This window comes from Setaria viridis, chromosome 4, assembly GCF_005286985.2.
Source record: "Setaria viridis chromosome 4, Setaria_viridis_v4.0, whole genome shotgun sequence".
NCBI lineage: Eukaryota > Viridiplantae > Streptophyta > Magnoliopsida > Poales > Poaceae > Setaria > Setaria viridis.
The window spans coordinates 37,330,862-37,447,515 of NC_048266.2; the positions used below are offsets into that span (position 1 = coordinate 37,330,862).

The window sequence follows — 116,654 nt, forward strand, 5'->3', positions numbered from 1 at the left end:
TAGGAAGGGAAAAACACTCGGTAAAACTCACCGATCAACCTGGAAAGCTGATACCACTTGATAGAGTTGGAGTGCCCGATCTTTCGGTGAGTGGAGATAAATTCGACTTGGTGGAAGTAGACCCTCACGATCCGACTACGACGAGCGAACCCGAAGCGCCAATGCAATCGCTGAACCAACTCCCGATGGTTACCAACCTCGCCGGTGCGAGATCAGCCTGATCACGAAGATCGATTCCTGTCCGCAATCGAAGAACGAACAAGAACAAGAGGCGAGCAATCTAAATATCACTCGAAGGTGGAGTTCTGAATCACAAGGACAGCGCGTATTTGCGCGTGTTCAAGAGTAGCTAAAGCTAGATGTAAAACAAAACTCAAGTCGTAAACAAAAAGGACTCGGACTAAATAAAGGGGGCGCAGCCCCTGGAGTCCGAAGGGGTCACGGCGCCCAACCTTAGGCGCCCCACCTGGGCTGCCCTGTTGGGCCATCTTCTTATTCCGATGGGCCTTCGTTCCTTAACAGCATGATGAAGTTTAATTCTCTCGCACGGGCTCGAGTGATTGGCCCAACTGGATGAGCAACTGTAGGCGCCTGAGGTGGAGGAGCAACTGGAGGCGCCTGAGGTGCTGCTGGTGTAGATGTACTTGTGGTGTCCTCATCAGGTGCTCTACGATCCTGCTGTTTCAAAAGCGTGTAAATGATTTGACGGGTACGTATCTTGACAGGTCTGGTACGCGCAGAGGGAGCGGTCCAGTCCAGTTCCGGGAAAAGAAACCCGCCCTTTTCTGAATCCGTGAGGTGTGCAGTTTCTGCAGCTCTGTTCTAAACGTTCAACTGTCCAAGGCTTCAAAACATTGTCGATCTGGATCACAAATTCGCAGCGTTACCGGGCTCAAAATCGATCGAAATTCGAAAATCTCATTGTTTGGACACTGGAGGAAAAATGGGCGTCAGGCTGGCTGTCCTTATCGGAAGAACAAAGATTCCAGCAGGGGCAGCGCAGGCATCTTCATCCCATAATCTACTAGTCACGCAGTACGCAGCGTACACTGGTTGCTGGCAGTGGCAGGCAGCCTCTAGCTAGCATAGAGTAATGAGGCGCACGTGAGGGCGCGACGTGCCGTGACGACCACGCGCGCGGCCGTGGCCGTGGCCGTGGCCGGCTCCGGCTGCGGCGGCGGCGCGCGCTGCCCTGGCCGGCCACCTGCGGACGCCGTGCCGACCACCGCCGCTTCCCGGCCTCCACGGCCGGGGCAATCTCGATCGCCTCGGGATCCGAACAGAATTACTACGCCCAGGTCTTCGTTCCTGTCCCCGGAGAAAATCGCTACCTCCACGCAACCAAGGGGGATACCAAAACCGGCTATCAGACAACAATGCCAACTACTAGTCCTAACTCCTAACAGATTACAGATCTTTCATAAAAAAAAAAACTCCTAACAGATTACAGATCTTCTGCTTTAGCGTCTTGTGCCTCGTCGTTTTTTTAAAAGGACGGACAGATTAGTAACAGACCTGTGATGTTCGAATCAGTGTGGTAATTATCTCACTGAAAGGACGTCTGAGAATCAGTGTGGTAATTGTCGCTAGATTCAGAAGCCAGGGGTACGGTAACTCTGCTTGGACGAGCTGCAGCCTTCAGCTTCATTGAGAGAGAGAGAGAGCTGCAAGACAGAATGCTGGTCCAGAGGCATGAAAAGAACGTTTGATTAGGGACAGAATGCTGGTCCAGAGGCACGATCTCAATCTTCAGTACCGCTAGCCATGTACTAGGATTGGTTTGTCGATCGATAATCCGGAGACGGTGAAAATCCCGTCACGGATGGAGCCTGGCCTGCATCTGTGGCGCCAAACTAGCTTGTCACCAACATTGTTTATTACTCGTCATGTTTATGGTCCGGCAACAGGAAGATCGATCCCAAGCCAAGCCAAACATGACTGTCTTGAACTGGGAGAAGTGGCTGGGTTGACCAAACTAAAAGAAATGAGCAACTTGACTAGGTGAAGTTAACCACCGTCCTTGTTTACTGTAAACCAACATTATTTGTCGGGAAGCATGCGCGCGTCCATCAGCAGTGAGAGACTGAGTGAGAGTGAACCTCTAGATGAGGTTTTCTTATTCTGAAGACGAAAGTTCCTGGACGCTGCAAAGTTCTTACGTTCCAAACATAATTCAGGCCTAGCTACGATTTACTTCTGTTATAAGATGAGGATTTCCTTTTTGATGGTTCATCAGGTGAATCAAAAAGAGTTGGTAGAGCGTAGACCATGGTTTACTGGCTCCATTACCCGTTTTGGGAACAGGCTCTTGGTGATCCAAACGCCTGCTTGCACTTGCTCTTGGTCGCAGGGGTCGATGGACCATCGGGATCCGATCACTCTTTTATGTCGTCGTTAGCGCCACCAGAACATGACGCGCGCTTTGCGCGCCCTATCACAAGTTTTATTTGGTGTCTATGGCAACATTGGTATGATAGAATGCAAGGAATGCAACAATGCCTCGTGCAAATATATTAACAGCCCTTATAATGGTGGTTGAATGGCGTGTGTCTACAGCACGTAACTACATTTGTTGATCAGCATTAGTAGCTACCAAACATCTTAGCAGGTAGCTCGGAATTTTACTATTACTAATTGGAGGCTCCTTTTGAAGCCTCCAGGTGAAGCCACCTAGGATTCCTAGGTGGACACTCTAGAAAAAGAGAGAAATCCTAGAAATTCTCACAAAAAAGCAAAATATCCGACCATCAATCGATAGATTCAAATTATCATAGCCATTAGATCTATTATGTTTTTAAAAAATTACCCACCTATGCCATTATGAAAATAGCCTAACGTAACCCCCTAAATTTATATATAAATTACTCACCTCTGCCATTATATAAAATAAACTAAAGTAACCCCCTAATATTCATCAAAATTACCCACTTATACCATTATAAACAATATTTAAAATAACCCCCTAATTTGCAACTGAATTGCCTACCACACTTAAAGTAACCCCTTAAATTTGCATCTATATTATCCATACATGCCATTATTAAAAATAACATGAGGTAACTCTACATTTGAATCAAATAACATTAATTAAAATATACAACAATATATGATTCTAAATCGTCTATATCTTGCACTATTGGAATACGATATAATAATTAAGGTCTATACGCATGAGGTGTGTCACCATTTATAAGGATATAAAGTGATGAGAATATAGATTTCTATGCTAAAATTGTATCTCAAACTTAAGGTTCATTAAACAAATTCAAGCGCATACCTGCGATGCAAAGTGAAAAGTTAAAGATTATAAATGTGGATGAAAATATTATAGAGTAATTAATAACTAAAATCTATCACAATTGGATGAAGATATTAAATATATATCTACATAAGCATTGTGTGTTTGAATATTTAACAAATGAGAGCTAGCTTATGGTAATAGTTTTTTTAGCAATGTAGTCTCATTTTTTTCCATTAGAGTCTCTGCATCAGTTCCCACGAGACAAGCTAGAAAAAAGAGACAGATTCTCATAAAAATTAAAAACATCAAACACCAATCCTGTAAACTCTAATAATCATAGCCATTGATCTATTATATTTTCTAAAAAGTTACCCACCACTATTATTGTGAAAATATTCAAAAATGAGCTCTAAACCTATATTTCAATTACCGAGCTCAGCTATCATAAAAAATAATCTAAAGTAACCCCATAACCTTCATCCAATTTACTAATACACATCATTATAAAGCATAACTTAAAATGCCATTCTAAAATTTTATCTATATTATCCACGTATGTCGTTATTAAAAATAACCTAAAGTAAACACCTAAATCTTAATCTAATTATCTTCACGTGCATCATACAGAAATATCAAAAAGTAAATTAGTATATGATTTTAAATTACCTATTTATGTCATTGTTAATATAAAAATACTAAGTTAAAGTATATACACATGATGAGTGCCACCATTTAGACCATTTATACATGTATGTGAGGAATCGATGAAAAATATTGATTTGTATGCTAAACATAATGTATGCAGGATTGAAGGTGTAATACAAAATGGAAAAAATATGAATATGGATGAAAAAATGCATTGAGTAATTATTAATTAAAAATCAATCACAACTGGACAAAGATAGGTACATATCTATATAAATATTATGTTGAAGTATTGAAAAATAAGAGAGTAGTAGGTAAACAATTTTGATTATTAGCTAGGAGTTTGATTTCTAAATAATTTTTAAATACAATAGCTTCTAAAAATATTAGTCCGTGCGGAAGCACGGGTTGATGGACTAGTACTGATCTAAATAATGGTGAGTACTAAAGCAATCATAGAGGAGGAGGTAGGATATCACACATTTTGCATCCATGAGGTATCCAAAATAGAGTTAATTGATTATGAGAACACCAGGTTCTACTACGACGACTAAAGATGAAGCATTGCACAGCAAGTGACCAGATGTAGGACGACTTGTGGATGTAACTGTGTAAACACAAAATGAGCTCATCCCCTTGTTCCTCCTAAGCATCGGCGCTTCAACTGTAAACGTAATGATTAAGGAACAACTGCTAGGTTGTTGTTTTAGAGCTTATTTTCAGCACGGCAAGGTATTTATAATGAAGCTAAAGTTGGGCAGCAGGCAGCCATGCATCTAAGAGTACATTGATTTTCTAAGTAGTAGAGCAAGTTACTTATATTGATATTAAAAGTGATGTAAACTATCAATTCTATACCTACTGTGATGCAGCAAATCTTTACCTTGGTAAGGACTAATAGAAATGGTGCTATTGTGATCAGGACATCAGGTGGACAACTATATGGGTAGACTCGAATGATGGTAGAAGAACACATCATAGATTGTGTAGAATAGCCAATCGATTGCATTGCTGCACTCTATTCAGTTAGGACGGAGCTGAAAACTAAAAGTAAAAGACACTACAGGGAGGAGCTCGCACGGATCTGCACCTCACGGTCCAGAACAGGGAACGGTTGTAGGGATGAACAGAGGAAACCATAGATCTCGCAAGGGTTTGGAACGGGACTGAGAGCAAGGGGGCTTCGAACAGATGGAGTGGATAGCTGAGGAAGAGGCACTTTCTCCGCGGTAGTAGGGAGCATAGGTGAGGGACGAAGCCTCAGTTGCTCCCTCCACTACCAGTTGGGAACCCACTTTTAGTACCGGTATCGTAACCGGTATTGCTAACTTGGTACTAAAGGGGAGACTTTAGTACCGATTGAATTTACCGATACTAAATGAATATTAAAAATTAAAAAAAATGAAATATCCCGCCGGCCCCGGCCTCCTGTGGCTCCCGCTGCCCCGCCATCACCCGCCCGTGGTCCCCGCCGCCCCATCGGCACCCGCCCCCGGTCCCTGCCGCCCCATCTTGCCGCCGCTCGCTCGCCTGCCTGCCGCAGCTCCCGCCGCCACCGCCGCCCGCCGTCGCCACCACCGCTGCTCCCGCCGCCTGCCGCCGCCGCCGCTGCCTCACCTCGCCCCGCCGCTGCTCCTCACTGCCGGTGAGGGGCGAGCGGAGGGAGGAGGGAAGGGGTAGCAGAGGAGGAGAGGTGAGGGTGCTGTGAGAGAGAGAGAGGAGAGAGAAAGATAGAGGAGGGGGAAACGGGATAAAAAGTGCCGGGAGCAGGTAGCGGGGCATGGGGCATAAGGTGGCGGATGAAAGTTTTAGACCGGGTGGGAGCTCCACCCGGTACTAAAGGTCACCCGGTACTAATGTGCCTTAGGGCCTTTAGTACCTACCGGGTGGAGCTCCCACCCGGTACTAAAGGGGGTTACGAGAGGTATCTCAGGAACTAACATTTGTACCGGGTCAATACATAACCGGTACTGAGCCTCAGGATGAATGCTCAGTTTTCCGATAATGCTGGCTGACTGGATGGTACTGGACGTTCTGATGAGACAGCCAGGGAGGGGGCGCACGCGCGTACGGGGGTGGAGCGGCGTCGGCGCGCACTGTTCCACGATGGGGTATTGCATGTGAATATGAGGGAGCTCGATTGGCTACCATGGCTACTTCGTCCGCCCATGGAGGAATGAGTGCACATGGCGCTCGGCCGCTCGCCTCCCCCACTGTCCCAGTTCAAACCGTTCTACAGCTCCTTGAGCCAATGCAGCTGGTAGTGGGGCTACATATATTATGGGCCACCAGTCAGCAACTGGTGTAGTTTTTGGTCTATGTAGAGGAAGGACGGCCCACAGGCCACAGAACGAGGAGAGGGCACGAAGACGAGCGAATCCCGCTGCTCGGGTGGCTTTTTCGGCGTGCCCACACTACTCTGCGAGGTTCCACTCTGCAGTCACACGGGACGTGCACCCCGCCACTCGAAGTGCTCTCGCGCGCGGAGAGCTTGCCGGCTGGGCCACGTGGCGCACTGTGAATAACGCATCGTACGCGTGAAATGCTCTCGTGCGACGGGGCGCGAGCTCCTTTTAGGCTTTTCCTAAACTCCAGTCCCTCTGGTTTCCTAAACTTTTCACTGGGTAGGTAATCCACGAGGATATAATTTTAATTATCATCTTAGTTTTTAGTAGGGGTTTTTCCATCCTGAATTTAGCAAGAAACCCGATGTCGCCGATCCATGTGTCGTCACTTTTGGGGATCGGCGCACGGTAAGCAGCTCAGGTCTGGTCGAGTGGGCGTGAATCAAGCAAGGTCAAGTGCGGTTTTGACTAGAGACGGAGAACCCGCACGAGCCCGGCATCATCGTAGGAAACTGCGAACGCTGTTGGGTTGCTCTCTGAGTCTCCAGCTACACTTTTTTTTTTAACACACACACACACACAAGCGACGCCTGGTGCTATGCCGGGGATGATCAACTTTTTTTTTTTTGAAAGGGTGGGATGATGAGTTGACGATGAATCGGCTGAGTTGACGGATTCGGAGTTCTTTTTATTACGTGTGCTGCTGTGCAGCCGTGCAGGTAAGCAAAGAAGGATGGATTACACGGGCCGAATCTTTTTGTGGGCTGCTTATATTCGTTGGTTTGAGCCAGAGGTGTGTGTAGGCCAACTTGTTGGGCCTGGCCTATCATGAGTTTTGGACGGGCTTGTTTGGTTTATACGGCTCTAATCCGCAAATCCTAAACTTTTGCACCTGAACAGATAGAGAGAACAAAGTTTCACAAAGAAATTGCCTCAGTGTGATCGAGGGATATTTTGGTAGAGCCCGAATTCTGGAGGACGGCTAACTTATTGAATTGCTTTGGCATCGCCAAATCTTCCAAACCCAAACCGCTGCAAATCTACATGCGCTTAGCTTCGCTTTGAGGCCGCGCACCAGGCAAAATTTAATTATTTTTTTCAATAATTGTAGCAAAACTTAAATTATTGAAAGGCTGCTCAGATGTGGCATGATTGGGTCAATCTGGGTCACGAGGGGACTCTGGTCGTCAAGAAGGCTGGACGACGAGCGGTAGTTGGGCTTTTGGTCAGGATCAGGCTCCGGACGCTCGACTCGGGAACCCGCCGGCCGCCGCGCTAACTATCCAAGGATTGGCGCCTCTTTTCCAACTTTCCCTCCCATTTCGCCCGCCGTCTCCCCAAACCCGGCCCATGCCCTAACCCCTCCGGTTCCCCACCCACTCGCCGAAACTTAGCACCCCCTCGCCGGCGATGGCGGCCCCGCGCGCCGCCAAGCGCGCCAAGCTCGGCCCCGGCGCCGCGCCGCCCCCCGAGCGCGGGGACGACGACTACGTGCCGGGGAACATCGTGGAGATCGAGCTCTGCAACTTCATGACCTACGACCGCATCGTCTGCCGCCCCGGCCCGCGCCTCAACCTCGTCGTCGGCCCCAACGGCTCCGGCAAGAGCTCCCTCGTCTGCGCCATCGCGCTCGGCCTCGCCGGGGACCCCAACGTACGTGCGCTCCGAACCCTAATATAATCGCCTAATCTGCTATATTTCCCTCGACGGTTTCACTGTGCTGTACGGGTCCGGTTGTTACCGCGGGTTGCGATAATCGGTGCAGATTCTTGGGAGGGCGTCCAGCGTCGGCGCATTCGTCAAGAGAGGGGAGGTTGCCGGGCACGTCAAGATATCCCTCCGCGGGGATACACCTAATGACAAGATCTGCATTACTAGGAAGATTGATACGAAGAACAAGTCCGAGTGGCTCCTCAATGGTACTAGTGCCTCACGCCTCAAGCGCCTGCTCTATTTTTTCATGTAATCATTTAACATAAGCCCAATTTCGTTGCTCCTCAGTGGTATATTGATTTATCCATAGAAGTGTTCCATCCTGCCATCGGATGCATGGTCCTGACACATGCGACTGATCCCTTTTTCTTTATGGTTGGTATATGTTGGAACACCTGTCAAAGTTTTGACCTGCCCATACCATCTTGGTTTTATGGCTGGGATATTTTCCCCTTTTCCGTTCTGTCTTGTATGGCATATAGTGGGAAATTAGTGTTATTTACCGATACTATGATTGATGGTGCTCTTATTTGTCCCAAGAGAAAATATTTGAAAGGACTGTTGTATTCATGTAGTAAACATAAATGCTTATGTTTAACAGAACTTTCAATATAAGTTATGTGCAAGCGCATCATTCTGTCATCATCTCTGCTGCCTGCTGGTATAAGCTTAATATCAACGTCCTCTACTTCATTAGCTCAGCTTCACATTCTTAAGGATGTTAATTGTAATGTTGCTATATTTTCCAGCCATGTAACTTTAGTAATGCTGTTTGTTCAAATGTATATATATAAGTAGCATATTGTTTCTGTTTCTGGTATTATTTTGTAATGTGTTCCTTTCATTTGGAGAAGTAGGTCTTCCTCTGTCTAACTGAAATTTGTTTGCTGCAGGTGCAACTGTCCCCAAAAAGGAGATTATTGATGTAATTAAGAGATTCAATATTCAAGTTAACAACTTAACTCAGGTTGGCCTTTATGTGTGCCTTCAGTTCTTGTTAGATTCTAGCGTGTTATAGCATGCATCTATATTTGCCCTGCACATTCACGATACCTTAATGAGTTATTTATTCTCAACAAAAGCAACTGTGGAGCTTTACCTTATTTTGCTATTCTCTGCTGAACCTTCTCTAGTTCTTGCCACAAGATCGGGTGTCTGAATTTGCAAAGCTAAGTCCCATTCAACTTCTAGAAGAGACTGAAAAGGCTGTTGGCGATCCTGATTTACCTGTTCAGCATCGTCAACTTGTAGAGAGAAGTAAGGAACTGAAAGCACTTGAAGTGGTAAAGCCGAACCTTGTACCTTTCGTTTATGCTTTTGCTTGAAATGTTTGAAGCTTCCCTGACCCTGACTTTTTCAGAAATAGTTTGTTGGTTGACTACACCACACTTTTGATTTACTATTACTATTTTATCTTGTGTTCAATTTTAGGCTCTAAAGCAAAAGGAACAGACTTTGAATAATCTGAAAGCCCTTAATGCTGAACAAGAAAAAGATGTTGAACGTGTTCGACTACGAGATAATCTCCTGAGAAAGGTATGCATCCTCTTGTACATTTGTATAATTTTAACTATAAGTTTCGTCAATGCTATGATAATACTACTTTTAACTGTGCCATAGGCTGAGTTAATGAGGAAGAAGCTGCCATGGCTGAAGTATGACATGATGAAGAAAGAATTCATAACAGTAATACAGGAGCAGGAGAAAATTTCAAAGAAGAAAATGGAAGAAGCAGCCAGAATCTGGGATGATGCAAAAGGTCCTATTGAGTACGTTCATAGTTTCAGATGGCTTCAATAATTCAATTTGGGAATGGAAATTCCTTTTCCTTCTAGATGTTTTGGAATTAAATCATACTACATGATTTGCTATTCATCCTGAGAAATAAAGGTTTCCTTTGAAAGGCCTTCGATTTGAATGGATGAAGTTAGTTTAAATGCACCTACATTTAGTTTTTTTCTTTTAGCAAAAATCCAATAATAGGAAACTGGGTCAGCATCACCTCCAGTTTCGGTTGACATGCCCCTTCTTTTTCTTGGGTTTTTTTTTTTGCTAACTTGATGATCCCAATTTAAATAAAATCTCAACTACGTTGAAGCAAAATTTCCCTATTGCCGTAGTTTGTTAAGTACTTAAGAATTTGTGAATTTGGCCACTTTACATAAAATGTGAAAAATGAAATGAAACCTCTCCTCCCATGTGGCCAAAGTTTTGAAACAAAAGGTGCGAGATCTGCTCTTTCAGTAATGCGAGAAACAAAGTTAAATGGTTGCATCACCTATCCAAGGAGGAGACACAAGGGGATTAACTGAGTGACATATAATAACATCAATGGCAGTATGGCACACCAACTCCGTTGCTGTCAAGCATCTCCAACCTGTGATGCACCTAAGTTTCTGTGTCAAAACTGCCGTGCAAAAACACAGGTAGTAAGGATATGCTGAATGGTTTCATCCTCCTGGTCACATAGGACACACTGATCAGGATGTGGGACACTCCTGTCTCCATTCTCCAGTTAAACTTTTTACATGGATTCTTTCATTTCATTTGATTAAATCCTTTCTTTTGATTCATATCAGCCTTAGCTGCGCTCCCTCGGCTAGATATTTACTTGGAAGTTGCTTATACAATATCCATGGGTGGCTTCAAATGCATGGGAGAGAATAACAGGATAATTAAAATGCAGTATAAAAGATGTTCTTTACTTATTTAAAGCAAACAAACAAAAACGCTAACAAACGAAGGCATCAATAGGTCCGGAATAATGCTATTGGTATATGGAAACAAGTATATACTCTGACATACTTTTAAGGTTTTATGAAAAATTGCTCTGTGCAACTTATCTTTATGATTGTGCCTTTACATTGAAGAAATGCAACTTAGTATAACATGTGCTGGCTGAATTAGGCAAGTCTAATGGAAGACATCTTTTTTGCCATCTTTTTGGTAGAGAACTCAAGAAACACAAGGCAACTCATACTTCAAACATAAAGAAGATAAGTAACCAAGTAAATGAAAACATGACCAAGCGCCAGAAGGTTATCGACAAGGAACTGCAGCTGGTATGAACCATTCCTTACCGTAATCAGGTATCTATTACTGTTTTACTGCGTTCACTCTTCGACATTCCTTTTCTTGGTATCAGAATACAGAATTGAAAGCCACATTTGACGACATTGATGATTTGAAAAAGCAAGAAAAATCTCGCCAGCAAAGGATTCTTAAAGCTAAGGAAGATCTTGCTGCTGCTGAAAAGGAACTTGAAGGCCTACAGCCGTATGAACAGCCTAAAGCTGAAATGGTTGGTTGATTCACGCTACTCCATTACCTCCTGCTTTCTTTACATCTTATTTTTACTGTCATCTGTAAATGACTGGTATTATGTCCAGTCCATGTGATCACAGCAATACGATTTTTTTGTGACAGAAATTTACTCTAGTAGCTATATTTATGATTTTGCAATAGGCACAACTCCGAGACCAAATTGCACAAGTAAATGTGGAGATAAAAAATCTAAAAGCAGAAAGGAATACTGTGGAGTCTCAGTTAGCTCGAGAGGATGAAAGCATGAGGAAATGTTCTTATAGGTAACCTGCTTGTGAACTGCTGTCATCTCCACTCAAGATTAGGTTATCTAACACTAAGTTGCTCCAGACTGAAGGAAATGGAAAGCAAGAATCATAAGCTACTTCAAGCATTGCAAATTAATGGTGCTGATAACATCAGTGAAGCATACCACTGGGTGCAAGATAACAAAAAGAATTTCAGGCGAGAAGTTTACGGGCCTGTTCTTCTTGAGGTTTGTTTAATATTCCTGTCAGCAGTCCTTTTTCTTTGCAGTCAAGGCACTATACCTTGTTTCAACTGTTCCCAGGTAAATGTTCAGGATAAGCTCCATGCGACTTATTTGGAAAGCCATGTTCCAAACTATATATGGAAGGTACAACTACAGCACTAATGTTTCATCTTTTGGTTGTTTCCAAATTATGTTGTTTTACTTTTTTTAACGTTTACATAAAACTAGAGAAAGCAACTAGGAGCAAACATTTTACCAGTGGCTGCTGGATTTCCTTGTGTATACTGCCATTGCACATTGCCATGTTGTATGCATAGTACATTTGCAGAAGCAGATTTATCCTCTAGTTACTGAGGATAATCAGCGATTCAGCATCCAATAGTATGACATTTCTGTAATTATTAATATACATAGGTCCATAGTTTATTGTCATTATTAACTTACAAATAATCACACACCATCTTCTTGTTTCTTTCTTGTGGAAAAACATTGTAATTGCTGTAAACAATTGTTTGGCCAGTCATTCATCACTCAGGATGCTTCTGACCGTGACTACATGGCTAGAGAAATGAAGAAGTATGGCATCCCTGTTTTGAACTACATAGTGGATGAAGGCATCAGGAGACGACCATTAAACATTACTCCAGAGGTCAGCAGATATCTTTCCAAGCATTTGCCCTTATTTTTCCCCATCCTCTTATGCATGAACATTCACACTAACCATCATCCCTGATTCCTGAGCATTTTGGAAGCGCACCATAGTTATTCCTTCTGGTCATGTCACTGATCTTAGCATTAATTAGACTTTTGTTGACACTAAAAACATACCTTGTGAAATGCGTGGTAGTAATGTTGACTGATCTGCTTATCTTCCTTTGGCAGATGGAACAACTTGGGATCTACTCCCGACTTGATCAAGTATTTCAAGCCCCTGATGCTGTAAAAGATGTTCTGATTAGTCAGGCGATTTTGGATGATTCGGTATAACTGCTTATGTTCTGTTCATAAATCTGATCAAGTTACATTGATTATTACTCCCTCCAGTGACAAAAGATTGACATTTTGGACACTAGCATGGTGCCTAAAACATAACTTTGATTCTTTGACTACTAATTTCTTCTAAAATATGTTTTCATCATAGCAATTTTTATGACTGCAACCTTTTTTCGTTCAAAACTATCCATACCATTATCAAATGTTCAATTTCAGTGACAAACTGTAATTGATGATCCAGTTTTGATAGGTTAAATAGTTAACTGAAGGGAGTACTTAAACCTTCCTAGTAAGTTGTTTTTTTTAATCTCACTTTTCTCCTTTTCATCTGTATTTAGTACATAGGTACGGATGAAACTCATTGCAGAGCAGATCAGGTATCAAAGTTAGGTATTTCTGACTTTTGGACTCCGAATAACCATTATCGATGGTCCAAATCCAGATATGGCGGTTATATGTCAGCATCTGTAGATGCAGTCAATCCTTCTCGTCTTTTCAAGTCCAGTATGTGTTATTATCTCAGCCTTGATAAAATTTGTCATTTACTTAATTCGCTTGTCATTTCTTATTCTTGTCAGCCTTCCCATGCAGATCTTGACGTAAGTGACATTGAAAATCTTCGACTTCAGAAAGAAAAACATGAAAAGGACATTGAAGGAATGCATGAAGCTTTAAAACAGCTTCAGAGAAAACAGAGGCAATTGGAAGATGAAGAGGCAAATATACACAGGCAAAAGGTTCCATCTATTTTAATTTATTCACTTTTATTTTGATTTTTACTTAGTTGTTTCTGGTGACTCTTATCTTTTGGTTATTAAATTTTCTAGGAAGAAATTATTAACATGATGAAATCCCAAAAGAAGAAACGAGAAGAAATACAAAGGCGTGTTGGTAGGAAACTTACTCCTGTTCTTCTACACTTAGATTGTATAATAATTGGTCTTCTTTCTAGATATGAGAAGGAGAAAGCTGGAGGACTTATGCAAAGAGGAAGATGTAGAATCTAGCACAAGAAAGCTGGTTGATCAGGTGGCTAAGTTAAATGACAGGCGGTTTCAAGCAATGAAGGAACTTAAGGTTAGCAGGGCCTTTATGCTAATAACTGACATTGTTTTTAGCTGTTTATCTTAAAAAACATCAAGTTACTTTGTACCTCATTAAGTTTCATTTCAACTGTATTAGGATTTGCTTACTGAAGCAGTTGCTCTCAAGTGGAGTCACACAGAAAAGCACATGGCTTCCATTGAGCTTGATGCTAAGGTATGTTTCTCTAATTATGTTTGCAAAACTAGGCTTCTTAGAAGGGATTGCCTGTACCATCATTTCATATCGAATTGCATACTAATATATCACATAACGACTTGTGGCTGTGGTTCATAAACTAAAGTTGGCTTTAATTTCTCTTATATTGCATTGCAGATGACACAAAATTATAATATTTATAAATGCGAATCTGGTGGTACTAATTATTTATCATAAAATCTACGAATTGTTAGGCTAGTTGTTGGGAAAAAGCCATGAAGGTTGAGCGCATCTTATAGTAGTTTTTTATAATTTGGTGTATCTATTTAGCAATTATGTGGAAAATTCAGACAATAAGTGGCTAGTGGGAAAAATGAACAAACGGTTAAGTGGGAAGTGAACTCAACTTAATGAATGATTTTTTGGTTGGTGTCTTTTTTCCCCTAGTCATAATGTTGTGAACTAGTAGCTGTTTTCTAATGTTGTACATGGTGTCTAAACACTTAACCATGGAATTATTTGGCTGGCATTAATGTATTTTTGTGTTCTGTTTGACCATAATAAATCATGTCATAGATATGGGAGATGGAAAAGGGTGTGAAAAAACTTGAAAAGGATGCTAATCTGGCTGCCAGAGAATACGAAGATTGTAAGTTGGTGTTACAATAAATTCTGCAATTTTCTTGCAATATGTGAAGTAAAAAATAGTTAACATCAATAATTTGTCTTGTTAGTTATGATCTTTTGGTCTTTGAGCCCATGGATATCAGAGACAACTCTCACAACATGATCACCATGCTTCATAGTCAATTATTTCGTACATTTTTTTACTTGTAAATTAAATATTTTTGCGTACTTCACCAATTAATTATGTGCAACATGAACGAACAATTAATTGAAGGTGAGAATATGAACAAACAACTAAATGGGGTTTGAACTTACAGTTGAGTGAACTTGCAATTTGTATTTTTCTAGTTTCTGTTCAATCGTTGTCACTGTATGATCATGTAATGAACTTATCTTTTAAAAAATTAAAAAGAAAGGGAGAAGCAAATTACCTTGAAATATGGTTGGAAGTGGTATAATGGTTTAGTCAAGTAATTTCCTTTTAACATTGTACTACAAATTATCATCTGTAGTTGAAGCTGCTTGCCTCCTTTTTTAAGGAGACCTTACCTGCTACTGCTAATTGAGAAACAATGCAGCATATGGCATAATTATTTTCATAATCACATTTATTTTATTTTATCATCAGGTAAGAGAATAACTGCAGAGCATAAGCGGAAGCTGGCTATGGCGAAACAGCATGCAGAGTCTATTGCCAAGATCAGTGACCTGGAAAAAGAGTTTCGTGCGGTATAGTTCAAATTTGTTTATATAAACTTTATTCTGAATTCAAATATTTTACTAGTTCATCAATGTAAAATAATTTGAAGTAGAAAGTAATGATTATAACAGTATTTGTTGTAGTTTCATTTTTTGTTTTCTTAAGTTATTTTGATTAAGGTATCAGAAAGTAGACTCTGAAATGTCAACTACCGGAGTATGTATTTTGTTGGTTACCTAAAATTAAAAATAAAAGAAAAGATAGTACAAACAACTCAGGAAAAACCAAAGGAAAATTTGTGTGTGTGTGTTTGGGGGGGGGGGGGGGAGGGGGGAGGGCATACTGGACAGGGGATTTAAGGTAGGGAGATTAATCAGTTCATGACAATGGTTTTTGCATCATCTTTGATCTTATTTAACAAAATGCCTCTAATATTGGTTCCTTTGTTGGAATGCTCCAACATGAAATCATTAATTCATCATACTATATGTCTGCACACACTTTATCAGGATTGATCTTGTCCATTAATAATGTCTGTTGTATTATTACTAGCACCTGGATTTTTATGCAGTTATGCTATTTTATCATCAGGTTTCAACCCTAAACTACCCAAACTTGCTTGGGACTGAAAGGCTTTGATGTTATTGATGTTGTTTATGCTTTTTTATCATCTAGTACACCCTGTTTTCCTGCTCCTTATTTGATTCTGCTATAATACTTATTGCAATCCAGGAACTGTATTGCAGTCAAACACAAGCATACAATATTTCCAGCTCTAAAGTGCTCTTGAAAGTTCGCTAAAATTGATCCTTTGAAAGTCTTGTCCTACTCTATACTAACACTGAAGGGGCGGACACGACACACATCTATGAGATTTTCGTGGATCACTATAGAATCTTCTATGCTAACTTCTGTCTGGCTCTGCCATTTTATTCAATGGGCTGGATGCTGGTGTCTCCATGATCCAAATAAACTTCTTAGCAGCATGCTTTAGCACTAACAATCCGTTTACTGATTCTTTCACTCCTTTGTAATTGCAGATGCCTCCTACCATAGAAGAACTGGAAGCTGCAATACAAGATACTGAATTGGAGGCAAATTCTATGCTATTTCTAAACCAAAATGTTTTGCAGGAGTATCAAAACAGGCAACGCGAGGTATCAAACTATACCTGGTTTATACATGCTGGCCAGTTAGCAATGATTATGTTTTATCGTCTTTATTCTTGTCGGAAGAACTGTCTACTGAAAACTTTGCGGTTGGTTTTTATGGGATTATCGACATGTGTTTTTGAAATCTTTCTGGAGACCATAACTTTGTGAGGGAATCAGGGGAGGCATTATGAAATGTCTATTTCCTGACGTGCATTAAAAATTGCGGAGGTCGCTTACCATAGAGTGCTCTCCTTTCATGCTACACCCTTCTGAAAATGCTCGGCTATATATGCAGAATGTGCTGCTATTGGGGTGTAATCATGTTTTGGTCTTGGTGTCAATAAACTAGGATAGTAGACGAGGCAGCTTGACCTTGGACATTTGAACAATGAACACTTGAACCATCTAAAAAGAAGTTAAGTTTGAGCGCGTAGCTTTGAGTAACAGCATTTCTTCATCTACCGAATTATAATATGTTACACTGAGCTACTAAATCTATCTGCTGCTTCTACCTAGAATTATTGTTGACTCACTATTTTGATTTTACAGATAGAGTCAATCTCAAATAAACTTAAGGGTGATAAAGATGAATATGAAATATGCTGCTCCGAAATTGAAACTGTAAAGGTTTGAACACTTCATGTTCCCACCTAAACTAAAATCAATGTTCTCATATTTTTGGATGCATCTGCTTTGACTTGAATTTGATCGTTTTGTAGGGTAAATGGCTTCCAACTCTGCGGACTCTTGTTTCAAAAATAAACGACACATTCAGTCATAACTTTCAAGAAATGGCAGTTGCTGGAGAAGTTTCACTGGGTCTGTATCATTCTCTTTCTTCTCCATTACTTGTACTTTGTACACTTTGATAACACACAAATCATCGTGCCAAAACTTCCGTGCAGATGAGCATGGTCTTGATTTTGATCACTACGGCATTCTTATAAAGGTGAAGTTTAGGTGAGTTTCTTTTACCAAGTGAGAGCAATGTTCTGTATTCTGATATTTCTTGAAATTGGATGAATAAATAACCAGCAGCCCCACACCTTATTAATGAATATACTGTTCTGTCGCGGTAAGCTAGCTTGGTATTGTCTACTCCTAATTACATTAGCCTGAAGTATGATGGTGTAACCAGGCTCAGCCTTTCCGAGTTGGCTAAAGGGAAACTTTGAGTAGTTAAGAAATTATATTATTGATATAATCTTATGATTATTAGGCTACAAATTATCTATTAGGATCAGTCCTACAAATGATCTTTCTGTGTTCCCTGTAGCCCATTGTGAAAGGTTTTCTTTTTTTCAAATGGACAGAATAGAAATGAAATAGCACACTGTGTGTATTATATTCCCTTATCCACTCTCTCCAAAGTTTAAGTATCTTTCTTTCCAAAGCTCGTGAGTGCATGATGTGAAGCAGGCTAGCCTTATTTTGCGGCGTGCTATATTTGTAGTGGGCTGCTCTCTTTGAAAAAAGAACCCACTATGAACAGCTCCATATCTGAGTGCAGTTCACTATTGATGCCCATATCGTCTGAAAGTGAATGGTGGTCATATCATAATACGAAGCAGATTACACTTGTAAAATTCTCGGAGTTATGCAAACTGTGACTGTACAGCGAACACTGAATACAAAATAATTTCCTAACATGATTGTTCCAACAATATTCTGTGAAGATGGCTTGTTCTTCTGTGATCTTTTTGCTTCCTGCTTCCTAGTCTCAATCAGGCAGGAGATCTAAGTAGATGCTGGTCTGGTGCCTTGTATAAAATTCTAATTCCAACTGGGAAAAAAATTCCATATTTGCGCCTGTGGAGTCTGGCTGGGGCTAGAAGAGTTTCTCATCTCCTCACCCCGATGCCTTCATCAGTTTAGTTTTAGTAGAGGTCTTGTAGGGTCTGATCTTTTCTGTTTTTGTTAAACAGGTGAGTAGTTTTTCTGTAAAGGTAATGGTTTTTTCTGTTCAGGTTGTTTTCCAAAAAAAAAACCTGGCTGTATCTTGGGTTTCTAAAACCCCTTTTCTTCTTAATATATTGATACGCAGCTCTCCTGCGTTGTTGAGAAAAAAAAATTTGTTGCTGATATATATTTGTTCTATCCTGTGCTTCTTCTAGCATGTAGTTTGAGGTTTTGATATGTTTTCTTTTGGCTGTCAGGCAAACTAGTCAGCTGCAGGTGCTAAGTGCTCATCACCAATCTGGAGGGGTATGAAGAAATAACAACAGTCAGATTGATTTTGAAACCTTTTTCCCCTACTTCTGATCACTATTATTTCCTTCCCATTCATAGGAGCGATCAGTATCGACCATCTTGTATCTTGTGTCACTTCAAGATCTTACCAACTGCCCCTTTCGGGTGGTTGATGAGATAAATCAAGGCAAGGCAACTGGAATTGTCCCTCAGTTGTATGACTGTTACCTTGTAAGCATTTAGGTGATCTAACTCATCCCATCCAAAAGTGCAGGAATGGACCCCATAAATGAGAGGAAGATGTTCCAGCAGCTTGTTAGAGCTGCCAGCCAAATTAACACACCACAGTTAGTGACAGTACACGCAACACCTTGTACAGCATGCATATCTACAGACCTTCTGACATCTGGTAACTGCCTGTTTCTTTTGGCCGCAGGTGCTTCCTTCTGACGCCCAAGCTGCTGCCTGATCTGGAGTACAGCGATGCCTGCAGCATTTTGAACATCATGAACGGCCCATGGATCGAGAAGCCAGCGGAAGGTACATGTCTATCTATGCGTTGTTAATAATCCATGCTCATCGTGCTGGTGGGCTGAACATGAAAGCTAATATATATGCTTGATACTTTCAGTTTGGAGCGCCGGGGATTGTTGGAGGGACGTGATGAGATCTGCAGTGCATTGATTGGCCGAATCCTGCCTTGGCAGCAGCAGGCTTTTGTAAAGTTAAATGTGTAGGTTATCTCGAAGCAGCTTTTGGGTGGTTAATTTAAGTTTTAGATGTACTCCATGTAAATTTAGGTGTTTCTAGAAAAAAATTGTAAATTGCATTTCGATGCAGTGTGTGTTGGTAGAAGTAGAATGATCTAGAACTGACTGGAGCCTGGAGGCTTGTAGAAGTAGAATGATCTCTACCCTGTAGGCTGTAGCTGACCAGCTGGTATCTCTGCATTTCGATGCAGTGTATGTTATTTATCCACCAGCATCGTTCAGTAATTCTTTTGCAGTGTGACTCTGCACTCTGCAGCGCTAATCCATGTGTTTGGCGCCTTGTCTATTCTGGCTGCGCCATTGTTTGCTTCCGCATTCTGATGTCAAATCCGCTCGACTGGCATATGTTCCAGGCAACCTGTCGCTCGCTTCCGCTGCATTTTTGTCAGCTCTCGCTAATCTTAGCGAAATGTTCAGAAGCGAAATGGGCCTGGGTGCCCGGTGACCCTATTTACGGGTTGCACGGTCGCGCTAGAATTCTTGTTCTTGTACATCCCGCTGAGCAAGATCCCGGCCGGAGCCAGCCATGTCAGTCGCTGTGGCCTCGAAGGCGGCACGGTCACCTTTACCCTTTACCATCACCATCCCGATTTTGCAATTCAATCCGTGTGTAGGAAGGAAGTGTGTTTATCCGAGTCCTGAACATGATTTAAAATACACAAGTTTACTCTTCGGAAGTGCCAAGAACATTATAACATGCTAGGCCTTTTAACATGGTGGCCTTTTAACCAGGACGGGGCCGGACCTTACAAAGATCAGATGCTAGGCCTTTTAACCCCGACCTCTCGACATACCAGCATTTGGCTTTAATAAGATAATAAATGCCGTCGTCCAGCTCAATCATGACCCACACACTACCTGTCTCCAGCCAACAGGCAAGTTTACGAGGGAGCCCCTCGAGAAACCGTAAACCACCAAAGCGTCCATTCCACAGCTGCGGAGCGATCTCATTCTCATCTCGGCTTCGCCGCCGCCGTCGCCGCCATGCCTCCCTCCCCATCCTCCACCGGCGCGGGCGCCGCCTCGCCGTCCCCCTCCGCCTCCGCCTCAGCCTCGGACCCGACCCCGTCCTGGTGGGAGTCGGTCTCGCAGGCGCGGTCCCGCATCCAGACGCTCTCCTCCATCCTGCCCCCGGCCGCGTCCCAGGACGTCGCGGCGCTGGCGGACTCCGACCGCCCCGCGCGCGCGCTCCTCCGCTCGCCCGCCGCCTACTCGGCGCTCTCCGATGCCCTCCGCGCGGGCGGGGGCGCCGACGACCCCGCCTGCCACTGGCTCTACGACACGCTCCTCTCCGCTGACCCCGACCTCCGCCTCGCCGCGCTCGCGTTCCTGCCCCTACTGGCGGCGCTCTACCTCCGTCGCCTCCCGCCCGAGCTCCCCTCATCGCTCTCAGGGTTCGAAGCGGTGCTCCTCGCCGTCTACTCCTCTGAGGCTAAGAATCGTCAGGGGAAGCCCGTCCTCGTCCAGGTCCCGGACCTCTCCGTCCCCTCGCTGTACCACACGCCGGCGTCCAGCCCCAGCTCCAAGTCTCCACGCCGGCCGCAGCCCCCGCCGATTCCCCCTCCGCAGGCCACCCCCGTGGTGGGGGTGCTCTCACCACCCTTGGAGCCGCAGGCCGCTGTGAAGTCCACGAAGCGCGCAGGGATAATTGGGGTCGCTTTTGAAGCTTACTACTCCAAGATTTCGCAGATGCCGGCTGCGTCAAAGGTGGATGCCTGCAATGCTGTGGCGGCTTGGGCGGGGCAGTACTGCAAATGCCGATTTGAGCTTGATGACAAGGAGCTGGAGGAAGAGGAGGGGGACTCTCTGGGGTCTGTGTCACCAATGTCATTGGAGGCTGAGAATGGGAAGGAGTTGGAGAAGGAACTGGCAAGGATGCACATCAATGGAACTAGCAGTGGGCGAAATTGCGGTGAGGAGGATGACAAGGAGGGGAGAGTGCCGCTACCCTGGGAGCTGCTCCAGCCGGTGATGAGGGTTCTTGGGCACTGCTTGCTTGCACCGCTGAACCCAGTCGAGGTGCGGGACGCAGCTGCAGATGCTGTCAGGATTGTCTACGCCCGTGCATGCCATGACCTTGTGCCACAGGCAATCTTAGCAGCCAGAAGCTTGATTGAGCTTGACAAGAGTGCACGGAAGGCTGCAAAGGCAGCAGCTGCTGCAGCTTCTGGGACAATTGTGGCTGCTGGCACTGCTGGAAGCACTGCGTCGGGTTCTAGGCCAAGTTCAAAGCCAAACACACCCAGCAAGCAGCGCAAGCCTGACACATTACTCGCGTCCAAATGAAGTCAACTGTATCCAGGGAGTGTTTGCAGGATGGTACAGAGTTTCTTTCTCATGATTATTGTGTGTGCGTGCCACTTGAATATTGGTGAAAGTTCAGTAGACATTGCAATGTGTAAAACGGTACTATGGGTGGAAGAGAATTGGCTAAGGTTGTTTCCAACTTGGTGTTGTATGTTAACTTGTTTATGTTCCTTGCTGCATATAGTTGATGAATCAACATATAAATTTTGTATTTGGTGGCTTGTTGAGGAGCAAGCATTCATACATTGGTTTCCGTTGTTATGTTTATCTGAATTTCTTGCAGCAGTGCACGCTGATATTTTACGATTTGTGTGCCGTAGAAGCATATGATGCAATTTATTGTGTCTTTATGTACCCAAGAGTATTTATATCACTTGGTGACTCGTGTAGTTGTATGCCTAAAGTTGATTCTCTGTATAATTACATAATGTTAAGTGAAAAGTGATGCTAGATTAGCTAGAAAAAAGTGAAAAAAGTCAAAAACCTAGCGTCTATTCCAGAAAGAAATGGTGTGCTCGCTTCTTCTATCTAATTTTCTACTGCGAGTTGTTTGCTGCTCCATGTATTGGGTTTGCTAGTAGCTGGAAGTTGTGCCACTGCATCCCAGTTGTAGCCTTGTAGGGTATGTCTGGTAATCTGGTCTGACTTTTTCTACTAGAGTTGATTGTTGTAAACCTGTAGATTGTAGTGGGTTATCTTCATTTCTTTGTAGATTTCTATAAGACGTGCATGCAGTTCAGGGTTCAAACTTCATGGCTTTTACCAACAACTAGCCCAACAATTTGCAGATTTTGTGATATGGGATTAGTACCACCGAATTCATATTTACATATATTATAATTTTTGCCATCAGTAATGCAATTTAAGATAAATTAAAGCAAACTTTACTTTAGTCTGTGAGACCACAACTACACAAGTCAGACCGCGTCTTAGGGCCTGTTTGGATACACCCTCATAAACTTTAGGACACTCATAAAGTTTAGGAGCTAGAAATTGGTAGTCCTAAAATTTATGAGTGGGCTGTTTGGATGGAATCATAATCTTTAGGATGTTAGAGGGGAAATGACTTTTGTACCCCTAATTACTCCATCCCTGCTCCGTTTCTAGCGCCGTGGAGAGAGAAGGGAGGGGCAAGAGGGGTAAATGATGGGTTGGGGACCACTTTTAGGAGAAAAATGACCCATTATGATGGTTTGGTCCTCCTAATGAAAAGAGCACTCCTAAACATTATGAATGCACTTTTATGACATATGTTTGGATGCACAAGTCCTAAAAGTGGACTAAAAGTGAAGTTCTAAAGATTATGAGTGTGTATCCAAACATGCCCTTACATTTTGAAATAGGTGCAGCAGGTAAGGCTTTTATTCTTGTGATGGTAGCGTTCGACTAGTTGAGCATTTATTACTCACCAACGGTGCTCAACACAAGCAACCAAACAAACCCTGATGGGCTAGCTTGATCCAGGAGATTTTGAGCAAAGCCGGTGCTTTTTATATGTTACAACTTATAAGCAAGTCACACGCATCTCCACTGTCCATTGATGTTACAACATAAGCTAACAGGGCCAAATGGGACATACAGGAACTGAAGTTACAATACAAAGCACAAAGAGTGGTGGTCACACCGTGCTCCATTTGATCTCGACTTGTATCATCCCGTTCCTTGAGTTGATCAGGTGGTATTTCTCGTTGATTCGGCCATTGTTCACCACGTCCACAAGGTTTATATTCACATGCCCCAGGGATTCCTGAAAGATTGAGAGATCAAGCATTTTGCGTTATGACATCAATAGAGGCTGCTGCGACCTGAAGGCAAGGTAATGAGCAGTACTTGCCTTGTTGGGGTAAGGAAGTCCGCGGCGTTTGCTTTTAACTTCAATGTGGATCTTGTCTTCCACAGGAGGCTCGTCCAACATGAACTGGAACTCCTCGCTCCATCTTGGATCTCTCGTCTTCCTTATCACCTGCAGCAGCAAATGTACATAGCACAATGAAGATGATGTTGCTATGGTACGGATTTTGGTTGGTGGATTTCATGCAAAAAAATTAGAGTAAAACCACTAGGATGCAAATGTGAGGTATGGACAGTTTCAGATGGTTATGACTAGTTTGCTGTTCCAGTCCTTTTATGTGCCACCTTTGACCCAAATGGTTATGATGCAAGTTTCTGTTCAGATGATAGTCATGGTAGAATGAACTGCACCAATGTGGCAATGTCCTTGCGGAAGCAGGGGCAAGTATTGTTATGCTAGTGAAATTCTGGATCAGTTCTCCAAATGGAACTATAGGATGCACTGAGACACCTATCATTCTAAACCTTTCTGCTCAATAAGCTTTCCACAACTTTAGCCTAGCAGGTCAAGAACCTGGACATGCATACTCAGGAGTCTGGACCTATCACTTCTAAGCTCAGACATTGTTACCAAATTACATATAGTTCAATTCACCTGGCTATAAAAATGAAAAGCAAAAACCAATAAAGACAAAAGTCTCTCAATAGGGTTAAATTGTCATGGTAACGTAGGCTTAATCCCAAACTGTAACTAAAACATGTAAAAAATGTCACTGAACTTAAGAAGAGGGCTTTGTTATGTTTGGTGGTACACATTTGAAAAATGAATGAGCATTGCTACAGGAAAGGAATTTAAAAGTGTTACCTTTGTTTTCTTCCGTTCTCCCCTGAAAAGAACCTCAGCATATGGATTAGTGTGCCGCTTCCCTTCGACATCTTCTGCATTTTCTACAGAAACCAACAACACCCCACCACTGGAATCACCGTCCGCTTCCCTTCTTGCACTGGCGATACCTTCACCATCTGAAGCCACACTGGCCGTGCTGTCTTCTCTGAAGGGATCAAAAGTCAACTCAACAACGAGCTTTCCTCTGTTCTTCTTGTTATGTGGATCATTTGGGTTCATGCTTCGAACAAGGTCGAGTGTGAATAACCTGCTCTCATAAGGAGTAAGCAAACGGAGCGGAATTACTTGCATACCCAATTTATCATGCATTTTAACCTGCACAATCAGCAACAGGAAGGTGATTAATTGGTGTCTCTTCTTCCAATGCAATCCAGGAAAAGTATATGATTGTATAAAAAATGAGGGTTATGATGGTATCGGAAGTAGAAAACAAGGATGATAAGTTGCATACAGCAAGAAACCTTTTCCCAATCAAACATGTGGAGCTCAAGTAGTTGCGTGCCTGGATCCTTTACTATGAACTTGAAGTGTTCATTCCATTCAGGATTCAGGTTGCTCATCTTAACAGTTGTTTTCTTTGAGGGCAGTCTTTCACCACTCAGGCGCATCTTGACATAGGGATCAGATTTTCCCAGCAAGTCCATCTTGAGAAGATTCATGGCTCTAATTACCTTCACATGTAAGATTCCAACAGGCTTCTTTGTAGCGCCACTGCAATATGGTTCATACAATAGTCATACTATAAGCAGAACCACAAGGATTTTTACTAGAAGCAGTTTTAATGATTAATTTTCCCTCTTGTACAGATAATCTTATCACCAAATTATATGTGGACTTTATGTTTTAAGAAAATATTATGTGGAATACCGTAGTATCATATGCACGTAAATAAATATAATCAGGGGGCTCGGATTGATGTTTATCTTGTTGAAAGCAGGATGGCTTGATGCAACTTGATTATGGGAGTTAAAAAATTGCTAGAGAATTTCACCTTGCTCCATCTAAGATTGGAATCTGTATGACCTTAGGCCAGTGATACAGAATTGAGATTTGCTTTGATATTTGATCCTGTGAGAAACACAACAGATGCTTAATAATTCCAGGAGAACATAGTATATCATGATTCAAGACTTTGGGTAATTTTTTTTATCCAAGGCAGACGAGCAGTAAACTACCTGAACATACTGATACAAGCCCGGTATTGCCATGACATCTCCCCCAAACAATTTGAATCCAAAATCTATGCGTGGCTGTATCCATAAGACTTTGTTAGTATTCTACTTTTCTTTAATGAAATTAAGTGCAGACCAGCAAACATATTTATACCTTCTCCATTAGTGAAACACACAAGTTAGAAAAGCAGGGAAAGCTCGGCACAAGCGGCTTCAGAGTAACACGTGGTGTTAGCATTATATGTAGATCTTCAAGCTGAAAATGGCAATATGATCACGACTGTGGACTACCAAGCCTTGTCTGTACAATGCAGCCAGGAACAAAGCAAACCTGAGCAGACACTTTGAAAGAATGCACCTTCACATTTACGATGACACTCATGATGCTAGCCCACCGAATCACAGGCTCAATTACCAATTCTTTTTCTCGCATTTCGTAGACTTTAATACCTGTTGTAGACAAGTAGAAGTATGGGGAAGATGTCCAAATGAAAGCCAATACAAGTTGCCAAGTTGGATGTCAAGTAAACAAAGAATCATTTCAAACTATAGTTCTACTACAATGCATCACGGTAGAAGTCGGAATGAATGCCCTAGCTTTAAATTCTAGGACTACTTTCCTTCAAGAGACTTGTAAGAAATTCTGCACTAAATCAGAATTAGTTAAGCACCATTTTAATTAACTAGACTTTAAACTTCAGTACCAATTCAGTCTGTTCGTATTGCATACTTGAGTTATATAACAATAGAGTTTGTCGGCGGTATAGTAATGATAATCACTGTTTAGACAATGTTGCTGTATCACTGGTCTTTAGGAGAAATTACGGACCTTGAAATGTAGGTGGAAGAGACCCAAGTGTCAATTGTTCATATTCAATTGATTCTATACCATACTTCCCGACATATTGATCAAATATTGGTCTTGTTGCACGTTTTATATTGTTGCATATTGCCTGTACAAGAAAGCCAAAGAACATTATTCTGGATAACCGTGCTTCCTTACTAAAATTTGTACAGCACCACAATGATGTTGCCATTAATAACACACTAAATTTGTACCAAATAGGCCAGATGAAAGTTGAAATAACCTTATCCAAGAAAGGCCACATGTCAAAAATGAACTTGTTCATCCAGTCAATCTGCAAAACAGTAGGTGGTCCTAAATTATCCCTTCAATCATGAAATATTGTGTTTGACCATTTGTAACACCATCTTCCAATAAAAAAACATTCGTAAATATTTATAATAATATTTTGAATGTCTGTAAAAAAATTGAACCATGCTAGTCGAACATCAAATAACTAATTTTCTTATCTGCCTCGTCAAGGATTTAAGAAAATACTCCCTTCGTTTCAAACTGTAGGTCGTTTTGGGTTTTCTAGGTTCATAGATGTTTGTATGTATCTAGACTTACACTAAATTTAGGTGCATACGAAAATCTATGCATCTAGAAAAGCCAAAATGACCTACAATTTGGGATGGGGGAGTATGTACTATCTTTCTGAAGATACCCAAGCTAACATGAGTGAGTAACACGATCCCATCATCCACATTCTACAATAATAATAATAAAAAACTTGAGCCGTGGGAGAAGACAGCCCACCAAGGCATTGCATCTAAGGTCGACCAGAGGCTTCACTGAAAGAGACATCATGGCTGCCCAGGAGGCCAGGACCATGCTGAAAGTGGCACACAGTGAGATGTCTTCACGCTAACAAGTAGGTGGCTTACCACCTTGCTACAAGAACACTCTCATAATGATAATAGAAATGCTCACTGGCATAACATGACACACTTTCTAAACCTCATTTCTCAAATTGGGTGATTGATAGCTCACATATCCTTATTAAGTGGGAATACTTGTAGAGTTGGTGACTTTCCAAAAGAATAAATAAAGCAATATACAGAAATATTTGTCACATTAATTTGAAGCTCACATATCCATTGTTTGTTGCTATGTTGACAACAAACAGAGACTGATATATTACGAACGTTTGCTGAAGAAACAGAGAATAAATCATTGGAATAGTACTATAGCAGTGCAACAAATACTCACCCGCTCATAGTCTGGGCTCTTCACCCATAATGGAATATCTGGTATTGTTGTCTGCAGGGTCTCAGAATCTAAATCCCGTAAAGGTCTAATGACAGGATCCTGTGAAGTCAATCATGAATAATCAGATCACGATCACAATGCAAAATTATTAATAGAGATAGAGAATTACCATAAATATCAACCTCTATGGGAATTTAAATTTGTAATAGTGTTGCCTGCTATAACCAGGTAAAAAAATTATGAAAGAAAAAAAGTCAGGTTCAAGAGTTTCAAAAATTCAGATTACGTTTTTTGTATGCAAGTTCAGTTTTTTTTGTTAACGAATAAACTAGTTATTACCACTAGTTAAAGATTCGAATTTCAAACTTTTCTGCAAAAAAAAGGCGCGGGGGTGGGGGTGGGGGTAGCATTTCATGGTTTCAGTTTGATTTAGTTATTACTACGTCAAAGCTATCTTTTGATAACTCATGTTTTGAAAACGATGGTTATGACTTTTCTTTACTTAACATTGTGGATCTGATCCTTTCTTTTCTTATGAGCTAAGATATCCAAATGTCATTTTAATCTTAGTAGAAAGACTTTAGAATAGTACGGCAGGTATATGATTTAGTAAATTTCCAAGTTGGATTATGTTTCCATCATATTCAACCATGTCCTTTTCGTTCCTATGGGCTAACCGGTGAAACCACCTGTAACTTAGCTCTGACCATGATGCCCTTCCAAGGAAATGATTCCAAGCACATTAGACAACAATGGAAGAAAAGCATCGTTTACATCGCTAAGCATCCGGTGATACAATGTATCCATCTGCACTAATCCCGTTTCAAACTGGCAACCACACTAAGGTCATGTTTAGTTCACTCCAAATCCCAACTTTGACACTATGTAAAAAGAAGATTCCCCATCATATTAAACTTGCGGTACATGCATGGAGTACTGAATGTAGACGAAATTAAAAACTAATTGCACAGTTTTGTTGTACTTTGTGAGACGAATATTTTGAGCCTAATTAGTCAATATTTGGACAATAATTCACAAATACAAACGAAACGCTACAGTATTGCTACAGTAATTTTGGCACCCCAAAATTGGACAACTAAATAAGCCCTAAACAAATGCAAACATAATATCTTATTGTTACAGACTTGGCACGTCCTTCTTGAAATCTGTGGTATCGGCATTGTCCCACGTAGACACAGATGCATAACCCCAGGTGAAATCAATACCGTCGTCACTGTAGCTCAAAATAATCCCATCATAATTTGCTGAAACCTCCTGAGCAGCAGTTTTGTAATCGGAAAGCACGCATCTAGCTGGTATAAACCCGTTCGTGCAAGTTGCCACTTGGGAAGCATAACAGCAAGACGAACCAGAATCAGATACGCAATCGATTCGGCAGGCCATTCAAAGCTGGAAAAGTCCTTTCAGCTGGCCAACTATTTCTCAAAGGAACCTACTGGACAACCAAAGACTCAAGAGGCGTCTCGATCGGGCATGACTGAAATTTGCTCCAGGTGAGGCAATCTGACATGGGCTTTCGAGGACCACACGGCACGATCTTCTTCCCAACGCCGCATCGTGTACAGAAATATAGAATAAGCTCTAGCAACTCAGCACGAAAGTGCTTGGTCGGTGAATTAGGGGGTGTTTTTCCTCCAAGCTTCAAGACGTGAATTAGGGGGTGTTTGATTCCTCGAACTAAAGTTAGTCCGTATCACATTGAATATTTGGAGGCTAATTAGGAGGACTAAATATGAGTTAATTATAAAACCCATTACACAGATGGAGGCTAAACGGCGAGGCGAGACGAATCTATTAAGTCTAATTAATCCATCATTAGCAAATGTTTACTGTAGCAGCACACTGTCAAATCATGGACTAATTAGGCTTAATAGATTCGTCTCGCCTTTTAGCCTCCATCTGTGTAATGGGTTTTGTAAATAGTCTATATTTAATACTCCTAATTAGTATCTAAACATTTGATGTAACAGGTGCTAAATATTCGATGTGACATGTGCTAAAAATAAGCAGGTTGAACCAAACACCCTATAAGATAACCGATAGGAATTCCAAACATCCCAATCAGATCTTCCCCAACCCCAACCTCAGGCACAATCTTCCCCACGTCTCGCGTAGCGTAGAACAAGCCAACAACTTACTACTACGTGCTTGGTCGCCATTTCTTCTCCAAGAGGCCGAAGCTAATTAATTAACCAACAGGAACCAAACATCCCGATCAAATCTTTTCCCCAATAATATGTGGGGGACCGGCAGCGGAGTCGATGGCTGCTTCTGCTTGCGTGTGCAGCCTCGATTCTGGGGACCCATCGTGCTGATGATGAGTGAGTGAGTGCATGACTGATTTTGTGGCTGACGATCGAGCAATGATCCTAGCCGATGCGTACGTGCACCCACTAAGCACGGAGCGTGCATCAAATTAACCAACACACGATCAATCGATTCTCACGGCGCGATCAATTCAAAGTTTCAAACTAATGCAGCAGCGGAACGTGGGAGGACTGGAGGAGGATGCTCACCTGGAGGCGGCGAGCGGCGAAGTAGCGGAGGTAGAGGAAGTAGGCGGCGGCGAGGCCGATGGGGAGGCCGACGCAGAAGCCGAGGACGCCGCCGACGAGGCCCATCGCCGCCGTCCTCCCTGCGATGATCGCGAATGCCGCTGCGCCGCCGTCGCCGCCCACGGCGGCAACCGCATGGGGAGTCGGGAACCGCCCGTACGCGCGGAGGTTGGTTGCTGGCGGTTGTCGTGTGGCTCGGTGGTTGGGTTGCTCCTCCTCGGAGACGTCGAACCGAGGCGGGGACAACTACTACTAGAACTAGACGCGGCGGAGCGGGGTGGGGGAGGCGGGAAGGGCGAAGCGAGCAAGAGGGCTGAGCTGGCGGTGTTTATCGGGGGGAGGGGGCGGAGAACGGGATGCGCGCCGGCGCTTGGCTGATGGGTTTTATGGCGAGGCCGGCGCGCCCGTGCCGCGCGGCGCGGATGGGTGGAAAAGAGAACCAGCCGAAATCCACGCGCCGCGCCCGAACAAAAGCCTCGCGGCGGCGGCGGCGGCGGGGGCAGGGGCCAGAGCCCAGGGAGCTGAGGGCTCGGCGCACGGGCGCACGGGCGGATCGCGTGCGTGCTAGTCCGCGACACGGCTTCAGGCTTTGCTCCTGTTCGTTGTCTTGACTGGGGTGGTGTTGGTTTGGTGGTTGGCCGCTTCCACATTGCCGTCGGCTGACGGCTGACGACGAGACTTGCCAAAGGCGATGGCTTTTGGGTTGGCCATTTGCCCGTAATTCCAAGCTGCCGTTCAGCCCAACTCCTGCACCTGATCTTGTTTGGAAGTCAGGCCCGATGTGTACTGAAGCAACGGTTACACCTCCATAGCTACCCCCCGTGTAAGAGCAGCTCCAGCGTGTAGTTTTAGTTGGTGCTAGCAGGAGAGAGGATGGGATGGAGAACTTTTTTTTTATTTTTAACCCTTTTTTTTCTTTATTTATAAAAATAACCTCAGCGGGGGTTTATTTGCGCGGCCTAACCCTTTTGGCCGCGCCAGACCGCCTGGCGCGGCAGGAACATGCTGCCGCGCCACATGCACTGGCGCGGCAGACCCCTGCCACGCTGGCGTGGCGAGCCGCGGCGTCAGCGCCCGCCTGCCGCGGCGCCAGGCCGGCGCCAGGCGGGCGCTGACGTGGGCGGGCGTTCGCCGCGCCAGCCCGCCTGGCGCGGCAGGGCCAACACTTAGACCGCGCGCCGGCTCCCTTCCTCCTCCCTCCCTCCTTTCTTCCTCCTCCAGACACACCACACAGCAGCACCTTGCAGCGCCGGCCCCCGCCACCCCACCCCCAAATCCACCAAAAATCCGGCGTTTTTGGTGGGGGAAAGTAGTGGGAATCGATCCCTGCTTCGTGTGGAAGGTATTCCCCTACTTATTCTCGTGTTTTACCGTTGCATTTGGTAGATCGGAGGATGTTTATGTGACTTAGGGTTAGGTTAGTGATTTGAAATTTTAATGAAATGCAATGGTATTTTGTGTTAGATGATACGTAGTTCATACGCAATTGAGTCTCTGCCCGCGATATTGACGTGTAGAACTTGTTGAATGCTTCGATTTAGGTATATATTCATCCAATTGTGTGGTTTACATGACATGTATTTTTTTTATATGTTCAATTAATTACTCTCATTTTTGTTTCAGTGTTTGTATTTTGTAGATCGAGTGTTTACATTTTATCAAAATGATGTATATAGCTAGTATGGATTACGTGTGTAAAGTTTATTTGTGTATTAAATTTGTTGCACTTGATTTCCAGGTGAGATGGCGTCGTTTGGTTCTGAATACAATCAAGGCATCCAAAGACAGCCGGAAGAGCCTTCTATGTATGCAAATGGACTTTTGATCCATTGCCTGCCGCACCTTGCGATTTCTTTCAGTGGATCGATGGACCCGACAAATATGATCCTAGGATCCGCCTATTCCCATATCATAGCACAGAGCTTAAACCATACCATAAGTTTAGGCGTTGGGTTCCTCCTCCACCAAACCCACCTAGGATGACCGATGAGGAGAAGCAGGAGGCTGCTTGTAGGCGTGTGAGGGATCCTCCCATGTGCAAGTGTGGTGTTCCTGCTAAGCTTATGCGTCCTAACTTAGGGGATCCACCTAAGTTTACTCCATTCTTTCGATGCTCCCTAAAGACTCATGTAAGTATATTACGAGAATATTAGTATGTCGTTTAGCTAGCAGTTATAATTTTGCAGTATATTGTTCATACTTTAACTTGATGTTATTGCTTGGTAGTTGGAGCAGCGTTTTGTAGTTACTTTACATATGAGTAGTTCACGTCATGGGTTTTTTGCAGGATGGGTGGCCGTTGTGTGATTTCAATGAGTATATATACGGCCCAATGGCAATGTGGCCAACAGAGGAGGAAGTGCGGGAGTTTGAAAGTGAAAATGCACCGTGGCCATGTGTGTCCTCTCCTAGTGATAGATGCAAGTGTGGTATATTGGCAACAGAAGGTGTGGTGCCTTCTGAACTTGGATATGGTTCGTTCTGTGGAAATGCACATGGCGATTACTGGGTTAGTAACTACTCGTCTCTTATGTTTTATGAAGGTTGTAACTTGATTCAAATTTGTAAGAATATTGAATTGTTGTTGCAGGAGGGAAGGACATGTGATTGGGAAGATTTTTGTGGTCGATATGATTTGTTATTAAAGTTGGGAAATACATCGGAACCATGGAAGTTAAGGAAACAACAAGAAATTAAAGAAAAGATTAGGAAGAAGTATGATGTGCCTATTCCTGACGACGACTTGCTTTGGGGAAAAATATATCAAGATATGGTGCATGAGACTGGAGTGAAACCTAATGGACTTTATGCAAGGGAAACTATTATTAAGTATTGGAGGCAAAATAGATCCAAGTATCCACGACCTCTAACTGAAAATGAGAAGAGAGAAAATAGGAGGAAGTTGCAGGAGGAGAGGGAGTTGGAGAAACAAAGGTTGATGGAGGAAAGAGATCGCTTAGGTTATGTGGTTGATCCGAATGTGAAATATCCTGAGGGTTCATGGGAACAATATTTGCAACAAAAAGCGGCAAGAAAAAGAAGGCTTGAAATGGAAGAGTTACAACAAAAAGCGGAAGAGGCACAGATGGAGACGATGAAGGCTCTTGTTGCCGATTTACCTGTTGGTAAGGTTAATGTCGATAAGAAAGGCAAGGGAGTTGTTGTTGCCGGAGATGTTGATGATGATGATGATGACGACGAGTTACTATATGAAGGTGACTCGGACTAGATGAACGTGTTGATGTAGCTGGATCATGTTTCTCTGAAAACTATGTAGAACATTATGTTTATGTTTATTCTGGGAACTATAATTAGTTGTCAAAAACTATTTTCATTTCCGAGAGAACTATGTTCAGACGCATCAAAGTTTGCCGTGACATGACTGGCTTCTTGTGGTTTTGGCGTGCTGTTTTCCTGACCTCCTGTCCACGGATCACCGTAGTCAATCTCCATGCATCTTCCCGACCCGGAAGGAATAAGGTATAGGAAAGAAGGCAATGCTTTCTTTTTTTTTCATTTTTGATCTGTAAATTGAGTTGTTAATGAATCCGCTTTATTCGCCGACTCTATTTCATTCGCTGAATATATATGATATTTCTTTTCTTTGAAACACAAATTCTATAACAAGGTTTGAGACCTTTTGTTTGTATCTATTTATCTCTTTGTATACTAGTGGAATTTCATTGTATTGGGTTCTTTCTTAGATCTAAATGGAGTGGAATAGAGAAATAAAAAAAAGGCCTTTCATATAAAAATGGAAGAATATTATACCATATATCTCACTTGGATAAAACAAATTAGAAGCAATTTTCTCTTATTCTCGTTTGTTCCTTCCTTTAGATAAATACTCGAAAATCTACTGAAATCTACTTTCAGTAGGTTGTGTCGTGCCGCGCTAGGAGGCCTGGCGCGGCAAGGCTGAGCTGTCGCGCCAAACGCAACCTACTTTCAGTAGGTTTCGCCGGGTAGGAGGCCGGCCTTGCCGCGCCAGGCGGCCTGGCGCGGCAGGGCTGAGCTGCCGCGCCAAACGCAACCTACTTTCAGTAGGTTGCGCCGAGGGGGCCGGCCTTGCCGCGCCAGGCGGCCTGGCGCGGCAGGGCTGGGCTGCCGCGGCAAACGCAACCTACTTTCAGTAGGTTTCGCCGGGTAGGAGGCCGGCCTTGCCGCGCCAGGCGGCCTGGCGCGGCAGGGGTGAGCTGCCGCGCCAAATGCAACCCAATTTCAGTAGGTTTCGCCGGGGGGTGGTGGCGGCAAGGGTGCGCGGCCGAGCCAATTTTAGTAAACTTTCATTAGGTTTCAGCCCAGGGGGGTGGGGCATCAGGAGCGCGCTGCACAATCCGAAACGTATTTTTGTGCTAAACATTTACGGAAAAATACACGAAATACAAGTACATCATGGAGCAAACATATAACATTGTACGGACATAAAAAAACGTAACAACCAACTTAGTCTTTTACAAACGTGACATGAATTAACCTAACATGCTTAGTCTTTTACCAACTTAGTCTTTTACAAATGTGACATGAATAAACGTGACATGGAATAATTGGGCACATGATAGGTTCAGTGGCGTGACCGCCGCTCATCCGGAGGGCTAAAAGGATCTCTTGGGCGACGCTCCCTCCTTGGATGCGTGGGCAGCACATTGGCGCTGCCAACGTCGGTGTGGTCCCGGGAACGACGACGTCGGCGTGGCAACCGGGTATGAGTTGCAGGTTCCTATTGAATAATTGGACACAAATCATAAAATTTGTATGACACTTCGGGAGCGAACATTAAAATGTATAATTGAAACTGGAGGAACTTCTGAATATACCTGGCTGGACTCTCCCTGCGTCTGAGTCACAGGTGGAGCATCGTGAGAAATCTCGAGTTCCTCACCATACGTAGGGTCATCATCCTCAGACTGCTCACCTTCCGAGTCCTCGCTTTCCTGAGGGGATGCGGGTTCCTTACCTCGCGATCTCCTGCTAGGACCTGCCGCAGTGGACGGTGTTGCAGCCCTGGGGGTAGTCACCAATGCAGTCCGACGTGATCCTGAAGAAGTACCCTGGACATTGGCCCCGTCGTGCGCATCTGAGGATGTCATGCAGTTCATCCTCTGCGCCATTCGCCTGCAACTTTTACGAACCCTTTGCCATATATTCACGACTATGTTATTGATGGTTACAAAGATAGTACGAGTATAAGTGAAAATTTGTTTGGGCTTCTACCTCTGCAAAAGCACGAAGCAGACTATCACCTTCCCCAACAGCGTGCTCCATAATCACGCCCGCCTCGTTAGAGAGCCTTGCAAGCTGCTGCCCCTGCACGCAGTAGTTTTCATTCCATAAGTGATCAATGTGACGATACTATAATTACAAACCGAAAGCTTACCATGTAGTCGTGGAGAGGTGCACGCTCAGGCTGTGTCCCATGGCGTGTCACGGTGACGTACGCGTCAGCTATGTCAGCGTCATCATCAGACGGTGCATCCTCAATGGGCACATTAGTCCAAGATGGTTTCACTTTGGTTCTCGTCGAAGTACAGTACCATCTTATGTACTCATTGTTGGGTCGCCAGTACGGTCCACCTTCAGGATCGCATCCTTCCTTGTTCTGCCACATGTGGATGTACCGGTCATGCTTCACCCTCCAATCATTTTCCTTGTACCGCTTTCTGCGGTCGATACTGCATCAGAAATTAGTGAAGTATTAGTATAACACGTTAATTGCGTTAATTGAATACCCTCCAATAGTTATTTATTCCTGCGTACCTGTGCAGCTGCTGCGAAGTCGATAATTCCAAAGGAGGGCACGGTTGCATCCTCCCAAACTGCCGCATCACCCTATGCGGCATATGAAACTCTACCACGTAGTACAGTATCATTGGGGTCATGCACCTCCACAGCTCTCTGTCTCTGTAGCACGTCGGTGAAAAGACGATCTCGCTAAGCTGCTGACGGTCATACGGTTTCCATTCCACCTTCAAAAATTTTCACGCAATACTTATTTCATCTACCATTATACGCAAGTTAGCTTAAAAAACTATTATGGTTACCAAATTACCTGGTACTGCGTGAGAACATCAAACTCGTTCGTGTAGGCCCTGTAGTGCCTATCCGGATTGCCACGAACGGGCCGCACATGCTTCCACACGTGATAGAACGTGGGAAGAGCATCGTCTCGATGCCATGGCTGAAATTGCAAGTAAGTCCAATTGGTCACATGATACAATAGTTTTTCGAACATTAACGTAGAAAAAGGAATTAGCCGTTGTGACTTACATCGACACGGAGGCGGGAAGGTCGACCCACGGGCATTCGCTCCCAAATCCATATCTGGAGCATATAAGTGCACCCTCCAACATTAGAATCTCTCGCTGTGCGCCGGCAAGCCTCACATAACTGTCTGTACAGCCAGGCAAGAGCCGCTGAGCCCCAACTGTAAGTGGCTATGTTTTCCCAAACTTGACCTAGAATGGGGAGAACCATCCATGATACTGTGTTCCCAGCTGCATCTGGAAGGAGGAATGTACTGACAAAGTGCCATAGCCACACTCGAGCAAAGCGCTGCACGACCTCGTCATTTGCTCCCGGAGGACACACCTCGAAGTGCTCCCTCAACCATGCCGAGCTAACACCGGACGTCTTCTTCGAGCTATCTCCGCCCTCTGGCTCTGGCGGCCTAATCCCAATATGCATCTCGACCATATCACGCCAATTCTCATTCTGGATAATACCTGTCACTGGCAGCCCATGCAGTGGAAGGCTGAGTATCATAGCCGCATCCTGCATTGTGATGGTCATTTCTCCGAAGGGCATGTGGAACGTGTGAGTCTCCGGACGCCACCTGTCGACCATAGCGGTCAACAGTGGTCCGTCCATTGGAGGGAGACCCCCCACGACCTGAACAGCGATATCCAAGAAACCTGCTCTCTGCAGGTACTGGGCGTACCGCTCATCCCACCTAAGTGGTGAGTGCACCCTAGCCCTGAGTGGTGTCAAATTCTGCAAAACATTATAAGATTATTACCAAAATGAGAAGTCAATCCAATTGTGAATAACGGGCTTCTAAAGTGGTAAGTAACACAAATATGATACAAATGACATTTGCAGTATGAAATTGTTTACACTCTACACAAGCGAATAGTAACAATAGGCACATCCTTAATTAATTTATAAGAACATTTCATACGAAAATCTTGCAATTCTCATCCTAAGGTATGCATTCATCAGCAAAAATTAGCAACCATTGTTATACCTCATTCATGTCCGCGAGGTGGTGGGCACGGTGGTGCAAGTCGTAAGCAGCCTCAAGAAGAGGGTACCCGGGGCCGCCATCCTAAAGAAACAACATAAATGATCGTTAGTAAAAAGCTTCATTACATGATAAGTACGGAAAATATGATAATGTACTACTATAAAAAAGATAAAATAATAGCCACGCATAATACAAGCAACGCGCATACCCAATTGTTCGAAGTACGCGGCCTATTACTGCTCGGTCTAGATTTAGTGCCTTTTGATTTTCTACTGCGGCATGTGCAATTCCTGATGATCTTGTGGCACTTGGAGCAACGATTTTCCGACTTGTCAATATCAAAATCACCAGTATCATAATCTGCAGAAAGCCTCCCTTCCGACACGTCCATCTCGCCTGTGAAACGCTTCTTCTGCCGCCTTCCTACTTTATTTCTCATTAAACTGGGGTTAGGCACGTACCCTACCCCTTCATATGCCGGCCATTGTGACGGATCTAGGTAAGGTTGAAAGCTTGATTCCCAAATTTTGATGGTGTGCTCCCTAGAGTACAACGGTGACATGTACATGGGGCTTTCAAAGTTAAGACCTCTTGCCTTGCAAGCTGTAATGAAGTGTGAACATGGAAGGTGCAACAATTGAGGAACATTGCAGGTGCACGAAACTTCGTGCAGATCCACTCTATAGTGTCGACCTCCATGACTCTCACCCCCAATGTTAGTCGTACCGTAACTTCTTATAGAATACACCATCCTTTCTGGCCCGAACGGTTCTGCTAAGTGGTGCACGGATCTAAGCTCAGCCTCTGATAAATAATTATCTGCAACTTGCCCAATTCTATAGCCTTGATCTAACATGTCACGTGCCTTTCCCCATCGGTTCACAAAGTAGGCGTTGCATTTTTCGAATGTGTATTCAATAATTCCAGCGACGGGCCTACTTCGGATGCCTTTGAAAACTCCGTTGAGTGATTCCGAGAAGTTCGTGGTCATAATACCCCACCGCATCCCTCCCTCATCGAAAGCCTGCGCCCATTTATCCTTGTCCCCCATTTCACCCTTCAACCATTCTTTTGCGTCGTCGTTCAAGTCCTTCACTAAATCTTCTAACTTCTCACGAAATTCTCTCTGTATGAACCGTGCATAATAATTTCAATTTTCCAATCACACGATTGCTCTTCTGCCGACGCGACATGTTGGCAGCAAAGTGCCTCATGCACCACCTATGCACAAGCGGTGGAAAACCATCAATGTGGTCCTTTGCACAAATTAGAAGCCCATGATGCCTATCTGATATCATACACACTATCCGTGAAGGTCCAAGAACATTTACTCGAACAAGTTTCATAAACCATGACCAACTCTCATTATTCTCACTCTCGACCAAGGCAAAAGCAAGAGGCACAATCTGTTGTTCTGGATCTACAGCAACTGCCATCATTAATGTACCATTGTACTTGCCAGTCAAAAATGTACCGTCCACCAGTATCACAGGACGGCAATTTTGAAATGCCTCACTACATTGAGGGAAGCACCAAAATACCCTTTGCAGTATATGCTTCAACACTCCATTGTCAGGAACCATCATGCCACATGAGTCGATCCACCATTTAACTCCGGGATTGTAGTAGGTTATAGCTGAGAGTACCCTAGGAACCATGCCGTACGACTCCTTCCAGTCGCCCCAAAGCAGGGCAACAGCGTGTTGCTTCGCCCGCCAAGCCTTCGAATACTTCACACGGTACCCACTAAAGATGAAGATGGACTCCACGAGTGATGGCACCGATGTCTCGCTGTCTTTACGGATAATGCCTAGGATACGCCGTCCAAGGTACTTTGCTGTGCACTGTACATGCTCTCGCTTCGGCTGTGACGACCGACAAGTATGCGGTTGCACAACATTTGAAATTCTCCATTGTCCGGTGCTTGATATTAGCCGAGACCATACACGCCAATGGCATCCTTGCTTGCACATCACATTGTATCTTAAGTTCTTGTCAGAGTGAACTACGCTAAAAGGTCTATGTAACCTCACCGCGTAGTCAGCCAAGAAAAACTTCAGCTCCTCAAGACTATTGAACTTCATCCCCTTCTTAATCACTGGACTCTCACCAATGGACGTCCCTTCGGCATTCACCATACTAGATTCACATATTGCTTTGTGAACCATACTTATGTCCTTATCATTGGGAACGGATGGCAGTTCGACATCACGTTCTTTTAACATCCGCAACTCACACTGGGTGTAAGAAAAACAATCGTCCATACGACGAATGCCTTCTACATCATGTACGGTTGCGGTGTCAAATTGCAGTCCATCCTCTTCATTTTCTACCCCGACGTTCTCATATTCATGCCCACCACTCTCAAATAGTGATTCCTCCTCTACCTCCTCACCTACTACCCCATCTTCCTCCAATTCACAATCTTCGGAACCCATAGAGACATTATCAACATCTATATTTGCTTCATCCCTCTCAAAAATGTTATTGGGAAAATCATCATTGGCAATAGCCAAGTCAAAATCACGTTCTGTTTCACCTAACACGTGATGCAACATTTCTGACTCCTGGGTACCATTATGGTTCACTACCGTCACTTCCTCCCTCATGACAACATTTGGGCCAGGCATACGAACAATTTCAACTATAACCTCCAAACATGCAACATTAGCTTCGTGCACAACATCCTTATAGTGCTTCCAATTCGCATCGGATGCTAACTTCATGAGAACATAATGAGCTCTAGCTTTCCCACAATCAAAACGACCTCTCAAACTGATCTCATCCACTCTACATCCATACTTCGTCATTACACGGTCAACTAAATCACTAAAACTTGGAGGACCATCAAATATTTCAATTGACTCATTCATATTCTCTAACTCCCCATTTTGTTTCACAACACCACCATGGAAAAATCGAACTAAACGATCCATCTACAAAATACAAACATTTCACCATGTCATATACACTACACATTGCACATATTCGACATATCAACTACACACATTACATATATTGGACAAATTGCAAACAAAAAATACACATATACATTGCACTATACGATTCAATGAATATATCCTTAAAAAAAATACACATATACATTGCACTATACGATTCAATGAATATATCCTTAAATCAATAAGTTCTACACGTCAATATCGCGGGCAGAGACTCAATTGCGTATGAACTACGTATCATCTAACACAAAACACCATTGCATTTCATTGAAATTTCAAATCACTAACCTAACCCTAAGTCACCTAAATATCCTCCGATCTACCAAATGCAACGGTAAAACACGAGAATAAGTAGGGGAATACCTTCCACACGAAGCAGGGATCGATTCCCACTACTTTCCCCCACCGAAAACGCTGGATTTTGGGTGGATTTGGGGGTGGGGCGGCGGGGGGCGGCGCTGGAGCTTCGGGCTCGGGCGTTTCTGGAGAAGGAAGAAAGGAGGGAGGGAGGAGGAAGGGAGCCGGCGCGCGGTCTAAGTGTTGGCCCTGCCGCGCCAGGTGGGCTGGCGCGGCGAACGCCCGCCCACGTCAGCGCCCGCCTGGCGCCGCGGCTCGCCGTGCCAGCGTGGCAGGGGGCTGCCGCGCCAGTGCATGTGGCGCGGCAGCATGTTCCTGCCGCGCCAGGCGGTCTGGCGCGGCCAAAAGGGTTAGGCCGCGCAAATAAAACCCCGCTGAGGTTATTTTTAAAAATAAAGAAAAAAAAGGGTTAAAAATAAAAAAAAGTTCTGGGATGGAGGAGCTGCTGTACGCTGGAGTAGATTTTCACTCTACCTCTTTTTCCGCGTCCATCTCCTCTGCACAGCTCCTGTGTTGATGAAAGGAAAAATATAGTTTATAGTTGGTAGGTCCCATCTTGGAATTCTAGGAAGCTACTGAACGACAGTTTAATTATCCATACGGTAATGTCCATTTCATGATTACTGAACGACAGTTTAATTAGTACGAAACTTGAAGTATTTATTTCCTTTCAAAAAAGAGAAAGAAACAAAGAAACTCAAAGCATTGGCTATTTGGCTCATGGTATACCTCCGCGATCACACCACATGCTACTCCCATGTAGCAACTTAACTTTGATGCAGGTACTAAATTTCTGCTTTGAAATAAGTTTCTTATGTTTTTCGATTATATATCTCATTGTTTCCGTTTTCCAAATTCATGCAAGAAAGCGTTAGTGCACCAAGCCACATGTGCTCAAACAAATTCACCTTTCCTCGGCACCTCCATATAGGCCTCCGTTCCTTCCACTACAGAGGCGACTACCTCAGGTTCGTGGCCCTCCCTCACACATGCTTTGGGGACCTCTACATCTCCTTCCCGAGGCCGGGAGTTGGCTGGCGGTTGCACAACTGGATTGATGCGCTCCCAAATCTCTCCAACCTCACCGTCCTCACCGTATGCAGCAATGCTCTCCGGGTTTGTGCCTATCTTCACTCCATCAGATTCCATTTTTGGTTGTGTCATCCCAATGCCACCAACTGACAAAGTTTAATTTCTTGTTACTTTTGCTCTGTAGATTGTGTCTATCCTGCATTCCAGGGAAAGTCTCCAGCCCAAGTTGGCTAACTTGAGCAACCTGCAGAATTTGAGAGAGCTGCAGCTGCTCATGTATGCAATGGGGACCGTCATGCTCTCCGACATTTATGGATTCCTCAGGATCTGCGGCTGTTCTCAGCTGAGGAAGCTCTTTGTTGAGGTCACTACTTGTTACACGCTTGTGAAATGCAGTACTAGCTAGTAACTCTGTCGTCTTATTTGTGTTGTGTGCATATTCCCTTCTATGTTTCTGAATGATTACATTTGTGATTTGTGCTCTCAGCTCCCAAAATTCAGAATGGATTCCTTCATGGATGCTGTCAGTGACTTGGCCGAAGAGCCCATGGAGGGGTTCGAAAACCTTGTGACGGCAAAGATAACCAACTTCAAGTGGCAGTGCAATGAGATTGAGCTGGTGCACTTTTTATTCAGGAAGGACAGCTCTCTCCAGAAGCTGATACTAGTTGCTCCCCCGGGGACACATCCAGAAAGGGATCAGTCAGGTAATCCCTTTTTCCGAGACACAAAGCTGCTGCGTATGGAAAAAGCTCCGTCAAATGCCCAGGTAACAATGCTCCGTGCGCATCTTGGTGCTAAAATCCAAGCATTTCATCGAGATGTCAATCTTCTGGCTCTGTGTCTTGAGATACTGAGTGCGTGTTTGGATGCAGGGTGCTAAAGTTTAGCATCCGTCACATCGGATGTTTGGATGCTAATTAGAAGTATTAAATATAGGCTAATTACAAAACTAATTGCACAGATGGAGTCTAATTCGCGAGATGAATCTATTAAACCTAATTAGTCCATGATTTGACAATGTGGTGCTACAGTAACTGTTTGCTAATGATGGATTAATTAGGCTTAATAGATTCGTCTCGCGAATTAGACTCCATCTGTGCAATTAGTTTTGTAATTAGCTCATGTTTAATTCTTCTAATTAGCATCCGAATATCCGATATGACATTGCTAAAGTTTAGCACGTAGTATCCAAACACCCCTGGAGTGTTGGACATATACTGGGCAAGCTTAATCGGGAATGTGTGTGGAAATAAATGCTGGGTCTGCATTATGTAATTTCCTCCCTTGGTTGTACTGCAGCAAAGCTATCCATTGCACATAAATAACAGTTTCATATGGCGATCCCAATATCGGCCTCTCTTTTTGTTTCTTAACATAGAGTATCTGCTGCTTAACCATTTTCTTGTGCTATCAATGTGTTTGATATGTTTGTGAATCATCATATATCAGTCTGTTCGCTTTAGCTTATCAACCGACTTATCAGCCACCAAATAGTATTTTTCTCTCACAACAAATCAGCCATTTCAGCTTTCAGCCGGCTTATAAGTTCAGCCGAACAGGCTCTATATTATTGGGGTGAGCTCTGAGATATTAATGAACATCATCATATAAACCTGTGTTAATAAAGGGTTAATGCAATAATATCAGATTCAGACTCCCTAAGAACAGAACTTGTTTGGCTTCAACTTTCACCATAGTGACAGGAACTGACGTTTGTTGCTACATCGAGTGGATTACAACGTTCGTTAATACATTAGATGAATTTGGTACATTCTATTGCCATTTGCCAGGTTGTTTAGGAACGTGCGTAGTACTTGGTAACTTGTGTTGTCTTGCCCTCAGTTTACTTGGTAATTAGTACCTGGGCTGGGCTGAACTTCATATGTGATTGCCATGACTGGTCTTTATTCTTTTGGTTTCTTGACATAGAGGACGTGTATGCTTAGACATTTTTCTGGAGTTAGCAATACATTATTTCAGATACTAGTGAAATATTATCATATTGGTATGGAGATGCTAGTGAAATATCGCATCAACTTATGCAAATAAAAGCTGTTCATGTAACAATATCAGATGTAGTGTTCTCAGGAAGACAGGAATATAACCATTTCACTTTGTCGTTGACCAACGTATCAAGAACTGAATTTGAATCTTGCATTGGTTGACTTTTTTTTGTTTGCAAATTATTTGAATTTTTAGTGTTGCAGTACCAGATGTTGGTGATCGTGTCACTTATGAGCGAGGATTGCCGCTATTTTCTCTCAATCTGAAAACAGCATATGAACTTACTTGCATTCCAGGAATACAAACATTGTTTGGTACAGTTACCATGTTGAGATGTACAAGCAACAAACCTGGAAAAATACATTAGACGAGTTCCCTGGTGTTCAATTTTCTTTATCTGATCATCCCTTTCAGTAGTACAAGGAAAAATGCGATCCTACGTAAGGTGGGATATGGGGAAGGGAATTCCTAGATAGCGTTAGATAGCCTTACCCTTACAAAATTCTGCAAAGAGGCTGGTTCGAACCCCGAAACTCCGGGTCACAAGTTGAGAGTTTTACCACTGCACCAGGTCCACCCTTCTTCTCGCATCCTCTAACTGGATATCAAATATTCAGATACCGTAGCACTTACGAAAGAATTCTCATTGACTTTGTTTATCTGTTACTTATGTTTCTACCTTACCAAACGGTGAATTTCTTTAAGGAATCAGCACTGTCATGGATATCATCGATTTTGTTCTGTGTAATTCAGTGGACTGAATTCAGTGCCATATGAGGCTATATTTCTTTCCATCATAATATGGTTAATTTTATACAGCATCATGGTCAAAAACTCTTTCAGTGTTGTGAGCATTATATTGTTTCCCTCCTTGTTAAGTATGAGATTTATGCCTCGCCATTTCAAGAAGCTGGGTGTAGTACAGCGCACTGCTTTGGAAAATCTATCTTCATATGAGCTTCTGACTAGTAAGGCTGCAGTATGCCTTTCTCTAAAAGAAAGGCTGCAGTCTGCCTGATTAAATGGAAGTGATTTACGCGCTCAAAGAGGCGGCAACTAGCAATGGGCAATGGCGCTCGGAATCGGAAGGAGGCGGCGGCGCGGGCGCCAGAGCGAAGAGGTGGCGGGTGGACGGTCAGGGGGCAGCGCAAAGAGGCGATGGTAGGAACGGAGGCGGTTCTGGTGGACCGCATCTCGGCGCTGCCGGACGACGTGCAACGGCGCATCTTGACCCGCCTCCCGCTCAAGGACGTCGTCCTCTCAGCGGCGCTCGCGCAGGGGTGGCGCGACCTCTGGAAGAGCCGGTGGGCGGAGCCGACCTCCTGTCACGACATCCACCTCCTCCCCGGCGACAACTCGAGGAAGGCGCTCGGCTCGCTGGAGAGTGCCCCGCGCCGCCGCCTCGACCGCTTCTCCTTCGTCTCCGACAACGAGAAGCTCAGGCAACCGTACCTCAAGCGCTTCCTCGCGTACGCTGCCGAGTGCCGCGTCGAGGACCTCCACGTCGAGGTGCGTCGGAGCCTGGTCTTCCACCTGCCGCTGTCGAGCCCCCTCCTCGCGCACCTCTCCCTCCGCAACATCGACATGTACCACATGTACTCCAAGGGCGCCCAGCCTTTCTACGCTCTCGAGTCCATCCACCTCCACTCCGTCAACATCGGTGTGAAATTCAGCAAGGTCATGGCGCTCTGCCACCGCCTCCACACTCTCGATCTGCGCCGCTGCAACCACATACTGTATGGTGCCGAAGCCTGCACCCCACTCGACCTGAGGAGAATCACCGTCGCGGAGTGCAATTACGGGGAGGTCAAGCTAGATGTTGTGCCGGTGCCTAGCCTCTGTTCTTTCCGCTACAGCAGCAGATTTCTCGGTTCGCTCTTCGTCCTTCCGAAGGACGCCACGCTCACAGACCTTTACATTTGCTTTTCTGACCATGAGCCAATATTCCAACAAATATTGGCTCTCCCGGATGTTCTGTCTGGCCTCAGTGTACTCACCATATCTAGCAATGCCCTTAAGGTATGTTCTTTGGATGGTAACTCAAAAGGTTGATTTGTTTCAGAAAAGAAAACATAGTGTCACACCCTGAAATTTTTGGATTTGATTGAAAAGAATAATTAAATAATAGTTTTTTCATAATTTTAAAATTTTTCCAACATTTACTTTCTTGATAGGAAATTTAGTATAGAAAAACAGTTGATTATTTTCTAAATTAAATAAGGTTGTTCTGTGTGTGTTGCATTCATGCCAATACATTTTGATATTTCATGAGTGCAAATGTTTTAAAAACGCGTTTAGATAACGATTAGGTTCTTCTGAGAATTTTTCAGAATTTCTTGGAATTTATTCTCATTTTTCCTAGAGCTAAATCTTTTTATTAGAAGGCTCTAAAATCTTTTCTCATGAGCTTCAAGTATTTTATTTGGGCTCCCCGTTTTCCAAATCAATCTCCAGGAAATTTTTTGAATTTTTTTCAGAGTATTTTTCGTGATTTAATTATGATTTCAGGATTTTTTTGGAATTATTTTTGAATCTGAAATTAATTCCCAAAATTAGAAAAAAGGAAATTAAAACCGGACTCCAACCTAGCCTATAAACACTTTCCGGTTCCAACACCACAAACCCCACCTCGTTTCGACCCCACCTCGTTTCGACGGTGAACATATGCATTTGTTAAACTCCGGCAATTCTGCGAAATCGTAAGTCTTCGGCCGAAGGTGATATTCGTATTGTTGTTCTCATTCCATTTAGCGCGAGTTTGAACTCTATCCCCGGCAATCCCTTTTCTCTCTTTTTCCTGTTCCTGTTCATCGCCGGCCATGGCTTTGGCCCTTGTCGCTGCCTCCTGGGCGCCAGCACCCGGCTCGCCGCCTCCTGGCCCTGCTGTACTCGATCTGTATCGTCGGTTCCTTCCCTTCCTTTTTTTTACACATGCGCTCAGGTAGGGAGCCCGGGCAGGTGCCCAGGCTCGTCGAGCCTTGAGTCCGCCCCTACGTTAGTTTGCTCATATATTTAATTATGCCACACGCCCCGTAACAAACACGGACGCTGTCGCACAAGGTCGTTTCCTTTCTTTCCTTTTTCTAGCCGCCACCATAACAAACCCGTCGCCACCATCGCACATGCACACGCCCGAGACAAACCCGTCACTTGCTCCGTGCCGCCGTTGCTCGCCCTGCACCTTCGCTGACCTCCTCGCTGGATAATTGTTGACCATCGGTAAGGACGCATGCAATCCATTGGAGGGTGCCTTCGCTGACCTCCTCGCTGGATAATTGTCGCACAAGGACCATCGCTGACCTGAAGCTTTCTCATCACCTACTCCCTAATCTCGCTACTAGACCGACGCCAATCTGTTGTGAAGTTGAATGCTCGGTCGTGAGCTGCACCGGAAGGTTGGAGGGTGCCGTGCGAGCGCCGGCGTTGCAGCTCAAGTGTGAGTTCTCGTTACCCTTTGTTAAACATGTTCATGTAGATTAGATCATGATTAGGCCTAATCAGACATGATTATACCCAAGAGGTTCTCCGATATGGCATGTGTTATGTTAATTAATCTGTTAATCATGTTCATTATGATTAGATCATAATTAGGTCTAATTAGACATGATGTAGTGGGGAATTAAGATTGAACGATAACTTGACTTCGTAGGCCATGATGTAGTGGGGAATTTTGTTTTTTGAAATAATCTTCTTGTAAAATGCGAAGAGAAAGGCAGTTGTAGTTCTAATATAATTACTACTTCCTGTAATCGTGTTTCTTTCAAAAAAATAATTTATTGTGGGGAATTGTCTCCTTGAACCTGTTGCTTTGCTTATAACTCCTTTTTTAGCAAACTCGTTTTTCCATTGTCAATCAGTATTAGCAGTTGTTTCCATTGTCAATCAGTATTAGCAGTCAACAACTGCAAGTTATTGTACGATCCTGGTGAACTTTAAACCACTACATTCAGCATCCTAAATCTCAGCGTCCATCCATGTCAGACGGTTCTGAGGTAAGCTATCCACAAGCTTAACGCTCACTGAATCATATTGAAGAACTGGTACTAAGTAAATGAGTTTATATGTTATCTCCTTTTTCCACCAATAGTCATCCTTGGAGCAGCCATCCATGGAGCTGACGCCCATTAGTGACGAGGGTGGCTATAGTATGGATATATTCCTGGAAGTAGAGGAAACTACTCCCAAGACGGATTACTTGGATGCCAATAAATACCAAGAGGGTTTGACACCTAACAAACCCAAAGATGTTGATATGTCACAACAGGTGTTGATTCCTAACGAAACCAACGAGTTAGAAGATGCTTTCACGATTCTGGAAGGTAGTTTATGTTTTGTTCATATATCATGTTGCTCATTTGATATATTTTCACAACATTTATCAGGTGCAATGATCTTTATCCTCAAATTTTATGATTATTTCAGGTTACGAATGTACTGTCAATGATCATGCCTTCATTGAAGCTGCTAAGGCCCTGTTTGTTTCCGCTTATAAGCGGCTTATCGGTGGAAATAAGTGAGAATCCCGCCAAACGCTTTGCTTATTTCCACCGATTCTCGCTTATGTGGTAAGCCGCTTCAGAAATTTGAATTACGAGAAGCGAAAAGCGAGAAACGAGAAAATCTTTGCTTAGATTATAATCCAAGCGTGGCTAGGAGAAGCGTATACAAATAGGGCCTAAAAAGATCTCAGCTGAACCAGGTAGGGAAGAGCTTGTGCTCATCGATGATGTCCTGGTGAATAGGAATCACGTGGAGTGCTTATTTTGTTGAAATGCATACCTGTATGACGTGATAATAACCCCGAGTACAAATTTATGGGAACAAAAATCTTTTTTTATATTGAGATATTATTCATGGTTGATTTTTTGCAGGTCATAAATGCGTATATCCACCTATTGTGGACTCAACATAATATGATAAATAGGCTAGGTGGTACGTGCTACCTAGAAAATAAAAGTATGACCGTGTTAATGAAGGGGGATGGTGAAGAAAAACGGAACATGGAGGACATGGAGTATCCTCCTGTGGGCATTCACAGGTTCCACGGTTGGCTGAAAGGGTATTATCGTACATGCACCACGATATAGTAACTACTATTTTCAACATTACGATATATACTTCAATTATCCAATATACGTTCCTCGACTGACATTACATTCTTACCAATAAATATAAAAGATACACACTGGTATCTTGTTATAGTGAATGCGCGAAGGCGTAAGATACATGTGTTAGATTCTTATGGAACATTGTTTGGGCGCAAAGACCTCGAAAATAATGTGATTTTTTGCTATCTCAGATATTTCTATTTTTTTTGCAAACTGCACATACTAATTAACCAATACATGTACAAACAGTTGAATGGATTGCGGATGCAGATGGAAAACACATTGCAATGCACTGGCCTTAAAGATCACGCTTGGCTGGACGTCAATGTTGACGCCTGGGATGCTGTGGAGGTCATGGTTGACAGAATACAGTTTGATGGGTATGTATGATATTGCACACTGATTTAAAATACCAATTCTACAATCTCATATGTATATATCTTACTTTTTTCTATATAATAATGATTCTGTAGTGTCTCATGTGGATTATTCATGGTTGCCTTTATAAAGTATTGGACTGGGGACCATCTGTGCGCTACCATGGATCAGGTACTTTATTTATAACTTTAACACAAGTAATTAGTGAATATTTTTTACTAGCATATTTTCTAAATTAACTGTGTTACTACTAATGTACAGGAGAGTATGGTGAAATTTAGGACTAAAATGGCAGCTACGTTACGATCAACTATATTTAATAAACGGTTAGGTAAACCATTACTACGTAACGAGTATGAAAACATCGGAAGCCCGAGTGACTTTGCAGAAATAATAGAACCTTAAACCAAAGAAAATCGATACAGAGATAGACTCAGATAAGCAAGATGTTCTTCTATACTACAAGGACTGGCCCTTGATGAGAGATGAGTGAGCTGAGATTTTTTATGATTATATTTTGACAATCAAGGATCCTGCGGAATTGGAGTAAGCTCAGTACTTCATCACTTTCGTTTACCAACTAATAGTATTGCAATTTATTATGATTTCTTATGCATTGTCCCTATATATTGATTTGAAGTATGTTTTGGGTAAGAAGTGATTTGCCCTATAAGAGTGTGTATAAATTCGGTGATCTCAAGGTGTTGTTGAAATGAGGTTCGCCCATGCCTGAACCATTTTTCAACTTAGGTGTCTAATTTCTTGCATACCGAGAGGTTAAAGGGATGATAAGGTACAACAACAAGGTTGCAAAGCATCACGTGGATTTGCGATTCTGTGTAAGTTAGCTTGTTTATAATATACTATGGAATATACTGCATTCATTGTCTATCTATATTTATTAATTATACATAAAATTGATAAGTGGTACTGATCATGGCTATATATCATTCTGCTTCAGAAAATATTGGAGTTAACACGTCATGAAAAATATCGTAAACATCACAGTGGTAAAGAGTTGGGTAATGTGATCGGTGGATGGGAAATAATAAAATATGACATAATAGGTTGCAGATATGTAAGTTCTTTTCATGCGTTATTTGTTCATGACATATCCTTTGTGGTGCTGATACTGAGTGCTTTGCAGTTTCTCTTGCCATGGAAGCATGTCAATACCTACATGCTTTATGTACTCGACATTAAACGGAAGAAACTTATTGTGATTGACACGAAACCCATGCCAAAATATGCCATGGATGTGCCATATAAACATTATGCAATACAGATTATAGGGTTTCACCTAAAATTTTATGAACGCATTTAGACAGCTTAAACCTTATTCATGGGAGGATGTTCACAAATGGGAATTTGAACGTGCGAAAGGGATTGTGGAAGACACTGATGAGCTCTGACACACCAGCATTTTAGAGTGTCAATATCCTTTATTTCTTAAAATATATGTTTCTATATTTATATAGCTGACGATTCATTGTACCACTGATTTTCATATGGATGGCTTATTCTACAGTACATGGTATAGTGGGATAGTCCTCAAAACGTGCACATCGAAAAAGTGAGTAAATATGCTTTGTCGTACGTTCCTTTGTGATTTTACAATATACGATAAATCCCATCACACGAGAGCTTAACTTGAAGTAATCACTTATCTTACGTACATGATGCTATAACGATGCGGCATAACTTCTTCATCGATCTTCTGGCGCACGAAGCGAATGCCTGGAGGACAAGACTACCATGCATTATAAAACATTTCCTTTGGCGCATCATAGGCAAAGAAATAGGATAGATGGGGGTGGTATTTGGATGACTTGTATTCGTACTTGTTCCACACGATTATTATCCTGCTGAATCCAATCTTGGATGATATATTTATTTCATATTTATACATGTTTTATATTTTTATTATCCCGTTGAATCCAATATTTTGCAATATAAAAATTTTGTTGCCCGTAGCAACGCACGGGCACGATCCTAGTGTTTTAAAAACACGTTTAGATAACGATAAGATTCTTCCGAAAATTTTCAGAACTTTTTGGAATTTATTCTCATTTTTTCTAGAGCTAAATCTTTTTATTAGAAGGCTCTAAAATCTTTTCTCATGAGCTCCAAGTATTTTATTTAGGCTCCACGTTTTCCAAATCATCTCCAGGAATTTTTCTGAATTTTTCAGAATATTTTTCGTGATTTAATTATGATTTTAGAATTTTTCGGAATTATGTTCGAATCCGAGATTAATTCCCAAAATTAGAAAAAATGAAAATAAAACCGAACTCCAACCCGGCCTATAAACACTTTTCGGTTCCAACACCGCAAACCCTACCTCGTCTCGACGCCAAACATACGCATCTGTTAAACTTCGGTAATTCTGCGAAATCGTAAGTCTTCGGCCGAAGGTGATATTCGTATCGTCGTTCTCGTTCCATTCAGCGCGAGTCTGAACTCTGTCCCCGGCGATCCCTTTTTCTCTCTTTTTCCTGTTCCTGTTCACCACTGGCAATGGCTTTGGCCCTGTGTCGCCGCCTCCTAGCCGCCAACGCCCGGCTCACCGCCTCCTGGCCCCGAGCCACGCCGTGCCCTCCACCCGCCGTGGCTCGGCCCCCTGCGCGCCGCCACTGCCGAGCGCCACCCCTCCGTGCCTCCTGCGCCGCGCGCCGCCCCCGCCGAGAAGCCTCGCCACCGCCTGGCACTGTCGCCCTGCCCCGGCCACCTCCTCCTACCGTCGCCCCCTGGCCCGGCCGCCGCCGCCTATCACCCCTTCCCCCGGTCCCGGCCGCCGCCGCCGGCAAGAGTCCGACCGCCGGCCACACAAGCAGATCGAACCGAGGTTGAAGAAGTTAAGGCCAACTTTGCATTTTGGCCCTCGCGAAACTCTGTAATTCTTACAGGTTTCCTTGTGTGTTGCGGCTCTTGCATAAAAACCTCTGGAAACCTTAGATTCTTCGCAACCTAGTCCAACCTGAGCCTCTTTTTCAGATCTAACCCTGAGGTCCCATCTATTCTCCGTGACTGTTGACTGTGTCTCGGGAATCTTTATTGCTAGCCCCTGTTATCTACGGTTAATCACGATTAGGTCCTTAGAGCCTTGTTTAATCCACAGATTTCACGTTTTAGCTCCGTTTAACCTCGTTCTTGTTGTGTTAGATTCATATCAACTTAAATTATGCATTAAAAACAATGTTGATCATGTTCTCTGTTTTGTAATTCATTCAAAATATTAATATGATTAAGTAATTATATACTTGCTTTTCTAATTAAAATCTAATTAGAGTTCAACCCTGCATTGTCATAACTAATGTAAATTAGTTAATATTATTTAAATAATTCTTCCAATTAAAAGCTAATTAGGTTTATACATCGGTTATCTTTAAGCAAATGTTAATATGATTAATATCAACGTGAATGTGTTTCTAATTGTAACTTGACTAGTTCAACACGACATATAAAGTTATCGGTTAGATTAGATGTTATTAATTTTCCAAGGTTAAATGTTTAAATGGCATAATTTATACATCAATATTTATAAATAAAATTTGACTAAGTTTTACATCATCTTTTCTATGTAAATATAACTTGATTAATTCCAACTAAGGATATTTCTCTAAAAATATCTTTACATTATTTTTATCAACTAAAATAAATGAAGAATGGAGCCCTTGTATTTTATTTTATAATCCAAACCTCTCGATAGTTGTACCTTTTCAACCTTAGTTCCTTGCGTTCGCGTGATCCTAGAATCGAGCCCTATCCTTTAGTATGTTCTTTTAAAGCTTTTTCTTTGATTGGTGTATTATTCTTAGTTGTGCTTGTTTGTTTGCTTGTATGTTTGTGCCGATAATTGCTTCGAGTAGAAGAATTGTTATTCGAAAGTTTTGAAGATTAAGAGTTTCAAGAAGAGCTGAAGAGCAGTAAGAGCAACTTTTTATTGGAGAAAGGCAAGTGTCCCTAACCATCCTTCTATCTATGCTTATTTTACAAGAATACCATGTATTAAATTGGAACATGGAGCAACCACCTAGGAAAACAGTACAACCATAAGACCAACAGACTCTGATCTTGGCTAATTAATTAGAGACTCTAGTTTGTGATAGTCCTACCGAAAGGGCAAGAGGAGCTCATAGGTTGTGCGATGGCTTGTCCAATCAAGGGGTGTACGTTCCACTTGGGGGAGGGTTCATACCCTTATAAGGAAACCTTAGTGGGTTATCACTTATTAGTAAATTTTTGTAAAAGCCTCGTAGCGTCCCTATACAGTCGCACCTTGGTAGTGTGATAAGTGCCTACTTTTGCACAGGATGGTTGGGTCCAAAGTTCTTCTGAACTTTTACGCGACTTGTGATGAAAGTGTACAACCTCTGTAGAGTGTAAAACTGATATATCAGCGTGCTCACGGTCAAGAGCGAACTGGACCCTCACATGATTAATAAACTTGAAGATGGACTTAAATCGTTATTCTGGTTATTTCTTGTGGCCTTGCTATGTACCAACCATAAGTGTACTCACCCTTGCTTACTACTGCTTAGAAGAAGTTGTGTGAAGTTTTCTGAAGATGATGCTGAGTCCTAGACGTACGCAGCCTCCAGTCGATTGCCTGTGAAGTTTGGAGCCTCCGTTTCCAGGATTAATTAAGCTGTATATCTCTGATAGACTCGTAAGTCAGTATTTATATTCCTTTACGTCATATTGTTACTGTTATTCACTGCTGATGTCACTATATGTATGAAACTAGATCCTGGGTAGTATTTGATTTTATTTTAAAACCAAGTGTGACACATAGTTTGTTTACTAATCAATTAACCATGCCCTTTAGATCTTCTATGGTAGAGCAACTCCCCAATGGGCCAATAAGATGAGCATCTTGCAGAGTTTGAGAGAGCTACAGCTGCTCATGCTTGGAATGGAGATGGACAACCTAGCTAACATTTACCAATTCCTCAAGGCTTGCCGCTGTTCTAATCTTGAGAGGCTCTTTATTGTGCAGGTTAGCATTTTTTACACCTTTCTGAATCACTTCGCTTAGTAGCCTCTCTTGTCATTTTATTGAATCTGCATCTGCATTCTTATTTGTTGAGATGCTTCTGCATGATTGCGGTTAATCTTTGCAGCTCCCGGCTACCAGTGATGTGCCCTTGGAGGATTTAGTTGAAGAGGTGAGGGTAGAACTACCAGAGGATGGCTTAGTCAACCTTAGAATGGTAAAGGTCATGAACTTCAATTGGCGCCGCTTTGAGGTGCAGCTAGTGAGTCTTTTGTTGAGGAAGGCTACCTCCCTACATAAAATGCTGCTAGTATCTCCCAACGTTGACCCGCTGCATGTGCCTGGTGTACAAGAAGCTGACCTTTCTCTTCTCAAAGAAGCCTTGGCCCGTGGACGCATTATTGTCAGCGAGTCTGACGATCCAGCAACTCAACCATTTCATTCGGAGGTCTTTATCGATGTTTAACTTTTTGTGCCGATCGATTTGTGATCCTATAGATCATAAGATCCGAGCTGTATATGTTTGTCTGTAGTTTATTGACAATGTATGAAGGAATGGCAATATCTCTGCAACTTCTTTTCTTCAATTTTACTGTTCGTCAAGTAATCTAAATGCATGGTATTCCAGCGTACGCTTACCACTTTCATTTGACGATTCAATATGAGGGTGAATTCTATGTAGCTATATATAAGGAACAGTGACATGATGCCAGATTTTGCCAGTTGCCTTCTTTTTGGTTTGCTAGAATCAGATCAGATTCACTACTTCCGCCTGGACATCGGGGAGGTAGTACTTTGTTATTTTATATGTAGTGCAGTGCTCATATTTGTATTTCTAGATCGAGAATTCAGTCAGCCGTATTTCTAGACGTAGAGTTGACATAGTTCCTTTATATCTATTTTATTTTGTGAGGGGTAGTCCTTGTTGAGTAACAAAATATGGTTGCACTATACTACTATGAATACATCGTACCGGTATACCCTGTAGTTTTTTAGCAAAAACAGCACTGGAAACCCCACTGTGGAGCTGAGGTACCTGGTAGAGATGGACATCAATGCACCATTCATCATTTCAAGTATTGCAAAATTGAATTGTCAAGTCATAAGCACTGACAGAAAAGGTCATAAATCTATCAAAATTGTGATGATACACTTTACAAACAGGGTTTCAGTGCTTGCAACAAACTTTTGCAGTGAGCGAGAAAATCATACAGGTTCCAGTCTACAGAAACTCTAGATCTGACTCTTGGTGTTCCAGGATGATTGTCGCCAGCGATCGTCGGTACGCTGCTGATCTTGCATTCCTGACAAGGACACAGATCTCTCTGCTTTGCAAGTTTTTATGCGCCCATTGCTGTCGCCTCAGCACTGCAAGAAGCTTCGCCTCGCAGAATGCAACCGCAACAGCATCTTGCCCATTACTGCAATAATAAGTGAATTTTAGCACAGTTTGGAGCTGCTATACATTACGGTAACAGAATGAATCAATGGGAAGGGAGATCGTGTTACCTTCCATGGACGAAACCAGTAGTGACAAAGCCTATTGGCCACCTGAATGCATCCCGTGCGGCATCATCTTTGGGCAATTGAAGGTTGCCAGTGCTAGAGTCGAACCAAGAGAAATAGGAACTAACATGGGACTGAGGGAGCTGGAGTTCCCATTTTTCTACACATTCTTCCTCTTCTTCCTCTGATCTATTCCATGCACGAAATGAGATTAGTTTCTCCAACAATTTTTATTTTTTATTTCTTATTACCACCTAAGAAAGAATACTGCAAGACAAGATTAGAGAAGATGTATTTAACAAACACTCAAATCATCCATGTTGTGTTAAAATGCCAAAGTATCCTGAAGATCGCTAAAAGATTTCAGTTACATGTGAAGTTGTGAACTAAAAATGCATTTACATTCCAAAAAGGACCAATACACTCGTGACATCAGCAAAGAAATGATCTTAACAGAGCTCTGACAAGATATATTGAAAGGACACATGGGATACTGACCTGATTTTCCAAGCTGGAAGATCTGAAGGTAATGGGGCACAAACAACAGCACCCTCTTCAAAAGAACCTTCCTTGAAAGCTCGGATCAGAACTCTTGTAAGGCATACCGAACATGTCATTTTGATGGTGTCATCAGAAGTTAAGTAAGGTTTGTCAGCATCTGTTTCCATGCCAGATGACAAACTCAGATATTTCCTATCAAATTCTTTCACATATTGTCTCAACATTTGGATGGTTCTTGGCACATGAAGTTGCAAGGATGCAATGTTTGCTTGTGATGGTTCTACATCTCCAGATTTGGAATTTACGGACAAACTTTTGGGTAATACAATATTAGCCCGCACTAAGTCATCTACTTCAAGACCACTCAATATGCCATCATCTTTATGAAAACAAGCCATGATACAGTGCCATAAAGGTGGCATAGGAACTGTTGGAGGTCTCTTGGCAGCAGGGCGGCACTCAACTGCTTTATCAAAAACAGCAGCTTCTTTGGACATATATGATGCATATGCTTTGCTGTCTGGATAATCATAGGGAAAGCATGGCATCCTGAACTGCATAAAAGATATGTCAGTACATTAGTAGCATTAAAGATAATATAAAAAATAATGCTGCTACACCAACGTCCGCTCCTTGAAGAACAAATTTCACTATCTTACTGCCTCTGTTCAACAAAAGGTAAGGCATCACCTTGTTCCCGTTGTATTTCATAACTTTGTCGCTTAAGTTCAACAAAAGCGATTATAGTCTGACAAATTTGAGGCTTCATCAATATTTTACCATGCCGCTAATTCAAGAAAAGCAGCGACAATTGGAAGCGTGGTAGAGCGTCTCATAATTAGCCCATTCTATAACACATACAATACCTTTGTTGCGATCCACCGTCTCTCTCTTAGGCCAATTACGTGTGCACCATGAGATACTAGAAAAAGCCAGAAAGGTTTCACCCAACTCAAAGGTAAAATGATAGACCACCTGTATATTCATTGAACGTGGACAATAAGACAATCTCGTTAACAGGACGACAGGACAAAAGAATATAAATCACAAATTCACCATTTTAGAAAGATTAGTGCACCAACTCACTAGACAAACCACAACAGCACATTATTAAGAACGCAAGACAGACAAGTCATGATATTTTCAACCAATCTAAATAAAAGCCCCCATAAACAATGATGATAATAGATCTTGAATCATATTTCTTATAAGAAGCAAATCCGCCAATAACTTAAATCTGAAACAACCATGAGATAGATTCAGGTGTAACTATAAGAGGGCAAACTCATAATCAGGCCACAAACTTGATGCAACCATGCAAATGCCCCTTTACTTTATCATGGAACAATATTAAAGCTACCATAGAAGTCAACGATTTATTCACATGCTATTGCAAGCAGGACACCTGATGTGACATCTTCGAGGATGAAAGATAGATCTTACCCTAGAGAGGGCATACCCTTTTTGGCATGTTTCAGGAGAACAACTGGGCAGGATCGACTGAAGCTATCCTTCTCTTGTGTTGTTTGTCCTTGATCATTTCCAGAATCCAGGCAGAAAAATTTTATGCGCTCATGTTGCTTCTCCATACAAAGAACCTCCTCTGCCACAGGAGGATTTATGCTTTGGCTGGAGTCCCACAGTTCTCTACAGTCAGAAAGGAATATATCATGCTTTCCAGGTTGCATCCACATCGATGACAACATATTTCCAACCTCTGATGGCGCCTCATCAGCATTTGGAACTACATCTTCCTCCAAGCCTTCGTTCTCCTTGTCAAGTGAGACTAATTTAGAAGAAACTGTTCCCTGGACTGACACTTCCCTGGGGTCATGAACTATCATGGATAGGATAGCACCAGGCTGAAGAATCTCAGCATGATCAATAATGGATGCTTCCAAAAGATGAGGGACAGTAGAGGAATCCGGGGGAGTATCAGTTGATGTGGACTTATGACTTGTATCTGGTACCATGTTAATTTTGCTTGCTCTGCATTTGTTAAAAAACATAAATAGCAAGCCTTGACATCATTTTCCCCCAGTGATAAAAGGCACTTACTTGATTGGATGCAACATCTTTTTAAGAGATTGCATAGCCTTGCATCCCATGACTTCCAGCCTTCCAATTTTTCCCTCTAATGAGCAACATTTGATCACACTACCAGAATCTTGAATCTGCAGTGTAAGGCAAGCAAAGTAAGAATGGTATTACAACAAGGAAGAAATGTATTAGCAGCAGTAAGGATTACATATCACAAGACAAATTATGCTACCAATTAATATCTTAATTTCCCCTTTCAGATCATAAAAGCAGCAATTTTCAAAACGCCTAGATATTGAGCAGGTGGATGTTCCTTATTATTATTAGGACATAAAAGATGGTAAACACTACCACAGCAACCATGGAAAACAAAATAACTAGTATTTTCTGATCCAAGGACAGCACTCAACTAATGTGTATGTTCAGAAAGGCAAGCAATAAAAAGAAAAGGGAACAAGGTTTTCTTTCGTTGTTCCTCCTAAACATGAATGATGATGCATCCTAGTGTTCTCTTTGAGTAGAACACACTTAATCTGAATAGGAGGTACAAATACAATTTTACTTGGATTCGTATAATAAATAAGATAGAGGAAGTACCTGTTTCTCACATGCAAATCTTATTGCGCTAAGCCCTTCGTCAAGTGCAACAGGATGGATCCATATCCACAATTGGCGTCGCAAGGAACTTCTGCTTTTTTCATCAAAGCTGTGAGCAGTGGACAGATCTCCTTCAGTCTCTGATTTGTCATTTTCTCTTGAGAATGGGCGCCACATGTATGTTACTGGTCCAATAATTTGAGAACGAGGACTCCCAACACCACAAAGCTGGAAAGAAGAATTAAGTCATGGTTGTCACTCCAAACACTTCCAACCATACTGTCTGCGGTGAACATGTAAATACCATAGCATTCTCATAGCAAACACCTCGCATAACTTGATCTTGTAGATGCTTCAACTCAGGTGTTTTGTCTACAGGAGAAGGGTGCAGAACCATTCTGAGAATGGATAACAGGGAGTCCTGGAAAAGTGAGCCAGCACACCCAATAAGATTGTTGAATTATTAGAAGATGAAAAACACTGATAATGGCTAGCTGGAATGGGGAAGAATTTTATAAGCAATCAAGGGACAAAGGACGGGAACAGAACCTCAGGACCATCAAGCTCAACTGGAATGAAGTAGCTAGCATCATGGACAATCGTGCCATTCTTCAGCCGCTTGAGAACACTCCTTGAACCCCTCCCTCTGCACAATGGCATGTTCAACCATGTTACTCATTTGAATTCACATATATGTCAATCCTCGGGCAAAAAAGTTTAAATTACACCAACATCTCTACATATGACACTGTACAAATCAGAAAGGTGAAACTACTTATAAAGGATTTCTCCTCTCCAATTAACAAATGCAGCACCGGAAGGTACCAGATGGGTCATCTCACAATATACTTGCGTTTCCGACTGGTCAAGTTTCGTCTCTGAAACACCGAAATGGTCCCACAGCCTCTACTATATTTGTCAATTATCACTAAATATATGTAGCAGTCTAGGATTTTCACCATTAAATTACTATTTGTTTTAGCTTTTCTAGATACATAGCTTTTGATGTGTATATAGAAAAGTCAAAAAGAATAGTAATTTGGGTGCATCAAAAGCTATGTATATAGAAAAGCCAAAATGAATAATAATTTGGGACGAAGGGAGTATTTCAGAAATGACCCACTTGCAACGTGCAGTAGAATTTAGCGAGCAAACAACTCAAATACTGGTTCTGAGATTCTAGCGCACTGAACAAAAATCCTCCCTTTCCCCTCACAACACATCGCCATTGCTCACCTCCCCTGGGCGCCGACGGGCAAGACAAATCCCCACCGCCTCTCCATGGCAAACCTCTTGGCGTGCCACAGGTGCGTGCGCAGCCGCCGCGCGCCGTCGCCGGCGACGGAGAACCCCTCCGCGGGGTTGCCTGCGAGCTCCCGCCGCCGCCTCACCCTCCTCGATTGTTTCCGTGGCGCGGAGCTCCCCTCCCCCGCGGGACCCACCTCTCCGGTCCCGGCTGCGTCGGCTCCGCTCCAGCGGCGGCGGCGCTTGCTGGGGAGGTGCCCCGTGGTGCGGCGGCGCTCGGAGCGTGGCTGCTTCCGGGAGCGGCCGCCGCCATCGTCGAGGCGGGATGAGATTGCGGCGTGGAGGGAGCGGAGCTCTCCGGCGCGAGCCGAGGCGAAGCGCCGCACCTCGAGCTGCCGCGGCGGCGGCGGGACGCCGGCCATTGGGCGGGAGGGTTTGCGAGGGCTTAGTGGTGCTCTTTTGCGGTTAGACCTCTAACATATTCATGTACAGTACCTCGTTGTATTCGGCCTGCAACGAAAGCCCGATAGATGGGCCGAATACTGGGCCTTGCAGCACCGTCCATAGGCCCACCTCCCTGAATGGCCTACTTCAATAGCCCAGCTCTTTTCCTTCGGCTTTTTTTTTTAGAGCAAATCTCTTTTCCTTTAGCTGCGCGGCGGATCGGCGGGTCAGCCAGCTTTCAGCCCCCAGAAGCTGAAAGCCCAAAAAAACAGCTAGTTTTTTATGGGCCAGAAGCTATGGAAAGCTACGTTTCAATGGAAAGCTAGAAAGGAGGAAAAAATGAGCTTTCGTGAGCTTTCGGACCTAAATTACCCGCCTGCTATCGGTAAAGGGCCCGAAGCGTTACGTTTCTCTTTTTTTCCCGTCCGACTCCTTCTCCCCCGAACTATAGATTTCCATGCAGCCCGCAGCCCAAGAGCCCGGCACGGAGCACGTTTTTTTACCCCGTACCTAACCCGGCCCGGCCCGTAATTTTTCGGACTCGGGCTGGCCCGGCCCGCAGCATCGTGCCGGGCGTGGGCCGTATCCTCGGCCCGACGGGCGGCACGGCCCGGCACGAAAAAGATTACCGGCCCGTTGCCGGCCCGTCAAACAGCAGCGGCCCAGCAGGCCGGCGGCCCAGCAACGGTCGGAAGGGGGGGCGTATATAAGCCGTCGCGGCCGGCGACGCCCCCCCTTCGCAAACCCTAACCCCATTTCCCCTCCGCCCGCCGCCTCCTCGCCTCCTCGTCTCCTCCGCTCCGCGCCTGCGCTCGCGCTCCAGCCTCCAGGCTCCTCGCGACCTCGCCTCCTCAGCTCCTCCTGTCCCGGCGAGTCGGCGACGGCCGACGGCGACTGGCGCGCCACCTCCTCGCCTCGACTCCTCCCGTCCTCCGCTCCCGCCTCCCGGCTCCCGGCTCACCTCCTGACCGCCTGGCGCCTGCCTGCCTCCCTGGTGCCTTCTGCCTTGCCGGCTTGCCACCGGCACCGGCGCATCGCCTCCTCGCCTCGACTCCTCCGTCCCGCCTCCCTGGATCTGGATCTACATCGAGATCCTCCTGATCCTTAGATCTAGATCCTCCGGATCCTTAGATCTAGATCCTCCTGATCCTCTTCTTGTTCTCCTGATCTTGTTCCTGTCGTCCTCTCTAGCCCGGGCTGAGCCGCTGAGGCGTCGCAGGTAGATCCCCCTCCCCCTGATCCATTTCTTGTTCTCCTGATGTAGATCCTCCTGATCGTGTTCTTGTTGTCCTGATCCTCTTCTTGCAGGTTACTGTCTTCTTCTCCTGCTCCGGGCTCCGGCGTCGCAGGTATCCGTCGCCCCGTCGGGTGCCGCGCGCCATTGAGTGACGGAGCGGTTGAGGCCTGAGACAGTGAGACCTGAGGGACGCCCCGGCCCCCGGCTGCCGCTTGCCCCAGGAGGTCGTCGTGATGGACGAGAACTACACCATCAACGACGACCTAAGGGCATGTGGCCTGCCAGGTAATATCTTGCTGATCCTCTTCTTGTTCTTGTTCTCCTGATCATCTTCTTGTTCCTGTCTTCCTGATCCTCTTCTTGTTCCTGTCTTCCTGTTCCTCTTCTTGTTCTGTTCTACCAGGCGACGATGAGGACGACGTGGCTGCCGGAGCCGTGCCACTCGTCGGTAGCTCTGCTGCTCCCGTCAATGTGGATGCTGCCGGTGACGGAGGTACCATTCCACCTTCTACCCCATCTTCTACCCCAACTACATCAACGAGCACCAGTGTCCGCAAGGGGAAGCGGCGGTCTGCTGCCTGGAATGACTTTGAGGAGTTGTTCCAGGAAGGCGCCAACGGGAAGAAGGTAAGGTACGCTGCCAAGTGCCGTCATTGTTCTCACATTCTTACTGGCCGGTCTTGTGCTGGTACTGGCCATTTGCTCCGGCACCAGAAGATGTGCTTGGCTAAACAAAACCATTCTTCTCTTGTTCAGTCTCACCTGCAATTCCATTCTGATGGCTCAATTATTAATTGGGAATACAAGCCCGATCTTGCTCGCAAAGAATTGTGCCGGTTGATTGCTAGACTTGATCTTCCCCTAGGCTTTGGTGAGACAGAGGCATTTGTGGAGTACATCCAGCGTGCTCATAACCCTCGTTTTGCTAAAGTTTCTAGACAGACCACTTCTAGAGATCTTGCCAAGTTCTTTGCCGAGCGTCGTCTTTCTCTTGTTGATACTTTGAAGTCTCATGTTTCTTCTGTTTGTCTTACTTCTGATATTTGGTCAGGGAATGCCAAGGAGGACTACCTTAGTGTTGTTGCACATTTTGTTTCTGCTGATTGGGAATTAGAGAAGAGAGTCATTGCTCTTAGGTTGATTGATTGCTCCCATTCTGGTGTTAACATTGCTGAGCGTATTGAACAAGTTGTTTCTGAGTTTGGTTTACAGGATAAAATTTTCTCTATCACACTTGACAATGCTTCTGCTAATACTTCTGCCATGTCCACACTTATTCCCAAATTTGTTGGTTATCTAGGTCCAGATCATGAACCTCTTGATTCTGATTCTGATTCTGATAAAGCACTTGTTGGTCTTTTGCATCAACGTTGTGCATGTCATATTATCAATCTCATAGTCAAGTCTGGTTTGAAGAGGATCAAGGCTTATCTTGAGGCTTTTAGGACTGCAATCTCTTTTTTGAACTCTTCTAATCAACGCATGGCAGCTTTCCATAACTTCTGCATTCTCAAGGGGGTACGCCCTCGTAAGTTTGGTTTAAATATGGATGTGAGATGGAATTCTACATATCTCATGCTCAAACATCTACTACCATATAAGAATGTCTTTTCTGTCTTTATTTCTGCTCATTATGTGCACAATGGCCAGCCACTTCTGACTGAAAACCATTGGGTAATTGCTGAGAAAATTTTGCTGTTCCTTGAAATGTTTTATGATTCCACTGTTGCTTTATCTGGTGTTTACTATCCTACAAGTCCTTTGATGTTGCATCATATTATTGAGATTGCTGGCCATTTGCATGGCCAAGATTCTGATCCATTGCTCAGAAATATTGTTGTTCCCATGAAGCTTAAGTTTCTCAAGTATTGGCAGAACATACCTCTGTTGTATTCCTTTGCATTCATTTTGGATCCTAGAGCCAAGGTGAGAGGTTTTCATAATGTTCTCCAACTTCTTTCTCAGACAGTTGGTGTTGATTACTCTTCTTATTTCACTGAGGTAAGAACTCAATTACATAAGTTGTTTAACAAGTATGAAAACAAGTTTGGTGCAGTTCGATCGCAAAGGCCCGCTCAACCTTCAGCTGCTACTGGTAAGAAAAGAACAGCATGGGGTAAGATCTTTGGTGGTCCTGGTACATGTGGTTCTCCTGTTCTTTCATCTACACCTCCTATATCTCCTGCTTCAGAGCTGTCATCCTACCTGGATAGTGATACTATTTCTTGCTATGATGATGACTTCAACATACTTAGTTGGTGGTATGAGCACAAGCTATCCTATCCTATTTTGTCCATACTTGCTAAAGATGTTATGTCTGTTCCAGTTTCCACTGTTTCTTCGGAATCTTGTTTCAGTCTAACTGGCAGGGTGATTGAGGAGCGGCGCCGACGGTTGCTGCCTGAGACGGTGGAGATGCTGACCTGCCTCAAGGATTGGGAGTTGGGAGATGCAAGGGCCCAACATGATGTTGAGAAGGAGGTCAATGAACTGGAGGAAACTTACAAAAGCCCCTACCCAGACATGGATGAAGGCCAAGCTAGTCAGTAAGTGATTGTCATTACTCATCTTGTTAAATTCTTTGAATTACAAATACTAATGAGCTAATGCTGTTGCCTGTTGCCTGTTGGCCTGTTGCCCTGTTGTGCACTTATGCTTGTGCACCTCCAGGCCTACCCCAGGACCAGGAGCAACCTGAAGCCTGTTGTATGTTGGCTGTTGCCTGTTGCTGTTGGACTTGGAGACTTGGAGACTTGGATACTTGACTTTGAATGCCTGTTGCCTGTTGGAGCATGGAGCTTGGCCAGTTGCCCAGTTGTTCATTAGATGTTAATATGTTTTGTGTCTATCAGTCTCTGTGTGTGTCTCAAACTCTTTGTAATGTTGAATTGAAACAATGAGCTGGCTGTACTCTTTTTCCCTTCCTAGGGTTTTCTCACAAGGGTGAGTTTTTACCTAGGAAGGTTTTTAATGAGGCAGCCAACACTTGATCACACAGATCAAGTGTTAAACAGCTCTAATAATTCCATGTGATGAATGTCTGTGATTTTGTGATTGTGTGTTGTGTCTGTGATTCCATGTTAACAGCTCAAATGAATTGTGAATTGTGATTGTGTCTGTGTCTGTGATTCTGTGATTGTGTGTTGTGGTGTCGAATATGGGCTGTGGGCTGGCCCGACCCGTAAAAAAAGACGAGCCCTTCGGGCCGGCCCAGCACGAAAAAGACCTCACGGACCCGTGTATGGGCAGCCCCCACGGCCCGTGGGCTGGCCCGGCCCGGCACGAGGGTGTTATCGTGACGGGCCAGGCCCGGCACGAAAACGAACGGGCCATGCCGGGCCCGTGCCGGACCGGGCCGGGCGGCCCGAATGGACATCTATACCCCGAACCCTATCCGCACCGCGCCGCCGTCCCCATCCCGCGGCACCGTCCGCATCCCGTCGCGCCGCGGTCCCATCCCGTCGCGCCGCGGCCCCTCCGGCCGTCGCCCCTGCAGTTGCCGCCCGTCCTCCGGCCCTGTAGTTGCCACCCGTCCTCCGCCCGAGTGTGCTCCGCCCCTGCTCGCGCCCCTGTCGTGCCGCCGCCCCTCCGCCCCTCGTCGGCTGGGCCCTGCTCGCGCCGGCGTTCGTTGGCCCCTCGTCGGCCGGCCCCTACTCGCGCCGCCGTCGCCCGGACCCTGCTCGTGGACGGCGCCCGTGGACGTCGCCCGATCTGCAGCGGCTCCTGCCCGTGGACGTCGCCCGATCTGCAGCAAGGTGAACAGATAGAAAATGCTTCGTGATTGCTTCACGTCCTCCGTTCTGAGGTCTTAATTTCTGAAGACCTGACCGCCCATATGTTTCGGAAATTCAGGATGTAGAATTTCGACGCAAAGGATGCAGAAATTCCCTATTATACACGTAACAAAATGACCCATGGTGCTGTCCAGATACAGCTGCTAACCTTTCTCTCAAACATGTTAAACAGGCAGTAGCAGTCCACCTGTATGTACTGGAACAGTTTTTTGAAGATAGAGGCATGACAAATTCAGGAGCACGGATTCAATCAAATAGGCACCGATTCTGACAAATTCCGAAGCAAAGATTCTCAATCAAACAGTCTATGAATAATTATGCATGAAACAAATACAATCAGTAGTACATAGGGGTAATAGAGATATTGCACATCTCTTCTAGCCACTCTCGTCCTCGAAGAAGCTGGGTTGCCAAACGGACTCTAGCTTTCAGAAAGCCCGCTTTTGGAAAGCCAGCATTGCAGGATAGAAAGCCAGAAGTTAGCTTTCGGAAAGCAAAAGTAGGGCAGGAAATGGCCATCGACACCGCCGCCGCCAGCGGCGGAGAGAAGAGGCAGAGAGTGGATGAGCAAGGGGATCGATGCGGATCTGTGGGTGCGGATGCGATCCCGGCGGACCGCATCTCGGCCCTGCCGGACGAGCTGCAGCAGCGCATCCTGACGCACCTCCCGCTCAAGGACGCCGTCCGCACGGGGGCGGTCGCGCGCGGGTGGCGCGACCTGTGGAAGGGTCGGTGGGCGCACCGCGCCTCCGTCGAGATCCACCTCCGTTCCCGCGACGCTCCGCAGAGGGAGCTCGACGCGCGAGCCGCGCCCGCGCCGCCGCATCGCCGCTTCTCCCTCATCGTCGACACCTGCAAGTTCAAGTCCTCGCAGATCCGGCGCTTCATCGAGTACGCCGCCGAGTGCCGCGTCGAGGACCTCCACGTCGAGACGCGGAAGATCACGGCCGCGGACAAGCTCAACTTTCACTTGCCGCTGGCGAGCCCGCTCCTCGCGCGCCTCTCCCTCCGCTGCATCAGCATCTCCAACATGTACTACAAGGGCGCGCAGCCGTTCCACGCTCTTGAGGTCATCCTGCTCCACTCCGTCTCCATTGCCCAAGCGACCTTCAAAAGAATGATGGCGCTGTGCCCCAGCCTCCTCACCCTCGACCTGCGCGGCTGTGCTTGTGAGCCCCTTTTCTTCTGGGGCGAAGCCATGGTCTGGCCGGCGAAGCTGAGGAGTATCACTGTTGCCGCGTGTTCCGGGACCATCAGGCTGGACTTGGTGCGCGTGCCTAGCCTGCGGTCCTTCCGCTTCAGCTGCGGCTTCCTCGACATTCCCTTCTTCCTTGCAGGCGAGGCTGTGCTTTCCGACCTTTCATTCTGTTTCTGTACTCATCAGTGTCAAGAAGCCACAATGCTCAAAAGTTCAATAAAGGTCTCCCAAATGATCTGTCCGCCCTCACAGTTCTCACCATCTGCAACAATGCCCTCCCGGTACTTTCTCACTATTGGATTTTCGTACCACCTAGCTCATATATTGTTTGATTGCCACATAAGAAAAAAGTACCAAGTTTCTTCACTAACAAATGCCTTTCAGGTCGTGTCTTCCTCGTATGATGATGGAGCAACTGCCCAGTTGCCCAAGCTGAGCAACCTGCACGGTTTGAGAGAGTTACATCTACTCATGTTAAAAATGGAGGACGCCAACCTTGCTGACATCTATGTGTTTCTCAAGACCATCCAATGCCACAATCTGGAGAGGCTTTTTGTGCAGGTTAACACCTGCCCTGCCTCGCTGATTTTCTCTGATCTGTAGTCACTCTCTCTTTTTTTTATTTCATCTACTTCTCGGTTCTTATTTTATCAATAGCCTTCTGAATGGTTGTGCTTCAACTGCAGCTCCCGGGATTCGTGTATGAGCCCATGGAGGGTTCGCAATCGCTTGGCGTTGTGCTGAGGTGCAGCTAGTGAGCTTTTTATTGAGGAAAGCCAAGTCCCTGCAGAAATTGTTAATAGTTTCTCCAAATGTCACTCCACGGGATGTGCCCGGTGTACAAGAAGCAGAGTTGTTGTTTCTCAAAGAAGCTTTAGGGGGGCGTTTGGTTCCTTGCTTATTTTTAAGCAAGTGTCACATCAATGTTTAGATACTAATTAGGAGTATTAAACGTAGGCTATTTACAAAACCCATTACATAAGTGGAGGCTAAACAGCGAGACGAACCTATTAAGCCTAATTAATCCATCATTAACAAATGTTTACTGTAGCAACACATTGTCAAATCATGGACTAATTAGGCTTAATAGATTCGTCTCGCCGTTTAGCCTCCACTTATGTAATGGATTTTGTAAATAGTCTACGTTTAATACTCCTAATTAGTATCTAAACATTGATGTGACACTTGCTTAAAAATAAGCAAATGGAACCAAACCAGGCCTTAGCCAATGGCAAAATAATTCTGAGTGAGTCTGACGATGCTGCAACTCAGCCATACCATTCTGAGGTCTTTATCAAGCTCTAGTTGTCAGTCACCAGTTGGGGTCAGAACCGAATGGATAGTAATATCCGCATCAGCTTGTAAGGGCATTATCCTCTTGGATGTAGCTTACTGACAATATATATGAAGACCGATGTTGTCTCCTTATTTTCTTCTCTTGAATATTACTACTAGCAAAGTATTTAAATGCATGGTATTCCAACACATGCTTACTTACCTATCCTGATACCACTTGCATGATGCATTACGAACCAGCTCCATATCACCTTTCACAATTCAACAACGAGGTGAATTAATTTGTGTATCTGAAATAACGATGATGTAACATGATGTTGGTTATCTTGTTTGTTTGTTATGTTGAGGTATCATGTTGCATCAAAGTGGAACATATTGTTTCTGTGTGATAATTTCTTGGAATTGGCCTGGTTGATATGTGAAGTGCACTGCTGAAAGTGATTGATTTAATTATCTGCTGCGACTCTCATGATATCCCTGCGAACTAGAGAAGCAACTTAGTATAAATTGTCTGTTTTCATTTGTCAATATAATTCTGAATGCTTCAGCCTGCGCGGCTGCGCCTAGCTCTACTTTCTGTCGGATGTTATGGACCCTCATTTTTCTGGGCCGTTCACTTTGTCTGGACCAAAATTCGGCACTGCAACAAGAAAGAGTCCAATGGGGATGGACGGAATCACTGGGCTTCACGTAGCGCCTAAGTTTCGGCCCTGAATGGCCCAGTTCAATAGCCCAGCTCCTTTTCTTTGAGGCTCCAGGCCCGGTGAGCTATCTCATATATGTCCACATCATCGTGCATCCTATGTGAAGGAAAGGGAAATCCAAAAATCAAGCCATCTATCTCGTATTCCCACGCTTATCCGGAGTCGATGTCAATATGAGCCAGCGCAAGAGTCAGCCTGACTCTTCGTCGTCCAATCCGCTGCTCCTTCCCCCAAATCTCCCTCACGATGTCCAATTCTTTGACTTCTATACTAGGATATGTATTTATCACCTTCACTTACAAAGAGATATCCAATTCTTTGACTTCTATGCTAGAATATGTATTTATCACCTTCACTTACAATATGATCCGTTTTTCTTAGGGGATGCATGCATTGGTTATTTTGTGAAACAGTTGTGGTTGTTCAGGTATACTTTTTTTTACTTGCAGTTTGGTTTATCTCTCATCGAATTCTACTAGTGATTGGTAACTCATTTTTCTTTCACTAATAGGTTCAAGGTTGTGGGTTGCCTTCAAGCTTTTGGCTGTCTGTTTTGTTGAATGCAATTAGATTTTCTATTTTTTGCGCCCTGAATGTAATACGCAGGGTTGTTGTTCGGTGATTTCCTTCAACATTGTAAACCAAACTAACATGATATAGCTATCAAGTTTTGTAGCAAGTGGAAGAACTACACTTTATTTTATTCCTAAGCTAACATGTCTAAGCTACTGCTATGCTGAGATAAGTTGAGATAATTGTTTCTGTGTATACTTTGTGTACTAGCACACCAAGAACTATATAGGTACATATTATAGTTTATCATCATATCATCGGTACACATGCAGCCATTAAAAGCAATAAGAGGTAGCCTAAGAGGTAGTTCATTGGAGAAACTATCTTTTACTGTATCTCTTAGATGACATGAGCTAGCAGCTGACTCAACCTTTAGAGGAGGCCCAAGCGAAGCAGCAGAGCAGCGGCGCATCGGCTAGTACGCCTTCTTGTTAAGGCCCCCTTTGGCAGGGCTTCTCGAGGGGCTTCTCCATCGACTTCTCCTAAAACCCTGCCAAACGGGCGCAACCGAAATAGCTCCGTCAGAGGAGCCCAAGATGTCCGCTGTCTAGAGCCACAAGGGGGAGGAGGAGCCCAAAAACAGGCTCCCTGCGGCTTCTCCTCCTCGTTTCCAACCCTTGCCCTCCAGGGAGGGCCCGCAAGCAGCCGGAGGTGGAGCCGGCAGCTGACAGCGCCAAGTGGCCGACCGCGGCTGGAGATTGGGGCGGAGGCGGTCGACGGGGACCGCGGGAGGTGGGGGCTGGCCGACGGCGAAAGAGGTGGGGGGCGACGGCGGAGCAGGGAGGCGTAGGTGGAGAGTGATGGCGTGGGGCGGAAGGAGACGACGCGAGGCGTAGGTGGAGGTGAGACGCGCGGAGAAGAGGAGGGGGGTCGTGTGAATGGACAAGGAAGATGGGAAAATAGAGTGAGGAAAAAGATAGGAAGGAAAAAAAGGAAAAAGGAAAATAAAAGAAGAGAAGAGAGAAAAAGAAAAGATAGGTATTATGGATATTTCACCTTTTCAATCTATTTTAATTTTAAATAATTATACCCAACTATGGAAGTAAAAGAAGGCTTCTCCGCCGAGCCTCGGCCGGAGCCGAAACAGCCACCGGCACAGCCTGCCAAACGAACCGGCGGGGAGCCGGGGGAGAAAGAGGAAAGGGTTTCCCGGAACGAGCGGGAAATGGCGATCGACTCCGACGGCGGCGGCGGCGGCGGAGCGAAGAAGAAGAGGGTGGATGAGCAAGGGGGCCGATGCGAAGCGGTGGACGCGGATGCGATCCCGGCGCTGCCGGACGAGCTGCGGCAGCGCATCCTGACGCACCTCCCGCTCAAGGACGCCGTCCGCAGGGGGGCGGTCGCGCGCGGGTGGCACGACCTGTGGAGGGGCCGGTGGGCGCACCGCGCCTCCGTCGAGATCAACCTCCGTGCCCACGACGCTCCGCAGAGGGAGCTCGACGCGCTAGCGCGCGAGCCGCACCCGCGCCGCCGCCTCGACCGCTTCTCCCTCGTCGCCGAGAACTGCAAGCTCAAGTCCTCGGAGCTCCGGCGCTTCATCGAGTACACCGCCGAGTGCCGCGTCGAGGATCTCCACGTCGAGAGGCGGAAGACCACGGTCGCGGACAAGCTCAACTTCCACCTGCCGCTGTCGGCCCGCTCCTCGCGCGCCTCTCCCTCCGCCGCATCAGCATCTCCAACATGTACTACAAGGGCGCGCAGCCGTTCCGCGCTCTCGAGGTCATTCTGCTCCACTCCGTCTCCATGACCCCAGCGACCTTCACAAAAATGATGTCGCTGTGCCCCAACCTCCTCACCCTCGACCTGCGCGGCTGCTATTGTCACCACCTGTTCTCCTGGGGCAAATCCAGAGTCTGGCCGGCGCCCGGCGACACTGAGGAGTGTCACTGTTGCCGAATATTACGGGAACATCGGGGTGGACTTGGTGCGCGCGCGTAGCCTGCGCTCCTTCCGCTACAACGGCAGCTTCCTCGACACACCCTTCTTCCTAGCAGGCGAAGCCGTGCTTTCCGACCTTTACATTCTATTTCGTTACTCAGTGTCAAGAAGCCGCCATGCTCAAGAGTTCGCTTGATGTGGTGCGGGAAGAGCCACCAGAGGATGGATTAGACAACCTTGCAATGGTAAAGGTTAAGAACTTCAATTGGCGTTGTGCCGAGGTGCTCAACGCCAAGGTGCAGCTAGTGAGCTTTTTGTTGAGGAAAGCTAAGTCCCTGCATAAATTGTTGATAGTTTCTCCAAATGTCACTCCACTGGATGTGCCCGGCGTAAAAGAAGCAGACTTATTGTTTCTCAAAGAAGCTTTAGCCAATGGCAAGATAATGCTGAGTGAGTCTGACAATGCTGCAACACAGCCATATCAACAAGCTCTAGTTGTCGCTCCCTACTAGAAAAGTATTTAAATGCATGGTATTCCCACACATGCTTACTTACCAATCACTTGCATGATGCATTTGGCATATTATTCATGTGAGTCGAACCAGCTCCATATCTTTCACAAATTCAACACCGAAGCGAATTAATTTGTGCATCTGAAATAGTGATCATGTTACATGATGTTGGTTATCTTGTTTGTTATGTTGAGGTATCAGATTGCATCAAAGTGGAACATATAGTTTCTATGTGATAATTTCTTGGAAGTTGCCTGATTGATATGTGAAGTGCAATGCTGATAGTGATTGATGATATGTTTGGTTGGATGTACCAAATATTACATACATGAATAATTCTGGATGGTATAGTTTAGCTAATTTTCTTATGCCATATGGTTCACCCCTCCTAGTAGAAAATAATATCAAGTTGGATGGCTTTTATCCTGGATGAGATGGTAGGGTTCACCCAACTAAACAATGTACTACCACCTAACTTAAAACATTTCATATATGAACCAAATGGTACAAAGCAATCAAACACACTCTTATTCTAACGGACGGCTAACGGAAATGGCATAGGAGGGAAGTGAAATTTTATCTAGTGGCATTGAAGGGAACCTAAGAATTTCAATGGTATCGAGGGAAGTGCTATAAATTCTAGTGGCATTGAAGGAATTTACTCAATTTTCCCCCTGTTTTGCACATCATAATTAGCACTCCTGGTATACTTTACAGTAGCTGAGCTTTGTAAGCATGAAAGTGGGAAGATATATTGTTACTTTTTTTACTGGGAAAAAAAAACTCAGAGCTTCAGTGGGAAAGAATGCAAACTTTTTTATTTGAGCCTTTATTTAGCACTGCATCTGCTCATGCATTCAGGGTGGCACAATTTATGTAAATACTGTTAAGTTTTTTTTTCCTTTCAGTTCCTATGAGTTTGGTGCTTTTACTTGCTGGTTCAAATTTATCATGTTTTCTTCCTGGTGTGACACCATGCATTGGTATCACAGGGTTATCTTGTGCATCCATGCTAGCAGATTGCATCTGATTATATGAAAAATCATGATCTTGGCTTATCTTTTTTGTCTTCACATGTTTTAGCTACCTATTTTTTGTTGGGTGATGCCAAATGTATTGTCTGTTTGCTGAATGTTGAGGAAAAGTCGTCTAACTGGAGTGATGCCTCTTGGGGAAAGAGTACTGAAGTAATATTTTTACTCATGAAGCCTTTTCTTCCTCTTGCTTATCCTGCGTCCTGCCGCTATCGAGAGCGACTACCTTTATTGTCCAGTTTTTGCATACTGCATGACTGACGGCCTGATGCTTCGGCATAGTGCATGGAACATGAGCTGGGGAACATAAGCTGTTACTGTGGATGGTTCATGGCTTTGGGTGCTGTTTTCTGCTTTTCATGTCCTGATGCTAGTACTGAATTATTGGATTCACAAAGCTACCATGGGTGTCAACCATGCAGGCTATTCTTGTACAGTAGTATCTAACTTGTGGTTGCTAGATGTAATCCGGAGGAGCGTGGTGGTGCGGTTGAGTATCTGTTTTTCTATCTGCCTTGTTCTCTTTAGCAATAATAGAAGTGGAACCGTGGGGTTTATCCTCTAATGCAGAATCAATTTCTCATCATTCTTTTGGAGTGTTACTTTGCCTGTTTTGGCCATTTATTAACAGAAAGGGGGGAAATCACAGTATTACTTTGGCGTGTTAGGGACTCCATGTTTGGACCATGAGCTTTTAGCCTGCCGATTACTCTGTTTTCGTAGGAATGCGAAATTGTGAGTTCGTGATGATGCACCAGATAATCTGAATTGGGCATCCAGTTGATTTGTGAAATCTCGATCCCTGAGTTCTGCATCAAGCTTTTTGTTACTGCCAAGTGGTCAAGCTACCTTGATGCGAAAAAAGTGTTCAGATTACAGTTGTTTTATGCTCATGTCTGGGGCTGATTTGCATGTTCCGCAGGCAACGTTCAGTGATCTTTTGTACGTCCTGAATGAAAATTTGCCAGTATGGTTCAACCAACATTGAGCTACGAATTCATGAACTTCAGAATCAGCGGATGTTGACAACAATTTCATACGTAGAGCAGTAATTCTTCAGCAAGATCATGAACAATGCACATATATAATTATAAAAACATGATGCGGATACATAGTGGTAGACAGATTACAAATGCAGACAGGTTCAAAAGTTCATTAGAATATTTATTATGATCGATTGATACTCGAGTGACCAATACTTAGAAGCAGCAGAAAGTTTTTATTAGGGAAAGAAGCAGCAGTAGTTTTTTTTTTCTTTTGAGGAAAATAGCAGCAGTAGGCCAGTTTTTTTTTTTTTTGAGAGGAAGGTAGGAATTTTATTGGTCCTTCAGTTGAGGAAACACCCAACTCCATTCAGGCTGGCTGGCTTATCAGTGGATGCGGACGGGCCTATCGAAAACCCAACTGAAGCTTACGTGCTGGGCCTCCATTTGGGCCGCGCGGTCGTGGGCCAGCTCCTCCATCCTGCGTATCTTGCGCGGCAACCCGCACACGTAGTCCTGCGCGCGCCGCCCCTCGCCGGACAGCCCAGCGCCGAGTTCCGCCACCTTCCACCTACGCACGAAGTGCTCCACCATGTCGCCGTAGTCCGCCGCCGTGTACACCCCCGATCTCTGCGCGACCGCCGAGAAGTGATCGAAGAGGCGCTCGTCGCGGCCGTCGGTCATGAGCTCGCCGGGCATGGTAACCTTGGCGCGCATCACGGCGGCGAGCGCCCGCACCATGCCGTCCGGGTCGGCCTCGAAGGCCCTGGCTGAGGCCCTCGTGTACGCGGCCTCGTGGCGCCTCTCGTCGGCCGCGATGACGCCGCAGAGCTTGGCGAGGCAGTCGTCGCCGTGGCGCGCGGCGAGGCCGGCGGTGCGGGCGTGGGAGACGAAGGTGGCGCGCTCCTGGAAGGCGCCGTAGATGAGGCTGTGGTAGGGGCTGGACGGCCGCGGAATGGCGCGCATGCCGCGGCGGAGGAGGTGGTGCACCGTCGTCTCCACCCGCCGCATGTCGACGCGGCCGCACAGGTAGAGGTAGCGGTTGAGGAGGTCGCCGTGGCGGTTCTCCTCGGCGGCCCAGCCGCGCAGCCAGCGCGCCCAGCCGTGCTCGTCGCAGCCGGTGGCGTCGCCGCCGCCGGCCACGCGGTTGCCCATGGAAAGGTAGGTGGGCAGCCCCTCCTCCGTGACCATGTTGCCGACGAGGCAGACGAGGAGGTCGTCGGGCACGGCGGCGGCGCGGGCCTGGAGCTCTGCCACCTGGCTCCGCTGCTCGTCGGCGGAGGCCGCGAAGGAGGGCAGCAGGTCGGCCGGCTGCCAGGCCTCCTCCACGGGGGTGAGCAGCGGCAGCATATGCGCATCCACCCACCCGTCCTCAGCCAGGCGCTCCATCATCTGCTGCTCCTGACAAATGGCAGTCGCGGTGGCCGTCGCTGCCCGCCGGGACCAGCTGCGGCGGCGGAGGTGCGGTGAGCAAGGAAAGCGCTTCTCGAGCAGCAGCATCGTCGTGGCCGGCGTCTCCTTGTTGCGCCTGCTGGTGGTGCTGAAGCGTCGTTTCACCGACAAGGGTGGTGGTGCCAGCGCCATCATCGTCGTGAGCCCCGGCATGTCCAAGTTGGCTATCTGTGTACTGAATTCGTTAACGTTTTTCAGTTTGCACTTTTGCTTGATCTGGCTGCTGATGAATGGGTATATATATGGGAGCCTGGAGGTCTGAATTAATACGGATGTTTCGCGCGCGACAGGTGGTGAGACCAACAGCGCCTACCTGCTCCCTCCGTCCTTTAATAATTCTATATATACTATGTATATAGTTTTATCCTATTTAAAACTATTTTTAAATTTAATCAGGTGTACAGAGAATTGCATCAATATTTACAACATAAAATAGATATATTATGAAAATATATTTAATAATGAATTAATATAGTTATATAGTGAGACTTATTTGGTGTCTTCTTACATATAAACTTAGTCGGACTTAAAAAATAACTTAGGACAAAAGTGAATTAAATTATTTTAGGATGGTTGGGAGTTTTTTTTTAAAAATAGCTGTCATCATTACCGGTGATGCATGACTTATGACAACGAGACCGTGTAATCGGCGTCGAATTACTATATTATAGTTTGCCCGTTGATTAATCATTAGTGAAGCAAAATCATACTTCCTTTATTTTATAAATATTTGTTTGTTCCGCATATATAGACACCTTAATATTTAGTATATGATGATGTTGATACCTAATAGATTTTATTAAAGTATTTCTCATAAGATAGATCATAGATCAATATACTTATTCAATCTAATGAGGTCTAGAACGAATTATAATGGCAAAATAGGTGCTTCGTCCAACTAGTAGAGAATTGGGCTTTAATCCCGGTTGGTAGGGTGCAAATATCCCGAAAATGCATCCGGCCCGGGACAAAAGACCCTCTTTTATCCCGGTTGGTAATACCAACCGGGATAAAACGGGTCACCACGACCGGCTGCTGCAAAAAAAAAAATTCCCGAGCTCCCAGGCAGGCCCCCCACACGCGATTTTTCACGCAAAATATGCGCGTGCGCGGTTCGTGGGATTCGAACCCACAACCTCCAGCCTCGCGCATAGCTTCCTTGCCATCCCACCTACACACCACATCTAACTATGTAGGGGATACTATCCTTTTGTATTAACTCGTGGGGGACCCTTTTATCCCGGTTGGAAACACCAACCGGTGTTTCCAACTGGGATAAAAGGGTCCCCACGATTTAATCCCCTTCCAGTCACCTCGTTGGGGGCCCTTTTATCCCGGTTTGAAACACCAACCGGGATAAATGACCCCCTTTTATCCCGGTTGGTATTACAAACCGGGATAAAAGGCTCTTGACCCTTTTATCTCGGTTGGTGTTACCAACCGGGATAATAGGGGGGTCTTTTATCCCGGTTGGTGTTTCAAACCGGGATAAAAGGCCTCTCAGAGTCTTTTTTTCCCATTAGCCTTTGCAACCGGGATAAAAGGTTCCGGTTGGTGAGCCCCCCACCAGTGACCGAGTTTTAGTCCCGGTTGGTGAACTTTTGTCCCGGGCCAACTTTAAACCGGGACAAAAGGGGACGTATGGAAAGCCAATTCTCTACTAGTGTCCCCGAACATTCGCTTGTGAGTCAAAGTTGAGGGACGAACGTCGTCCATACACGAAAGTTTAACGACGAAAGGCCTATTTTTGCCGTATATAATGTTTGCATGCCAATGCCGACACCCGACAGGACATTCACTACGGGTGCTCTATAGGTGTAGTGTGCTGTACCGAGAGCCAAGAACAATGGCAGATGGACGATCCACCATTTGCATGCATCATCGCCATGTGGAGGTTGCTAGGACTAGGAGAGGAGGCATGCATGTGTCATGATGTGTGATGTGTCGATGTGTGTAGCTTTGCTAGCACGGGATGTTACCACAATGCATTCCTGGCTAGCATTGAAATGCAAGGGTAATTAATTTCGGTGCATCAACGAAATTAATTAAAATAAATGCAGCTAGAAGAAATGTACAGTGCAAGTACTGCAACGGCACACGCATTCACGTCGATACGTTGGGCTAGCATATGGCACCATGCTGCATGGAGCAGTGCTACGTGATGTAGCTACAGGACTGTGCATGAATGTGTGTGAACTGAATAAGGAACCGTGGATGCGAGCAAAGATGGACACAGAGTACTCCCATATGCAACATGCGTACTGGCTATCAATTTTCACGGTCGAGCTGTGATGGCAGCCACGTTGCTGCTATAGTGAAGTAAATCATCGTATGGTGCATGTGCATGCACGCCGTGATGTATTAAGTGCGTGAGCAGGTAGTTTAAATTTGTCGATCGATCGAGCAATACTTTCTTGCTTGCTAGCCATTTGCTTATCTGTGCAGTGCGTGCATGAGTTACAAATTAAAGCCACGATGGTAATATTCAAGCATCGGTTTACCTTCACATTCGTACATGGTGTCGGATTTATAGGCTCGGCATTCCATGAGGGGGTTACTCACGTGGTTGATTTGTAGGTAAGAGCGATTGCGAAATCAAGAACTCAAAGGTGATCGCGAGAACACGAAGTGACATGAGGGTTTTAGACGGATTCGGGCCTCCGGAGAGTAATACCCTACATCCTGTATGTGTGGATTGTATTGCTGATATGAAATGTTGTACCCTCGAGGGCTCCCTTGGCCGCCTTATATAGGCTGACGACCTAGATTACAAGTCGGTTTGAATCTAACCTACTTGGTAGTGACATGGAAGGTAATCTGAGTCGGACTATAATACGCGTTCCACGATATCCAGACAGATTTGAACTGTCTAGTTATCTTGTCTTGTACTCCAAATATCTTCATGTCCTTGACCCGCACACTCTAGTCGGATGAGCGCACTTTTCAAGTCCGGTCAGTATTCTGATCGGTAGGGATCCATGAGGTACTCATATCCCTCACATGGGATTGGAATTAATTAATGAATTACGAGCTGGAGAAAAAATCAAAGGGGGACAAACATTCGCTGGTTTAAGAATTTGGCAATATGCTCTAATTTTTCATTGTTCCCACAAGCATACACTAGCTAGTCATGATTATTGTAATTAATTATGCAATGGCAATACAAAAAAGCAAATAGTTTAAAAAAGTGGTCAATATATATTGTTTATTTAAATTTCAATGCGCGATTCTTCACCGTATTATATTAAAATCATCTATAATCGAATATGTCATGATTTTCATTGCAATCTCTCTCAATATTAGATAACAAATTAAATTTAGAAATAATTTAGGGGATATGAATTAGAAAAATAGAGCTTGCTTATATTGGTTTGAGTTAGAGGTGGAACGTGGGGAGCAGGAGGATCCGTCGTGATGCCTGCCTGCCCGCCGTCGTTGATGTTGCCCTCCATCGAGGCTGCGGCTGCCTGCCTGCCATCCGTCGTTGGCGTGATGACGTTGTGGCAGAGCCAGAATCCGCGACGCTAGGCGCCGGCGTCAAGTCCACTGCAACTGCGAGATTGAAAACGAAATGCGACGTCGCGAGAGCAAGGTCTAGATGTCTTGGCAAGCGGCCGTCGGCTGAACTTCGCGTAACGTGAACATGCTTTGTGTGCGTTTGACAGTTGAGCTTTGCCCTTGCGATCTGCTGACCATGGGTAAAAACTAAAGGAGTATCAACTTTTTCCTTTTGTTGGGGTGGCCTGGCCATGGCCCCTGCCGGGCCACCCGCCAGTTCCGCCACTGAAGCCATGGGCTACCCTATTCTGATCTGAGATCTCTCATGCACTGGAACGCCTCCTTCACCATCAGTGCCAACCGGCCTCTGTTGTTGTCAGCTGACGAGTTCGTCAATGCCCGGACAACAGACAGTCCGTCCCGTTCGTCGTCTCTAGAATGACCATGTGGGAGGTACCCATTACTATTGGAAAGCTAGGTGCAGGTCCTCCTGGCAAGCCACCGACCCTGCAATCCTGCATGCTTTCTCGGCGGATGCAACATGAACCGGACTTGGCCAAAGGAAAGGGAAGATGGAGAAGAAAGAGAAGACGGCTAGGCATACAGTACGTTGTGCTATATGTCGGCTAAGCCGGCCGATGATTTCCTGAAACATACTCCCTGATTGTAAGTTATTATAACTTTTTTGAGTGTCAAATATTTTTATTTGATTAAAATTATAGAGAGGATCAAAAAGATTTATAGCACTGAATAGATACACTATGAAAATATATTTAATAAAGAAACTAATGGTACCATGTTAGTACCTTATTGTATAGATTTGGTCAAACATAAGATGCTTTGAATTTTCAAAAAAAATTGAAATTACTTGTAATTTTGAACAGTGGGAGTATAATCATTGATTTTGAAGAGAGGGAGTATAATCATTGCTCGGTCTGCTTGACTGTGTATGGCCCAAGGTTCATCTGAACAGCCTAGTCAGTTCAAAGCTTTAGATCTTTATTTGATCATATATGAAGAAACTAGTATTTCATTGTTGCATAACATCTTCATTTCATTCATATTTGTTTTCGAAAGGCGTTATGAGATATTTGCGTGCGTGGTTGGGTGGTTGTGTGCTGAACTGTTGAATGCAAGTTTAAAGCCCTGAAGAAAGTTTTGGGCCGGCTTGTTGGTTAGAACTGGCCCAGAACAGTTGGTTTTTGGTGTCCCGGCCCGATTGCCCAAGTGAATCACGAGCCCTGTTAAGCGAGCGAGAGGCCAGGCCGGCAGGCAGAACGGCGAGCCGGCGGCGATGCGGCGCGGCAAGCCTCCTGCGGCGGCGATGCACTCCCATGGCGGATCGAAGCGGAAGCGGGCGGATGAGGATGCGGACCAACCGGATGCAGGATCGCTGAGGTCCGAGACGGAGGCGAGGTGCAGGGCGGGGAAGGGTTCTGCTTCTGCAATGGCGCCGCCGGTGCTCGGCGCTTCGTGCTCGAAGAAGCGGCGGGCCGGCGGGTTGGCGGAGGAAGGCCAAGGCGAGGTGGCGGCGGCTGAGGAGGAGGAGGATCGCATCTCGGCGCTGCCCGAGGATCTGCGGCTGCGCATCCTGGCCCTGCTCCCCCTCAACTCCGCCATCCGCACGCGCGCTCTCCTCGCTGTGGCGGGCGCTCTGGGCGCGCGGCTGCCCCGCGCCGCCCTCCCTCGACCTCCACCACCGCCCCAGCGACGACCCGGACCGGCTGCTCGAGTCGCTCGAGCGCCGCGGCCGGCGACGCCTCGATCGCTTCGCCCTCACCCTCCACTTCGGCGATTACGGATCTCCCAAGCCTCATCGCTACCTCGGCGACAAGGACATCCACCGCTGCCTCGACTACGCCGCCGCCTGTGACGTCGAGGACCTCCACATCGACATAACCGATCATTTCTTGAGCATGGGCTCCATGCTGAGCTTCCCGTCGGGGTTCTCCCGCCTCGTGCGCCTCTCCCTCCTCCGCGTCGGCACTGTTTCCTTCGGCTACTCCTTCGGCTCCGACGCCTTCCCCGCGCTCGAGATTATCCACCTCCACTACGCCCATTCGGTTGAGCTCAACCGCCTTCTCTCGGCGAGCCCCCGCCTTTCGAACACTTGACTTGCGCTACTGCGAGTTCATCGATGATCAGGGCGCCATCGACGTCTCGCCCGCGCGGGGTCACCTGTGGAGCCTCACCATCGCGGAGTGCAATTACATCACCGACATCCACGCCGGCAGGGCCTCCGGCCTCCGCTCCTTCCGCCTCAGCAGTGCCTTACTCCCCACCTACGACATCCCGTCCACTGCGCCGCTTGAAGACCTTTACATCTGCCTACGGGGGCATAACTACAATCCTATCAAACAATGGATTAAGGAGCTTCCCCACCTCACTAACCTTACGGTCCTCACCATCTGCAGCATCGCCCTCCGGGTCTGTCGTCCACTATGATGTCCCATTCCATTTCATCAAGTTTGCCACATTCCTTTTCATTGGCTTTGGTCGGTTTCATTTCAATTCACCTTGGCCTGTTTTGCAGAGAGTTTATGCGTTGACTCGTTTCGGCTCAGCTACTTGTTTGGCCAACTTCAGAAGCTTGCCAAGCTTAAGAGAGCTGCAGCTGCTCATGTTTGCAATGGCCAGCACCAATCTCGCGCATATCTACATGTTCCTCAAGACGTGCCGGTGTCCCCAGCTGGAGAGGCTCTTTGTGCAGGTCAGTGGCAAATCGTTGCACTCAGTTTATTGTGAACTCGGGAAATGCTTTCACTCAATACTCATTGTCTTGTTGACTTGTTGTGTGTTCTTGGTTGCAGCTCCCAACAAGCAGCCGTGATACTTCAGTGGGAAATTCCTTGAAGGTAGCACAGAAAGATGAGCCAGCTGGAGTTTTTGATGAAGATGAGCCAGATGAAGAGCTATCTGAGGAAGACGAGACAGATGGCGACCTATCTGAGGAAGACGAGACTGAGAAAGAATTATTGGAAGAAGAACGAGTACAAGAATATATGCTAAAGGAAAGGCTATACTACGAGGATGTGTATTATGAGGAAGACACTCTTGATGAAAATGTGCCGCAGGAAGAGCAATCTGAGGAAGATGTGCCAGGGTATGGCTTAAATAACCTTATGACTGCCAAGATGATGAAATTCAAGGGCCACTACTTTGAGATGCGACTAGTAAGCTTTTTGTTGAGGAAGGCTCCTGTTCTGAAGAAACTGCTACTGGTCGCTCCCAAGGGACACATAAAAGCACTAGGAAAAGACACATTCAATATATCACATTTTATAGAGCCAAAATTGTTGCGTTCCAGGAAAGCTTCACCAGATGCTCAGGTAATTCTAAGTGAAACAGATTTTGCTGAAAACCAACCTGTCCATTCAGATGTGTTTGCCAGTTTTTAGTTTTCTGTCAATTAAAGTATACCAGGTCACAGTTAAAAGTTTGTCCAGTGGGGTGTAACATCATTGCAAATGAACTGGATATGTTGCTAGCTTGTTATTTATGTTTTTCCTTGAAATTAGTACTGAGCATGTTTTGTCAATGCAAGTATGATCCTTTGGGTCATCAATGTATGAAATACAGAACAAGAAATCCAGTGTCGTGTGGACTGCAGGCACAATATTCTTGTGGCAGTATGGCACACCTAAACATCTTGTTTTGCTCCTTAAGCCTATCATTTTTCCGTATTCTTTAACTAGTCACCTTTGTTTTTCTGTTGCAAAAACTCTCTGTTCTTTGAATGGCTATCTGTATTTGTTTAAATTTCTTAGTGTACATTGTCCTTGTTTTTGCTAAGAGCAGACTGATCAGAATTCAGTACAGCAATTGGACAAGAAAAGTCCCATAAAGTTGCTTCATTTGGAATGCATGAATTTTCACATGACTCCCACAGGAATTGAATATTTACTCTAAAGTTCGTGCATTTGGAGGAAGGAAAATTCTAGTATGTTATCTCAATCTCCATTCTTTTATGTTTGGACGACTCAGTGTGCATTCAGAGCAGCAATTCTTTAGTAGTTTGGCAACAACTAGTCACCACAGGAATTGTTTTGCTCTGCAATTTGTTCGAGGGAAAGAAAAACTATGCTCTGCAATTAACTGTACAGACGTTATTATACTGAAAATTCAGCCTAGTTCTGATCATTCCTGAATGTGTAACACTGTAAATTCAAGTAGCATAAGTTTTTGTTTCTCTTGTGCTTCATGTACTCGTGGAACAGATTCTCGTACAAATCCGGGACATAGATTCCCTTTTGCACCTCTAATCGTGCCTCTTCAGTCTGGTGCAAGCAGCTTGGGGAGTCTGAAGGCAATCTGAAGCCTTACTAGTCAGCAGCCCATCTGAAAATGGATTTTTGCCAAAGCGTCCATGAAGGAAACATTTCTGCATTTCGGGAGCTGAGAGCACAAATCACTAATGTAATCATCAAACATAGACTGAGATGTGAGCACATGCAGGAATAAGACAGAGTTGGTAGTGAGTAATGCACTTCACTAAGGGTGTAGCAAGTGGCACAGATCCTGAAGAATCCATTGATGCCAGAGGTTGGCGGTTCACTTGAAGAAACGATCACAAACCCGGAGAACGTTGCTCCATATGGTTAGAACTGTGAGAGGTTGGAGATAGGCCTACTAATGGGTGGGTGGAAATGGGGATTTCGGGGTGGGGTTTGACATAGGGCTTACTAGGATGGGTACCAATGGGTTGCAGTTGCTTGCGGGGCGGGGCGGGTTGGGTTTACTGCTAATGTGGGTTGGGTGCGGGTTGCCTCCACATCGTCCACCATGATATGCCCGAGCCTGGAGCGGCAGCCGATGGTCCGATCACACAAGGCCATTGCCAGTGCCAACCCGCTGTCGCAGATCCCCACCGAGCTCAGGACGCACAGGCACGACGGCAAGAAGGGGCAGCAGCACAAGGCCGCCGCACGACGGCAGCCTCGTCAGCCCCGCCGGCTCGTTAGCCCAGCCGGCGCCACGCAGGAGATCCAGGAGGTGGAGATCCAGGAGGAGGTGGAGACGGCCCCCCGCGGTCCTGCGCTGCAGGAGTTGCCGCCGCTCACTGCCGCTGCCGCGCACTCTTGGCCCGTGCACAAGATCCCCCACTTCGACGCCATCCACGTGCTCCGCATCCTGGCGGCGGGGCCGGACCGCCTCCTAGTCATGGCGGAGGAGGAGGTGAAGGAAGGGATGGCGGACGACGGCGATTACGACCCGGAAGGGGGAGTGGAGTGAGCGGTGGCGGTCGGAGCGGGGCGGCGGCGGCGTGAGCGGGGAGGGGACGGTGGAGGGAGGCCGGCGGTGACGGCGACGGGCAGGAGGCCAGCGGCGACGGAGACGGGCGGGAGGCCGACAACGGGGGTGACAGAGGGATGCTGGTGGCGACGCTCACCACCAGCGGGGGTCGAGCGGGAGGGCGGCGACTGCTGCATGCTTTGGCACCAATGCTAAATAGGGCGGGGCGGGGTGGGTTAATTAATTATGATTTTGGGGCGGGGCGGGTGTGTAATTGATTCCCACAAATTTTGGGGCGGGGTGTGTAAGGGGCGGGTAACATCCCCATTAGCAGGCCTAGTTGGAGAGACAATGTTTCTGTATTATTATTTTTTCATTAAACGAGCATACAATACAAAAATAAATGGCAAATAGAGAAAGGGCCTACAGAAAGCAGAAGCACGCCATAATCTCAGTACTGGGCCAGGCCGAAATTAACACGCGCCCGGCAGCTTGATGGGCCAGATGGGCCTCTAGGGCTCTCTCTCCACGGATCTCCAGCCTGTTGCAGCACCGAACGGCAGCAGCAAGAAGCTTGGAGTGGGAAAGGGGGAGCTGGTGGGCGGCGGCGCAGTAGAAGCCGGCGGGCGCGAGACGAGCACCATCCGGTGGCCGGATGTGCTGGTCGAGAGTGGAGGAGAGGCGAGAAGGAAACGAGGAGTCGGGCGGCGAATAGCTCGCGCAATGGCGCAGTTGCTTGGCGCGTCCAGCTCGAAGAAGCGGCGGCCGGGTGAGGAAGGGGAAGGATTCGAAGTGGCGGCGGCGGCGGCGGCTCAGGAGGAGGAAGACCGCATATCGGCGCTGCCGGAGGATCTGCGGCTGCGGATCCTGGCCCTGCTCCTCTCAAGCCGGCCATCCGCACGGGGGCGCTCTCCACGCGGTGGCGCGCGCTCTGGGCGCGCCGCTGGCCCGCGCCGTCCTCCCTCGACCTCGACCTCCGCCCCGGCGACGACCTGGAGGAGCTGCTCCGGTCGCTCGAGTGCCGCGGGCGCCGCCGCCTCGACCGCTTCTCCCTCACCATCCACCCGTACAGGAGCCCCCTACTACCCCGCGTCACGGACCCCCAACGCTTCCTCCACTACGCCGTCGCCTGCGGCGTCGAGGACCTCCACATCGACGCCGCCGATCACTTCGTGAGCTCAGTCTCCACTTTCACCTTCCCGCCGGATTGTTCGCGCCTCGCGCGTCTCTTCGTCCGGCACGCTGGCGGGCTTTCCTCCGGCTCCTGCTTCTCCCACTGCTCCGACGCCTTCCCCACCCTCGAGTCGAGGTCGTCCACCTCCACTTGCTCGGCTCGGTTGACATCAGCAAACTTCTTTACATCCGCCGCTGCAACTGCGGGGGGGGGGGGGGGGGGGGGGGGGGGGGGGGGGGGGGGTCATCAACCTCAAGCCGCACCTGAGGCGCCTCACCGTCGCGGACTGCAATCTAACCACCCAGCTCGACGCCTTCCGCTTCAGCAGTGCCCGGGACCCCACCTACAGCATCGCGGCCACCGCGCCGCTTGAAGACCTACATCAGCCTAAGGGGCCAAAACTGCAATCCTATCAAACACTGGATTCAGGCACTTCCTGGCCTCGCCAACCTCAGGGTGCTCACCATCTGCAGCATTGCCCTCCAGGTCCGTGCCCTATGATGTTCCTCGCTTCATTTCATTTGAATTGTCTGTGTTTCACTTCCTTTTGTCTGTTCTGTTTTTTTTTCTAATATTACAAACTCTATTTTGTAGAGAGTTTATGCGTTGGATCGTTTTGGATCAGCTACTTGTTTGACCAAGTTGAGTTATCTGCCGAGCTTAAGAGAGTTGCAGCTCGTAATGCGTGAAATGGACTACACCAATTTAGCACATATGTATGCATTCTTCCGGTGCTGCCAGTGTCTCCAGCTGGAGAGGCTCTTTGTGCAGGTTAATGTCAAACTATTGCATTCAGTCCATTGTGGCATTGTGGGCTTGGAGAATGCACTCAGTTAATACTATTATATTGTTGTTTGCTATTCTCTTCCATGAAACGTTGCAAACTACTTCTACCTGCAGCTCCCATCAAGCAGCCATGATATCTCCGTGGACATTTCCTTGGAGGTGTCAGAGGAAGATGAGCCGGATGAAGAGCTATATGAGGACGATGATCCAGATGGAGAGGAAGATGAACCAGTTGAAGAGCTATCTGAGGGATATGAGGCTGAGGAAGAATTATTATTAGAACAACTTTCAGAAGAATATATGCTTAAGGAAAGGCTGTACTATGAAGATGTCTATGAGGAAGATCTTCCTGAAGAAAATGTGCCAGAGGATGAGCAATTTGAGGAGGATGTTCCAGAGGGTGAGCACTCTGAGGAAGATGTGCCAGAGGGTGAGCAATCTGAGGATGATGTACCATTATATGGTTTAAATAACCTTATATTTGCAAAGTTGATGAAGTTCAAGGGCCATTACTTTGAGATGCGACTAGTAAGCTTTCTGTTGAGGAGGGCCACTGGTCTGCAGAAACTGCTATTGGTACCTCCTGTGGGTGTAGGGAATTACATGGAAGCACTTGAAGAACCATTGGATACATCCCGTTTTCTAGAGACGATACTGGATTTCGAAAAAGCTTCACCAGATGCTCAGATAGTTCTGAGTGATTCTGATCCTACTGCAATTCAGCAAGTGCATTCTGATGTGTCTTAGTTTGCCATCAGTTGATGAGATCACAAGTAAGAACTTGTCTAGTGGGATATAAATCCTAAATCATATGGTGATGCTGGCGACTATTTTGTGTGTATTCCCTCGAAAATAGTACTTTAAGTATGATTTGTCAATGTAATATGATCATTTTGGCCGTTTATGAATTGTGGAACGTGAAAGCCAAATATTTGGTTGGAGACTGTCCATAGGCCATGAAGGACCATGGAGTTGTATCCCCTATGCATTTTGTTCTAGAAGAAAGTTGGTTATCTGTGTGTTTTCAGTTCTGAGTGTATGTTCTTATTATCCCTGTTTATCATAATTCAATGCAGCAGCTGAAAAATAAATCTTGTGAAGTTTCTTCTAGGGGGGCCTCACTTGGAAATTTGGAATGCATGATTTTCCCTTTTGACTCTTGCGGCCTGCAGGGATTTGAATGTCTACTGTAAATATTCATGCATGCTATTTGGAGAAAGGAAATGCCGAGTAAGTTAAGTCAAGCCGCCCTTTGTGCAGCAATTATTTTTTCTAGATTGGCAGCAACAGTTGTAATGCTGTAAAGCCTTGTCATTGTCTGCTATCCTTCTTGCTGATTTTAGGAGTTCACTCCTTTTGGCTGCGAACATTATAGGATTCTTGCACCTAACCTAAATAAAAGAGAAAAAAAACTCAAGTGATTTACAGATCACGTATCATGCAGTTTTCCCAGCATGAAGCCAGGAAAATGGAATCTGTACCTTGATGGTATCTTGTGCAGTTGTGTTTCCCTTGTATCTGCTTGTAATTGTAGAAATATGCTTTGCACTGCAGTTGACAATTTTTAAAAGACCCTCCGCAGTTGACAATGTTGATCCATTTGTATTTCTGATATACAGAGCATTCCAATGTGAATTCAGCTTAGTCCTGGTCATTCCTGAATGCGTGATATATGCAAAGGCTGCATCAGCATGATCATTTGTGGTTTAAGACTTTCTATTAAGCAATGCTTTGCTCGAAGTAGCAGTTGGCTGCGGCAGTTAACTCACACCAACAGCAAACAGTATGGGGAGCTAGGGCCACGAAGCATTGAGTTGAGCAAGTGGTGACGTGTCGTGTGAAGTGAATTGATTAACGACTTGGTGCCCTGGTCATCAGGTCATGTAAAGAATTGCAGGAATGGCCATGACTCAACGGGGAAGAGAAGTTGATGTGGATCAGCCGGTGTATTATATCATTGATAGCATGTGACGTGTCAGTGCATCAGATCTGACACGGTCCTATAAACCTTTACGTGTACCAGATCCGGAAATTCTGCATTATTTATGTAGTGTGTTAGGAGTTCCTAACATACCTATCCCCTCGAATATGTTTAGGTACTAATTATGAGTATTAAATATAGATTAATTATAAAATTAATTGCACAGATGAAGACTAATTTGCGAGACAAATTTATGAAGCCTAATTAGTCCATGATTTGACAATATGATGCTACATAGTCCATGATTTGGTAATGTGATGCTACAGTAACTATTTGCTAATGATAGATTAATTAGGCTTAATAAATTCGTTTCGTGAATTAGCCTCCATCTGTGTAATTAGTTTTATAATTAACTCATATTTAATTGTTATAATTAGCATCCGAATATTCAATATTACACGAACAAGATTTTAGTCCACGGAACAAAATACCCTTACCCCTCGAAGTTTACTGCATTTTCTACTATTTTCTTGGGAAAGTCAGAGCAGGCTGCAGCTGTGCCTGTGCTGTGCTGTGCAGCAACACGTCTAGAACAGCAGCCAAAGCCAACCAATGAGCTGCGACTGACAGACTGAGGGAGCAAAGGACACATCATCAGGGTAGGCTCGCCTTTTCCATGGCTCTCCTTGCTTTCTCCTGTCTCAGCTGATCACTTGGGATTGAGGTTCAGAACTCGGGTGAGGCCTGAGGTGAGCAAGATGGGGTTCTTCTTCACCTCTCGAGCTGCTGCTCGGTTCTTGGATGGAATCGGGCGGCCCGGCGTCTCCACCGCAGCACTGCTCCTCACAGCAGCCAGGTGCGGGTGCCGGCCTCCATCGCTTTCCACTATAAATCTGCCTGATTTTTTTGCTCCCTATTTTAGTTTTGTGGCATGATTTACCGTTCCCTTTTCTGTTTACCTTTTTTTTTTCCTTTAGTCAACCGTGAAGGCTTTGGATCATGTTCTTGGTCTTTTGCATCCATCCATCTATTGAACTTTTGGGAACATCTCCTTTTTTTTAATCCATGCGTGGTTTCCTACCAAGATTTCACTTTGATTTTTCTGAACCTAAGCTTGTATTTGGGCTGCATTCGCAAGCTGAAAGAGTTGCTATGGCTTTGCAGTGGCGGAGGCCTTGTGGCGTATGCTGATTCCGCTGCAGAAAGTGCTCCGGAGCCATCCCATGATGCTCCCAAGAAGAAGGTGCTGGTTCTTGGGACTGGCTGGGCTGGGACGTCGTTCCTCAAGAATCTCGACTGCTCCCAGTATGAAGTGAAAGTCATATCGCCCCGTAACTACTTCGCGTTTACACCTCTGCTTCCAAGTGTCACATGTGGGACTGTCGAGCCACGTAGCATTATTGAACCCATAAGGCGGATGTTTGAGAAGGTATTTTTTCCTAATTGTTTCCTGTAAGCTGAAAGCAATTGCCTGATGTTTCTTTGCTCTGCTACGAATAAACCATTTGGGTTATGCAGTATGCCTTCTTATTTATATCTTGGCTTGTGTCGAGTAACCGTGGATTTGTGATAATCCCTCCATAAAAATAAAAGTGGCGTCTTAGGACATGTGCAGTCAGCACATTCTGATCATGGATGTTATATATAATGTTTAGTTTGGATATATGGAAGTGATATGAGCAAGCTTGACATGAAATTATTTCACAAATCATAATATTGCACATTGTAACTTATCCCTAGTGTTTGATGATAAAATTTATGGTCGAAGTGGCATAGCATTGACATCAAAATGCCAAAAGCACCATTTCTTGTTTACTGCTGGGAGTGCTTACCTTGATACCTTGGTTGCCTCATTGATGTTCATTCACTTTCTGTGTTTGTTGAGTTGTGGTATCTTGACGAAGTTAAGTGCCACACTGACTGTTTTCTTGTTCTTCTCTCGCAGAAAAGTAAGGATGTTACGTTTTATGAAGCTGAGTGTTTCAAGATTGATGCAAGTAAAAAAACTGTACATTGTCGTTCAGCTGTTGGAACTAATCTTGATGGGAATGGCGATTTTATGCTTGATTATGATTACTTAGTTGTTGCTCTTGGAGCTACTGTAAATACATTTAACACTCCTGGAGTGCTGGAGCACTGCCACTTTTTGAAGGTAAAATCCCCTACAAAATTCAATACTCTTACATACTCTGTTATGATATTCTAAGCTCTAATTATTCTGTTTGATCTTCTGCAACATTGCGAAGAGACTTTTGATTTAGATATAATCATGTATCTTGCGTGAAATGACACTTTTACGCCTACCAAGACATCTTACATCGACTTATAACTTTAATTGCATAAAAGATTTAATTGGAACTATTTTGCATGAAAGAACCTGTCAAGTTGTAATCTTACATTGACTATTTGGCATGAAAAAACCTGTCAAGTTGCGCGCACACATTTGGAACGCATATATGACTCTCTAGCTTCATGTAGCTGTTACTGTTATGTACTTATGTTAAGCTAAGGTGATCTAGGTTCTCTGTTTCACACATTAACATTCCCATGTAGCACCTTCTCAATGCCATTGCATCCTCTAAATGTCTCTGTTATGCAATTTTGCCCTTAATGCAGTATACGGTTTCAGTATATTTATACTCATTCTTTGAAGATTTACATTCATGGAGCTACTAACTATATCATCTATCATGAAATATTTTCTACCTTCCTCTATCATGATATGGCTTCACATTGTGAAAGTCAGGAAGTAGAGGATGCTCAGAAGATAAGGAGGAGTGTGATAGACTGTTTTGAAAAAGCATCACTTCCAAATATTAGTGAAGAGGAGAAAAGGAAAACTTTACATTTTGTAGTTATCGGTGGTGGACCTACCGGGGTTGAATTTGCAGCGGAGTTGCATGATTTTCTTGTCGAAGATCTGGTGAAGCTATACCCTGCCATTCAAGAATTTGTGAAGATAACAATTATTCAATCAGGAGAACATATATTGAACATGTAAGGTTCTATTGGTTTACTAGATGTTATTGTTGCAGTAATTGCCATCTTTCTCTTACATGTTGCTGTAATAGTCCTGTGTGCTTCGGATAAGAAAACCTCTAGGATGGCTAGTATATTACAGTTGCAGTTGGATGGTCTTTTTTTACAAGTGCAAGAATTTCAAATTGGATAAAAACTAGAACAATGTAGCTGATTCAAAATCCATGCCTGATGTAACCTCAGAAGGTTTTCTTTTTTCTTTTTTGTCCCCTTCATGTTTACCATGAGCTGAATCTCTTTCTGTTATATAGGTTTGATAAAAGAATAGCTGCATTTGCTGAGTTAAAATTCCAGAGGGATGGCATCGAAGTGGCTACGGGATTCAGAGTGGTAAAGGTCTCTGATGATTTGATTACAATGAAGAGCAAATCAGTTGGTGAGGAGGTGTCAGTGCCATATGGGATGGCTGTTTGGTCTGCTGGTATTGGCACTCGTCCTGTGATCATGGATTTCATGCAGCAAATTGGGCAGGTTGTCAGATCTCATTTCAAGTCTTGATTACCATCTTACCCATTTATGTCTTACTCTGAAATGGTTTAGCTCCGAAGTTTTTGTTAATACATCTCCAAATACTCTCCTTGAACAGACTAATCGGCGTGCCCTGGCAACTAATGAATGGTTAAGAGTTCGTGAGTGTGAAGGTGTCTATGCAATTGGTGACTGCGCAACAGTGGGTCAAAGAAAAATAATGGTACGTGAAAAGCCTTTAATCCCTGTATTTACAGATAAAGCATATTGTTCTCACTTTCCACTTTGATGGCTCGTGAATGTACACATCAATTGGTTTATTGCTTGATAACTAAATATGTTTGTTGTTTGAGATCTACCGTTCTGTAGCTCATATCTATTTTCAGCATCTAGTCCATCTGAGTTATCTGTTTCTATGCTTTCAGGATGATATTTCGATGGTATTCAAAATGGCAGATAAGGACAATTCTGGCACTTTAACACTGAAAGAAATCAATGACGTTTTGGAAGATATTTGTATAAGATATCCACAAGTAGAGCTCTATATGAAAAGTATGCACATGCTTGATATTGCGGATTTGATAAAAGATGCAATAGGTGATTCTCACAAAGAATCGATGGTGGTTGATATAGAGGAGTTCAAAAAAGCTCTGAGCCATGTTGATTCTCAAGTGAAAAGTGCTCCAGCAACAGCTCAGGTTCCCTCTATTGCACTTATGCAAGTGATATGTTAATGGTATATAGTAATATAGCTCAGATAATTACATGATTTGTGAACAATCAAATCTTAAATATTCTCCAGGTTGCCTCGCAACAAGGAAACTATCTTGCTGAATGTTTTAACAAAATGGAAAAATGCAAAGAGCAACCAGAAGGCCCACTACGCATGACAGGGGGGTCAGGCCGGCACTTTTTCCGCCCATTCCGGTATTTAGCTTTCTGTTCACACTGTAAAGTCATAACCACATAGTTGCATGCAATGTTAGGCCTGAAAGGCATTGTTTCTGACAAGCTTAATGGTACATAGGTTAATAATTCATACTGTGTTTAATTAACACAGATAATTTTTATTATGAAATCTGGTGAGTTTAGAACTTGTTTATACAAAAATAGGTGTTGACATGTAAAGCTTATACTGATATTGTTAACTCTCATCTTATTTCTGAAATCTATGCTTGCTCATCTTTTGATGCCGTCGCTTTCAAGGTACAAGCATTTGGGGCAATTCGCACCCCTGGGTGGAGAACAAGCTGCTGCAGAGCTCCCCGGCGATTGGGTTTCCATGGGCCACAGCACTCAGTGGCTCTGGTACTCTGTGTATGCCAGGTAGAAACTCGCTACTCATCATCCACAATCCATCTGACTGAACAAAGCACGACCCTTCATTGTGCTTGCTTGTTTCTGTTCTCTAGTTCAGTCACCGCCTTATCCTTTTTCATCATGAACCATGACTTTGTCCTCACAATTCATTTTTGTGGCAACTCATGTCCTAACTCACTATCATTGTTCCCTTCCCATGTATCCAGCAAGCAAGTGAGCTGGCGCACAAGGGTACTGGTGGTCTCCGACTGGACTCGCAGGTTCATATTCGGGAGGGATTCAAGCCGAATTTAGCGCCGCCGAACCGAGCGCACCAGCCTTCCTCTGTACAGGGAATTCTGCTGAATAATGATTGATTTGCTGGAGCTTGAGCAAGCAAAGCTGTTTCTTGTCCCTCCCTAGGTCCTTCCAACGAAACTGCCGTTCTCCTCTGTGTGCTGCACGGTGTTCCTTTGCTCCTGCCATATGGCTCTCCTAGCATGTGAAGCAGATTTGGAACAATGAGGTCACTTTTTAGCCGTCACTGTAGCCCCGTTTGGAACATGGAATCTGATTATTGAGGCAGGAAATTGAGCCGTTTCATGTGAAACTGTCGTGAGCCATAGTTTGCGCACATGTCGTGCAAGTTCGTTGTTATGAATTGTAAATTGCTGCTGCAAGTGTCATGTTCTGGACTAGGGTCAGAGCTCAGCAAACTGACCATCCCCCAGATCAACCAGATCAGGTCTCTCATGTTCATGTCTGATACTTACAGTAAAAAACTTAGATTTTTACCACCAGTAACAGGCTGTTACTTACTGATAGCAATAACGGCGTGTCTGTCTCTAGGGTGTCCATGGGATGCAGTATACCTACACCACATGGTCTGGCTGTGGCCATCCATGTTCTCCAGTCTCTACGCATGGTGATCGGTGATGCGGTATGCGTGGTCCTCTCGCCCCAGTGGTGGTGGAGGAATGGCGAGGTGGCCCATTTCGCTGCTCACGCCGGCCTCTTCTGCTGCTCGATGGCCCTTGGCAATCACGTGCTGTACGCCCTCTTTGTTCGACCGTTAGTAATAACAGCTTGTCGGATTTACGTGAGCTGAGAGCAGCTTGCAGAGCATGAACAAGCAGACAAGCAGTTGCAGAGGTTTCTTCTCCCTATTGACGAGCAGTGTAGTTCCTTCCTTTTTTCCTTAAAGAAAATGTAGTTCCTGAGTGACCGTAGATGTTTCTGCTGGGTTGGTAAATTCGACTGGGACCTTTTTTATTTTACAGGAAAACAGTTCAAGCATTTTAGATCTCTTTTCTATAAACAAGATCCATGGGATCCTAATTGTGCTATTTTTTGCAGCAAGGATTCAAGGTGCCATTTGAATACGGGATTTTTTTCTCTCGGTTTCGGAATTGAATGAATTGTTCCTCATGAAATTTTTGCACCGAAAACATGACATGAATACCTTCTTTTTTCTTTAACTGAATTCGGAGAGTACTAGACATTAGACAAGCAACGGTACTGTACCATGGTAAGTGTACACCGCTGAGGCAGAAGATACCAGAGGCATTTGCAGACCAGATCCATCGTCGCTTCATCCTGTGACGTAACTTTGGCATCTTGGTAAGTACTCACAAGGTACCGTCCTCTAACAACGTCGTCTTCTACTACATTTAAATTTTGTGAGACAAGAGTTGTGGTACACAAACGTGCATCTACATCAACCACATCAATGCATGTCTGCTGCCTTTTTTTCATCACTGGGGGGAAATCATTAAAAGGGAGAACATGTAGGGCTCATCCTCTAATCCTTCTCCACAAATAAAATCTCTCAAGTCATCTCCAAGCTTGAAGCCCAAGAGTCCTCATCAGTGTACCTTACTAGATTTCCACGCACTTGCGAAACTTGATTAGCCTAGATACACCCAGTGCCTTTGCTTTGCCGCATGTCCTGGCCCAGATCATGCGCTCACAAGCCAATAAGAAAAATCCTAAATAAAACTTTTAATCGTCACATTGTAATTTGGAATTTAAGCATTCTTCGCACATGTCACAAAATAAAATCATATTGTTACATATAAAAAAAATCATATTTGCCACTGAATAACTCCATATGTTCACCCTATGCTACTAGTGTCATATTACATTGACAAATATCTCATAGCAATATAATTATTATGTTATTCAGTGGCCTATGGGCTTCTCTTTTTTTTTGGCATTAGATGGGATCATAACGAGAATAGAGTCTGTTGCAGTTGCTGTACTGTGACTTTACCTTCAAGTATCATACGTTGCTACGGAGCGGGTTAGGTGCCCAACAGCACAGCTTCCATGAATCCACCGGCCGGGACACAGCTGCCTGCCAAATGGGTACCAACAGAAAAGAGAAGCGTAAAGCTTTTCTGCCGTTATTTTACTCCCGGAAAGCTACTTGATGCTGGCCTCATAATTCATGATGAGCAGGGGCACTGCATAATCACCAACTCAACTGTAGTTCATGACTCCATTATATCCCATGGAGATGATGAGCCAAAGTGTATTAAGCATTCTTTAACTCTTTCTGCACACTCACCCAACCCACTGATCCAAGCCATCATTCATCCCATTCCATTCCTTTGTTCTCATTGCAGCAATGTGCAGCCATATGCTAACAATTCATTAGTTCTAGGCAAGTAAACAAAACTTTTTTAGCTTCTGGTAAGTACAAAATCACCGGTGAGGCTGCAGCAGGACAGAGAAACAAGTGACCAAGCCCGAGTTGAAGCTGAAGATAGTAACAGATTGACAGAGAGAGCAGCAAGATTCCAATGGAAGAAAGAAACCAACAGGAGGCAGCATGGCAGGGGTAACTAGAAGCCAGATCAGAGATTGGCGCCGTGCGCTACCAACCAGCCTACCCATCTGCCCCCATAGCGGCGTGCACTGGCTACCAGTAGATGCCAGTACAAAACTAACATCTGTCCCAGTTCCTTACACCATCCACAAGCAATACAGCATACATAGATAGCATCTCAAGCTCCCAATTCCCAAGAGGCTTCCCCAAGATGAATGCCACATAGGTAGACAGTGTTCTTGTAGTGGTGATCAGCTGACCAAGATAGAGTGCAGAGATGGGAGAAGCTGAGGAAGCACCAGAAGGCAGCAGTCATGGCGAGGCACTGGAGCTCCTCATGTCCATGGCATCCTCTTCACTGGCCTGCTCTGTCTCACAGTTCCCAGCGAAGTGGCAATCCATCAAGGACAAGCTTCAACAGCTCTGCTGCAGCCTGAATTCACTCTGCTGCAGTGTCGGCGTCGACGGCAAGGACGATGACGAGGAGCATCCTGTCTTGGTTGAGCTTCTGCGGTCGGCTTCAGCAACCGTGAGGAACATCCAGGCTGTTGCTTCTCAATGCAGTGATGGGTCATACAAGGGTGGAAGGCTTCGTCTGAGGAGTGACCTGGACAATCTGAGCTGCAAGCTTGATGCACACATGAAGCAGCTCAAGGAGATGGCTTCCTCCGGGGTGCCATCGCCGTCGAAGGCCATTGTCGCCGTAAGGCCCGGCGTCGAGGCCAGCGTAGGTGAGAAGACGTTCTACCTCAAGGATCTCTTCTCCAGGATCAGGATTGGTGGCACCGTCCAGAGGAGCCAGGCATTGGCCACCATTAGAGAGCTCTTGGCAGAAGACGAATTGTGTGCAAAGGCTGTTGCTCTCGACATCGACGACGGCATCACCTTTCTGACCGGGTTTCTCGAGTCGACGGACGCGTGCATCCAAGAAGAGGCTGCAGGTGCTGTCGCCATTGTTGCAAGCTCCGAGTGTTACAGAGGAATGCTGGTTAAGGCAGGGGTGATTGCCCCACTTGTCCAGCTGCTGGAGAACACAGACGCAGCCAGTGAGCTCGGCAAGGAGAGAGCAGCCCAGGCTCTGAGGGAGCTGACGGAGAACTCCGACAACGTGTGGGCCGTCTGCGCGCACGGTGGCCTCACCACGCTGTTGCACGCCTGCGCCGACGCCGGCAGCAGCAGCAAGCTGATCAGCTCATCTTTTGCAGTGCTGAGGAACCTGAGCCGGGTGGAGGAAGTGAAGATGTTCATGGTCGAGCAGGGGGTGGTCACGGAGCTGGTGAAGCTCTCCCAGAAGAAGGAAGAGGTTCGCAAGCTCGGCGCCGTCGAATTGCTCCATGCCATGGCTCTGGATGACGCCGATGTCAGAGAGGAAGCCGTCAGTATGGGGGTGATCCAGTCACTCCTTCAGTTGATATACCCGGATCTTCCATACTCATACAAGGCAAGGGAGGTTGCTCTTGCAGCCATTTGGTTCTTCTGCTTCTCTTCTGCAAACTCCATAGATGACCTCATCAGCTCGGATGTCCTTGGTTGGCTGCTCTTCTACCTCAACAATGGCGACTATGCTGTTCTAGAATGCACTCTCAAAATCCTGAGGCATCTCTCTGAGGTTTCCGAGGAGTACAACAGGATGATGGGAAGAGCAGGGTATTTGAGTGCCCTCTCAAGCTTGCTTGGAGCGAAATCATGTCGGGTTCGTGAAATGGCAGCTCAAGTGCTTTCCAGCTTACTGCTACTTCACCCCAATCGCACCATCTTCGTTCAAGACAGTGATAATTTGGACAGGCTGCTGCAGCTGCTTGATCCAGCTGAGGGTAAGTTGATAGCAAAGGACTTGATCCTCTCTGCTATTATGTCCTTGACTGAGACCAACAGTGGAAGGAAGAAAATTGTGACATCAGAGCACTTCTGCAGCCTGAAAGAACTAGCAGACTCCGGCGACTTTGACGCCAAGAAGATCGTCAGGAAACTATCTACTAACAGACTGCAAACTATTTTCAGCAAAATATGGAGTGTTTAAGTTATTTTTGACCCTTATTATCACTAAGATTTAGCTATAGTTTGTTCATGTCCATAGTTTTCTGCTTTGCTTGTAATCTCAACACATCCTTCAGTATGATTCCTATGTGATGTATATTGCATCTTCAGTTAAATTGAAGGTCCCCCCCCCCCCCCCCCCCCCCCGAGGAACAGGGAAAGCTAAGCTATCTCATGAGTCTTGTCTTGTGATCACCTTTTAGTGATCTACTCCTACTCTACAGGGTCTCTAAACCATCAACCAGTCAATCTTCTGCACTACATCTACACCAGCAGATAATCCAAACACAACTTAGGCATCCAGCCAATTTGTTAAGACAGGAGCAAGTGGGAGTTAGCAAGCAGCCAAACTAACGGTTCCTGCAACATTGTTACTTGGGAAATCAGTGAAATTTAGTAGTAGACAACTAACATGTCAAAGCAGACAAATGCGGGCTAAACAAGAGTAGCACTAAAATACTGGTATCGCTTTCACACCGAACAATGAACAATTATAAGCAAGTATTCAGCAAAAAAATTGTTGTCTTGTTAACCTGTAACTTGTTTTCTTCCTAATATTCTTTGGATATTGGCATTCCCGTGATGATTCAAGATGAGCTCGTGAATATCCAGCAATGACTGATCCAGACCTCTGTATGTGGTCCAAATATAGGCAGCAAAATATCAGGGCCAATCTGACCTCTATAATTATTTGCATGCCTCCAAAGCTGAAAGCAATGGTGAATTTGGGTTCATGGTTTGCTTAGTCCTTATCTTTTACTGCTGAAAAAAAATTGTTAATGGAACGCACCCGTTTTCTTTCGTATTTCTCATCAGTGAATTATGCATGAACTGGATAAGTCCATGTTGTTGATATACTGATACTGACCAGTTATTTGCACCTATAAAGGACAGGAACTCTTCAATCTTCAGAGAAGAATATCCAATTGCATTTCAAATCGAAGGAAGCAAAACAGGACAAAAGGAGAAGGCATATTATCAACCCAAACCATGATCCTGTACTTCATCAAACCGAGAACACACTTACAACTCAAAGTACCCACTGGAGCAGGGACCTTTTCACTCTCTTTTTGCAAGGTCACATACATTTACTAGCAAAGTCTCGACAAAAGAAATAGGACATGAGATATGATATGAATGTTACAGTAGACTATGTAGTAGCACACTGCAAAAAAGGCCTCACCCAGATGCAAGCTCAAGTCAAGCAGGCACTTAAAACACTCACGAAGAAGGGGAACCGAGCTGTTGGTCGGAACTGAACTTATCATGCTGCTGCTTCTCCTGCCTCGGGTGATTCAACTTCGAGCACCCGTGCCTGGTAGGGCGTGACGGCATTACCATCATCCATGGCAGCGGTGAAGAAGGATCGCTTCCCGACCAAATCCGCAACACGCTTGGCACATCCCGAGTCGCGTGGGCTCTCATCAGAAGGCGGCATGGTCCTGATCCTTGGGAGCAGCTCTGCAACCTTGGCGATGGTTTCAGGAGACAGCTCATCAGTCGATGGCTCTGTAAGCTTTGCTCTGATCTCCACCCTCTGGCTTGAACCACCTGCCAAACCTGGGAGAGACTGCTTACACCGCTTCTCTTGTGTTCCAGCTGCCAGGGATGAGCCAGGCGTGAGGCTGTAGCGACTTGGGACGATCCTGACCTTGGAGCTCCCCGCTGGCCTCTTCGCAACGGCTGCATTGCCTGTGTGATTGACCACGCCTTTGGGCTTGAGCTCATCATCCCCCTTGTTAACTGCAATTGCAGCATTGCGTCCCCTTGTCTCTGTAGCCTTGGTGTTGCCTCCCGTTGTCTCAGTAGCCTTGGAAGCCGACTGCCTCCTGGACCTGGGGCTCATGCTCCCGCTCCTCGCCTTGGCTCTGCTTGCTGCAGTCCCTTGCCTGGCATTGCTGGATGGCCAAGGTCTGGCGGGGACGGCGTTCTGCTTGGAACGCTGGCCATCTTCTCGGACGGAAGAGAGCTTACTGGAGAACGGCTTGACCCGCGCCGCTGCCGCTGCCGCCCCCAGCTTGCTGCCGGCGCCGTGGTGGATCTCCAAGGGCCCGAGGCTGACTCCCCTGCGCCGCTGCACCGGGGGCTCCTTGATCGGCTTCAGGATCGGGCGCGCGGGACCGCCCTCGCCCTGAACCTTCCTCTGCGGCGCGGCGGCGGGCACCCTAGGGTTCGAGGCGACGATGTCGAGGGGCCCGAGGCTGAACCCCCTGCCTCGCGGCGCCGGAGCCTGCTTGATCGGCTTCGGCTGCGCGGCGCGCGGCGGCGGCTGCTGCTTCTCGTGGAGCGACGGGTTGGGTTTGGCGGCGGCGATGACGTCGAGAGGCCCGAGGCTGAGCCCCCTCGTCCGCGGCCGCACCACCACCGCCTTCGCCGCGGGCGCGGCCTCCCCCGCGCCGCGCTTGGGCTCCGGCGTCTGGTTGGAGGAGGTGCGGAGGTGGTGGAGCCGCGAGGAGAGGCGCAGGATCTCCGCCTCGATGTGGCCGATCTCCGCTTGGACGTCGGCGGCGGCCTCGGGCTCCGGGCGGTGGTTCTCCTTGTCCCCCTCGGCGACGCCCGAATCCGCGGCCGCGGTGTGGGCGGCGTGCCACGCGGAGGAGGCGGAGGCGTGGTCGAACGCGGCGTTGTTCCAGACGTGCACCAGCGGGATCAACGGATCCTCCTCCATCGCCGCCGCGGGAGAACCCTTCGCGCTCGGCTGCTGCATACACGGAAGGTCAGTTGAGAGCCCCCTTCGCGATGGATCGGAGCGACGAATAAATTCGAAATCGGGGGCAGCGATGGAGTGGTACCTGAATCGATCGATGGATGGGCGGGGATGAGGAGCGCGGATTCCTGCTCCCCTCGCGCGATCTGAGGCGGGATTAGGTCGGATCAGGTGGGGGATTTTTCGAAATTTGCGGTGCGAACTGGGGGGACGCGATGCGGGGCGGGGAAAGAGGAAGAGGCGGGTTTAAGAGGCGGGGGGGTGCCACGCCACTCGACCGTTGGGACTCGGGAGCGGAAGGGGAGCGCCGCGCTTTGTATTATTGCAAGTGGATTTTTTTTTTTGAAAAAAGGGGGGGAAATTACACATGCAGACGCAGTGGGGCCAGGCTGCAAGCGGCACGTTAGTAGTGGGTGGGACCGTGGGAGCCTCTCGGACGAGGGAGTCGTTGCAGCACGGCATCAAGTGCGCACCCACCCAACAAACAAACTCCACCCGAAAAATTCGTTGCATAATTTTTTCAAAAAAAAAAAGATCGTTGCATCGCTTTACACGTTATTACTGTGATCGATAACATTTCCGTTCGAGGATATATTGAGGAGAGATTGAAAACGATTTCATCTCGAAATCTCTTCACGTTTTTGGCACCGCCGGTCCGACTTGATTGCTGAATGCGGTGCATCATTCTGGGGTAGTACCTGAATGCGGAGCCTTGTGTTTTTTCCCATTTCTCGGGGGAAACTAGAGAATTTGTTTCTTCCTGATCACGTTTCTGCGTTTCCTTGGCCGAGGCATAAAAAACTGCGCGCCCATTCGAATTAGCGCCGTGGAGTGCACTGATGCTTGCTTTCCCGCCGTTTGCTCGGACTTGGGAGCTCGTAGGACCCTAGGACGGTACCGAAATCAAATTCCAATACCCCCGTCTGCACAACGCTAAGCTATGAACCAGTTTTCTTTTTCTTTTACCGCTAGGTGATTGCTTCTATTCTACCGTCAGCTTTCACCTATCACCAGCAAGACACGCGCCGCCTCTTGTTTTCTTTTTTTTCCCTTTTAAGCACAACCACTCTTCAAAGTTTCAACAAACTGGCGAAGTTTTCGTGAGAAAGCTCTTCAAAAGACAGCTTTACAGGGGACGACAAATACATTCTTCAGGTTTTCAGGACGTTGTGTCGAACATGCTGGGGCCCGGTCGCCCGGACACAGCGCAACCTTGGCGCGCTCCGACTCCATCCCCGCCTCCCCGTCGTTGCCGGGTACCGTTGCTGCGAGGCGGCCGCGTGCACTGCGCTCCCGCGGTCCCGCCCGTTGCACACGTCCGGCCAACCGTCGACGCTCACGGCCACCAGCGCCCACCTTGGCATCTGGCCTGCGCGCAGCGCGCGCGCGCGCTCTCAGGAATGATCAGAACCGAGCTGAATTTAACAGTAGGAGTATATGTATATGGACAGATGATCCCACAGAGACAGAGTCAAGTGCAGACTCGCGGAGCATAGTGCCAAACAAGCAGACAGAGAATCCTTTGTCTATACATGTAGTTATATAAGTACTAGCAGCGCACGCACAATTATAGTACAACTAAAACACCATTAGGGTACAGTTTCCAGGCTTCATGCCAGTACAACCGCATGATGCATTATCTGTAGTTATGCACATGACTTATGAAAGGTATAGTACAACTGTACAAGTGTAGCATCAGCAAGAATGATGCAAGCACACGTCAAGCACGAGAGGTGCCGATTATATTAAAAAGTAGAATAAGCTCAAACTACAGCAGGGAAACAACACTGGTCGGTTGGATTGGGACATCAACCTTCGCCGCACCACGCCAACGCACTACTCAAACTCAACTCAACCCCACAACATCAGCCGGTTGGATTGGGACATCAACCAGGTCTCTCGCAACTCCGCCCGGTCGGATTGGGATATCGACACGAGCCTCAATGAAACTTCGCCCGGTCAGATTGGAACATCGACCCGAGCTTCCCCGAACTCTAACCGGCTGGATTAGGATGTCGACACGAGCCACCACACAACCATGCCACAGACTGGATCCTCTTTTTTTTTAAGAAAAAGAAAAGAGAAAGAAAGGAAAAGAAACAAAATCACCCTCTCAGAAGCAGCCATCGCTGAAGCAAGCCTCTTTGTCAGAATTGCCTGACATTGCCTTCAGGAAGGTCATGACACTGAAGACGTCGTCAATGCCAGCTCAAACTGGGTTGGATTTTCACCCGCCACATTCGACAGGGAAGGCCGGCATCCTTGTCATTATAGGAGCCAAGGTTCATGCCAAAGATGCCCAACGTCACCTTCAGGAAGGACATGACACCAATGGCGCCATCGACGCCATCCTAAAGAAGGATGGGTTTTCACCCACATTGTCACCACGGTGTAGAGAAAAATGGTCGGCACCTCCAGCCCCACCACCATGGCGCTACTGGTGAGCCTCCGTACGACTGCAGCCAACGACACTACCATGGGAATGCTAGCATATGCCTGAGCAAACTGTTGTCGGCCACGCCACCGCGGCACTGCCAACACACCGCCGCAGATCTAGGGATGGCAATCGGGCAGGTCTGGACCCGAGACTCGTGGGTTTCAAACCCGACAGGGACGGGGGCGGGTCCGAAATTCCCCCCACGGGTCTCGGGTTCGGGGACCCGACACATGGCGAGTGAGGGGCTAGGTTAAAGATTTCCCCCGTGGAGGCCCATGGAGCCCGAATTTGGCCCACGAAGCACAGCTGCTGGCACACCGGCCTACCTATCACTCACCCGCACCGGCCCACACCTCCCTCGTACTGGTTTGCTCCACGCTTCCAGCCCAGCAGCCCTCCACCTCCTTCTCCTCTCTCACCCACTCTCCCCGTGACCCCTGCCGGCCTCTACCCCATCCCCACTCCCCAGCGGTGGCGGCGACCGCCATGCTGCCCCCTACCACGCACCCTCGCCCTCGCCCGTGCTGCCCCTAGTAGGCCTAGGCGTTCGGTACTACCGAACCGATCGGTTCTTTGGTTTTTGATGAAGTTCGGTTTTTAGGAAACTCGGTACCGATCGGTTCTTCCAAAAAATGGGTACCAACGAAGTTCAATTTCGATTAGTTTGGTTCGGTTCCGATTCCAACCGAACTAACCGACCAACTATTGAGTAGAAAAATTAAGCAACACCGAGCTGGGGACCTAGCCGGGGATCTCGAGCTCGAACTTGACGGGGAGGCCAAGGAAGCCATGGAGGTAGCGCCAATGCAGGTGGGAAGGCGGCGGCGGCAGTGCGTGTGGGGAGGCAGCGCCGGTGCGGTTGGGGAGGAAGCAGCGCCGATGCAGGTGGGGAGGCGGCAGCGCCGATGTTGGGGAGGTGACGGCGCCGGTGCAGGTAGGGTGCGGGGGTAGGGATACAGGGTGCTCTCAAGCTGGGCTGATGGACCTCCTCGGTAGCTCGGTTATTTCAGTTAACCGAGGTACGGAACCGAATTAATCGATTAAAGTTCGGTTCCTAGGAACTGGGAACCGAAATTCCGGTTCTCGGTAAGTTCGGTCCGGTTCTCGATAAGTTCGGTTCAGTTCTTGGTTCTCAGTTAAATTTGCTCAGGGCTAGGCCCCACCCCTGCACCCTCGCCCGTGAGCGCCGCCTACGCCCCTCGACCCCCTCGCCCGCGACAACGGTAGCGAGGACCCCCACAACGCAGCGACAGCGGCGCAGACCTCACGGGCGGCAGCGCCTAGGATCCCGACAGGCAACACCGATGATGGGGAGCTCGGCAGGCGACGCGGCCCCCTAACGCGATAGCGGCAACACAGCCCCCACGGGCTGACGGTTCGGGTGTCAGGAACCCACCGGATTTTGGACACCCGCGGGTTTCGAGGTCGAAGCAGCATTTTCATCCAAATGGGGTTTCAGGTTCGGGTTTTGCCGCGGGGGTGTCCGCAGAAGCTTCCCCGATCCCAACCTGCCCCGTTGCCATCCCTACGCAGATCGAACAGACGCCGGCACCTTGGAGCCCGCCCGCCGCAGGGGCAGGCCGCGGCGCCGCTGGAGTTCCTGGCTGCACCGCGCCATGGAGCCGCTGGGACCGCGCGCCGGCCGCGGTTGCCGCCGCCGCTCAACGCGCACCGGCCGCACGCGCCGCCGTAGCCGGGCGCCGCCGCTGCTGCCAGAAGAACAGCCGCCGCGCGTCGGCCGCGGACGCCGTCGCAGCCGGGAACAGTCGCCGCAACCGAGCCACGCCTCGCGCCGGTCGCGGACGCCGCCGCAGCCGAGCCACGCCGCACGCCAGGCGCGGTCGCGGCCCTTATCGGGCAACATCGCTCGCCAGCCGCCATCGCCGGGCCAAGCCGCGCGCCCGACGCACGCGCCGCCGTATCATGCTGCCTCCGGCTGGATCTGGGCCGCCGCTACACGAAACTGCAGCACCAGCGCCCACCGTTGCGCAGGCAGGGAAGCAGCAGCTGCCGCCCAGCCGCGCCCGACACGCACCGGCCGCCACCGAGTCCGAGCGAATCCCGCAGGGAGAGCACAGATCAGGCTAAGCGGAGGGAGGACGCGTCGCCCCCGAGAGAGACGACGCGGGGGTAAAAAAAGATGGTCCCCAGCCAACTGCTGCGCTGAATAGAGATTGAAGTTAGCTTGCTAGGCTTTTCCTTTCTTGTCCAAACGTAGTGAATGAATTTCTGCAGCGCACACGTTCCGTTCATGCAGGAGTCTCCAGAAATTCATGCGTTTGAAATGAGGTATCTGTGCAATAATTCATGGGTCTTCTCTTGTCCAGCTGTTGTACTGGATTCAGATTCAGTCTGCTCTTAGAGCGCGACAACAATAATACATGCATAGATTTATACACTCAAAACAGAACAAAACCAAAATAACCATTTTCCTTAAGAATGGCATGTTCTACAAAGCACGACAACGGTGGCTTAATTTAAACAACATGGGATACAGGCTTGCGTCCACTGTGGGTCCGTGGCACTGTCCACCGTACCAACAAGCCAGTAATGGGCTGTATAAGAGTTTCAGCCAGTAATGGGCCGTACAAAACAAGCCGGCGTAGATTACAGCAAAAACAGCCCAACAAGAGATGAACAACCAATCAACAAGCAAAGCCCACGGGACTATTCGGAAGCTGCCTGTGTCTAATCAGGATTGATATACTACAATTCCACTTTTCCATGTAACGAAATCAAGGAATGAACAGCGTCATCACGTTGAAACAACCAAACAACGATCCAAAATTGTTTTTAATCACAAATTTCTGAAAATCCACAAGCATGCACACGAACTGTTGCATCAGGCCGTCCGTCGAGACCTTGGACTTGGAGACCCGGTTTCGTCGTCAGGAGGGAAAAAGGTCAGTTGGGTCCCCAGAGGAGCAGGTGCATGAGCTTCTCCGTCCTCTCGATCTCCGCCTCCGCCCCCCGCTCCCGCGGCCGCTGCCTCCACTCCCGCTCGGCTTCGGCCTCCCGCGCGCGCACCTTGGCCCGCGCCGCCGCCGCCACCGTCCCGGCGCCCTCGCCGCGCGCGGCCTCCGCCTTCGCGTCGTGCCGGCACGCGGCAGCCGTGCCCGCCGGCTTCGCGTCGTGCAGGGAGGCGCGGAAGGCGCGCTCCCGCCTGCAGTACTCCCGCCCGTCGCACATGATGCCTCGCCGGCTCGCCGCCGCCCGCGCGCCACCGCCTGACTCCCGCGGGCACCAGCAACCTCTCCTCTCGCGGTACGCTACGCAGCCTACGCTACTAGTAGCTTGGTCGCTTAGGTTTAGCCACCTGAGACCTGACACGATAATAATCTTTCTTATAGAGGCCCTCTGCCTGAATTTGTCAGCCAAACGATCACGGGTAAGACCGGGCGCGAGAGGCGAGACCCGGCTCCGGAAACAAGTGAAGCGCGTCTCGCCAGGCGCGCGCGCGCGGGGTCCGGGCGGAACGGCGCGGTGCCCGACCCGCTGCCAGGTCCGATGGCGTGCGCTGCGCGGGGGGAAGGAAACGGTTGGCTGGCTGGGGATGAGCGTCCACGGTTTTGGCTCCGCCCGTACGCGTGGTGCGGGGCGACCGGCCGGACCCAGCGAAAACGCCCGGACGGAGACCCACCGAAACCAGTGGGTGGCACCGAAACTCGGCAGGGCAGCCAACCAGATGCCGGCGCACGGCACGAGGTGACCGGTCGGTGGCACGACACGTTCGTTCCAGTGGGGTCGCCTTTGTCGGCGCGTCGTGCCGCCCGCGCTAGCCCATCACTGAAACCACGCGCGATCAGTGTTAAGCAGCCGGGCGCGGTCACGAGATTCGGAGTGGTTCGAATCTCGTAAGCTGTTTTAGTGTTTGATTCCGTCGTGTTTTGCACGCGCCCATTTTTTCTTCTGAACCGCTGGACTCTGTGTGGACCGCGATATAGTTACTGTGTGTGAGACTTGAGCAGCATCTATGTTCAGCAAAACAGGTTCGTGAAACTCTGATTTGCAACTTGCAAAGTCCAAAACTCCAAACGCAACTGCGCTGGTCGCCGAAGTAGTCCAGCCCAGAATAAACAAGCAGAGGAAAATAACTCAAAGACTACCTTCGGGTTATCGTTGAGCCTATTGCGGTGGACAACTTAGGGCCTGTTTGGATAGTAACGTGCTAAAGTTTAGCACTTTTGATGGGAAATGATAATATTGCCCATCATATACTCTTCTTAAATTGCAGCAGAGGAGAGAGATGGGGTAATGGTGGGAAAAAAGTAGAGAGGGGGACCACTTTTAGCACTATTAGCACCCTTTAGCACCCCCTTGAGTGTACTAATGAAAAAGGATGTGCTAAACTTTAGTACCCCACTTTTAGCACACCTGTTTGGATACCTAAGTGCTAAAAGAGTGCTAAAAGTGGAGTGCTAAAGTTTAGCACTCCGTATCCAAACAGAACTTTAACTTCATGTCAGCTCTCTCATCAGCAATATCCGTAACTGCGAGATATTTTTTAAACCAGTTGATGATGAATAATAGGAGGGGTATAGCTAAGAGCATCTTTAATGGTATCTTTAATGGTATGAGCTACTTCAAGCTGATAAATTTAAAGGAGAGAGCGGTGCAGCAGCTAGTCTTGGATGTTGTGCAGCGAGAGGAATGTGATTAGAAAATGAGCAAGGTTATCTCTTCACTCCTAGCTAGTCTCTTATTTTTGCACTGTTCAGTAAATAAAAAATTAGCTTCTACTAGTTTAGAGCTAGATAGTTGGAAACGCTCTAAGGGAGTGTTTGATCCCCGGGATAAACTTTAGTCCCTGTTATATCGAATGTTTAGATACTAATTAGGAGTATTAAACATAGACTATTTACAAAACTCATTACACAGATGGAGGCTAAACGGCGAGACGAATCTATTAAGTCTAATTAGTCCATGATTTGACAATGTGCTGCTACAGTAACCACTTGCTAATGATGGACTAATTAGGCTTAATAGATTCGTCTCGCCGTTTAGCCTCCATCTGTGTAATTAGTTTTATAATTAACTCATATTTAGTCCTCCTAATTAGCATCCGAATATTCGATGTGACATGGACTAAACTTTAGCTCTAGGATCAAACACAAAAAAGGTGTGTGCAAGTACTGAAGACATGTTTTGAACAAAATAGAATCTATTGAATAGCACTAGCATATCTTGAACCGAAAATAGTAGCTAAAGTCCCGGTCAAACCCCAGCAATCATAGCTTCGTAGGGAAAGCGATGTTCTCTACGATTTTATTTCATCATTGTATGATACTAATTAGAAGGATGACACTACTTAGAGTAGAGCCTTTGTATAATGTTTTGCAAACAAATCAGGTGAAACCCATTGGTCGTAAGAAAAATCTGGTGAAACTCGATTAATAAAATATTTTAAATCAGTTCAGTAACGCACAATCATGTAAGAGAACGTTCCGGGCGCATGTAGATCACATGCACTGATGCACCTCACTCTTTTTCAGTGAGAGCAAAGGGAAAAATTTTATTTTCATGTAAAACTCTGCAAAAAAAAGAAGGTGAAATCCATTGCTCGAAAAAAAAACCTGGTGAAACTCGGCTAAAAAATATTTAAACCAGTTCATAAAAGAAATCAATGTATGCGAACGTTCCGTGCGTATGCAGACCACATGCACCTCATCTCACTCTTTTTCAGCGCCGTCGCGCCCCAACACCTGGTTTTTGGGAACCCGGGTGGAGTTTAGCCGGCCACTCTGCCGAAACCAGCGACCAGAGCCGGAGAGCCCCCTGTTTTCCCCTCCCGCCGCGTCCTCCTCCTTCCTCGCTGCCGCCAACTGCAACAGCTACCCGCCGGCTGCCGTATATATAACCCACCTCCCCTCCCACCTCGTCATCGGCTCATCGCCGCAGCGCAAAGCGTCAACACAACCAGACCAAGATCCAGAAGCAAGCAACCCGCAAGCTACTCTATAGCTAGTCCACTCGATCAAGAAACTTAAGGCCTTTAGCTCGGACAGGAGCGAGGATGAGCGCGCCGTCGTTGAGCAAGAAGGCGTCGTCGTTCGTGGTGGCGGCGAGCATGAGCGCGGTGGAGGCGCTCAAGGACCAGGCGGGGCTGTGCCGGTGGGACTACGCGATCCGATCCCTCTACAACCGCGCGGCCGCCGCCAAGGCCACCGGCCGCGCCGTGCCGGTGTCTCTGTCGTCGTCGTCGTCGTCCCAGACCGCGGGCGGCGGCAGCAGCGCCGCGGCTCCGGCTTTGGCCGCCGCCGGCAGGTCTAGGCGGTCGGAGGAGGAGAAGCTGCACAAGGCGTACCACCTCGTCTGCTGGGGCCCGAATTGATTTGATTAGGATTGGTTGGTTCTTCGTGTTGTGAGATTTCTCCTCTTCTTGCTCATACCGAGATGTATCTGCAAATTTGCATGTACTCCGTCCTCCTCTGATGCCAGCACGGGAATTATTGCTGGGTGAACAAATGGGAAATTAAAGGATTTGCGATGTAGCTACCTCTTGGCACTTGCCAATCTCAGCCTCTAATGCCATCCTTTCTTTGGTTGCCTGGCGTGGCAAAGGCACGATTGAGTGTTGCCTGACGTGTTGCCACTCTAAACTGTTAACCCTAAACCTAACTTAAGCTCTAGGTATGGTCATTTTCGAGCTTTCGTGACTTATAACACATGTTTTCTTGGACGAAAACGGGTCTTGAGGCCACTTTCACGTCATCGGTCCATCCCCCACGTTTTCGACCTTGGTAACCGGTGTAGCCGTTTTCGGGTTCCCGTGACCTATAGCACACAATTCTATGGCCGAAAACACGTCAGGGGGCCATTTTCACGTCCTCGGTCCATCCACACGTTTTCGACCCCGGTGACCGGTACCGCTCTTTTTGGGCTCACTAGCACACGTTTTCTTAGCCGAAAACGGGTCCGGAGGCCATTTTCACGGCTTCGGACCATCCCCATGTTTTCGACCCCGGTGGTCGCTGTGATCGTTTTCGGGCTCCCATGACCGCACGCGTTTTCATGGTCGAAAACTCGTCCGAAGGCCATTTTCACTTCTTCGGTCCATCCCCACGTTTTCGACCCCGGTGGTCGCTATTGTTGTTTTCGGGCTCCCATGACCTATAGCACATGTTTTCTTAGCCGAAAACGGGTCCGGAGGCCATTTTCACGTCTTCAGTCCATCCCTCATGTTGTCGACCCTGGTGGCCGGTGTGGCCGTTTTCGAGATCCCGTGACCTATAGCACACGTTTTCCTAGCCGAAAATAGGTTCGGAGGCCATTTTCACGTCTTCGGTCCATCCCCCATATTTTCGACCCCGGTGGCCGGTGTGGCTGTTTTCGGGCTCCTAGGACTTATAGCACACGTTTTCTTGGACGAAAACGGGTCCGGAGGCCATTTTCACGTCATCGGTCCATCCCCCACGTTTTCGACCTTGGTAACCGGTGTAGCCGTTTTCGGGTTCCCGTGACCTATAGCACACAATTCTATGGCCGAAAACACGTCAGGGGGCCATTTTCACGTCCTCGGTCCATCCACACGTTTTCGACCCCGGTGACCGGTACCGCTCTTTTTGGGCTCACTAGCACACGTTTTCTTAGCCGAAAATGGGTCCGGAGGCCATTTTCACGGCTTCGGACCATCCCCATGTTTTCGACCCCGGTGGTCGCTGTGATCGTTTTCGAGCTCCCATGACCGCACGTGTTTTCATGGTCGAAAACTCGTCCGAAGGCCATTTTCACATCTTCGGTCCATCCCCACGTTTTCGACCCCGGTGGTCGCTATTGCTGTTTTCGGGCTCCCATGACCTATAGCACATGTTTTCTTAGCCGAAAACGGGTCCGGAGGCCATTTTCACATCTTCAGTCCATCCCTCATGTTTTCGACCCTGGTGGCCGGTGTGGCCATTTTCGAGATCCCGTGACCTATAGCACACGTTTTCCTAGCCGAAAATAGGTTCGGAGGCCATTTTCACGTCTTCAGTCCATCCCCCATGTTTTCGACCCCGGTGGCCGGTGTGGCTGTTTTCGGGCTCCTAGGACTTATAGCACACGTTTTCTTGGACGAAAACGGGTCTGGAGGCCATTTTCACGTCATCGGTCCATCCCCCAAGTTTTCGACCTTGGTAACCGGTGTAGCCGTTTTCGGGTTCCCGTGACCTATAGCACACAATTCTATGGCCGAAAACACGTCAGGGGGCCATTTTCATGTCCTCGGTCCATCCACACGTTTTCGACCCCGGTGGCCGGTGTGACTGTTTTCGGGCTCCCGTGACCTATAGCACACGTTTTCATGGCCGAAAACATGTCGGGAGGCCATTTTCACATCTTCGGTCCATCCCCACGTTTTCGACCCCGGTGGTCGCTATTGCTGTTTTCGGGCTCCCATGACCTATAGCACATGTTTTCTTAGCCGAAAACGGGTCCGGAGGCCATTTTCACGTCTTCAGTCCATCCCTCATGTTTTCGACCCCGGTGGCCGGTGTGGCCGTTTTCGGACTCCCGTGACTTATAGCACAAATTTTCATCGTCGAAAACGCGTCTGGAGGCTATTTTCATGGCTTCGGATCATCCCCCACGTTTTCGACCTCGGTGACACGTGTGGACGTTTTCGTGCTTCTGTGACCTATAGCACACATTTTCATGGTCGAAAACGGGTCCAAGGCCATTTCCACGTCTTCGGTCCATCGCCACATTTTCGACCCCGGTGGTCGATGTGGCCGTTTTCGGGCTCCCGTGATCTTTAGCACATGTTTTCTTGACCGAAAACGGATCCGGAGGCCATTTTCACATCTTTGGACCATCCCCTCGTTTTCGACCCTGGTGGCCGGTGTGGCCGTTTTCGAGATCCCGTGACCTATAGCACACGTTTTCCTAGCCGAAAATAGGTTCGGAGGCTATTTTCACGTCTTCGGTCCATCCCCCATGTTTTCGACCCCAGTGGCCGGTGTGGCTGTTTTCGGGCTCCTAGGACTTATAGCACATGTTTTCTTGGACGAAAACGGGTCTGGAGGCCATTTTCACGTCATCGGTCCATCCCCCACGTTTTCGACCTTGGTAGCCGGTGTGGCCGTTTTCGGGTTCCCGTGACCTATAACACACAATGCTATGGCCGAAAACACGTTAGGGGGCCATTTTCACGTCCTCGGTCCATCCACACGTTTTCGACCCCGGTGACCGGTATCGCTCTTTTTGGCTCCCATGACCTATAGCACACATTTTCTTAGCAGAAAACGGGTCCGGAGGCTATTTTCACGGCTTCGGACCATCCTCATGTTTTTGACCCTGGTGGCCGCTGTGATCATTTTCGGGCTCCCATGACCGCACACGTTTTCATGGTCCAAAACTCATCCGAAGGTCATTTTCACATCTTCGGTCCATCCCCCACGTCTTAAACCTCGGTAGCCGATGTGGCCATTTTGGGGCTCCCGTGACTTATAGCACACGTTTTCATCATCGAAAACGCGTTCGGAGGCTATTTTCACGGCTTCGAACCATCCCCAACGTTTTCGACCCGTGACCGGTGTGGACGTTTTCGTGCTCCCGTGACCTATAGCACACGTTTTCATGGCCGAAAACGGGTCCAAGGCCATTTTCATGCCTTCGGTCCATCCCAATATTTTCGACCCCGCTAGCTGATGTGGCCGTTTTTGGGCTCCCGTGACCTTTAGCACACGTTTTCTTGGTCGAAAATGGGTCCGGAGGCCATTTTCACGTCTTCAGACCATCCCCACATTTTCGACCCCGGTGGCCAGTGTGGTTGTTTTTGGGCTCCTTCGACCCCGGTGGCCAGTGTGGTTGTTTTTGGGCTCCTGTGACCTATAGCACACGTTTTCAACGTCGAAAATGCGTCCAGAAGCCATTTTCATGTCTTCGAACTATCCCCACGTTTTCAACCCGGGCGGCCGATGTGGCCGTTTTCGGGCTCACATGACCTATAGCACACGTTTTCTTGGCCGAAAACAGGTCCGGAGGCCATTTTCACATGTTGGGTCCATCCCCCACGTTTTCGACCCCGATGGTCGATGTGACCCTTTTCGGGCTCCCATGTCCTACAGTACACGTTTTCATGGCCGAAAATGGGTCTAGAGGACATTTTCACGTTTTCGGACCATCTCCCACATTTTTTACCCTGGTGGCCGGTGTGACCGTTTTTGAGATCCCGTGACCTATAGCATACGTTTTCTTGGCCGAAAACAGGTTCGGAGGCCATTTTCACGTCTTCGATCCATCCCCCACGTTTTCGACCTCAGTAGCCAGTGTGGCCGTTTTCGCGTTCACGTGACCTATAGCACACGTTTCCATGGCCGAAAACACGTCAGGGGCCATTTTCACGTCCTCGGTCCATCACACACGTTTTCGACCCTGGTGGCCGGTATCCCTCTTTTCAAGCTCCCGTGACCTATAGCACATATTTTCTTGGCCGAAAACGGGTCCGGAGGCTGTTTTCACGGCATCAAACCATCCCCATGTTTTCGACACCGGTGGCCGCTGTGATCGTTTTCGGGCTCCCGTGACCTATAGCACACGTTTTCATGATCGAAAACTCGTCAGAAGGCCATTTTTACATCTTCGGTCCATCCCCCACGATTTCGACCCTGGTGGCCGGTATCGCTGTTTTTGGGCTCACGTGACCTATAGCACACGTTTTCATCCTCGAAAACGCGTCCAGAGGCCATTTTCACATCTTCGGACCATCCCCACGCTTTCGACCCCGGAGGCCGGTGTCTATGTTTTCGGACTCCAGTGACCTATAGCCCACGTTTTCATGGTCGAAAACTCGACCGGAGGCCATTTTCACATCTTTGGCCCATCCTCACGTTTTCGACCTTGGTGGCCGGGATCGTTGTTTTCGTTCTCCCGTGACCAAAGGGCACATTTTTATTGCCGAAAACGGGTCTGAAGGCCATTTTCACGTCTTCGGACCATCTCCCACATTTTCAACACCGGTGGTCGATGTGACCGTTTTCGAGATCCCGTGACCTATAGCTCACGTTTTCTTGGCCGAAAACAGGTTCGGAGGCTATTTTCACGTCTTCGGTCCATCCCCACGTTTTCAACCCCCTTGGCCGGTGTGGCTGTTTTCGGGCTCCCAGGACTTATACACACACTTTCTTGGATGAAAACGGGTCTAGAGGCCATTTTCACGTCATCGGTCCATCCCCCACGTTTTCGACCTCAGTAGGCGATGTGGCCGTTTTCGGGTTCACGTGACCTATAGCACACGTTTCCATGGCCGAAAACACGTCAGGGGGGCCATTTTCACGTCCTCGGTCCATCCCACACGTTTTCGACCCCGGTGGCCGGTATCGCTCTTTTCAGGCTCCCATGACCTATAGCACACATTTTCTTGGTCGAAAACGGGTCCGAAGACAATTTTCACGGCATCGGACCACCCCGACATTTTCGACCCCGGTGGCCGCTGTGAGTGTTTTCGGGCTCCCGTGACATATAGCACACGTTTTCATGGTCGAAAACTTGTTAGAAGGCTATTTTCACGTCTTCGGTCCATCCCCCACGTCTTCAACCTCGGTAGCCGATGTGGCCGTTTTTGGGCTCCCGTGACCTATAGCACACGTTTTCATCATCGAAATCGCGTCCGAAGGCCATTTTCACATCTTCGGACCATCCTCATGCTTTCGACCCCGGTGGCCGGTGTCGATGTTTTCGGACTCCAGTGACCTATAGCCCACGTTTTCATGGTCGAAAACTCGTCCGGAGGCCATTTTCACATCTTCGGCCCATCCCCACGTTTTCAACCTTGGTGGCCGGTATCGCTGTTTTCGTGCTCCCGTGACCTTAAGCGCACGTTTTTATGGCCGAAAACGGGTCAGGAAGCCATTTTCACTTCTTCGGTCCATCCCCTACATTTTCGACCCCGGTGGCCGATATCGACGTTTTCGGGCACCCGTGACCTATAGCACACGTTTTCTTGACCGAAAACGTGTCCAAGGCCATTTTCACGTCTTCGGTCCATCCCCACGTTTTCGACCCCAGTGGCCAATGCGGCCGTTTTCGGGCTCCCGTGACCTATAGCACACGTTTTCAACCTTAGTCGCCAGTATCACTGATTTTGTGCTTCCGTGACCTTTAGCGCATGTTTTTATGGCCGAAAACGGATCAGGAAGCCATTTTCACTTCTTCGGTCCATCCCCCACATTTTCGACCCCGGTGGCCGATGTGGACGTTTTCGGTCACCTGTGACCTATAGCACACGTTTTCTTGACCGAAAACGTGTCCAAGGCCATTTTCACGTCTTCGGTCCATCCCCACGTTTTCGACCCCGATGGCCGGTGTGGCCTTTTTTGGGCTCTCGTGACCTATAGCACTCGTTTTCTTGGCCGAAAATAGGTCCGTAGGCTATTTTCACATCTTGGGTCCAACCCCCACGTTTCGACGCCAGTGGATGATGTAACCTTTTTCAGGCTCCCGTGTCCTATAGCACACGTTTTCATGACTAAAAATGGGTGTGGAGGCCATTTTCACGTCTTCGGACCATCCCACAAATTTTCGACCTCGGTAGCCGGTGTGACCGTTTTCGAGATCCCGTGACCTATAGCACACGTTTTGATGGCCGAAAACGTGTCCAAGGCCATTTTCACGTCTTCGGTTCATCCCCACGCTTTCAACACCAGTGGCCGGTGTGGCCGTTTTCGGGCTCTCGTGACCTATAGCACACGTTTTCTTGGCCGAAAACAGATCTGAAGGCCATTTTCACATCTTGGGTAAATCCCCCACGTTTTCGACCCTGGTGGCTGATGTGACCGTTTTTGGGCTCCCGTGTCCTATAGCACACGTTTTTATGGCCGAAAACGGGTCTGGAGGCCATTTTCATGTCTTCGGACCATCCCCCACATTTTTGACCTCGGTGGCCGGTGTGACCGTCTTCGAGATACCGTGACCTATAGCACACGTTTTCTTGGCCGAAAACAGGTTCGGAGGCCATTTTCATGTTTCGATCCATCCCCCACGTTTTCGACCCCGGTGGCCGGTGTGGCTGTTTTCGGGCTCCAATAACTTATAGCGCACGTTTTCTTGGACGAAAACGGGTGTGGAGGCCATTTTCACGTCATAGGTCCATCCCCCACGTTTTCAACCTCGGTAGCCGGTGTAGCCGTTTTCGGGTTCACGTGACCTATAGCACATGTTTCCATGGCCGAAAACACGTCAGGGGGCCATTTTCACGTCCTTTGTCCATTCCAAACATTTTCTCACCCCGATGACCGGTATCGCTGTTTTCGGGCTCCCGTGACCTATAGCACACGTTTTCGTAGTCGAAAACACGTCCGGAGGCCATTTTCACATCTTCAGACCATCCCCACGCTTTCGACCCTGGTGGCCGGTGTCGATGTTTTCAGACTCCAGTGACCTACAGCCCACGTTTTCATGGTCGAAAACTCGTCCGGAGGCCATTTTCACATCTCCGGCCCATCCCCACGTTTTCAACCTTAGTGGCTGGTAACGCTGTTTTCGTGCTCCCGTGACCTTTAGCGCACGTTTTTATGGCCGAAAACGGGTCTGGAAGCCATTTTCACTTCTTCGGTCCATCCCCCATGTTTTCGACCCCGGTGGTGGATGTGGACATTTTCAGGCTCCCGTGACCTATAGCACACGTTTTCTTGGCCGAAAACGTGTCCAAGGCCATTTTCACGTCTTCGGTCCATCCCCACGTTTTCGACCCCGGTGGCCGGTGTGGCCGTTTTCGGGATCCCGTGACCTATAGCACACATTTTCTTGGCCGAAAACAGGTCCGGAGGCCATTTTCACATCTTGGGTCCATCCCCCACATTTTGACACCGGTGGTAGATGTGATCGTTTTCAAGCTCCCGTGTCCTATAGCACACGTTTTCATTGCCGAAAACGGGTTTGAGGCCATTTTCACGTCTTCGGACCATCCCCCACATTTTCGACCCTGGTGGCCAGTGGGACCGTTTTCAA

At 46.6% G+C, this 116,654-nt stretch overlaps 15 protein-coding genes and 1 pseudogene across 18 annotated transcripts; 11 read left to right on the forward strand and 5 right to left on the reverse strand.

Annotated features, from left to right (window-relative positions):
- The first annotated feature begins 7,551 nt into the window (after positions 1-7,551).
- On the forward strand, positions 7,552-19,678 carry LOC117852211 (structural maintenance of chromosomes protein 5). Its single transcript, XM_034734209.2, has 29 exons — positions 7,552-7,884; positions 7,997-8,150; positions 8,838-8,911; positions 9,078-9,227; positions 9,376-9,480; positions 9,565-9,713; positions 10,895-11,006; positions 11,090-11,245; positions 11,410-11,531; positions 11,599-11,743; positions 11,819-11,884; positions 12,261-12,389; positions 12,623-12,721; positions 13,072-13,237; positions 13,325-13,470; positions 13,561-13,624; positions 13,686-13,810; positions 13,916-13,993; positions 14,552-14,624; positions 15,231-15,331; positions 16,343-16,459; positions 17,006-17,083; positions 17,176-17,275; positions 17,362-17,416; positions 18,613-18,661; positions 18,746-18,833; positions 18,921-18,993; positions 19,083-19,186; positions 19,278-19,678. Exons 1-29 carry the CDS (start codon positions 7,642-7,644, stop codon positions 19,328-19,330), a joined length of 3,174 nt encoding a protein of 1,057 aa, XP_034590100.1. The 5' UTR covers positions 7,552-7,641; the 3' UTR covers positions 19,331-19,678.
- Positions 19,679-20,307: 629 nt separating this feature from the next.
- Positions 20,308-21,934, forward strand: LOC117852213 (uncharacterized). Its single transcript, XM_034734210.2, has one exon. The coding sequence runs from the start codon at positions 20,401-20,403 to the stop codon at positions 21,700-21,702; it is 1,302 nt and encodes a 433-aa protein (XP_034590101.1). The 5' UTR covers positions 20,308-20,400; the 3' UTR covers positions 21,703-21,934.
- A 1,162-nt stretch (positions 21,935-23,096) lies between these two features.
- On the reverse strand, positions 23,097-30,722 carry LOC117851568 (synaptotagmin-3). 3 transcript variants are annotated; one of them, XM_034733400.2, is made up of 13 exons: positions 30,187-30,722; positions 27,650-27,748; positions 26,682-26,732; positions 26,423-26,546; positions 25,925-26,043; positions 25,748-25,849; positions 25,597-25,671; positions 25,413-25,489; positions 24,883-25,132; positions 24,669-24,736; positions 24,380-24,566; positions 23,558-23,686; positions 23,097-23,470 (listed from the first exon to the last, which is right to left on the reverse strand). In XM_034733400.2, the coding sequence occupies exons 1-13, from the start codon at positions 30,289-30,291 to the stop codon at positions 23,342-23,344; spliced, it is 1,515 nt and encodes a 504-aa protein (XP_034589291.1). In that variant the 5' UTR covers positions 30,292-30,722; the 3' UTR covers positions 23,097-23,341. The 3 variants fall into 3 exon arrangements, with proteins under 3 accessions (XP_034589291.1, XP_034589290.1, XP_072149418.1); XM_034733399.2 differs by having other exon boundaries at positions 24,380-24,736; positions 30,187-30,717; XM_072293317.1 differs by lacking the exons at positions 27,650-27,748; positions 30,187-30,722 and having other exon boundaries at positions 24,380-24,736; positions 26,653-26,736.
- Positions 30,723-32,019: 1,297 nt separating this feature from the next.
- On the forward strand, positions 32,020-33,466 carry LOC140222428 (uncharacterized). Its single transcript, XM_072292960.1, has 2 exons — positions 32,020-32,354; positions 32,513-33,466. Exons 1-2 carry the CDS (start codon positions 32,205-32,207, stop codon positions 33,452-33,454), a joined length of 1,092 nt encoding a protein of 363 aa, XP_072149061.1. The 5' UTR covers positions 32,020-32,204; the 3' UTR covers positions 33,455-33,466.
- Positions 33,467-55,352: 21,886 nt separating this feature from the next.
- LOC117854137 (ribonucleases P/MRP protein subunit POP1) lies at positions 55,353-60,646 on the reverse strand. Its single transcript, XM_034736433.2, has 10 exons — positions 60,187-60,646; positions 59,500-59,596; positions 59,255-59,371; positions 58,951-59,178; positions 58,372-58,487; positions 57,757-58,302; positions 57,180-57,288; positions 56,311-56,867; positions 55,816-56,001; positions 55,353-55,727 (listed from the first exon to the last, which is right to left on the reverse strand). The coding sequence occupies exons 1-10, from the start codon at positions 60,615-60,617 to the stop codon at positions 55,529-55,531; spliced, it is 2,586 nt and encodes an 861-aa protein (XP_034592324.1). The 5' UTR covers positions 60,618-60,646; the 3' UTR covers positions 55,353-55,528.
- Positions 60,647-61,643: 997 nt separating this feature from the next.
- LOC117852110 (putative AC transposase) lies at positions 61,644-64,897 on the forward strand. Its single transcript, XM_072292961.1, has 2 exons — positions 61,644-64,422; positions 64,547-64,897. Exons 1-2 carry the CDS (start codon positions 62,594-62,596, stop codon positions 64,572-64,574), a joined length of 1,857 nt encoding a protein of 618 aa, XP_072149062.1. The 5' UTR covers positions 61,644-62,593; the 3' UTR covers positions 64,575-64,897.
- Positions 64,898-66,058: 1,161 nt separating this feature from the next.
- LOC117851541 (FBD-associated F-box protein At5g38590) lies at positions 66,059-68,296 on the forward strand. The gene is made up of 3 exons (XM_034733367.2): positions 66,059-67,149; positions 67,253-67,429; positions 67,555-68,296. The coding sequence occupies exons 1-2, from the start codon at positions 66,182-66,184 to the stop codon at positions 67,302-67,304; spliced, it is 1,020 nt and encodes a 339-aa protein (XP_034589258.1). The 5' UTR covers positions 66,059-66,181; the 3' UTR covers positions 67,305-67,429; positions 67,555-68,296.
- Positions 68,297-70,380: 2,084 nt separating this feature from the next.
- Positions 70,381-72,166, forward strand: LOC117854057 (uncharacterized; annotated as a pseudogene).
- Positions 72,167-73,930: 1,764 nt separating this feature from the next.
- On the reverse strand, positions 73,931-75,505 carry LOC117851941 (acyl-[acyl-carrier-protein] desaturase 4, chloroplastic). The gene has a single exon (XM_034733850.2). It carries the CDS (start codon positions 75,451-75,453, stop codon positions 74,236-74,238), a length of 1,218 nt encoding a protein of 405 aa, XP_034589741.1. The 5' UTR covers positions 75,454-75,505; the 3' UTR covers positions 73,931-74,235.
- Positions 75,506-80,092: 4,587 nt separating this feature from the next.
- On the forward strand, positions 80,093-82,463 carry LOC117853697 (uncharacterized). The gene is made up of 4 exons (XM_034735989.2): positions 80,093-80,420; positions 80,732-81,225; positions 81,332-81,508; positions 81,609-82,463. Exons 1-4 carry the CDS (start codon positions 80,093-80,095, stop codon positions 82,194-82,196), a joined length of 1,587 nt encoding a protein of 528 aa, XP_034591880.1. The 3' UTR covers positions 82,197-82,463.
- A 2,983-nt stretch (positions 82,464-85,446) lies between these two features.
- On the forward strand, positions 85,447-87,017 carry LOC117852679 (uncharacterized). Its single transcript, XM_034734877.2, has 3 exons — positions 85,447-85,690; positions 85,799-85,975; positions 86,105-87,017. The coding sequence occupies exons 2-3, from the start codon at positions 85,886-85,888 to the stop codon at positions 86,735-86,737; spliced, it is 723 nt and encodes a 240-aa protein (XP_034590768.1). The 5' UTR covers positions 85,447-85,690; positions 85,799-85,885; the 3' UTR covers positions 86,738-87,017.
- A 1,473-nt stretch (positions 87,018-88,490) lies between these two features.
- LOC117852678 (external alternative NAD(P)H-ubiquinone oxidoreductase B1, mitochondrial) lies at positions 88,491-93,517 on the forward strand. The gene is made up of 10 exons (XM_034734876.2): positions 88,491-88,767; positions 89,076-89,340; positions 89,857-90,063; positions 90,658-90,908; positions 91,202-91,421; positions 91,537-91,641; positions 91,844-92,116; positions 92,221-92,345; positions 92,625-92,744; positions 92,945-93,517. The coding sequence occupies exons 1-10, from the start codon at positions 88,670-88,672 to the stop codon at positions 93,030-93,032; spliced, it is 1,752 nt and encodes a 583-aa protein (XP_034590767.1). The 5' UTR covers positions 88,491-88,669; the 3' UTR covers positions 93,033-93,517.
- Positions 93,518-95,336: 1,819 nt separating this feature from the next.
- Positions 95,337-97,681, forward strand: LOC117853699 (uncharacterized). Its single transcript, XM_034735990.2, has one exon. The coding sequence runs from the start codon at positions 95,825-95,827 to the stop codon at positions 97,565-97,567; it is 1,743 nt and encodes a 580-aa protein (XP_034591881.1). The 5' UTR covers positions 95,337-95,824; the 3' UTR covers positions 97,568-97,681.
- An 878-nt stretch (positions 97,682-98,559) lies between these two features.
- On the reverse strand, positions 98,560-100,570 carry LOC117851378 (uncharacterized). 2 transcript variants are annotated; one of them, XM_034733185.2, is made up of 2 exons: positions 100,377-100,570; positions 98,560-100,282 (listed from the first exon to the last, which is right to left on the reverse strand). In XM_034733185.2, the coding sequence occupies exon 2, from the start codon at positions 100,250-100,252 to the stop codon at positions 98,849-98,851; it is 1,404 nt and encodes a 467-aa protein (XP_034589076.1). In that variant the 5' UTR covers positions 100,253-100,282; positions 100,377-100,570; the 3' UTR covers positions 98,560-98,848. The 2 variants fall into 2 exon arrangements, with proteins under 2 accessions (XP_034589076.1, XP_034589075.1); XM_034733184.2 differs by having other exon boundaries at positions 98,560-100,285.
- A 4,565-nt stretch (positions 100,571-105,135) lies between these two features.
- On the reverse strand, positions 105,136-106,077 carry LOC117851854 (uncharacterized). The gene has a single exon (XM_034733757.2). The coding sequence runs from the start codon at positions 105,915-105,917 to the stop codon at positions 105,633-105,635; it is 285 nt and encodes a 94-aa protein (XP_034589648.1). The 5' UTR covers positions 105,918-106,077; the 3' UTR covers positions 105,136-105,632.
- Positions 106,078-108,447: 2,370 nt separating this feature from the next.
- Positions 108,448-109,223, forward strand: LOC117851908 (uncharacterized). Its single transcript, XM_034733820.2, has one exon. It carries the CDS (start codon positions 108,742-108,744, stop codon positions 109,057-109,059), a length of 318 nt encoding a protein of 105 aa, XP_034589711.1. The 5' UTR covers positions 108,448-108,741; the 3' UTR covers positions 109,060-109,223.
- Positions 109,224-116,654: the final 7,431 nt, after the last annotated feature.

What these genes read in the sequence shown, in the direction of transcription:
- LOC117853697 (XM_034735989.2), top strand. Translation starts at nt 80,093, where the DNA reads ATGCGGCGCGGCAAGCCTCCTGCGGCGGCGATGCACTCCCATGGCGGA. An exon ending in CCCCCTCAACTCCGCCATCC is followed by an intron (nt 80,421 to 80,731) that starts GCACGCGCGCTC and finishes CTCCATGCTGAG; the next exon opens with CTTCCCGTCGGGGTTCTCCC. An exon ending in TCTGCAGCATCGCCCTCCGG is followed by an intron (nt 81,226 to 81,331) that starts GTCTGTCGTCCA and finishes CCTGTTTTGCAG; the next exon opens with AGAGTTTATGCGTTGACTCG.
- LOC117854137 (XM_034736433.2), bottom strand. Translation starts at nt 60,617, where the DNA reads ATGGCCGGCGTCCCGCCGCCGCCGCGGCAGCTCGAGGTGCGGCGCTTC. An exon ending in CCCGTCGGCGCCCAGGGGAG is followed by an intron (nt 59,597 to 60,186) that starts GTGAGCAATGGC and finishes GCCATTGTGCAG; the next exon opens with AGGGAGGGGTTCAAGGAGTG. An exon ending in TTGAGCTTGATGGTCCTGAG is followed by an intron (nt 59,372 to 59,499) that starts GTTCTGTTCCCG and finishes TCACTTTTCCAG; the next exon opens with GACTCCCTGTTATCCATTCT.
- LOC117852213 (XM_034734210.2), top strand. Translation starts at nt 20,401, where the DNA reads ATGCCTCCCTCCCCATCCTCCACCGGCGCGGGCGCCGCCTCGCCGTCC.
- LOC140222428 (XM_072292960.1), top strand. Translation starts at nt 32,205, where the DNA reads ATGACCGATGAGGAGAAGCAGGAGGCTGCTTGTAGGCGTGTGAGGGAT. An exon ending in GATGCTCCCTAAAGACTCAT is followed by an intron (nt 32,355 to 32,512) that starts GTAAGTATATTA and finishes GGTTTTTTGCAG; the next exon opens with GATGGGTGGCCGTTGTGTGA.
- LOC117852678 (XM_034734876.2), top strand. Translation starts at nt 88,670, where the DNA reads ATGGGGTTCTTCTTCACCTCTCGAGCTGCTGCTCGGTTCTTGGATGGA. An exon ending in GGAGAACATATATTGAACAT is followed by an intron (nt 90,909 to 91,201) that starts GTAAGGTTCTAT and finishes TCTGTTATATAG; the next exon opens with GTTTGATAAAAGAATAGCTG. An exon ending in TCATGCAGCAAATTGGGCAG is followed by an intron (nt 91,422 to 91,536) that starts GTTGTCAGATCT and finishes CTCCTTGAACAG; the next exon opens with ACTAATCGGCGTGCCCTGGC.
- LOC117852211 (XM_034734209.2), top strand. Translation starts at nt 7,642, where the DNA reads ATGGCGGCCCCGCGCGCCGCCAAGCGCGCCAAGCTCGGCCCCGGCGCC. An exon ending in GGTTGATGAGATAAATCAAG is followed by an intron (nt 18,834 to 18,920) that starts GCAAGGCAACTG and finishes CCAAAAGTGCAG; the next exon opens with GAATGGACCCCATAAATGAG. An exon ending in GATCGAGAAGCCAGCGGAAG is followed by an intron (nt 19,187 to 19,277) that starts GTACATGTCTAT and finishes TGATACTTTCAG; the next exon opens with TTTGGAGCGCCGGGGATTGT.
- LOC117853699 (XM_034735990.2), top strand. Translation starts at nt 95,825, where the DNA reads ATGGGAGAAGCTGAGGAAGCACCAGAAGGCAGCAGTCATGGCGAGGCA.
- LOC117852679 (XM_034734877.2), top strand. Translation starts at nt 85,886, where the DNA reads ATGCGTGAAATGGACTACACCAATTTAGCACATATGTATGCATTCTTC. An exon ending in TGGAGAGGCTCTTTGTGCAG is followed by an intron (nt 85,976 to 86,104) that starts GTTAATGTCAAA and finishes TTCTACCTGCAG; the next exon opens with CTCCCATCAAGCAGCCATGA.
- LOC117851568 (XM_034733399.2), bottom strand. Translation starts at nt 30,291, where the DNA reads ATGGGCCTCGTCGGCGGCGTCCTCGGCTTCTGCGTCGGCCTCCCCATC. An exon ending in TGTGGCCTTTCTTGGATAAG is followed by an intron (nt 26,547 to 26,681) that starts GTTATTTCAACT and finishes TTTCTTGTACAG; the next exon opens with GCAATATGCAACAATATAAA. An exon ending in GCTTGTATCAGTATGTTCAG is followed by an intron (nt 25,490 to 25,596) that starts GTAGTTTACTGC and finishes TGTTTCTCACAG; the next exon opens with GATCAAATATCAAAGCAAAT.
- LOC117852110 (XM_072292961.1), top strand. Translation starts at nt 62,594, where the DNA reads ATGTGCTTGGCTAAACAAAACCATTCTTCTCTTGTTCAGTCTCACCTG. An exon ending in GATGAAGGCCAAGCTAGTCA is followed by an intron (nt 64,423 to 64,546) that starts GTAAGTGATTGT and finishes GTGCACCTCCAG; the next exon opens with GCCTACCCCAGGACCAGGAG.
- LOC117851378 (XM_034733185.2), bottom strand. Translation starts at nt 100,252, where the DNA reads ATGGAGGAGGATCCGTTGATCCCGCTGGTGCACGTCTGGAACAACGCC.
- LOC117851854 (XM_034733757.2), bottom strand. Translation starts at nt 105,917, where the DNA reads ATGTGCGACGGGCGGGAGTACTGCAGGCGGGAGCGCGCCTTCCGCGCC.
- LOC117851908 (XM_034733820.2), top strand. Translation starts at nt 108,742, where the DNA reads ATGAGCGCGCCGTCGTTGAGCAAGAAGGCGTCGTCGTTCGTGGTGGCG.
- LOC117851541 (XM_034733367.2), top strand. Translation starts at nt 66,182, where the DNA reads ATGGCCATCGACACCGCCGCCGCCAGCGGCGGAGAGAAGAGGCAGAGA. An exon ending in TCTGCAACAATGCCCTCCCG is followed by an intron (nt 67,150 to 67,252) that starts GTACTTTCTCAC and finishes AATGCCTTTCAG; the next exon opens with GTCGTGTCTTCCTCGTATGA.
- LOC117851941 (XM_034733850.2), bottom strand. Translation starts at nt 75,453, where the DNA reads ATGCCGGGGCTCACGACGATGATGGCGCTGGCACCACCACCCTTGTCG.